The 127,986-nt window shown below is 43.4% G+C and overlaps 8 protein-coding genes and 1 long non-coding RNA gene across 16 annotated transcripts in view; 4 read left to right on the top strand and 5 right to left on the bottom strand.

The window, feature by feature from the left end:
• Window positions 1-18,987, bottom strand: part of LOC108232982 (RNA-binding Raly-like protein) — a 42,105-nt gene extending 23,118 nt beyond the window's left edge. For 2 of the 5 annotated variants that reach the window (XM_017411148.3, XM_037973016.1), the window contains exons 1-2: window positions 18,857-18,985; window positions 2,938-3,217 (exon numbers count right to left, since the gene is read on the bottom strand). In XM_017411148.3, coding sequence (XP_017266637.1) covers window positions 2,938-3,193 — 256 coding nt within the window. In that variant the 5' untranslated portion in view covers window positions 3,194-3,217; window positions 18,857-18,985. Of the gene's footprint in view, window positions 1-2,937; window positions 3,218-18,856 lie in introns of all 5 variants that reach the window. The other 3 variants (XR_005232567.1, XM_025004785.2, XM_037973015.1) reach the window with 3 other exon arrangements.
• LOC112450347 lies at window positions 13,959-14,583 on the top strand. The gene is made up of 2 exons (XR_003038922.2): window positions 13,959-14,069; window positions 14,199-14,583. It is a non-coding gene; the product is annotated as an uncharacterized LOC112450347 (long non-coding RNA).
• A 19,796-nt stretch (window positions 18,988-38,783) lies between the features above and the next one.
• and2 (actinodin2) lies at window positions 38,784-45,258 on the bottom strand. The gene is made up of 7 exons (XM_017410859.3): window positions 45,158-45,258; window positions 44,929-45,036; window positions 44,416-44,509; window positions 42,845-42,889; window positions 42,319-42,482; window positions 41,016-41,906; window positions 38,784-40,832 (listed from the first exon to the last, which is right to left on the bottom strand). The coding sequence occupies exons 3-7, from the start codon at window positions 44,486-44,488 to the stop codon at window positions 40,455-40,457; spliced, it is 1,551 nt and encodes a 516-aa protein (XP_017266348.1). The 5' UTR covers window positions 44,489-44,509; window positions 44,929-45,036; window positions 45,158-45,258; the 3' UTR covers window positions 38,784-40,454.
• An 11,894-nt stretch (window positions 45,259-57,152) lies between these two features.
• Window positions 57,153-59,397, bottom strand: LOC108232846 (apolipoprotein D). The gene is made up of 5 exons (XM_017410893.3): window positions 59,240-59,397; window positions 58,983-59,117; window positions 58,320-58,441; window positions 58,140-58,225; window positions 57,153-58,040 (listed from the first exon to the last, which is right to left on the bottom strand). The coding sequence occupies exons 2-5, from the start codon at window positions 59,097-59,099 to the stop codon at window positions 57,805-57,807; spliced, it is 561 nt and encodes a 186-aa protein (XP_017266382.1). The 5' UTR covers window positions 59,100-59,117; window positions 59,240-59,397; the 3' UTR covers window positions 57,153-57,804.
• A 2,244-nt stretch (window positions 59,398-61,641) lies between these two features.
• On the top strand, window positions 61,642-74,482 carry samd7 (sterile alpha motif domain containing 7). Of its 2 annotated transcripts, XM_017410866.3 has the most exons (11): window positions 61,642-61,764; window positions 62,979-63,090; window positions 65,887-65,934; window positions 69,502-69,641; window positions 70,651-70,774; window positions 71,385-71,509; window positions 71,608-71,689; window positions 72,251-72,921; window positions 73,003-73,118; window positions 73,193-73,303; window positions 73,848-74,482. In XM_017410866.3, the coding sequence occupies exons 4-11, from the start codon at window positions 69,539-69,541 to the stop codon at window positions 74,082-74,084; spliced, it is 1,569 nt and encodes a 522-aa protein (XP_017266355.1). In that variant the 5' UTR covers window positions 61,642-61,764; window positions 62,979-63,090; window positions 65,887-65,934; window positions 69,502-69,538; the 3' UTR covers window positions 74,085-74,482. The 2 variants fall into 2 exon arrangements, with proteins under 2 accessions (XP_017266355.1, XP_024860549.1); XM_025004781.1 differs by lacking the exon at window positions 65,887-65,934 and having other exon boundaries at window positions 73,848-74,084.
• A 680-nt stretch (window positions 74,483-75,162) lies between these two features.
• Window positions 75,163-81,933, top strand: sec62 (SEC62 homolog, preprotein translocation factor). Its single transcript, XM_017411011.3, has 8 exons — window positions 75,163-75,272; window positions 76,719-76,827; window positions 77,839-77,944; window positions 79,624-79,825; window positions 80,226-80,321; window positions 80,415-80,475; window positions 80,555-80,674; window positions 80,783-81,933. Exons 1-8 carry the CDS (start codon window positions 75,237-75,239, stop codon window positions 81,292-81,294), a joined length of 1,242 nt encoding a protein of 413 aa, XP_017266500.1. The 5' UTR covers window positions 75,163-75,236; the 3' UTR covers window positions 81,295-81,933.
• Window positions 81,934-82,650: 717 nt separating this feature from the next.
• On the bottom strand, window positions 82,651-93,532 carry nadkb (NAD kinase b). 3 transcript variants are annotated; one of them, XM_017411008.3, is made up of 12 exons: window positions 93,257-93,526; window positions 92,198-92,491; window positions 92,015-92,098; window positions 91,284-91,413; window positions 90,086-90,194; window positions 87,995-88,080; window positions 87,613-87,715; window positions 87,373-87,542; window positions 84,783-84,882; window positions 84,540-84,697; window positions 84,366-84,448; window positions 82,651-84,265 (listed from the first exon to the last, which is right to left on the bottom strand). In XM_017411008.3, the coding sequence occupies exons 2-12, from the start codon at window positions 92,488-92,490 to the stop codon at window positions 84,106-84,108; spliced, it is 1,476 nt and encodes a 491-aa protein (XP_017266497.1). In that variant the 5' UTR covers window position 92,491; window positions 93,257-93,526; the 3' UTR covers window positions 82,651-84,105. The 3 variants fall into 3 exon arrangements, with proteins under 3 accessions (XP_017266497.1, XP_024860551.1, XP_017266499.1); XM_017411010.3 differs by having other exon boundaries at window positions 84,106-84,265; window positions 93,302-93,532; XM_025004783.2 differs by lacking the exon at window positions 93,257-93,526 and having other exon boundaries at window positions 91,738-92,098; window positions 92,198-92,262.
• Window positions 88,660-99,043, top strand: gpr160 (G protein-coupled receptor 160). Its single transcript, XM_037982058.1, has 5 exons — window positions 88,660-88,707; window positions 91,293-91,380; window positions 94,698-94,774; window positions 95,706-95,771; window positions 96,268-99,043. Exon 5 carries the CDS (start codon window positions 96,298-96,300, stop codon window positions 97,114-97,116), a length of 819 nt encoding a protein of 272 aa, XP_037837986.1. The 5' UTR covers window positions 88,660-88,707; window positions 91,293-91,380; window positions 94,698-94,774; window positions 95,706-95,771; window positions 96,268-96,297; the 3' UTR covers window positions 97,117-99,043.
• Window positions 98,124-125,511, bottom strand: skila (SKI-like proto-oncogene a). Its single transcript, XM_017411082.3, has 7 exons — window positions 124,218-125,511; window positions 108,932-109,027; window positions 108,287-108,375; window positions 106,435-106,577; window positions 103,190-103,554; window positions 102,089-102,319; window positions 98,124-101,528 (listed from the first exon to the last, which is right to left on the bottom strand). The coding sequence occupies exons 1-7, from the start codon at window positions 125,334-125,336 to the stop codon at window positions 101,274-101,276; spliced, it is 2,298 nt and encodes a 765-aa protein (XP_017266571.1). The 5' UTR covers window positions 125,337-125,511; the 3' UTR covers window positions 98,124-101,273.
• Between the last annotated feature and the right edge of the window lie 2,475 nt (window positions 125,512-127,986).

Here is a 127,986-nt window from a genome sequence, read left to right as displayed (position 1 = left end):
CCTTGGGATTCCCCCGGAGGAGCTGGCCCAAGTGGCTGGGGAGAGGGAAGTCTGGGTCTCCCTGCTTAGGCTGCTGCCCCCGCGACCCGACCCCGGATAAGCGGAAGAGAATGGATGGATGGATGGATAAAACTGACTTAAATATGCCACCTGCCCACACTGTTTGATAGTAAAGGCTTTAACAGAATAAAAATGGAGAATTAAACAGTCAGAAACACCAGCTTAGTGTTTGTCATGTTTGAAGCAGAAAGAATCGAAGCCAGACCTGTAAACACCGACTGGTTTTTACATCCGGCGCCCAAAATCTGCCACCAGGATCGCTTTTCTCTACGTTAAAGGGACAGTCCGGTCAGTTTTAAAGTGATGTTCTGTTAAATAATTATTAATAGCGTCCTATCAGCCGTGGCATCTTTCATCCAGGCTAGGCTAACGGCTCGTGCAAGTTTTTTTTTGTCGTTTTTCAGACAGTCAGGAAATGTTCCAGGTGAACGCTCACGCTTCCTAAGGCGCGTAATCATTTATAATCTTGAAACAGAACTACCCTTTGCAGTTCTACCATTAATTTCAGACAAAAAAACAAAAAACAAAAAAGAAATGCATGAAACTGGGCAAATTCAAGGTGGAATCACAGACGTGACCCCGCAGAGCTCTCATTCATATTTAATGATGGAGCCGGGATGGGAGAGGAGTTTTATTTTCCACAGAGAGGCTCTGAACAAATCAATAAGCAATAAGAGAAAGATTTACTGAGATCTATCAAATTTATAACAAACTTCTGAACCCCCGCGTGGCCCGTACACCCTCTGCGTTTTACCGCCATGTTGTTGACCGCCTGTCGCCTCGCCGTCTTTCTCCTCGCCTCCTGAGTTATATGTGGCGCCTTTAATTCTTTCTTCAGTTCCCGGCAAATGAAGCTCGATTGATTAAATCATTCGGCGGTGATTACCGGACCAGGTTTAGGTTGCAGGCAGACATGTGGCAGAATGAAAAGAAGGAGCCAGACGTGCCTCCACGTCTTTGGGAAATATTAAAAAGGGGAAGTTGAGCCTCCGTAAGCCGTTCAGGCTCCAGGAGGATCAAACGTCAAAGTTGAAGGTCTGAATAAAATCCCCCCAATTTTAAAACTTTTTTCCATTCAGATTTATGAAATTATCTTTGTTATCAGAACTGACCTCAGTTTTATAACGCTTCTCTTGTTTTTACTGAATCTTGTGGAATCAGATTCGACTGGCTTTGCTGAACGTTGGGCTTTAATTTTTGTCATGAGGTTTGGTGATTTTTATTTAAGCCCAAATAAGAGATAAATGTTTCTCTGTATTGCAATACCAGCCTGTAAAGCCATTATATCAACCAAACTTAGCTAGATGGAAAAAATGGTTCGTTTACAACAACTGCAAGACAACATAAAAAACAAATCCGATGTGATGTCATTATTTATTGTACCTCTGTGGTGGTTTAAAACTGTTGAACTAATTAGATAATTTTACACTTCCTCCGGGAGGTAAAAGATACAAACTCTTACTGGAAAATTAGTCACCGACAATGGGAAAATAAAAAAACAAAACAAATCCACTCAAAAACATAAAAAGACTTAATGGAGATGGTTAAAACGGTTCACAAAGACTAGAAAAATATGATCACAACAAAACATTTCTAATATATAATACAAAAATATATGTATGTAAAAATAACACAGTTACTCTGGGGAAAAAAACAGACGTAAAATGACTTAAAGAAAAGGTGTAATAACTACAGAGATGTGACAACATGATCAGAAAAGAGAACAAAAGTACCACCAACGGTACAAAAATACACCCGCAAGAAAACTGTCAGAGTAACTCAAATCTGAAGCATGAATTCCCTCACACAACAACCCACAGACAAGGTATTCACAAAGAGTTCACCTATGATCTTGACCTCTGACCCTACAACCTTGAAATCAATAGGTATCATCCCTGACCCATGAGATGTCCAGCTGTGCAGTTTGACATTCATATGTCAAAGGGTTATCAATCAAGAGCTCAGACACGAAATTGTCCACAGACAAACAACCTGGGAATATAAAAACAGACACACAAAGTAGCACACAATGACCGCACAAAAGTATAGAAACATGTATGTAGATGTAGGAGTCACTGAGGGCCTTTAACAGAACTGCATCCAGAGCCCTGCTGCCTAATAATCTAACTACGATGAGTTTGTTTCTGTAGTTTGATTCAGTATAAGATCGGTCTGATAATCAGAACTGATGTTAGACAATAATCTAATTTAATTACAATCCCCTCAGAGCAGGAGCCATGACTGCGTGGGAGTTTCAGCCCACACTGCAGATGGTAGTTTCTTACTGAAATGTAAACTGTCAGCGTTCGCGCTGCAGTCGTCTCGCTCCTCTTTCTTCTTTGGCTTTTCTTTTCTGACATGTAACCACTTCTGAATACTTTGTGTATTTTAACAATTCAAACATCAAGCTCATTCAGGACATTCTGGGTCTGACTTCCTGTTTTTGTAACTTCTATACTTTTCAAAATATTTACCTTTGTTTCCATTAGGATCTCTAATTCCTTCACAGAAGTTTTTCTCTTTGAAATCTGCTTCAGTAATCTCTGTTTCTGTCTCACGTTTTGCCATTTCAAGCTAGTGTTTTGCTAATTTTAGCTGAATGTTTTAGTTGCTTCACTTAGCTTTTAGGTAATGATTTGTTATTTTTAGCTTTTATATATTTGCCAGTTTTTTGCTACTTCTAGCTAGCATTGTGCTACTTTTAGCTTTTTGCTAGGATTCTGCTACGTTAAGCTTTAAACTAGTGTTTTGTTACTTTTAATTGTTGTTCTTTTTAGCCTTTAGGTACCATTTTCCTCCTTTTAGCTAGTGTTCTGCTTCTTTAAGCTTCTTCAGCCGCTCAGCACCCACCCCTCTCCAGCGAGCCCGTTTTCCTACCCAGAGACTGTCCCGCGATGACTCTGGCGTTCTCCCCGGCCACGGCGGCCCGAGCATTCCTCTCGCTGGCGTACTGAACGAAGGCGTAGCCTTTGTGCACGGAGCAGCCCACGATCTTCCCGTACTTGGCAAAGATGGCCTCGATGTCGGCCTTGGTGACCACGGCCGTGTTCAGGTTCCCGATGAAGACTCTGGAGTTGAGGGAGCGCGGGTCATTCTTGTTGGTCACGTTGCTGGTCAGGGTCTTCCCAGTCATCCTACAGTCCTGGAGCTGCGCCTGCTGGGAAATGCAGACCAACACAAAGGTTACCAGTTTATTCATCTGTCTGTTGGTGATTCCAGTGATTAGGTCAGCTCTTTGGGTTTTAAAATAACAGATAAGTAAACGGAACTAAGAGGAACTAAGAACTAAGAACTTAAACCACACCTTTAACTGGGCAGAAAATAAAGACAAAAATATAAAATCCAGTTCTCTCCAAACAAGAAGAAACATTTATGAGTTTCCTCACAAAAATCTAATCTAGCTGTCTTCATTGTAGGCGTATAACCAAAAAATCCTTTTTCTTTTATTGATTAGACTGGGGGGTTCTTTCATAATTAAAATACAGAATACACAAATAAAGCAGAAGAAAAGGGTAAAAATTAAATGCATTTTAAAGGAGGCTGGCTTTGTGCTTTTCCTTGAAAAGTGACTCAAATCACTTAAATAAAAAATAACCCCCAGTTTTGGGTTAATGTGGAACATGCAGAAATGTAATTTATTTACAGAATACTAAAAGCAACTAAGTGCAGGAAAAACACAACACTTATGAGGCTGTAATAAGTGGTCCCTTTAATTTATTCCCAAGCTTTCCTGTTTCCTGACGTAATCAGTCGAGCACCTTTTTTATTCCTCGTGACCCATTACGCTGGCTGTGCGCGTTTTCTGATCTAATTGTTTGTTTGCGCAGAGGCTGAATAGATTGTTGTTGTGGGGGAGATGGAAGGGGGGGTGAGAGACAACCTCTGACTCGAAGACAAACTGAGACTCAGACGTGTGAATCTGAGAAATCTCACAGTGTCGACCAGCTGGAGTCTCACGTCTGGAAATAACCCACCGCACCTACGTCACACTTCTCGCTCGTCATCCAGTTACAGCAAGTTTGTTTTTTTATTTAACCTTCATTTTACCACTAAGAGCAGTTTCTTCTTTCCAGCGCCGGCCGGAACTTTGAACTTTGGGAAGTTTTAACACAACGGTGGATAAATATATAACGTCTGCAGTAAGTTCTGGGTCCACAGGGTCTCCTCTCAGGTCTGGAGGCGTTCGGGGGGTATCCTGACGAGATCTCCGATGTGGGCGGAGGAGTGCTGGCTCTCCTTGTAGCTGCCCCTCAGATGATGAAGCCCCTCACCTCACCTCTGTGGCCGAGCTCAGCCACCCTACAGACGATTCAAAAGAACCGACTGGAACGTAGGCAGACCAGAACACCAGGAGCTCCACCTTTTGGACTCAGCTCCTTCTTCTCTACGACAGACCGGAGCACCGCCCACCATCTCTGGCTCCGACCCACCATCACACGTCAACAGGACTCCCAGATGAACTCCTCCACTTCAGAACCATGGCCTGCCTCGATCTTAGAAGACACGACTCGGCTCGGGAAGAGCCACCTGCGTCGACGCGGTCTTTTTAAGTCCACAGGTTTCTAAGGGTTGTATTTTCTAACAACCTCCAGCTGCTTTTCAGCGGAGCAGCCAAAGCAAAATGGCTCCATTAAAGCTCAACGGCTTCTCCGCATAAACAGCTTCTGACCAATCACACGACACTTGGCGCAAACCCCTGTGAGAAACAGTTCGGCCAGGGTCTTGTGTCCCGAAGCTGCTACGAGAACAAAATGGCCTCTCATGCAGGACGACGACAGCGGTCACGATCTGAAGACTCCAACAGAACCCCATCAGCCCTGAGGTTCCAACCCTCCTCTCCACGAGTCCACCTTAAGGTCCATGAAGGACACAGACATGACGGGAGACGAGGGACGGTCCTGGTTGAGTCCTATCTGGATGCAGCTCCTGCTCTGATTAAACAGAAGTGATGGGGTTTTTTTTTTCCTTTTTTTATGCCAGAAATTTTTTTTTCTGGTTGCTAAACAATGGAGCCTTTCATGGCCTCGTTCGATGCTAACTCGCGTCTGGGGGTGTTTCAGGTGGATTTTGTGTCTTTCAGATAACGTTTTAGACTAAAATAAGCCAACCTACTTCAGGAGGAGCTGCTTATTTCACTCAGAGAGGTGGAACGGTTTAACCTAAAACACAAATAAACCCGTTTCTACAATTATTTCAGAACGTGATTAAAAACAACAAAAAGATCTGCAGAGTTAAATCATATAGCATGGAGGGCGACATCCATTCCTTCATTTATTTCGATTCCTTTTCTTTTCTTTAATTCCACTTTCTCCACAGCTGGTCAGAGAACATTTTAATTGTCGTAATTTTCTAAAACTGCCCCAAATGATCAGCTCAGTGATGCATTTTAATCACTGATTAGGTCCTTTTCTTCTGACGCTCTCTGAACAGGAAGAACATATAGAAAGGAAAAAAAAAAGAGAGGATGGAGGAAATTAGAGCCAAGTATTTTCTAAATATATGCCTCCACGTTTCTGAAGAGGAAGGAGCGAGCATGCAGAATCAGATTTACCTTAAACACCGTCACACACACTCACACACTCTCTGCAGTCGCAGTTTTCCCCCCTTCCTGCCTCTCATCTTTACCTCCATCCTTCGCCTCCACCCACACCTAATCCACTTTAACTCCCCCCCCCCACCCCCCCTCTCTCTTTAAAAAAAAATCTCTCCTTTCAAGACCCAGAAGGGAGGATAATTGAGCCGCTGCTCGTCTCAGAACGCAGTGACGCTGTTATTAAGTTTTGAGGAGTTAACCGCCTTAATGAGCAGCTGAGCAAAGTGAGGAACGGTCGATGGAGTCCGACCCCGCCCCCCGACGGAACCCACGAGGACCTGACGGCGCTCCGGACCTCCTCTGTGAAGGAAAGGGGGAGGCAGCTGACTCAGCAGGCGGGAGAACTTCCGGCGCAGATTTCACTGGAGAAAAAGGTGAGTTTTCTGGTTTCAGAGGTGGAACATGTTGGCCTCTGTTCATTAAGCACCATTTAAACAGTTGATGGGTCAGGTGGAGTGCTGCTGTAGTCAGGAGGAGGACGACTCAGACTCCTGACGTCTCATTAACAGGAAACAGAACCAGAAACAGTCTGATTGTTTGTGTCAGAGTCACAAGTTCAGCCTTCATTACAACACGTTCGCCAACAAATGAGTCTGAATACCAAGAGATAAAACATCTACAACTGATTACCCCAATTCAAGATGGCTGCCACAACCAACCTATCTCAGAAACCATAAAAATGGCTGAAACTGCTAGGGCTTTATTTCAAACTTTTTACATTTTTTAATTTATTTTTTGTAGTATTTTTGAATTGTCCCACAGCTGAGCAGCAGGTTGTGATCACTAACTCCTCTCCTGAGGTCTGCTGGGTTCAAAGGTCACCCTCTCTGCCTCGCAGTCCCACCAAGCAGCCAATCAGAGCTCTCACAGCGCCCGCATTCAGGGCTCCTGATGTTCCCGATGTCCATGATGTTCCTGATACTCCTGATGTTGCATGCTCCTGAATTTTGCTGATTTTTCTGATGTTTACGATGTCCCTGATACTCTCGATGCTCCTGATGTTCCCGATGCTCCTGATGTTCCCGATGCCCCTGATGTTCCCAATGCTCCTGATGCTCCTGATGTTCCTGATGCTCTTCATGTTCCTGATATTCCCGATTCTTCCGATGTTACTGATGCTCCTGATGTTCATGATGTCCCTGATACTCTCGATGCTCCTGATGTTCCTGACGTTCCTGATGCTTTTCATGTTCCTGATGCTCCTGATGTTCCTGATAATCCCATTGCTCCTGATTCTCCTGGTATTCCTGATGCTCCCGATGCTCCTGATGCTCTTCATGTTCCTGATTCTCCTGATGTTCCTGATGCTCCTGATGCTCTTTATGTTCCTGATGCTCCAGATGCTCCTGAATGATCCGTGTCTGTGTTTGTTCTCTCAGCTGATGATGAAGTGATGAAGGTTTGTGCAGACGTCTGAACTCCCTCCGCTCTTCATCATTAGATCTCTTTCTCTCTCTCTCTGTCTTTTCTTTAACAGACTCTGCAGCGTGCGGTCGTTCTTGGAGCGAGAGATGAAGCTGCTTACGTTCCTTTTGTTTCTGTCTTCCTTCTGCCAAGGACAGAGCCGCAGCAGACATGATCTCCACATGTTTGTTTGTACAGAAATCTATAAAAATAAACCAGCTTCAGTAACGTCTCCCAAAGGAGCAGCAAAGAAAAGGCTTTAAAAACACATATATGCTGCACACAGCCTTTAAATCTATTAAATTAGTTGTTTGTGATCTTAGTTTTAGTTTCACCTTCAGCTGATACAAGAACACTTCAGATTAATGAGGTTAAACTGGGAAAGTACTGTAACTCGTACAGATTATTCCAATGATGTGCCTTCAGAAGGAAATGAAAAGGGGGTGAATACATATGCACACACCACTTCACGGTTTATACGTTTATAAATTATTTAAAACATGCTTGTTTGCTCCCATTTACCTTCATTAATCTGGATTATTTTTAGAGATTTATTGCTTTCAATCAGTTCTAAATCCAATTAAAACAACAAAGTAGAAAAGAAAAAAAAAACAAGACGATGAGCATTTCTGCCGCAGAGAGGGTCGAGTTTGAAGAACTTTAAGACCATCAGAAATGGTGTCTAAATAAAAAAAATTAAATCTGAAGACAGATTAAAACTTCTGGTAATCCATGTCTGGGTTCTTTGTGACATCATTCCACAGCCTGCAGAAAAGTCAGAGATCAGAGTTTGTAAATGTTGCTAGAGATCAATAAAATGGATCTTTTAGAAGGAGTGAAAAGAAAACGATATCCTGTTTGACATGGCGGAGGCTGTATCATGATGTGGGCTCCAGTCCATCACTCTATAGCCACTTTTACCGCTGCATGGCTGAACTAACAATGCATTCCTTTTCCCAGCGTTCCAGTTGCGACTCAGAAAACTCGTATTAGCTTACAGTGGTGCTCGGTAACCAGCCTAACCAGCACTAACCAGTAGTTAATCACTTTAAGTGGCTGGAAGGAACTATGCCTGGATTAGAGCTGAACGCTGACAGGAAGGAAAATAAAGAGTTGGTCTCTGCAGCTGAAACATCTTTTCATGCTCGAGTCGGCCATGTTGGGTCTGGACAGGAGTCTCCGACTTTAGGGGGGCGTTCCAGTTGTTTGTTTCCGACCTGAACTCTACTGGTGCTGCAATCGCCAGCTCATTCGTGACTTCTTGAATCGACGAGAACAAGCTGACATTTCCACGCTCTCGGAGTCGGCGTGCAACAAGAAGTGCAGCTTCTGCCAAGCGGGAATGCATCTTCCAGATCTTTTCAGAATCAAATCTGGTTTCAGTCGACGGCGCTTCTGCCTCGAAAACCCTCCAACGTAAATGGGTTTCTGCCTGAAGAAGCCTCGGCCCTTTTCCTTTCTACACGCACCTTCAAACCTGCGACATAATGTAAAGTTTCTATGAGCGGCTGCAGCAACCATTCAATGGTTCGTGACTCCTTTTAGGGAAAAGGCAGAATCCTCATAAAATACGAGAGGCTAACCTGGAGGAAATCTGCCTCACGTGTTGCATTTCGGCTCCTGTTTGGTTATTTTCTTCTAAGATGAAGATTGTGTCTTCTTCATGCTCCTGTCACGCAGCTGTCTTTTATCATTTCCTAACAAAGAGAAACTGTCGCGTGAAGGAGAGCAGCCAGTTAGGCGAGCTTCACTTTAATTAAGCGACACTAAGACGAAGCACACCGAGTCCTGAGTTTAACGTCTGGGAAAAAAAGGGACGAAAACGGAATCAGGAGAGTCAGGCTCACACACAAAAAGATGGCTCCGGACGTCAGCTCCACAGAAACAAGACAGACAGAAACAAGTCTCTCTGCCGGACACTTCGAACCCAGTTCAAGATGGCTGAATAACGTCAGGCAACAGAAAGAAAACAGATCATGTAACGTCTTTGTTTCAAACTTCGACATGCGCCTTTAAAAGGCTGCGTGGGCAGATAGTGTGTGGTCTGTAAACTGGTCAAACGTGGATCCAGTGGCTGGAAATGACGAGTCACGAGTCGTCCGAGGCCTGCTGAGTATGAAGGTATTTACAGCTTCTCCAGCTCCAGGATCACTTCAGGATAATCTGGTCAATTATTGCCCTCAATTACACGTTTGTAATGAGACTGATCAAAGGAGGAGGAAAGCGTGAGTCTTGTAGCTCATTCCACACACACACGCAAATAGTCTTCAAAGATGATTCTGTTACAATATTCATGAGTGTATAAGGAGCTCAAAGCAGCAGCGCTGCCAGCAGAGGCTCGTCCGAAGCCTCAAAACACTCCGAGTTCAGCGCAGGAGGAGGAGAGACGCTGCGGCTGAGGGAATGCTTATCACCCGCCGCCGTTCGCGCCTCGGCTTTAGACTGGACAATGGTGCATAGAGATCTTGAAAGTGACGTTTTGTGTTGTCTCAGGATTCCTCGCCCCCCGAGCGCGGTTTGTAAACTTAGCCGAACCGAAGCCATTTTTGTCGTGTTTGTTGTCGTCGTCTCGCTGCGGCAGCCATCTGTGGTGAAACTTTCACTCGGATCTGGCCTCTGCTTCATGAGATATTCTGCTAACGGTACAAAAACACACACGCCTCGCGGCGGGCGATCATGGATGCTAAATAACGTCTTGGTGCGCCAGCGGAGCAGGGAGCACACGGCTTTCTCTGCTCTTGTTGTTTTAGCTCTAAAAAAACAAAAAAAAAGGCTTTTATTAAAACATGGCAGCGAGCGCCTGACAGTGATGATTCTTTTTTCTCTTTCTCTGACACATCTACGGCTTCCTCCTGCGCGGCAAAGGTTCTGAGTTTAAGTATTTCATGGATCCACTTTGGTTCTTTTCCCGTCGGCTGTCAGAGGCTTCAGAGTCTGAATCCTCGGGAGATGAAGAAGCAAAGAAGCGGTGAGAGGAATCATTTCAGCGCTTCCTGTCTGCCTCGCTCGCTCTCTGATCTCTCCTCCGGCTCTGGCTCGCGCAGGAGGAGAAGAAGAGGAACAGATGAGGGCAGCTCAAACGCGCCGGTGTGTATGCACTGCAGCGTTTCAGCTTCGGCCTGCTGACGGACAGAAACAACAAACTTCAGCTGCCGCCAGCGGAGAAACAACAGATCAGAACGTCTTGGTCCAAAACAGGACCAAGATTCTTATTTTCTTTAAAAGGTGTTAGAGTATGAGGCGTGAATGACTCTCAGCTACTACCACACCAAATCTTAGCTCGATATCTGCAAAACTGACTGAGTTACAGTCAGTTTTGTGTTGGCTTATGCTGATTAGCTGTGGCGGCCATCTTAAATTGGATTAACTCCAAAATTTGATCAGTTGTAGGTCCACAACCGGTGATCACTTTCTGAGAGTTTCCTTAAAATCCATCCACTGGCTCGTGAGATATTTTGCTAACAGACAGAGTTGACGCCAACAGTTACTGCTCAAAAAAAAAAACACGCAGCTGTTTTTTTGGCAATAACGAAATCTTTTCTGGTCTCTGCAAAACGGCCTGTTTCAAAAAAACTCAGGATTGTTGCGTCACAATCCCCGTTACCTAGCAACCCAAGTGGAGCTCCGCCCACTTCATTGCAAGAAGATCATTCTGTTTGTTCTGCTGGTTTTTCCTTTTGAACAATGTCTGCTGGAAAAAGGAACATGTTCTGTTGTCGGCTGCAGTACAGAATGTGTTCATGTTCTCCCAGTCATGGAGAACAGAGCTGCGTGGCGTCGTTTCAGTTTTCATGGCGGCGTCCTCACAATGTCGCCAAAGAAAGTCGTAGTTTGAGCAGCTCAGCTTGTAACAGTCATTATGCTGTTTGGTTCCTAGAGATGAGTAGGTATCACCACAAGGGGGCGCCTACTCCCTTTGTTGTACTATTGTACAGAAGAAGAACTAGTTTTCCGTTTTGTTGTAGAAGAGAAGATAGGTGATGATGAGGTGCAGAGCGGTAAACTAACGTTACTTTTCTCATGTATGGAAATATAATGCTCCGTACCGTGGAGATCTGGCTTTACGTGGACGAAGTTAAATAAATCGAAAGTGTGGAATACTTCAAAAGTGCGTCCTGCTGTTTTGGGTTAGAGTGGCTAACGGCCGCTGCTAACTCCTTCTCCAACCTCTCGCCGCACCGTCACAAGCTGTCCCAGAAACACGTCTCTGTTAAAGTCACGGCAGGATTGTCTAAACTAATGTTAGAACTCTGTTAATAAAGGGGAGAAAAGTTGGAAAAATAAAATAAAATAAAACTGATCTTCACCAGGCGGCTGTCCGGACACTTTTCAGGTTCGGATCTGCTGATCGCCGGTGTCCCGAAGTCTGAATCCTTAGAGTTTGAATTAACAATGATATAAATGTACGTCAGATCCGCAGCGTTTAATCCTTCAGAGAGACGGGACACTGAATTGGGGGGGCGTGGCCAACTGTAACTAATTTGCATAAAAGTGAAGTAGTCCTAAAACTGCTAAAACAGGCAGAACTGATCAGGAGATGATTTTGTGGATTAAATGTAATGAAGATGTTTCGTAGCCCACAGACCTATCCTGACTTGTTGAAGGAAGCATAATAAGTCCCCTTTAAAAAAAAAAACAGATGCATTTCGAGCGTGGAGTGAAAACATTCAAATGAATTGAAACGGTGAAGCTGTTTGGATGTTTAGGAGCGAGCAAAGGAGGCTGTGGGGTTAGAACGCCATCAGTGCCCTTTAAGAAAAGCACTTTCTTACCCTTAGTCATTTTTCTTCCAGCCATAAATTACTCGACTATTACCCCAATAGCCGCAGCTTTTGCTGAGTCATTCAAAGACCCCAATTAGCAGTTACGAGCTTAATGAATAGAGGTCCTCGCCGGGCCGCAGGAATCTCATCGCTCCTGCAGGACGGCTGCAGAAATAACACAGGATTCCAGAGATGACAAGGATAACGAGCTTCCTGCCCCTCAGCTCCAAGGCAGCTGCCGAGGCTGCCCCTCACTTCCCATTCCCTCCTCTGTGATACCTGCCTGAGTGGGAGCTGAGGAGGGAGGCCGGGGGGGGGGAACAAAGGGAGGCGAGAGAGACGATTTCAACGCCAATCATCTTCAAGGAGCTTAAAACCGGGCCTCCGAGCGGAATATCAAAGACTGGAAACCGCAGGCGGACATGATGCAGTACGTATTCCCGCTCCATCATCCCGGAATCGTTCTCATGTTCTTCATACATTTAATGAAGTGACTTTTTCCACGCTGGCTCCAGCTTCCATGGCGTTCCTGGTCTGGGAACGTTTATGGAGGCTCCCTGAAGCACGAAGACAATCGCTCGCCTGAAACCGGCTGCGCCGTAATCGGATTGGAGGAGCTGATAGCCTGGAAGATAAAACCCCCAATGTGACCCACACACACACACACACAGAGAAGGTGAGATGGGATGAAGTCGTATCTCTGGAAGGCGCTTTACCTCGCCTCCAACAATAATCGGAGAGCTGATTATCTGTGAAATGGAAGCGCTCTCGCTGCATCCCTGAGCGCCGCGGCTCGGGGCCCCTTCGGTTCCAGAGGAGTCGGCTCTTCGGAGCGAAGCCTTGTTTTTAACCTCCTGAGCATTCCTAACAACGGCTCTCCTCCACCTGCTGCCCTTCCATAGGTCCGTCGTTGGGAACGCCCGGCGTGCTTTCTCATGTCTCTCGGCACGGACATATTTCTTCATTTTCCCTAACAAAATAGAGCCTTTGCTCCGCCACTCCGGAGGAACTGGGCTGCTGGGAGTTGGGAATAATCAGCCGATAACGAAACAAACGGGCGGCGAGCTGCACCTCTGATCTGAAGCCCGGCAGGTCAAAGGTGAGGCGTGCAGAGAGGAGCAACAGAAGGCCGAGCTGCTCGTGTTTGAAACGCAGCCTCCGTAGGATGATGACTAAGAGCTGATGCTGATTTCATTTGAGGACCAATTTGCAATTTAGATGGGAAAGTGAATATCGCAGCTCCTTGTTCCAGTTTTCTTGGTTGAAAGTATCAAACGGCTCCTGGAGGCGCAGTGACAGCCGTGTCACAAACACTAAATAATACGCATTTTCATGCAAATGTACACCCACTAAGAAGGAGCCAATAAATTTTTTTTTAAAAAAACAAGCAAAAACTCAAAGGCAGGCAGGCGGTTTGGTCCACTGGCTTCCAAGTTTCTATATTTATTTCATAAAATGCTCCCAAAGGAAAACCAAACCCAATAGTCACGGAATGAAGCGTCCGTTAGAAAAGTTCAAGGTGTTTCTTTTCCTTTTTGTTTCAGAGCTTCATGAGCTGAAGGACGGATCAGAGTTATCCTGAAAATGACACGTTAGACTCCCACCGGTTATTGGAAAGTTAAAGGTAATGATTGTTTAAAGTTTTGTCCTCGCCACTCAGTTCACAGACGGATTCTAAAGAGCCGAAGGGTAGCTGAAAGTCGTTAAATCAGGAAACGGCCCGAGGAAAAACTTTATTCAGCTGGAGTCGTTAAACAGCATTTACTGCTTTAATATCTAACATTCCTGCTCCGAAACCACTCAGCATGCTTAGTTTGACTCTTTAAAAGGAGCTAAAACCATTTCAGTCAGTCCTCAGTCCTGGCTGGTGATGTAGAAGGGGGCGGGGCCAGGTTACTGTCAGTGTTTAACAGGGGAAATGGAAGCAGAAGGAGAAGCAAGTTCTGTTAAAAAGAGGACTGCTTTGAAAAAATGTGTCAGGATTTGGGTTTTGTTTGACTTCTTTAATTTTTGTTCTTTGGTTCCTGTGTTTAGTTTTGTTGTTTTGCTTCCTGTCATCGTTCACACGTCCTCAGCCAATCACATGTCCCAGCCACGCCCATCTTCACCTGCCCCAGCTTAGTAATCACTCACCTGTGCCCACTACTCCTAATTACCTTTAAAACCCGGTCACGTTCCACTTACTGACTGGTTCATGTGTCGCTTCCATGTACCGTCTGGTTTCCCTCGTGTTCCAGCAATCCTGGTTTGTAAGTTTTATTATTTAGTTTTGGCTGCTGCCTTGTCAGCCCTTTGTTTTTTGTTTTTTTTAATGAGTCTGCACTCTGGGTACCTGTCCTTCCACCCTGACAACATGAATTTGTTTTTCTTTTCACCAGAGGAGCCCCTGAGCTTTACGATGATGTTGCAGTCTGGATCTCTGGATGGGTCCGGACGCTAACTGCTCAGTCAGTCTCCAGACTTTGGGTCGTAATTTTCACCAGCAGCTGAACTAACCACATCCATCCTCCAGGAAGCTGAAGAACAACTCAGCTGCTGGAAGTTTTGGGTCAGTTTTCACAAATAATTACCACAAACTGACCCATTTCACCCCTCCCACACCATCCGTATTTACTCCTTCCTGCCTTGTTGGTGTTCCTGTGTTCGGCTCTCCATGCATCCCACTTCTGTGATGACGGAAAATCCCAAAGAAACCCAGAGTCTCAATTCTTTTCCTTTCCTGTATTAATAATTTCAAATTAAAGGGGATGTTTTAAAACGCAAGCAGCTTTTATGACTTCGCTTTGATTCATGTTAGCTTCAGGACACTTCTCCATTTCCCCTTTTAAATCCATCCACTGGTTCGTGAGAAGTTCTAAAGCTGACCCAAACGTGGCCCTCCCCACCTCCTACAGTCGTTAGGAGCCAACCTTCCGATCTACAAAGATCCCCGGCTGATGGGTCCTAATAGTAACTGAATCTAAAACATGTTTTAAGCAGGTCTTTGTCAGAAGAACTGTCACTTTTTCTCCTCTTGCTTTGTGAGTTGAAACAAATTGAACTTTTTGTTCAAACTCAGCTGAGAAGGTTTTGTTCTCGTCTGTACAAAGCTACAGTTTCAGCTTTGATTATAAAACTTGTTTTTATTCTCTTCACTGTTTCTGTCCTTTGAAAATCGCTCCGGGATTAATCCTTTAATTCGTGTTTTTACTGTATTTTCTGATTAAAGTCCTCCGCATGAACACAACCGGAACGAAAGACAAAGGCGGGTGATCATGTTTCTGCTTGTGCCTGCATTCATTCTGTCTATAATTTAATAAATTCTGCAAATATTGGCCTAACATCTGGTACGGTAGTAGCTGAGACTGACCCCCAACACGTTTTCTGAGTGCTCACAGATCGCACAAGATCTATGTATCAATTCTGCTATTATTTATTTGGATATAAATGTTTGTCTGTTAGCAAAATATCTCATGAACCACTTGACAGGTTTACATAAAACTATCAGGAAGTAATCGTGGGATGTACATCTACAACTGATTAACTTTAGGAGCCAACCCGATTTAAAATGGCGGCCACAGCCAACTGACCTCAGAAAACTTAGAATCGCTATAAATGAGCCGATTTTACAGCTGTTGAGCTGAAATTCAATGTGGTAGTAGCTGAGAGTCACTTACAACACATGCTGGTTGGGTTGCTCATTTTGGTAGACATTTGCTTCAAACTTGAGCATTAGCTGTCGGTGTCAACCCTGTTTGTCTGTTAGCAAAATATCTCATGAACCGCTGGACGGATTTTAATGAAACCTTCAGGAAATGACCCCTCGATGCACATCTACAAGGCATTAACTTTTGGAGTCGAGCAAATTTAAGACGGCTGCCACAGCTCACTCATATTAGCCAATACAAAAATGGCTGTAGCTCAGTTAGTGTTTCAGATACGGAGCTAACATTTGGCGTGGTAGTAGCTGAGAGTTGGAAGACACAGACTTGGAACAGGACGTCTCACGATGTTGAATTGTTTTTCAAAGTTTGACCAAAACGACTTTGAATTCATTGTTTCCCATAAAGGTGCGAGGACAGGATCTAAAGGCCTAACATTCCTGGAGGGAATGCATACTTTCAGTGATCTGTTAGGTGTATGTTTTGTGAATGACTCACAGCTACTACCACACCTAATGTTAGCTCAATCTCTGTGAAAACTGCTTGAGTTAGAGCCATTGTTGTGTATTTTAAAGTTGTTTGACCCGTGGATCGCTCCCTGAGAGTTGCTTCCCGGCTGGATCTGACGGGAGACGGACTCCAAGCGGGTCGGCGATCATCCCGGCCCCTCCAGGACGGGAGACAACTGGACGGAGACAGCCTGCGAGCTGGACTCCGTCCCCTCCCCCTCGCCCATCGATGAGCTTCCTGGCTGCTTTCCTCCACCTCATCCCCAGAGAGAGATAAGGATTGTTTGCGTAGCAGCATATTTCATGCTCACGTACACACACACACACACCCACACACACCTGCTTCCTGACCTGGAGACGCTGTCACACGTCCCTGGCTCCACATGTCTGTCCCCAGAGCCTGACTGGAACTGAAACAGAACTCCGGGTGGAGGATTTTCCCGAGCGGTCGTTTCGGATGAAGCGTGTGGCTGAATCCGACACATTTCCATGAGGTGCTCCTGCTGTACACACTAAAATCCTCCGGGTTGAGCCTCGTTTGTACCCCAGAGCCGGGTCATATTTGGACCTCATCCATGTCTTTGTGGACCTTGCTTTGTGCTCTGGTGGACAGGAAGGGGCCATCCCTAAACTGTTTCCACAAAGTTGGGAGCATGAGCATGCAGTCAGACAAGAACAGTTCTCCTGGCAGCAGAGAAGCGTGATCCGTCCCTCCAGAGGACACGTCTCCACGTCTCTAGAGTCCAGTGGGGCGGTCTTTACTCCACTGGATCTGACGCTTCGCAGCTGATGATGGAAGGCTGGGATGCAGCTGCTGCCATGGAAACCCATTCCATAAAGCTCTACTACTCGTTGTTCTTCAGCTGATCTGAAGACCACAGGTCTACAGCTGCTGACTCTGCAGAACGTTGGTGAGCTTCAACATCCTCTGAGCCCACTCTGTGGTTTTACATGGCCCACCACTTCATGCTGTCATTCCTAGTCACTTCCACTTTGCTATAATTCCACTAACAGTTATTTGTGGAATATTTAGTAGCGAGGAAATTTCCATACTGCATCTATGGCATCATGGCACCACGCTGGAACTCACTGAGCTCCTGAGAGCGACCCATTCTTTCACTAATGTCTGTAGAAGCAGCCTGCGTGCCGACGTGCTTCATCTTATACACCTGTGGTCATGGACGGGATGAACACCTGAATTCAGTGGTTTGGACGGGTGAATACTTTTGGCAGTACATCAAATGGGGCAATTTGGAAGAGTTTACTCCAGTGGATTTCCAGATACACGGAGTGCAGTTGTGAAATGCGGGTCTGCACTCAATGTAAACAAAGGACTCGGCTGATTGGTCTGCATCAGTCTGGCCTCGGGCTGCGCTGGTTGACAAACACGTGACCCGAGCGGACACGATGAGTCACAGCGAGGAAGGTTAGCGGCCATTTATCACCTGGCAACAAGAAAGCTTTGTTTACGAGGGCGCCGCTTGGAAAACTCCATTTTTATTGGACTGGAATGACGTCATCGGGAATTCCAGCGTTATATTTAAAACAGGGAATCCCCCGAGCTGTTATATGAAGGGATTTCCCAGAGAAAACTGGGACGACTTAGCTCTAGATCGCTGGAGCTAACTGCTATTAGCGTTAGCTAGCTAACATCAGCTCATGTTATTTTAGGTAGTAAAACTCACTGTCGATTGCAAACTAAAGTCATTAACAAAGGTTAAATATCTTCTTAAAAGTTGTTTATTTTACCATTTCACTTGTAACATCTTAAAGAGGAGGTCCTGTTAGGTTCGGGTCGGTGAACTTCTGATTCAAAATGGCGGACTGTGACGACCAGAGAGCACTCAGTGTGATGGATCGAACTTTCTGAGCCAATATTTGGTCAAACTAAGCCAGCTGTTTAAAAAAACAGCAGTTTTTAGAGTGTACTCTTGTTTAATTAAAGTGAAATGTCCCTCCTTTTAAAACTAAATAAATTAAACTCTGACTGTGGGACATTTTTCACCTGCAGGTTCAAGCAAGAAGTCAAGGTCGAACTATTAATTAATCTGCTTAACGAGCGGCTGGAGAATCTGTCCTAAAAAGGTCCAGGTCCTGGTCCTGGCTCACTCAGACACAGAACCTTTGAGCAGCCAGTCTAAATTTGTGTCTTTGTGTCCTGATTTAGACTCCAAACCCCATCAGGTTCATGTGAGCAGAGAGGACATCTGAGGTTAAATTGTGTTTTTTTTTTAAATTTATTCATATTTTCTACCTAAGAAATGACATTTATTGACTTATTGGGAGTATTTCCAGATAATAAAAAAGCCTAAAAACCCAGAGATTTTCTGTCACTTTCTCTTTCATTTCTCCACAGAAACAACGTGGGTTAAAGATGAGGGAGCAGGCTAATTAATGGGAACTTCTGCTGTTTTCTAGGTTAAAAAAATAATAATTAATGGAAAATCCAGCTTTCCCAAAGAACCTCAGACAAGAAGCAAACAGTTCAAAACAGAGAAAATACGAAACAAACTCCGACAAAGTTACATCCCTCAGCGATCAGGAGAGCAAAGCCCTCAAAAGGTGAGAATCTAAAGTGGTCTTTTAGTGGTTTTTATTGGGGAAGCTGCAGCTTCCAGCAGAGATCCAACCAGAGCAGGAGGAGGCATGAGGAGGAGGTGAGGAGCGGGAAAGGGGAGAAGAAGGAGCACAAGCTGCGTCAGAAAACAGAGGAGAAAAGAGAAAGAGGCGCAAAAAAAAAATCCCATCTGCGAGAAGCGTCAGAGAGCAGAAACACTCCGCATCCAAGATGTGAGAGGAGAGGAGAGGAGGAGAGGAGGAGCAGCAGGAGGAGCAGGGAGGTAAAAACCGCAGCTTCACAACATGTCAGAGGAAACATGTACTCACCGGGCGGCGGGAAAACGGTTCGGGTCCAAAAGAAGACGGCGGAGGGTCGGTGCCGAGCAGCCCCGTGCTTCACCCAGACTCTGCGCTCCTGACGGGGCTGCGCGCGCGGCCGGGGGCTCGGTCACGTGACGCGGGGCTGGCCGCGGATCCTGGATCAGAGTCCGGGCTGATGGAGGCTGTTCCACCTCGGTCATGGAGGAGGGGGTGGATGGAGGGATGGATGGATGGATGGAGGGGAGGGATGGATGGTGGGATGGATGGATGGGTGGAGTGATGGATGGATGGAGGGATGGATGGTGGGATGGATGGAGGGATGGATGAATGGATGGGCTTTGAAGCACCTTAATAAATGCTGACTCAGCGTTCACACAATAACTGCTGAGTCAGCATTCAGATCTTTATAAAAACATTCTTCTGTTGAAAAGCTGCTTCAACAAACACGCTGTTTGTCTTCTGACACTACAGTTAGCTTTTAGCTGTTGTTCTGCTACTTTTAACTGTTATTCTGCTGCCTTTAGCTTTTAGCTGCTGCTCTGCTGCTTTTAGCTGCTATTCAGCTGCTTGTAGCTTTTAGCTGCTGTTCTGCTGGCTTTAGCTTTTAGCTACTATTCTGCTACTTTTAGCATTTGGCTATGGCTACTGTTTTGCTGACCTTAGCTTCAGCATATATTTTGCTACATTTAGCTACAATTCTGCTGGGAGTTTGTTTTGCTACTTTTAGCTGAAAGTTTGTTAATAGTACATGAATATTGCAAATTTTAACAACGTTTTTGCTAGTTTTAGGTTTAGTATCTGTTTTGTTACTTTTAGCTACTGTTTAGCTCATTTTAGCTACTGTTGTATAAATTCTGCCATATAAATGTTGTATAAATTATTTGGATATAAGTCCGTTTGTTAGCAAAAAATCTCATGAATCACTTGAGAGATTTTAATAAAACTTTCAAGAAATAATAATTGGATGAGTGCTAACTTGCACGGAGATTGGGCCTAACGTTGTTTTCAAAGTTTAATTAAAAAGGCTCTACCTCCATTATTTCTCAACATTAGTTTAAAACATTGACTTGAAAGGCTGCGGGTGATATGCTTTCCTCCCTTTATTCACTCGTTAATGAAACTCGCCGCACCTACAGGTTTTGCATCACTCTGCCGTCCGTGGCCCAAACCGTCTCCCTTCGTCGTCCCCCCCGGGGCTGTTTTGTTCTCCTGATGAAGAAGTCCAAACATGACCGTCCTCCACCCCGGCCTCCTCTCGGTTTCTCATTAAGAGCTGCTTTAAGGCGCAATCAGCCGAGCTTCTACAGGGCCTTATGAGAATATCGGTGATCAATGAGGAAGTCAGCCCCCGCCGTTCTCTAACGCACTTTAAAGCTCGGTTAATGTCTGCAGCCCTCAGGTGAGAAACAATATTGACTGAATGTTTTCCAGATCATTAAGGTAACTCCAGGACATGAAAAGGTGGAGCTTTTTTTCCTTCCTTTTTTTGTCGCAGAGAACTTGTCCTGGTGGTGGTTCTGTGTGATCCAGCTCTGCGAGGCCGACGGCTCCGGGGTTTGACGGGAACTCCAGTCGGTTGTGCTGTCGGAGCCACAGGAGAAGGCTTTGTTGATGGCCATGAGAGTAAAAGGACCTTTAAGGATCAATGACTTCTCCGGGAAGGGGGGGTTGATGAGCAGAGACGGGGGGAGGCAGGGAGGAGGGGGGGGATGCTGTGTTTTCCTTTAACAAAGACAAACGGCATGATGGCTTATGACAGACATCCTGGGAGCTTCATTTATCAGATGGTTTCATGTTGCAGGGAGTCCTGAGCTGCGTGGTTTTCTGCACTAACTGTACCATCGGGGGAAGACGCATTAAGTGTGCACGAGTCAAACAAGCCACACTGGAATATGTCAGGGTTTGAGTAGCTGAGTTATTTTTTTGAGTTAGGTTTATGATTTCTGTATTTCTGCCTTTGCCTGGTTCTCGTGTGTCTGGTTTTATTTTCTCAAGTGTTTCGATGACTTTATTTTGACTCTTGTGGTTTATGTGCTGTTCTTTCCCTGCTGGGTAATCTGCTCCCCTGCACCCTCTGTTTCCTGTGCCCTCTGCTCCACTGTGCCCTCTGCTCCCCTGTTCCCTCTGCTTCCTGTGTCCTCTGCTCCCCTGTGCCCTCTGCTCCCCTGTGCCCTCTGCCTCTGTGCCCTCTGCTTCTTATGCCCTCTGCTTCCTGTGCCATCACTCTCTCTCAGTAGTTTCCATGTCCAGGCTGCCTCAACCTTCCCACACCTGTTCCTTGTTACTAATCAGTTCACCTGTGTCCACTTAATAATCACCCTCTGCCTTTAAAAGCAAACTGAGTCCGAATGAGGACGGGCTGCAGTGCACAAAACGGGAAAGAATTGATTTTTGTGTAAAAATTAATCCATAAAGACACCACCCAGTGATCCCAGTGACAAAGGCAGCAAATTATCTTCCTAATCTAGATTTTAAGTGAGGTTTTCTGACAGGTATATCTTCAGAGATTATCCGTTTCTCTCTGCTAGCTGCTGTAGCGCCGGGAAATCCCTTCGTATAATACTCAGCCGTCATTGAGAAGCTTTGAAAAACATGGCCGGAATCCCTGAAGGCATCACTCCAGGCCGAGAAAAATGGAGCTTACGAACCAGCGTTATCGTAAACAAAACCAGCCGGCGATGAATCGCCAAATCTCAACAAACTATGGATCGCTTCGAAGGATCTTTAGAGACGGAGAGTTTGAAGATAATAATAAATTCACTCTGTGACTCGATGTGCTCAGAGCGACTCGTGTCACGGGTCCAACTATTCAACTGAACCCCCACCCCCCCACCCCCCGAAAAGCACAGAGGAGTGAATGACACGTTTTAGGGGGAGGTTTTGCCAGAAACCTGGGAGCGAACGCCCCCCGGGTCCGGTCTGAACCAAGGAGCTGCGTCTCCATTCATCTGCCTCCCCTACCCACCCTCCCACCCCCAATTCTGGCGCTCTGTGCTGGACTCTGACAATGTCTGGCACGCCGCTCGCCTTCTGCAGCTGATACTTCGGCTGACACTCTGGCTGCTCGGCAGTGGTGCACGTGGTGGTGGTGGTGGTGGTGGTGAGGGGGTGCTTGTGTGTGGCACCCCCCGAAGCACCTGATAAACTGGATTTGCTCCCAACATCGGGCCGAGACACAAGCTCTGGCAGAGCAGAGCTGTAATTATAATGGAAGGGGGGGGGTTAATGGCAAAGGGACTGATGGTTCGCCCACAATGTCCCCTCGTCAAACACAAACAGTGCATTAGCAGCAGGAATGCTCTCTCTCCGCTCTGATTGGAGGCTATTAAATACAATTTAGGATGTGCAGAAATGGAAGTGGAAGCGGGAGGATGAGTGATGCAGCCGTGTGCTCCACAGAAGCTTTGTTCTGCTGCGGAGCTGCCAGCGTAATTCAGGGAGGGGGGGCACAAAAGCATTTTAATGGAGGTAAAATTACAGCTCTGAGGAAACATCTGAGTGCTTTCCTCTCCCGCTTTTGTTATTTTCTGCTCAAAGCTAATTTTTCCCGCCCTTACTTTGCATTTTCCCGCCGTTTCGAGCAGAACTCACGGTGCAGACGGCCGTGGGATTCACGATGTTTACTCTAAAGCTACGATTAGACAAAAGGTCATTTACCGGTGCGGCCTCTGTGAGTGTGTGTGTGTGTGTGTGTGAGTTCACACACTCGCCCACGTGCCTGATGAAGCGTAACCTTTTAATATGTTTACACAGTGACATTTCCAAAGATGTGTCGTCTCTTTTTTCCGGCTGTGAAACTAAAACCCCTTGATGTTCCTCAAACTCACATCTCTCCCACCGAGCTGACGGCTCTGTCGGCGCTCGCGCCACGCAGCGCCGTAGCCAACGACATAATTCCATCAGTGTCGGCGCCTCGTCTGCCTCTGTCAAACTCACGGGCATATTTGACAAAACAAAACTTCTCCTCTCAGTGTCTCCGAGCTGGAAACCGGATTCTTGACTTGTTTCCCTTTTTTCGCGACTTGGCGAAAAAAAGCGTCTGTTCGAAGATTCGCCATCAGCTTCATGTCTCAGAAGTTATGTGTCTGTTAGCAAAATATCTCATGAACCACAAGGTGGATTTCGATGAAACTTTCAGGAAATAATCACTGGATGCACGTCTATAACTCTTTTACTTTTGGAATCAACCTGATTCAAGATGGCCGCCTAGCCAACTGAACATAGAAATCATAAAAAAGGCTTTAACTCAGTCAGGTTTGTAGATATTGACCTAAATTTTGGTGTGGTAGTAGCTGAGACTGATGCCTAACTCATATTCTGAGCACCAAGGAATCGCACAAGATCTTTGTTTGAAATTATGCTTTTAACTATTTGAATTTAGTCCTACCTGTCTGTTAGCAAAATATGTCATTGACCTCTGGATGGATTTCAAACCAACTTTGAAGGAAACAATCACTGGATGTACGTTTACAACTGAATAACTGTTGAAGCCAATCTAATTAAAAATGGAGTTGACCTGAATCAACCTTAACAGACACAGAAATGGGTAAAACTCTGTCGGTTTGGCAGATTTTTCCAGATCCAAGTTCATTTTTTAAAAATCAGGCTTTGATGCTGACTCCTAAACGAGCTCCCACATCTAAAAGACTGGCTTTTTTTTAATCCATCTGTTGCTTTGGTCCCCCATATGTCGTGGCTCCCCGCGTCACACTGTGAGCTGACCTAACTCCCAGATTCAGTTATTATTAATCTGAGTGAACACACGAGCCAAATCCCCGCTATCCTACAGACCAGCGTGGGGCAGGACACTCATTTCAATATCAGCTCAAAGAATATAGTTCTATAGTTAATTATAGTTCGCTGTTTTTTAATAAATCCCTTTATGTTCGTTGTCGTGAGGAAAGGTTTGCCAGAAAAGGAAAAGAGAAGTTGTTAAATGTTTCAAGTTGGTTTCATGCACCAAGTAGTAGGTTTTTCTACGACCTGATGTTTGCGTTTCCCGTCTGTTTGCTTCGCGCCGACTTTCCGTAAGAGCTGAAAAGCGAAGCTGCTGTCAGTCGCGTGTTTTCTGTTTCTGCTGTCAGACAAAACCGATCTGAAGTTTGGTGATAGGAAAACAAAAAAAGAAGAAGCTGTCAAAATCAAATCTTCAGGCGTCGTGTTTGTGTTGCTTTTGACCTTGCCTGACAAAAGCCTCCGCCGTGTGAGTGGGAAACGCCTGCTCTGTGATTTCTTTATTTCTGTATTTACATGAGCAGGAAGGAAGGTTTGTTCAGGCTTCTGCTCTGTTTCCTTTCTGCTACATCACTTTTGATTGGTAAATTTAAAGCTAAAAGAACCAAACTCTATTTTGTCAACAAAAACAACAGCGAGAAGTGCGCTTTCACATAAAAATGTGTTTCCTTTTAGCATTTTAGCTCCAGCAGTCATAGCCTGTATGAAGGACGCAGACGGGCAGTTTTTACTGTAAAACAACATGAAACCACAAGATTTAAACTTTAATGAAATGTTAACTTGACAAACTTTAAAATTCTGCATTTTCATTTATTAATCGAGGCTCAGATGAGATTTGTGTGAAGTACAAAATGGCAGCTAATAGCTAAGCCTAACTTAGCTTGGTGCTAAGCTAAGCTAGCCTTTTAGCTTTGTGCTAACCTAAATCGTTTACTCAGCTTTGTGTTATGTTGTGTCAAAGCTAAGCTAGCTGCTCAGCTGTGTGTTAAGTTGTCCGTCCTTCACAATAAGAGTCTCAAACACATGTATTTGGCTTCTAGAAATTCCTAGTGGTCTCGGCTGCAGTGTCCATTTTACCGAAGAGCAACAGTGTGAGTTATATTTTATAAACTTCAGATGTTTAGAGATAGTTTTTTTGCAGTTAGCATGTATTTCAGACTCTTAATGTGAAGGACTGAAATAAGTTCTGAGCGTTCGAGTGCAGCAGGGGGTAATTAACCGTACCTCTGACTGCTTTAGCTGAAATATTACAAGTTATTTTGTAGCTAAATTTAGAAAAAGTGCATCAATAATCATCAAATACAGCAATAATAAGTGAGAGATAAGTGTGCAGGTTTATATATCAGATTTACGAAACTTAAATCATCTAACTATTATTTGAATTGAACAAACTTTTTAAGCACGTTTTTATTTTTATTAATATTATTAAATGCTGTGTTTGGACTTGCAGATCCTCTGGTAGCCACCATAGGGTGCTGTAGCACCCTCAGCACACCCACTTCAGTTGATGTTTTTCAACAGTTTTCTGATGTTTTTTGAAAATAATCACGTGTCGCACAACGTTTACGAAAAATATAGCCTCAGTCGGGGAATTTAAAAGGATTCCTAAAACTGAAGCCCATCCACTGAATGCCAAGTTTGAAAAAAGTAAAATCTGAAACCTAGAAAGATCAGAACAGATCTCGCCATCAAACTGCTTTAGTGCGTGTCGTGTCAGCGAGCACAAACAGAAGCAGCCCGGTCAGCTGTTTGGGTTCTGTTCAACCCGTTCGTTTTGCGGCACAACGGCTCCCTTGTGTTTCCCCCGTTTTGAAACATGCTTACTTTCGTTCGGGCCCTGACGCTCTTGTCGATGTAAATCAGGTGGGACTCTTGAGCCGATCGATGCGGATGTGAGAAAGGATTCGCTCTGTGCACCTCGGGGACTCATCAGTGACAGGAGTCTATTACTCCGGAGCCGGCGTTTTGAGGGGAGCTGCTTTGAATTGCAAATGCGGACCTATGGACTTGCCTGCTGTGCAAACTGAGTGATGTTTTAAAGGGCACCTGGGAACACCTGACAGCCGCGCAAAGTGAGGTCTCACTGTGCAGCCCTGAAGTCTGTTTTGTAAAAACGAACTCCAAACGCTGCGTGGGCTCCAAAGACGTAACATGATCTGCAAATGCAGAGGATTTCCACCGGCTCTCGTTCTTATAATTTGCTTTTGCGAATTTAACTCAGCTGGGAACTCATCTCTTATTATTCTTTGTGTGACTTCTGCCTGAACTTCCACCAAAGAGTAATGGGTACAGAGTGTTATTCCCCCCCCTTCTCTCCTTATGTTTCTCAAGTGTTTAAAGTTCAAGCAGGGACACGGTGTGCTCTGACTCGGAGTCATTAGATATGATGCTAGCCTGCACGCTAAAGAGCACTCCGAGGCTCCTGATTAATTCAGCCGCTGCACAAGTTTGATGCTCCCGCTCATTTCCCTCCCGTGTCGGTTTAGGCTCAACGGGTGATTATTGAGCCTCCTGCAAGGTTTCAAAATGTTCACAAGTTGCCAAAAGCTTTGAATGAAGCACTTACAGTAGCTGTTGCTAGGAAAGACTCTGTCTCCGCTGAATTTCCGTCTGCAATGCTAATGTTTCTTTACAGACTTGACATGTCTTTCTGTAACGTGACAACAAAATCATCTATGCCTAAGGAATTAATTGTTAATTTTAAAATTCTGCATCTTCATTTTTATATGGAGGCTTAGATGAGATAATTGTAAAGTATGAAACAACTGCCAGTAGCTTAGCTTAATTTAGCTCTGTGCTAAGCTAAGCTAGCTTTTTTAGTTTCTTGCCAACCTAAACCATTTACTCAGGTCTGTGTTAAGCTGTGCTAAGCTAAATTGTTTAATAAACTAGCAGCTCAGCTTTGTGTTAAGCTAAACAGTTTACCAAAGGCAGATATTTGGCCCAAAGACTGGATGGACTTTCTTTTTTTCTGATTGATTTTTTTAAACAGAAAAATCACATTTCTTTTTCAGTTTTCATTCTTGATTTGCTTTCTTTATTTGTTTCTTGATGTGAGCTTGTTACCACCTGTTTCTCATCGCTCCTTTTCTTTTTTGGACAAAGTGGTGTTTATTTAGAATTTCATATGTTTCGCAGCCATCTTACATGTGTTTATAAGAAAAAAAAGTGAAAAAGAACAAAACTACGAACAAGGATGGGAATGATTATCCCTTATTGTTTGTGCATATGGTGTGCGTCTGCTTCACATCGTCATGATTAATGGGGACCCCATCAGCACTCTGGACCCCATCACAAGCAGTGATCTAACTTATTTACTTCTTGTTAACATCAGTTTTTTCAAAGAGCTGCACAAAGCTCAGATTATAACTGAAACACTGAGCTTTCTCTCCTCAGTTAACCCTTGAACTCCTTCTTTAACTGATGGAGCATTGCTTAAGCGGTGGATAAAAATAAAGCTGCCGTCTTCTCTCGTCTCGACTCATCTCCCCGGCTCATGTCGGGTCGCTGAGGTTCATGACGTGTCAGCGGCTGATGATGATTTGCGATTCGCCTGGCTGGAGCTTAGCGTCGTGTGCTTCCGCATCGTGCGCGACATGTGGGTCCCAGGCCTCCGGTGCAGAGCCTGAATTATTTACCAGGTTCTGTTGGACTGACCTGTCGGCGACCCAGAGCAGAGAGAAGCTGATGCCGTGTGACCGAATCGTTCTGCCTGCAGAGCAGACGAAACAGGACATGACTGGAAGGTATTAGCGTGAACATATTATTAATTAATCATCACTTCTAACCGGCAGCAGGGCGGTGGTGTTCATGGAGGACAAGCACTGGGAGTAAAAGCATATTTGATGCAGTTTTTCACGTAGGAGGGACGTGTTTCTACGGCTTCTTGTTTGTCCACGTCTCACTGTTCCTGCAGCCGATTATCAAATACAGAAAGAGCAGAAAAGAACTAAACCTCGTTCAGCGACAATCAGCCCACTCCAGCCCTTCTTCACAACTAAGACTCAGGCTTGTTAACTTTCAGAGAGCTGCCTCGAGTGGCGAAAACGATCAGAATCAAACACCAACGCAACAGAAGAAGAAGAGAATGAAGTACGACTAGAACCAGAGTAATTCCATTTTCTGTGAAGACGGAGCGTGACTGCTTAGTGCTGAAGGACACGAGGAGTTAAAACATGGAGGACAGAGGCTAAAAGGAGCAGAAAATTAACTAAAAAGAGCAGAAAAGTTACAAAAAAGTAGCTAAAATGAGCAGACAAGAAGCTTAAAGAAGCAGAAAAGTAGCTTGAAAGAGCAGAATGCTAACTAAAAGAAGCAAATGCCAGCTAAAAGCTAAAAAAAGCAAAGCCTTAGCTAAAGTTGCAAAATGCTAGTTAAAAGTGGCAAACCATAAGCTAAAAGTAGCTAAATGCTAACTTGCTAAAAGTAGCTGCTATCTCAAAGCTAAAAATGACAAAACATTAGCTAAAATAGTGAAAACTAGTTAAAACTAGCTACAGAACAGCTAGCTAAAGGTAGAAAAATGCTAGCTTAAATTAAAAGTAGCTGAAGAAAAGAAAGAATGATGAAGCTGATTTCAGAGAGAATGATGAAGAGATCTGTGTTATAAAATGAGTTCGAATGTAAATTTGTAAATAAAGTTAAAGTCTAAAAAAAGTACAAAAACAGCCAAAAAGTCCGCAGCCATCCTCTGAATGAGCCGAACATTTTGATATCCAAACAGCTAAAATAGAACAAAGTGTGCAGAGGTGGTTAGTCTGCAAGAAAAATGAGAACATACAGAGAAAAAGAGGAAAAGGCTGAATCAGCATTCAGACGCACAGAAGCTAGTTTCACACGGAGGTGGAACACCAGGATGTGTGCAGCTGCGAGGAAACGAAGGCCTCACGGCCGAACACATCCAGGGAGGGACGATCAGCCGAGAAAGGGTTTCTGTCTAAAAGTGAAACAGTAGCTGCAGCCTCCTCTAGAAGTCTCAAAGCATCAGTCAGAGTCCTCCCAGGGAGGATTTCCTTCAAACACGTCCCGTCCAACACCGCTCAGGTCTCTTCTAATGAACGTCAGTCCCAAACAACAGGGGAGCGTATGTGGAATTCATCAAAGGGAGGGGTTTTTTTTTAAAAGAAAAAAATGTAAATAATGCTGCTGAGAGAGAAAACCTGTCCAGGAGATGATCCAAGACTTTCAGGCAAGAAATCAATATTTTTATTTTCATCTCTCTTATATAAAATGATGAGAGCCGGGCTTATTCTTGCGCCGAAAAGGCTCCATCTTGAAGTGAATCTTGGGGGGTAAAAATAAAATAAAATAAGTGATCACCTTCATGGCTGGCAGCTGCTTTTTTTAAGCTCAAGAGTGAAGCAGGTGGCAGCTGAGGTGGAGGGCTCTCTGCTCGGCCCAAAGAGCCAAAACCGAGGGAAAGAAAAAAAAAAAAAAATAACGTGGTCAGCCGCGTACGTCAGGGCCTCAATCAGGATCAAGATCAGGATCAGGTGGGAAATATAAACCTGAACACAGAAACAGAAACAGTGAGGGGGGGGGAGCAGATCCGTCAGCAGAGCTGTCACTGGGTTTATCTGCAGGAGAAACTGAAAAGGAGGGAAGGACTCTGGATGTTAAAAGAACGAGAAAATCAAAACCACCATCACGTGTGATGGGCGCTGTCTGTGAGCTCTGAGCACGAACAGCTCTGTGAGGTGGTGGGCGATATGCATTCCTTCAAGAAATGTTAGTTTCATCAGTAAAAATAATATGATGTTAAACTGACAAACTGTCAAACTGAGTTATAATCATGTTGGCGCTCAGCTGGCCATGGCAGTCATTTTGAATCTGGTGGGCTTCATCCGTGGCAGGCATGACTTTCTGCAGGCTTCGTTCAAATCTGCCCAGTGACCTGTGAGATATTTTGCTAACAGCCAGACAGAGACATGATCGCCTACCCTCGCCGTTCGGCAGCGGGCGACAAGCACACCTTCCATCAGCGGAGAGCGAAAAGACAAGATCTGTGGCGTGTAGGTGGCCCTGCGGGTGGGAGCGAATAAAAACACACTTCTGCTCCTCCAAGGTTGCTGAAGGACGACTGAAGACGCAGGGACAGTTCTCCTCGTCTCACAGAGACGTCAGTGTGTTGCGTTCACACACAGAGGATGTGTCGTCTCGCCTCTGCTTTCCTTTCTCCTCCCGTCCGCTGCAGCAAACGGCTGACCTTCGCTGGCAGCAGAAGAAAGGGACGCATGGAAACACGTCTTCCTCTCCTCCTCCAGTTCCTCGCTGTCCTCTCTCCACTCAGAGTCAGTTTCTACTTCAGTCCAGCCCGACGCCTGCAGCTGGGATCAAACAGCACGTAAACAAACCACTTCTTCCTAGAATTCAGTCCAGTGGTTCAGGAGATATTTTGCTAACAGACAAACGATGTTGCTTCCAGCAGTTAATGTCAAAGTTTAAAGCAAAGACGCTGTGCAACGTGTAGCCCTTTGACTACGTGTTGTGAATGATGCTCAGCTACTACCACACCAAATTTTAGCTCAGTATTTGTAATATTGCCTGGCTTAAAGCTGTGATTGTGTTTCCAACGTTCAGTTAGCTGTAGCAGCCATCTTAAATTGGGTTGACTCCACATATTAATCAGTTGTAGACGCACATCTAATGATTACTTCCTAAGAGTTTTATAAAAATCCATCCAGTGGTTCAGGAGATATTTTGCTAACAGACAGACAGAGTTGAGTCTAATAGTTACCAGTCAACGGTTGGAGTATTAATTGGGTATTTTAGCTAACATGGTACATTTCGCTAACGTGTCTGAAACGTTATTCCTACAAAAGTAGGACAAATACCAAACTCCAACCCGTTCTGACTGTCTGCATGTTTCTGGGGCGTAAACGGCAGAACGATCGATAATCTATTGAGAGTGATTCAGAGTTCGACCGGTGGAGTCTGCTTCATCTCATCTCACAAGTTAAAGATGGAGCAGCTGAAAGAAAATCATACTCGGAGGAAAATTCAGGGCAACAAACGCTTCAAAGCAAATTCAAACACTGCGTGTCTGAGTGTGTGTGTGGGTGTGTGTGTGTGTGTGTGTTCCCATCCATAATGTGGTCAATACCATTCAGCTCCACACGGCTCCAAGTCTTCAGGGGTCTCCTCGTGCTTTTAAAATGCTTAAAGCTCAGAAAAGAAAAGACGGGGCAATGGTTCTGAAACAAGCTTTAAGAGGCAGAGAACACACGTATGCACACACACACACACATTCAAAGCGAGGACGGTACCATTTGTTCTCTTGGACCACTTCAGATTTAGGTTTTCATAAGAATCGCTGGCGTCTGTGAGCGTTTTAGGCACTAAAGCAGCTCAAACTCAGAAGGAAATGTCTTGAATTGGAACTAAACAGTGAAGCAGGGGCGCACGCTGACGGAGTGCCTCTGAACATTTGTTTCTGCAGCGTGACGAAAAGAAAGAAAGCATCGAAGAGACTTCCAACGACTGACCCCACATTCTCCTTTAAAGCTCGTTGACTCAAAGCCCCACATGCCTACTGCTCAGACTCTGGTTCCAAAAACACAACATGGCAGCTTCAGCGAGGTGAGAACATACATACAGCCTGCGACTGTAAGGGACTAGTTTGAGACACAAAATTGAGCTAAAATACTTAAATTTCCTCCCTGAAATCACACAGCCCAAATGTTGCCATGAGTTTTGGAAATCTGCAAAGAAAAGAATCCATCTCAAACACTCTGGAGTTACAGAAATAAACTTTAGACGCCTCCGAGTCTCTGTAACTATTTTCAGAGAAAGTCTGTCTTGTGAAGTTTTTCGAACATGTTCAAAACTCAAGCGAGACATTTTAGAAACCCCTCTGTAACTTGTGCTTCAGCCAGCTCTGTAAATATGTTTTATTTTACCCAGGATTCGTCAGTCTTTAGTGCAGAAATCTTTATGAGCTGTAAATGTTACCAAAGTCGAATGTAAACAGTGAAAACTTCCCATTGAAGCAACGATTTGTGCGTAACTGAAAGTGGGTCGGTGATTTTAATGAACTTATTTCTTGCCTTTTGTTTGACCTTTTTTCTCCCCTTCTTATTGCCACTCTACGGCCGCAGGTTGGCCCAAAGGTGATGCTAAGACCTCGCCGAGGCACCGTCAGCACAAACGGCGAGCGTGCTGCCGGCTCTCCCTCACACTCTCCAAGGCCGGGACTTAATATAAAGCTGTTTATGTATCCAGTCAGCTGAAAATCCCTGACTCCAGGTCCCAGTGAGGTGCCAGCTGAATTACAACGATGGCAAAGCATCCTGACTTCTGAACCCCCCCCCCACACACACACACACACACACACACACACACACACACACACCTCCCCCCCTTCTACAGTTTGTTTGTCTGTGGCTCGGCCAGCTTTCATCCATCAGCCTCTTTTAAGTCTCCATCTGTCCACGGCCATTTGTTTGTCTCTGTCTCCAGTGTCCTCTCTCTCTCTCTGCTTTCTGTATCTTTCTGCAAACATCCCTCAGAAACCTCAGCTCCCCCACCACCTCTGTCCTCCGTGCCTCTCTTGGTGCGAGTCAACAGTGACGAACGGCAGGTTTACCCTCAGATTCGATCCCTCCTGGCAGGGCCGGCGCGCTGCGACAGATCGATGACGAAGCCTGTCAGTGCAGCTCACTGTTACCCGGGCCCAGATTGCATCTGAAAGCCTGCGGACCATGTGGCCAATGAATTAAAGAAGCCAGCATTGATCAGAGCAGCTGACAACCATCAATATCTTCCTTTTTTATGGGAGGAAAGAGGGATTGATGAGAGGTTTAACCGCTGCCCGGATGTAATTATGCTGCCCTGCTTGGTCTGATCTCATTTATTTAATTACTGCCACCTCCTCACCTGAGAATCAGAGGAAATGAGGTCAAACTGATGCCATTTCTTTTATAGTTCTTCTCTCGGTGTTATGAAAGCAACTTGAAGACAACTTTTTCATTTCTCTGCGTTTCAACCTCATTCTTAAACAGTCTTTTTTTTGTATTTATTTTTTTGGTCCACATGGAGCCTCTGAGGTTAAAGATGTTTAAATTCTGGCTGCCGAGCAACAAAATGTCTTCACAAAGTTTACTTCTGAGAGGAAGTGTGAGCGGCACAAACAGCACTCTGCTGTCCGCCATTATTACAGTTGTTGGTCTGCCCGTGCAGAACAGCTACTGACTGCCGTCGTCTGTGGTGTGATATCACACGACCGCAGGGTGGGAACATCTCCGCTCTGAGACCTGGGTTCCGAAAGCTTCGGTTTCAGAGGAAACCAGCGTACGAGCGGCTGAGCCGCAGCAGAAAAATCTACCACTTCACTCTAAAACAGCCCCGTTGTCTCCTCCGTTCCCCGTTCTGTCCTTAAAGTCCAGCTTTTGTGTCTCCCGGCTCGTTGTTCAGCATTTGGGTCCATAAATCCTCCGTTACATGACAGGAAAAAAGATTTAATGGAGTTCATTATTTAGTTCATCTGCTGTAAAGCAGTGACCGGTCCGGGGTTTTGTGATGACTAAGATTCAAAGCCACAAAACAAAGGCCGCGACCTTCGAGCCGCCTCCCGATAAATCTCTGCCTCCGTGAGCTCAGCACATCTGAGAGGCCTCGACGGTGAACAAGGTCAAAGAATCTACTGATGAAAAGACTGACGGCAGGAACACCGTCACCTTTAGCTCCAACCTCCACACCGCCTGACGTGAACAGAAACTTGTTCCTGTGGTTCCATAAAAGTTTGAAACAGTTTTTAGTAGTTAAAGACCTGGAGTTCCTTTTAATGTTCTAATTGTCGCCCACCAAAATCTGTAAAAATTGTTTTTGTGTTTTTAGGGTCCAGTGGCAGCCATCTTGAACTGCGTCGACTCTGAAAGATGATCAGCCGTAGACGAACATCAGCTGATTATTTTCTGCAAGTTTCAGTAAAATTCATCCAAAGTTTCAGGAGATATTTGGAGAACACCTTGGAGGCAGGTGATCTTTAATGATGGAGGCAGAGATCAACCATTTTGTACAAATTTGAACCATAAATGACAACGATGAGCAGTAAGGGTACAAAAAAAAGATCAACTTTCTGATCTGTCACCAGCTAAAAACATATAAGTTATTAAAAGAAACAAAAACAGTCAGCTAAAACCTTATATTTGGATATAACTGGAAGGAATTTAACTGTTCAGATTAAACTATACCTTTCTGCTCTGAGCTTTTATTAGAAATACAAAAAAATACATTTTTATTCTTTTAAAACAAACCGACTCGAGCAACCTTGGCCGAGGATAGAGCTCTGTAGCTTTAGCTCCTTCCTCGTTAAATCAGTCCTCTAAATTTTCATTGCTCTGAATAAATCTTGCTATTAATATAATGATTTTCTTTTTTATGTAGGAAATTAAATTTTAAGCGCAGAAGCAGCTCTGTTCCACTCCAGAAAACCTCTGTGGGGTTCCTTCTCCCCGTCTGTGGTCCGTCTTGGACCTACCGCCGACTTAAACTCCCATAAATGTTGATGTGTTTATTAGCACAGCTGCAAAAATCTCAATTACGGCAAGATAAAATGAAAACTTAAACCCTCGCCCCCCTCGGTCGAGCTCGTTTTCTCTCAGAAAGAGACTGAAAATCACATAAAGTTTTCGGTTTAAATGAAGCTGCTGCTGGTTTAAATCGGCGGCAGCAGTAAAGGAGCCGACATGAGCTGGAGCAGCGCTGACCCCTCCCGCCTGTCGCCGCTAATTGTTTACATTTTGGCCCGCCCCCTTTGGAGCAGCATCACAACGCAGAGAGCAGACAGATCCACAAACATCATCACGGACTGCTGAACACTCCACACTCTCCCTTTTACCGCCTTGCTCGCTCAAACAGCAGCAAAGAAAAGAGAATTAAAAGTCTGTTTTGGACTTCATCAGTTTGTTGGTGCAGGAAGAAGAGTGCTCCGTTTTTTTTGTTGTTTTGTTTTTTCAACCTCAGCCTCACAGCAAGCCGTGCTCCACTTAGATTCCTGCTTCAGATCAGGTCAGCTGATGCCTGAGAGTTATTAATGAATGTTTCCATCATGCAGTGGAACCCCATGAAGCCAGAGTTACTTTTAGGAATGCCTATCGCCCGCTGCCCTGCATGTCAATGCTTGGATCAGAGACCTCAGAGCGTGTGACTCTCAGCTACTACTGCGCCGAATTTTAGCCCAATATCTGTAAACGGAACTGAGTTAGAGCCATTTTTATGTTTCGTTATGAGTGACTAAGAGTAGACTGCTGTAACTACCAAAATCTGTCCAGTGATTCAAGATATATTTTGCTAACAGACACCAATAAGAACAGCAAAGTTTGAGTCAGTTAGCATTCACAGCTTTAGCTTCAGATGACCTTTAGCTACTACCGCGCCAAATTTTAGATCAATATCTGCAAAATATACTGATCTGTAGGCGTTTCTGTATTGGCTACAACTGCTTTGCTGTGGTGGCCATCTTTAATCGGGTCTCAGGATTGGCTTGGAAAAACAGGGGAGCATCAAAAAAAGCTTGAAGCTTCTCGTGCAGGGAGCACCAAACCCAGAGGCTCCACTTAGAGACCCGAACCATCAGGAGTTTGTTTTTTTACTGCTAAAACTCAGAAGACACTTTCAGAGGGTCTGTGTTATTTTAATTAGGATGTTTTAGCTGCAGCTGATGTCTGGTAGGTGCTTTTATTGTTTTAATCCATAACTCTTATGTTTACAGATATATAATAACCATAAATACCATTTTAAATTTAATCCTCTCGTCGCCTCTTAGCTTCACCTAATCAGAAACTTAGCTTGATCAGCCGAATCCTGATAATTATATTAAAAGCCGACTACTTTTTTAATAATCTACTTAAGTTTAAGTACTCCTGTTTTACACATTTTAAGTCTCATGTGAGCCCATCGTTCTGTTCACTTATTTTTGTCTTGGAGACCAGAGTTGGAGTTTTTGTTTTTCTGTTGGTTTTTCTTTTTTTTTTTTTTTTTTTGAAAACCTCTCTGCAGGTATCACTTTGTTGCCTGGCAACCAAATTTCTGACTCTTGTGATGCCAGCTGTTTCTGGAAGAAACGCAGGGGCGTGCAAAAGTTTTAAACCACCTTGAGTTCCTTCAGATTTTGCTTCCGAGGAGACAAACGGCTTTTCATTTCTCTGCTTCCTCCGCCAAGGAGGTCGTGTTTTCAGTCGTGTTTGTTTGTTTGTTTGTCAAGTCACATGAAAAATGGCAGAAGCAACAAGTGATTAAATGATTAAATTTTGGTGGTGATCCGGTCAAAGGTCAAGGTCACAGATGAGTCTGTGCCCTAACTCTGCAGCTGTATGACAGGAATGTTAAACTCCACAGCTGGACACCTCTTAGGTCAAGACTGTTGATTTCAAGGCCCAGAGGTCAAAGGTCAACATCACATTTGACCCTAGTGCTCTAACTATGCAACAGTGTAATGCAGGAATGTCAAACTGCACAGCTGGACACCTCATGGGTCAAACATGATGCCTGTTGATGTCAAGGCTCATGGGGTCAAAGGTCAAGGTCTCAGGTAACCCCTCTGTTATAAACATGTCTCTGCTCCTACATGTGACTCTTTTGTTTCCTCCACCAAGAAGGTTCTGTTTTCGGTTGTGTCCGTTGGTTTGTTTGTTTGTCTGTTAGCAAAGATCAGGTAAAAACTAACGAACAGATTTGGATGAAATGTTCAGGAAATGTTGGGGTTGAAACAGAAAACAATGGATTAAATGTTGGTGCTGATTCAGGATATAATCCGGATCGCAGTATTTGTTATCCACGCTGTCGCCGTGGTGGAGGATTGCGCTCTCTGAGTGCTTCTAGTTGTAGCTGGTTTTTTTCTCCTGTACAAAATGTTTGTATCGTGTATTGCTACCGTCAGGTTTATTGTTTATTGTTTTCCCCGCATTTCTCAAGCTAATCCAAACACCTGCTGGATAATGTTTTTAATCGCTCACATATCATTTGTCATTCACCTCATTTTAGGCCTCACAGAGAATATCAGTACATACGTTTCCACAAATGTCAAACTGTTCCTTCTTCTCCTGTTATAGATGGCTCTCACTGACAGGCTTTACAGCAGAAGGATGCGATTAAACTCAATTTAGAAATCCAGCAGAGAGAGGACTCTAAATCTTCTGAGACTTCAGTCAGCAGTTATGCACCAAAAACTATGAACGCAAGCAACCTGGAGACATTTTCATTCAGTTAAAAATAGTTTTGTGGCGTTTTCTCCTGCTTTAATGAACACAAATCTGTATTGATTTTTTTCCCCCTGCTGAGTCTGTCTGTCTGTCTATCTATCTATCTATCTATCTATCTGTCTATCTATCTATCTATCTATCTATCTATCTATCTATCTATCTATCTATCTATCTATCTATCTATCTATCTATCTATCTATCTATCTATCTATCTGAGGCTTCAAACACTGAATCAATTTTCTCTCCTTTATTTGACTCAGATGCTGAATAAAAATCACTTTGGGGGAAAACTGTGGGACAGGGAAGTTTGGACAGTGCTGTTATTGACTTAATAAGGCAAACTTTCTGATTCATATGATCAGAAGCCAAATGAACAAATCGCTGCTGTGTTTCTGTTCATTTATGGGACAGCAGCAGATCAGAGAGTCGGGAACCATTTGTCTTACAGCAACGAGCAAAGAAGCTGAACTGAAGCTGGCTGTTTTCACACCTCTCTCTCTCTCTGTGAAAACAGCCAAACCGTGTATAACGTGTTAATTAGTCAGCTTCAGAAGACTATCAAATTAATAGTTTATCAAATAAACAAGAGCCTGACTAACTGTTTCCAGATCCTGGCTAACTAGAACCTGACTAATTGTTTTCAGATTCTGGTTAACTAGAACATGACTAACTGTAGTTAGCAGGATCTGGAAACTGTCAATCAGGTTCTAGATAACCAGGCTTTAAAAAGCAGTTATCCAGGCTCTAGAAACAGTTCGTCGGGTTCTAGTTAGCCAGGTTCTTTGAATGGTTAGCCAGGTTTTAGTTAGCAAGGTCTAGAACCAGTTAGTCATGTTCTAGTTAACCAGGTTCTTGAAATGGTTAGTCAGGTTCTGGAAACAGTTAGTCATGCTTTAGTTACCTAGGCCTTAGAAAAAGTTAGAACCTGTTTAGCTGCTTTTATCTCAGTCTTTAAGCTGAGCTGAGCTAATTGTTTTTAGCTGTGTTTAAATGTAAAGAAGAGGCTGTCGGCTCATTTCGCTCTCTTTAAATATGCATTTGAGGTTTTTGCGCCAGCGAACAGAAAAGTTTCAGCTACCAGTAAAACAGCTAAAGGGTGGAGCTGCAGCAGGTCCACGCTGTGTTTTCAATGACATCATCGAAAAGCCAAAATTCACTTGATGCGCTGCCATTTCAGAGTTACTCCCGTCGATAAGGAAAGCAGTGTTCAAAGTTACGCTTATCTTAATATTGTAACGTTTAAAATCCACAGCAATTATTCTTTACGGAGGCGTGAAATTGATTCCAAAATGTACCAACGCATCTTGGAAGAGAGAGAGAGAGAGAGAGAGAGAGAGAGAGAGAGGGAGCAACATCACAAAGAAAAACTGCACTGAATCAGAAATAGAAATCACATAAATGGGTTTGAAAGCTCTGCACCCATCATATCAGCAGCAACTGTGGAGCAACATAATGGAAATGTGGTTCTCAACAACTGAAGATTATCTATCTATCTATCTATCTATCTATCTATCTATCTATCTATCTATCTATCTATCTATCTATCTATCTATCTGTCTGTCATCACAATGACAGACAGGAGCAACAAGGAAAAGCTTTTTTTACGGCAGATAAGTTCATCGTTTATTCAGTAATTAACAGAAAGCAGACAGCCGTGATAAACCAGTACACTGAATGTGTTCCACTGTGACGGGCTGAAAGGCGCTTATCTTAATATCATAACGTTTAAAAATCCACAGCAATTATTCTTCACAGAGGCGTGAAATTGATCCCAAACATTTTCTTCTTCTGCTCTTCACACGGTTTGATCTCTGCTCCCCGAGACGACCTTTAATAAAAATTCAGCCCTCACCCTCTTCACCTAAAGAGATCACAAGTTTCATCTTTTTTTTTTTTCTAATAAATTGTTGTGCACAGCTGGGATTATAAAATGTTTTTCGCTTGTTCTAACAAGACGACAAACACTGGGTAAATTGCTCAATTAAGGAGAGAGGCATTCATCGAATGAAAAGGTTTTATTACAACAGGCGAGACAATTAGACTGTGATGGAGACAGATTTATGTAAAGCAGTGAGCTCTGAGAGCACCACCTGCTGGAAGCTGCATCCCAATCTGAAATAAACAGCCCTGAATTTATAATTTCATTCTTTTCCATGGAAATGTTTTTGGGTTGAGCTACAGACAAAATAAAACGAAGCCAAGCGGCAGAGTTGTCTTCAATCTCAACAGATCATCAGCCTTAAAATAAAATGGCTCTACCTCCCCAACACTTACTCTTGAGTGCCTGTTTGTTTATCTTTTTGTATTAAAGCGTCGGCGAAGTGACAACATGTAAACGTACGTGTGGCGATACATTTCTGAGGAAGTCGTTGAGCCTGTCGAGACCCGAGGCAGCCACTAAACATGCATCATTTTTACGTTTATTAAATTATTCAAAAAGCATTTTTTATTTTGCCTCTTGGTTAAAACTAAAGCATATGAAATGACTTCATGAGAGCCAAAGATAAAGTTAAAGATTCAGCAGCCAAACAAATATGATTTACAGTGAATTTGAACAACATCGCTGCACTGAAAAACAACCATGCAGACTGTTTTTCACCTGTTTTAATGAGTTTTTTGACCACATATTTGGCATTTTATTGACGAAAGTGCAGCTTTCACACTTGTTTAACAGAAATCAGTTCAAATCATAAGTCAGATACAAGGTACTTATCCAGTACCTACCATGAAAGTACTAGGCTGTATTGTGTATTACTACCCAAAACATGTTTTTCATAATAACAAATCTGGGGCCGACAGGCAACTGAATGGCTAAGAAATTAAACTTATTTATTTTAGTTTCTAACCCTGTTGCATGTCATTTGACTATCTTTTTTTTAATTTTATGTTCTGCTCTTTTGTCATAGAACGCACACAAAACTTGAAAGCCTCAAAACCCGTCAGCGTTTACCTCTGACTTATCGGGAGGCTGGCAATAACACGGGGGCGTTGTATGAATGGTGCGGCAATAAGCTGCTTGAATTCTGCTGAAGTACAAAGTGGTGAAAGCCCGACACTGCACGCCAGCTGGCACAAGAACGAGCTGTTTGTTAGTTACAACAGCTGGAGACTGATGCTCTGAAATTACAGCCACAGAACAAATTCAGTTTGAAAGATCCAGAATATTTAGCCTATGCTGTGACACTCTGGTTTTTTATCATTTTATCTCTTCACCTGCTGAACAGATGCTTCTGTCGTGTGATGGTTTGGCTTCTGGAAATAAAGTCCGATTGGTCTTTGTTTTTATTTCAGAACGTTTATCAAATCCAAACAGATGAAGCCGTTAAAGGTGTAAACAAAAAGGAAAGGAGCAGAAAACATTAAATATATTTAAGACAATGTACAACAGAAAGAAGAACATCCTGTTAAACTAACCCTACTCTATTAAGCATCTACACACAAGAGTCTTTTCTACAAACATGAAATTCTTGAAGCACAAGTTTCTCATAATGTGTTGCTTATTTGATTCAGACCACAAAAGAGGGAAACTCTTGGATTTTCTAATCTGTGTTGCTGATTTGAAATTGAATTTTTTGGTGACTTTATTTTTAAAGCGTGTTGTGATGACGTTGGGAATGGTTCACGAAGCCAATAAGAATTACACCAAGACTTTTGATGAAAGGCGTCGAAGTTTATTTGTGCTGGCTCATGACGCCTCGGAGGAAATCTTCGAAGCGTGGGACGGCAGCTACCTTCGCTGGCTTTTCTTCTGTGTTGGCGGCGGGCTCGTCGGCAGAGGCGGAGGGCTCAGCGCGACGCAAACGGCAGTTGTAGTCGTACTCGGGGTCGCAGTCAGGATCGGGAAGGATCACGCCGCCGTCCTTACTGGACTTTAGGGCCTCAGTGTTGGAGGGTGAGGTAAACTTGGAACATTTGGGGTCATATGGATGGCAGAAGGGTGTAGATGGAGCCTCGGAGCCGGACTTGACTGGGATGCAGTCTTTGTCATAGTGCACGAAGCAGTCGTAGCCCTCCCTGGTCTTGCCACGGACACCAAGCTGGTACCGGACCTGGTTGATTGATTCATTTGTGGGTTTTGGTCAAGTAAAGGCATCATTAAAGACCAATCTTATTATGCTACATTATTTAATAAACCAAATGCTAGGAACGATGAAACCATTCAACAAGACTACACAGGACTATTTAAAAAAACGAAACCATTCAAACCTACAAACAAGACTTCAGATTCAGACCTGGTGCTCGGGGAGCTGTGGAGGAGGCCTGCGCAGGGCGGCGGCGGCTGCCAGAACGCAGTACGGGTTGGTGCGAGGGTCGCAGGTCAGAGGAGCAGCAGGGGGAGCTGGCTCACCTTTGGGGGCGTACTCCACAATGGGTTTGGTGACGCTGGAGAGCCTGGTGGCAGTCAGCGGGTTGCAGCCCCCATCAAAGAGCGGGTTGCAGCGCTGCTCTGTAGGAGCCTCCCCAGCAGCCTGCAGACCGGGAGCTCTGGGTCCACACAGAGGATCCACCGCTGGGTCACAGCTGGGGTACAACAGGTGATAGAAGCCTGACGGGGCCTTCTGGACCAGAGGGGGCATGCAGTAGGGGTCCTTGGGATCACATTTGAGAGCGGCATAAGATGGAGCCGGACCGACAACCGGGCGGTACCCATATGCTGATCTCAGGTGATACTGCAGGCATTCCACATCGTCAGGGTGGCAGATCCTGAGCAGCTCAGATCTCTGCTCAGCGTTCAGGAAAGGCTCCAGGATGGGGGCGTAGGAGTAGGACCCAGCGGGGCCCTTCATGGGCATGGGTTGGATGTGGCTAAAGATGGGAGCTGGCGCCTTGGCCGGAGCTAGCTCCAGCTCCGGGGCAGCAGCCTTGGAACCGAGGGGGTAGGTGCAGTAGGGGTCAATGTAGGGGTTGCACATCCTGATAGCACCAGACCTAATGGCGGCAGGCATGACCGCAGCAGCTTTTGGCTTGCTGGTAGACTCAGCTATGCATTCTGGATCATCAGAATCAGCGCAGGCTTGGTAGATTTCACTAAGATGTCTGAGGTAATGATTGAAGGTGGGCCCCTCCTCGGACCTGTGCTTGTTTTGCAGGTAGGCCAGGTAGAGACGATCGAGGTCCTTCACCTGAAATGTAAATTAGAGAGGCGGTTAAAATAAAGACATCTAGTTCTGTTCCAAACAAATCTACAGGCCACAACAAACTATTAAGATGGAGCTTTTGATGATTAAATTGCAAATCTTCTGTTTAAAAGCTAAAAGAGAGCTCATATTTGCACAAAGTTTTCACAATAAAACAACAGAGAAGCAATATATACTGAGTACAACAACATTTAAATATTTCAAGAAGGTAAAGTCTTTCATGTTTGCAAAATTTAAGAAATAAATGACAGATAAACCTGTAAAATCAAAAAAGAAGAGTCTTTTTTTCTGTCTACAGAGTAAGATGTTCGATTAAAATCTTATAAAACTGCGTTCAGTGCTTCATTATTGTGACAGAGAGAAAATGAATAATTAATGTGAAACGAGCTCCACTCACTCCCTCCTGGTTCTGTGTGTCCATAAAGTACTTGTACCATCCCCAGAAGTCAGGCACACGTTGGAACTGGGGCACAGCCAAGACGGGGACGTTCCTTCTGCTGCGAACCAGCTTTTTCAAGTTGGCCATAGCCTCGGCTTTTATATCATCAGACACTGCAGCCCCTGTGGGGAGTTGGGGAAAGGGAAGAGAAAGTGATCTGAAGTTTGTGTGCACGGTGCCAGAATTCATACTGAACAGATTTCATTTTTCGAAAAAGTACACTCAGACTTCAGACAGTTTTATTTACAGGGAAAGAGACAAGCTATAGCTTTTAACTTTTCTATGTGAACAACAATGGTTTTTATTTAATCATGTAATATTTTACAATTACTCTCACCTCCTTTAGACTGTAAGAGTAATTATAATGAGAAACAGCAGAAAACTGCATGTACTTTTAGCTCACAGAATACAGAAAGATAACTTATCTCCCTTATAGACACTTTTAAGCCTCTGAGTTTCCCATGGCGGGCAGACGTGTTCTCACCTTCCTCCTGCTTGTCCTGCTCCACCGGGACGGCCCCCAGAAAGTCTGTGGAAACACAAGCGGCAGTCGCATTCGCAGCAACATTTACTAACATGAACCAGATGCGGAGCTTTCGCTCGTCGTCGGGGTGAAAACTGCTGAGCAACTAATAAGGCTCCGGGTGGAGGGAACGGCAGGTGCCGGGGCTCTGGCGCCCCGAAACAGGCAGCATCCTGCAGATTAAACACCTCCCCCCTCCTCCATCCCCCCATGCCTCCACCCAGCCCCAAGCATATTACATCTTTTACTGTAGCTTTGAACTATGGGCTGCTGGAGTTTACGCCACTTCTGGGGCTTAACCTGTAAAACTACAAAGAAGAGGGCCCTCACACACACCAATTACCAATACACTGTAAAGGATCCAGGTGGGGGGGTGGAGGGGGAGGCCTTCAGGTTTATGACTACAAGAAAACAGCCAAGTCAGCAGATTGTCGTGGAAACTTCCGGTTATTCAAATTTATTAACGTGGAGAACTTCCAAGAGCAAAGATTGATGCGTCTTTATATCAAGTAGGATTTCTGCAGCACCAAGGAGCCCCGTCCAGACGTGCTGTTTTACTGCCGCGGGAGACAAAGGCTAACGGTGATTTTTACAACGCTGGCAAAGAAGAATGCACCTCTGCCAGGTCCGGGTTCCTCATCGTTTGCTTCAGGACAAAAGGAAGCAGCAAAACATTTCCCAAAAACTACAAGGAGTTATCAAAAAACATCATGAATCTTTTAAAGTTTTCAATTATTCAAAGATCTGTCTGAAGCTGTTAGGTGTTGTGGATTCTTAGTTCTTGGTGTAAAAATCTTAAATTTCAGGTTCAAGCAACAAAAGGTCGTCTCCTGCTGACTGTGGGTTTTCTTTGTTGGACTAATGTCAAGTAACAATTCTTCTGCGTGACTTATATGATAATTAGTGTTAAAACGGCTTTATTAATGGTTTCTTTTTGAAGGAATGTGTTTTAGTTCTGCACCGAGTGTCATTGGAATTTATTCACACAAAAAGTCTAATTTCCCTGTAAATTAATCAGTCTCGCCAACTTGCAGGTTGGTGTAATGTTTGGAATAATGCAGAGAATAAAGTCAAAATGCATTAATGAGTGGATTTTAGTGACAACCAATAAAATGATTTGTTTGTTTGTAATTTTAAATCAATAAACAAATACAAAGAACTAAAAATACACTGCTACAAATGTGCAAAACCGTTGTAAAAATAAAATTACAAAAGATTATAACTTTTTGGATTTAAGGTTGACACATTTTACAGAAGCAAATAAAATCTGTTTTCACAGTAAATCAACAAAGAAATATTTTTTTTTAGACTTTCTGTTTTAATTAGACACTAACTAGTTTAAAGTGTTGAGAGATTCAGTGACAATAGTTGGAAGTCAAATTATTTTTAATGTTTAGTTATATAATGAGCTCTTCCTCAGCTTTCCTGTCCTCAAAATAAATAAAATCTGTTGCTGAAATATATTTCCAGTTAAAAAGAGCTTTTAAAACTCTTTGAAATCAAAGATAAGATAAATCCTGTTATCGTCTCACCTGGTAATAGAAGAACCACCAGCAGGAAACCTGTGTGGGCCAGGGAAAGAGATGGTCGTCCAGAACGTCCCATTTTCTGTCTTTTTGGTTCTTCCTGGGTGAACAGAAAGTAAAACAATATTCAGAGTAGCTGCAGGACGAACATCTGGCAGCAGAAGGTAACGTTACCACTCCGTCTTTGGAGAGTTTCAGCTGATTGGTAGATATGGAAATCTTTAATTAGACAATACATCCAGAAGAAAAGGAGCAGCTGATACCGAGACAACGGAAAGGACTGAGGACATGCTGTAATAGAGCTTCTGATGCAAAGAAAGAAGGCTTTGATCATGAATAAAAAAGCTCCAAAAGCTTTATTTTCCCCCTAAAGTTGCAGCACAGATGGCTGCTGAATTACAGCCACTGTTTTCGAAAAGACAAAGTCTTTCTGGAGTTTTAATCTGAGTTGCAGCCTCATTTTTATGTCAATTTAAAGCAGTTCAAATGGAGAAAATGAACAATACAAACAGTTCTTACCTGCAAAGAGGCTGTGGCCTCCTGCGATCAGCAGCAGCTCAGTTGGGAGGGAGGGGAGGTTTGTCAGACCGACAGTAAGTCGTCGAAACGCTTCTGTGCTCCGCTCACCTAGGTGTGACAGAAACACAGGGTTAACATTTTTAAGGAGCCCCCCCCCCCCCCCCACACACACACACACACACACACACCACCCCTTGATCATTAAAAAACAAAAAGGCATGTTATGCACCTCTGCGCTCCAGGATTGGCTCCAAACACCCAGCCGGTGGCGAGGCTTCGACAAGCTGCTGCACTGAGGTTCTTTACTCAAGGAGTCTGGAACTGGTGATGGTTTGCAGCTTAACATGAGCTGATGCTTTGAGATTTAAAATCAACTTGAATAGCTCAAAGTGGCTCAAGTGATACAGCTCAAAGGGCTGCGTGGCAAACTCTGAAGTGATGCTGATTAAAATTTCAAACCTAAAAGACGTAGAGTTGTTTCAGGGACTCTTGGCACGTTCCTACAGAAACAGCAGCAGAAAACAGGAGTCACATCCTGCACTGTGTTTAGAGTTCAACTCCCTCAGAGGTTGTGTTTCAGTCCTTCAGTTACGCCTAACCTGCAGCAGACCACAGTCAGAATGATCTCAGTTTGAGCAAAGAGCACATTTCCAACATCTGAAACAACTGAAAGCTTAAAAACTTCAGTTTAGGTTTATGCTAATATGGACTGTTAGCTCCACATTACAGTCAAAACCCTAATAATGTCTTATGTTTGCTTAAAGGGGCAACTTGTATCCTGAAAATATATATGTTGGCTGATTTTTTCCCATTAAAAGTAAAGTAAATTAAAATAGTTTCAACAACCTCAAAATTAAATTGAAAAATGCAACATTATTGTCATTTTCAGAGTATAAGAGGAGTTATTCCTATTTAGTAGCAGTGCTAGAAGTAAAGCATGATGAAATAATAGAGAAACAAAATAAAAATCAGGAGAAAACAAGGCTATAAACGGCTGTTTCTGTCAGACACACGTCTCTTTGAGGCGTTGTGGCTAACATGGGAAAATGCTGCATGTTTGGAAGGAAAATCCCCTTCAGTTCAGATTTCTGGGAAGTTTTCAGGTGGTTCGGTCTGCTTGACACGACCGCACACACCAGAACCAGAACCAGCACCATTCACGTCACCGTTCATGTCACTGACTCCACAAACAGCTGCTCCTACCCGCATTTCAAAATGTGTCGAAAGGTTGTCACTGTGCTGATTTATGCCATGTGAGGCAACAGCTGCATTTGGGTGATGTTGCACACAGAAGTTTGCCCCCTCCCCCACGTAACGCACGCCTCTTTATGTGGCGCGGGACGTGAGCACCTTCACGTACGCCATGGGAATCCCACCTTTCAGTGCTGAGCAGGCGAATCCATGTGGTGATTTTTTTTACTCAGAACAAAAACAGCTTTTAGTGTTACTAACCATCTGATGTGAAAGTGGAGCTGTGTAAAAACTTCAAATAAAACCCTCATTTAGACCGCTATTAAATTTTGAGTTTTTTTAAGATCATTTAAATTCCTTCTTAGGTATCGCTCTTTGATTTCCCAAACTGAGGTTGTTCTGTCTGCTGCGGGTAAGACACTGACCACTCAAAAGATCACTTAAAAGCAAATTTAAACACATTGGTCCTGCAGAAATTTACTGCAAAGAATAAAGACGATTTCTAACATAACCTCAGTGTTGCATCAGATTATCATCTGAAGAACATGACTTCATCTCACCTCAGTGATTACATTCAAGCTGTTTCACCAGAAAACTTTAGAATGGTTTCAAACTTTGGGCCATAAGTCTGCAGCTTTTTACTAAGTTTATGTCTCAGCTAGAGAAAAAAAAAACAAATCTATGCCAGACATGTTTAGCCAACACAGACCGAAGAGTTTTAAGCTTTAATAAAAAGAAGTCCTTTCACTAAAATAGCTCTCTCTTTCTCACATACATCTTTTATGAGGAGCAACATAAAGGAGGGTTGAGTCATCAGGAGAGGTATGTCTCGTACGGAGAGCTTCTAATGAAGCTGCTGCTGCAGAAGGCATCAGGAGCAGTGAGCCAGCAGCTCGGTTTGTTCGCTACACGATGCCACGTAGTCGGCACAGCCTGCAGTCTGTGTGAGACGGGCAAACAGAGAGCTGGGAAGCTATGGAAACAAAAACAACAAAATAAAATAAAAAAATAAGACGAAGAAGATCAAACAATGCAGGCAGCCTCTGAAGGAGCAGGAGCTTTGGATGGTCCCAACAATTTTCACCCATTCTTGATCATTTTCTGTCACCCAGTCCTCCATCCGGACTCACCTGTTTGTGTAACTTTTGTTATTTTCAGCTAAAAACGTGAACAAACTGCCCATTTTCTAAATATGACCACAGCTTTAACTTCTCTTTGAACACTTTTCTGTACATTTTGACCTTTGACCTTCTATGTATCAGATACGTACCCTGTAAGTAACAAGTAAGTACCAGGTATGTAACCTGTAAGTACTAAGTAAGTATCTGGTACATACTGTGTAAGTAACAAGTAAGTACTGGGTATGTACCCTTTAAGTACCAGCCACATATCAGGTATGTCGCCTGTAAGTAACAAGTATGTACCGGGTATATACACAGTAAGTAGTAGGTATGTACCATTTTGTACCCGGTAGCTATCAAGTATGTACCCTGTTATCATCAGGTATGTACCAATACAGATTCAGCACGTACCAAGTACGTATCAGGTTTGTTCTTAGTGTATATCAGATAAATACTATACCACTTTTTCTTGTACTTTTTTCACCACTGTCAGTTCTGCATGTCACTGTTTTTCTACCAGAGATGATATTCCTGCAGGAAGTGCTCCAGCTAGCTGCTGCTGCCGTTGGCTCATTGAAACATCCACAGAAATCGATGTAAATAACTGCCTCATGTATATATAAATAACCTCATTTATGGGTAAATAGAAAAAATCTGGTCTTTTTAACGAAGCGTCACAAAAAGAACTGCAAATGCTCGTTCATTTCTCTGAAGACTCACTTCTCTCACTGCCCTGTCCAGTAATTCCTCTTTACTGGTGGTTTTGTTTGTATTTCACCTGTATTTCGAACACATTTCTCTTGATAACTGCAGAGAAAAACAGAAAGAAACCAAATGTGGTTACTGAGCATCGTTTGCAGCAGCAGTTTCCTGGGTGCTGATTTTCTGCTGGCAGCTTGTTTCCGAGGACACGTGTCCTTCAGAGACCGTATGACTAATGATGACTCAGCCTTGGCAATTTACACATTTCTGAATTAACGAGGCAGAAAAGAAACCTGTTGTCTTCAGCTGTGAGCGCAAAGAGATCAGGAGATATCGGCTCTTTTCTGTGCAAGAAAATCATTAAATTTCAGCGAGGATCATCTATAATCCACATTACCTTTATTTTGTTTAACATGATTTTTATTAAATCTAAATGGTTTGTTTTGGTTGGAGCTGCTCACCACAACAGATGTCCCTTCTCTCGACGCAGCTCTTATTCTGGAGGAAAATACAAGTTTTTGTGACAGCCAAAAGCGGGGGAATTTCTTCAAGACAATCTGCTAAATAAACTTGAAGGAATGCATGTCACCCGCCACCTTTCATGCCAGAGCTTTAAACCTGCAGCCGTTTTGGTCAAACTTTATAAATGACATTACACTCCATCTCATGCTTTGTGTTGACAATGACTCTCAGCTACTTCCACAGCAAATTTAGCTGAATATCTGTAACAAAGTGTACTTAGCTGTGGCGGTCATCTTGAATGGGATTAAAAAGGTCATCGGTTGTAGATGTACATCCAGAGATTACTTTCTCAGTTTCATTAAAATGTACCTACCGGCACACTGACACCAGTAAGTCTGGTAATGCTCAGATATCCCAGCTTTTCTCCAGCCTTGAACGCATCGTCTCATTTGTGAATCCTGGTTTCGTAAGGAAGCCTCAAAAGTCGTAAGCACAGGCGAGCTGATCTGTCTGGTAGAGTATTCCTACTTGTGCAGTTTGAATACCATAAATCTGGGAAATTGTTCACACATTTGTGAATTATGTTGTACGCGTACAAATCTTGTTGTGCGCGTTTGGGACGATTTTTGAGACTAATTTATCTCCATATAGCACTGTCAAGGACCCAAGATGCCGACTGAGTCGAGGATTCAAAGAGCAAAATGATTTTAATCATAAAAAAGAAACAAAAAACTTGACGTGGCAGCACAACATAAGAAAAGGCACGAGGAGCATGAGGGATCAGACTGAAATCCAAGCAACTGGGAGTGGTGAGACAGGTGGAGACAGGTGAAGACAGCAGAGGTTAACAGAGGAGCAGGACTGAGGTAATGAAATGATAACTGAAGGACACAAGGAAACAAACCGAACACCAGGAATCTGTAAGGATCTGTGTTTTTGTGTTCTTTTACCACAGAATTAATTATTTTTGTTAAACCTTTTTTAGTCCCAGTGTTAACAGGTTCCCCAGGTGTGGTTTCTGCTCATGCTCCGCCCACTCTCACCTGCTTCCAGGTGTCTCATCACCAGGTGTTCTCCTGTCATTCGGTTCGTCAGTGTTGTCCTTATTTTCTGACTTCCTCTGTGGTGTTTTCTTCAGCCGGTGGTGATTTGTCCCTCGTGTGCCTGCCTGTGTTTCTAGTGAATGTGTGCAAGTAGTTTCTGCAGCACCGACAGCGTGTTATTCTGTTAAATAAATCCGTGTTTCTTTATTTTCAGGACGCTCGAGCTCTGTCTGCGCTCCTGGGTTCCAACTTCCCCTGAAGTCATGACAGAACCACGGAACAGACAAGGAAGTCTCAAAGAAAAACACAAGGAACAAACCAAAACAAAAACAACAACTTCAGGATCATGACGAGCTCACATGTTCTCCCCACACACCCATGGGTTTCCTCTGGGTGCTCCATGTTGGGGGAATTGGTGAGTCTAATGTGACTAAGAGTGTCTCGTTTGGTCTACATGAGACGGACCGACTGTCCACGGCGTAGCCTGTCCTTCACACAATGTCTGCTGGAGACGGACGCCCGCTCAGCTCCCGGAGAGCCTGAACAGGAAGTAACAGGTGAGAGGATGAATGTGATGCCTCAGCAGGATAATCACAGCATTATTTTATCTTACTGTGAGAGATCTTTGCTGAATTGTTTTATTACCTGTGTGTAGCTCTGGTTACGGTGCAGCGGGGAAGGACAGTAATTAATAATATTGTCTTTTATAAAACTGTTGGACATTTCTGTGCTGACAGCTCAGGGTTTGTTTTCTTTTTAAGTTTTGCTGAATCCGTACGGCCAGGTTTTAAAAAGCCTGCAGTTTGCATTTTTTGTGTCTGTGTGTGTGTGTGTGTGTGTTCTTCATAAGCCTCTCATCACTTTCTGAATTTTGCTGAACTGTAAATAGAACTTCATACAGAAAAAAAAACTGTAAACCCGATCTTTAAATGCAGGTATCTGCCTGAAGACGTTTGCTCACTTTCTGGAAGTCATAAAAATTCAAATGACATCTTCAGGAGAAAAAAATAAATAAATCTGATCGGATAATAAAAATATTCATATGTGTTGGAATGCAGTAGCTGTTCTGGTTGTTCTGTATGCAACATTTTTCTTTTTACCGTGCTGGCTTTGGCTTGAAGTTCATGTTTCTTTTAATTTTATTGTGTTTCGGGACAGCAGTATTGCTGTTTATCCTCCTCACGGTCACCCTGAAGCTTCAGTCTCTTCAGATCAGATTATTAGATTATTATCACAATAAAACCCTCTAAAAATCTGCATTTGACCCATTTGTAAATAACTTCATGACGACAAATAACAAAGGCCCTCTGGGACCGAAAGGGTCGACAGCAAAATGATCAAACTCTGCTTTTATTTTGCGACACAAAGCAGCTGGATAATGTGCTGTAAAAATGTGAGGTTAAAGTTCATGAAGTTACAAAGAGGCACAGATTTCAAAGAGCTGGATACAGAAAAATAGACCTGATGAATCGTCCGCTGCAGAAAGCTGGAGGGTGGCAGGACACATACAGTTTAATTAAACTCCTAACAGGTGTTCTCCGGCAAACTAAAACCTGCTGTCCGGACTGAAGACACAAGCTGGTGACTCCGACACGCCGTGTCTCCAGGGCTGTAAAAATTCCACAACATCTGGAGAGGATAAGGATGAATTTAAACAGAAAATCTAAAACTTGCGCTGCTACGAAAGAAAATGATATGTCATCAGGTGGTAAATGGTCGGTTTGCTGCCCGTAAAGTATGAAAGAAGTGCAAACATCCTCCGTCCTGTTTTGTATTTGTGTTGGATAATGTAGTTTAGCTGTGGCAGCCATCTTGAATTTAATTTACTCCAAAGGTGGATCAGTTGCAGATGTACATCCAACGATTATTACCTGAAAATTTCATTAAAATCTGTCTAGTGGTTCATGAGATATTTTACTAACAGACAGACAGACTCTGTGGCTTTCCATAATCTGTTAGAGCTCATTTTATGCGTTGGGGATGAGTCTCAGCGACCACCACATCAAATTTTAGGTCAGTATCTGTGAGTTTTGCCTGTTTCTGATAACAAACCTGATTAGGTAGAACAAAACAACGGGTCTAAATTTATTCTGAAACAGAAGTTCTCCTCAGAGTGGACCTGAAGGTCTGTGGGTCAAAGGTGGGGAAAGTAAAAGGATGTGGACATGCGTCTGCTGAGGAGGCTGCCCTCCCGGTAAGGTCAAAGGTCAGCAGAAAGCCTGCATGAACATGAATAAGAATAAGAGCAACATGCTCTGTTTCTGGAAGAGGTCGACCTTTGACCCTCAGCTCCAGGGAGGATTAGCTGTCATTCTATTTTTGTGAATTCTTTCAGCTCAGAGGGCTGATGTGAAAAGTGAAAGGATGAAGGTGAGCCTGTTAGAGACTTCCTGTGTTGTGATTTTAAACATGAAGCATCTCGGCTGCTGTCAGCTTCAGAAATGAAAGACTTTCCTCCTTTTTGTAAACGAACGTCTGGGCAAAAAGGTCCTAAAGTTTTAATCACAGCAAACATTCATCATGGATTCATCCGACCGCGTGACCTTTTTTCTCTTCTGTAGAGTCACGGTTTCCAGGAAAGCTTGTTCATCTTTCTCCTCCCACGTTTTCTGCTCCTCAGAAGAAGGAAGTGTAAACTTTCTGCTGCTGTTTTACTGCATTTAACCACAGATTCAGATTAAGAGGCGTATATTCCACTCAGCTTGTGAAGGAATTAAGCTAATAATGGTCTCTGTGTAATTTTATACTAGATAAATTGATAAAGGTAAATTTAGTATGTTTTCACGTGTCATTAAAGTGTGATTTAGGCCTGATAAACAAAGGATAAAACGCACAACAAACATAAAATCTTCTCTGTTGTTATACAGAAAACATTGTTGAAGCACTTTCGTTTGAGTTTTACTTGAAATAGATAGTTTAGAAAAGTACCTCAGAGATGGATTTGTGTAAATGTTTATGGAATGTTTTTGTTGTTATCAAAGAAAAATTCTAAAAATATTTAAATCTGCTTTCAATATTGTTCTTTGATAATAAAAGACAGAGAGTTGCTCGTGTCTTTTTAAGTGCTGGTGTATTTTTATAATAAATTACCCCTAAAGGTAAAAAACCTTTTGAACTAAAATCATCTTTTGATGAGAAATGATAAAGTTAGAGAAAATAAGATTATGTTAGTGCTTGGAGAACGTGTTGGGAATGACTCTCAGCTACTACCACACTGACCTTTAGCTCAATATCTGAGTTTGATTAGCCGCCACACGGCCATTTTGAGTCAGGTTGACTCTAAAAAGTAATTAGTTATATTTTCTGAGGGTTTTGCTAAACAAACATTCTCATAATAAACAGTCTGTAAATCCTCAAGCTGATCAAAATCTGCATTTTGTGTTTTTTTTAACGTCTGACTCGATTTCCTTCTGCAGGAGGAAGTAAACGAACGGATCGTGCGGTCAGACTGGATAAAAACCTTCTTACATCTGGGAGTACAAACGCATTTCCAAGCAAAGGCTCATCGATGCTGCAGTTTTATATTTAATAAGCTCGTAAAGCAAAACGGGCCCTGAAGCCTCAGAGAGACGCCGAATTCAATAAAGTTATTTGTGCGCAGAACTACTGTCGCCTGGATTTGTAACACAAATGAGGACGAGCTGCCGACGCCGTTTAGATCTGTGTCTGTGGAAGAACTGAGCCTTTATGCCTCTCATCGTTCCAATTAACGAACATTTAACAATCTCCCGGTGGATTGGCGGTTCAAACAGCATAAAGCCCGTCCACATAGCTCCTGCTGGGCGGGCGGTGTGGAATCTGTGTCACACGTGGCTGTTTCTGAAGCACGGCCTCGGGACAGAGATCACACTCCGGCGTGGAGCACGGTTTCTAAAAGGAGTGGGGCGGGCAGCTCTTGAGTGTTTCGGGGGCCAGTAAAGAGACGCCCTGCTGAGGAACCAGCAGAGCTCTGACGCCCAGGAGCTAATCATCATCTGCTAATGGATTCAATCTGACAATTCTGTCTGAAGAATCCTCTTCATTTCTCTTCAGCTAGAAGAGATATCCAACATTTATTTTTTTGAAAAATTAGAACATAGGTCCCGTTGCAGGGTGTGGAGATAATTCAAGCCCTTCCAGACACACAGATGTGCTCCAGTTGCCTCAGAAGTTGGATCTGGGAATGACATCAAGCCAAACATTGCTGTCAGGAAGTCAGGAAACCAGTGGGACTGGATCGTTGTTGAAATCAACTATTTTTAGAGGCTGATAACTTGTTCTCTAACAGAGGCCGTATCTGTGCAGTGTTCTCCGTGGAGTCTCCAAAAAGTCTCAAAACGTTTGCGGAGGTTCGCAGTTTCCTGTCGTGAGTCACAAAGACACAATTTGTTCGCATCTCTTCATCTGAACCTACAGAAAAGAGCAAAGTAGATTTTAGCACCAACAAGGTGAAGAGATAGGGTTTATTTTAGGCCTGACATGTCTTCTTTTGTCCTCCGTTTGTCCACTTTTCTCAGCGTTTTTAAAGCACAAGCTGCACAAATGTTGTCATGGTCAGGTCCTAGCGGCTTAAAAACAAATTGACTGGAGGTTTATCCTCCAGCTGAAGACATTTAACTTCCCATCAAGGGAGCTTTCTCAGCTCACAAATGAAATGGTGTGGAGCTTCGAACCTGCATGAGGGCTTGCAGCTGAGCGCGCTCAGGATCTGTCGTGTCCTGGATGACAGAGAATCCACACAAACGTATGTCGTGGACATAAAACGAGTAAAAAAAAAACAGCCAAAGTCCTAAAGAAGAACTTTGAAAGATCTTCAGAAAGCTGGAAGCTAAATAAAGAACCGTGAGGAGGTCTGTGGTTGTCGTATGTGTGGAGGTTTGTGTGTTTGTTCCTCCAACCGGACAAAAAGTGTCAGCTTCTCTGTGTAGAATCTGCCAAGCAGGTCCAAAGTCCAGAGGAGCTGACCTCATGGAGAAGCTGACAGATGTGTCCAGAATACAAAGCGACCGGCAGCGTCTGACTCCAGGTGACAGCAGTGGGTGGAGGGAAGCTGCTTCCTGTGCCTGAAACACGCAGCGAGGGTTTCCCACAGAACAAACAGGTTCTGAAGAATCTGTGCTGGGTCCGGACGCTGGACTCCGGAGGAAACTTTTCTGTTTGACTTTCATGAAGTCACAACAGCTGCTTCTGCTCATCAGACTTTTTTAGGTTGAGAGCTCTACCTGAGGTTTGCTCATCAGGAGGCAAAATGCTTTTATATTTTAGATTTTTCTTTATCTGCCCTTCGTTTAACTCTTACAGGCAGGTTTCTGAAAACTAGGACATGTTTACGATGTCTGCCTGATGAGGAAAGAACATCTTTTATTCTTTTCATTGTTAAACTGGGAACCGAGGAACAGAAAGCAGAACTTTTTAGTAAACTAATGTACATAAATAACTGTAAGGAGAGGTTCCTGAAGATTTCAAAAAGACAAAATAAAAAAATAGATAAAGTATTTATATGAGTAACAAAAGGCTTATTGTATATTTTGTCTCAGTGCAGGAATTTCTTAATAAATAGTTAATGTACACAGAAAGATGTACTTGAAATATTGATAAATGTGTCTTATTTAGGACTGAAAGTTGCCTGTTTTAATCAGAAAGATGCCTGACGTGAAACAGACGTAAGGAGGAAAAAGCTGTTGCAGGGTTTTCAGTTCATAGCCAGCACAGTGATACAAACACAGACGGCTTCCGTGGCGTTTTCTGTCAGAACTGAGGGGTGAACGTGAAGCGCTGCTTCCCCCAACCTGCAGGGCAGCAAACATGCAGCCGAAAACCACAAAATCCCATCGGACAAAAACAGGCAGAACAAACAAATAAAGCTAAAAAAATCAATTTAAACACAGCTTTTTTTACTCCCAAGATGAAAAACAGACAAGAAAATGCTGATCTCTACTCTCCTAATACCATCATTTACATAATGCTAAAGCAGTTACTTATTTTCACTTGAATCAGGAGCTCCTTAATTAATTTTACTACATTTAGCTGCTCGTTAACACAAAATAACTCGTGAGCTGCTGGGTTGAAAGGGATAAAACACCTACATATATATATATATATCCTATGAGATCTCAAATGTTTCAGCAGCTGTTTTCGCTTTAGTTGCCTCAGTCAACACAAACACATATTTGTAATATATAATAATTTATAATATTTATCACCTGCTGCTGAAGGCAAAAGGGTGATAGTGTTTCTTGTTTGTCTGCACTGTTAGAAAAATATTTCATGAACTGCAGGATGGATTTTAAAGAAACTCTCAGGAAGGGATCAGTTCTATCAGGTTGAGGTCAGGACTCGGTGCAGGTCGGTCGAGTTCTTCCTCATCCATGTCTTTGTGGACCTTGCTTTGTGCTCTGGTGGACCGGAATGGGCCGTCCCCAAACTGTTCCCACAAAGCTGGGAGCATAAAAATGTCTCGGTATGCTGAAGCTTTAAGAGTTCCCTTCACTGGAGCCCAGCTCCTGAAAAACAAGCCCACACCATGATCCTCCCTCCACCAATCTCTACACTTGACTCAGTGCGGTCAGACAAGAACCGTTCTCCTGGCAGCAGCCAAACGCAGACTCATCCATCGGATTATCGGTCAGAGAAGCATGATCCGTCCCTCCAGAGGACACGTCTCCACGTCTCTAGAGTCCAGTGGGGCGGTCTTTACTCCACTGCATCTGACTCTTCGCACCTGGTGATGGAAGGCTTGGATGCAGCTGCTGCCATGGAAACCCATTCTATGAAGCTTTGCGTATTTAAGCTTGATTTTATTCACCTGTGGTCCTGGAAGTGATTGGAACACCTGAAGTCGGTCATTTGGATGGATGAGTGAATACTTTTGGCAATACAGTGTATTTCTCTGTGAGGTCTCCGTGGTTTTGAGTTATTTTGTGTACAAGGAAGATAAATAAATGGGTTTGTTGCTGCACAGCAGTAGTGAAAAACACCATGAAGCAGCCTGCAGCTCATCCTTCATCCCAGCTCCGCAGCACCTGCAGGACCTCTGACGGTTCATCCTCGTTATTATGCTGAACGGTGAAAACAGACACCACAATGTGGAGCACATTTGTGCTGACATGCAGGGAAAACAGTGCCCTTTGTTTCTGAAGATTTAATCATCAGGGCTCAGCCATTAATAATCAAAAAAGGTGAGAAATGAGGGAGTTGCACTTAGAGTATGTGTCGTGAATGACTCTCAGCTACTACCACACCAAATGTCTGCTCAGTGTCTGTAAAACTGACTGAGTCACAGCCGTTTCTGTGTTTGCTAAGGTTGATTAACTGTGGCGGCCATCTTGAATTAGTTTTTCATTTGTAGAGGTACGCTCAGTGATTATTTCCTGAGAGTTTCATTAAAGTCTGTTCAGTGGTTCATGGGATATTTTGCTAACAGAGAGTCAGTTTTTATTTTTACTTACAGATTCAGGTTTAAATCAGGAACACGACAAAAAGGAGAAATTCCCCAAACATGTCCTCAAATCCATCCTTATTTTAATCTAATACATGTTTGTATATTTAGTTGCTTGTTTTTTGTTGATTTTTAAATATGACATGTACACCGATGCTGAACTGTTCGGTGTCAGATTCAGAGAAAAGACTCCATTTATTTATTTTTTTCCCAAACCTGAAAAAACAAAAGCCTGATTTTATCTGTGAAACATTTCACAGAAAAACCCAAGGATAAAACGCACGAGAGTGTATTTCTTCTGTTTTTTTATTTGATTGAAAGGAAAAATCAATAACAATTTAACAATATTCAAAAAATCCCATCAGAAAGAAACTAATCAAATGTTTATTTCCAGTCGTTCCAACATCTAGAATAAAATGTTTTGAGAAATATAGTTAAGTTTTCATGAAAGGAAAATGAACATTGATACTTTTTTAAAACCCTAAACAGAAGTGAATAGTTTTAAATGTTTTACAGTTTTATTTTCATTTGAAAGACGCCTGTCGATGAGAATGGGTTGTGGGGGTAACTCTCAGCTACTACCACACTAAATTTCAGCTCGATATCTGTAAAACTGACTGAGCTGCAGCCATTTTTGTATTTGCTAAGGTTGGTCAGCTGTGGCGGCCATCTTGAATCAAAAGTTAATCGTATGTAGATGTACGACCAGTTCATTCACGCTCAGGATATTACATGATTCCCCGCATTTCATGGCTGCAAACAATAATTAGAGCAAAACTAGTTGTTATAGGAACATTTTCTTAATTATTCAGAGTTGTGTTACATCAACAAACCGACTGTGGAGGCAAAGAACGCAGCTGCAAACGTTACTGAGTTAGTTTCACACAAAAAGCCAGCAAAGCTAAGCTCCACGGTCACGATCAAACACGTCCACGGCTGCTCAGAGGGTTTTATCACAGTCCTGCTGCCCGCTGGGGGTCATTCTGGTCACGTCGATGTTGTTGTAGGCGAAGACGTTCAGGGCCCTCTGCATGGTGGAGTCCGGCAGGCTCCGGGTCCGGCCCAGGATCCAGGCGAAGTCCACGTGGAAGAGTCTGAGGACGTCCGTGCAGGAGTACACCAGGGCAAAGGTCGAGTAGTCGGTGGACAGGATCCAGTAAGGGGAGTACGGAAGGACTGGGTGGAAATCAGATCTCTGATTAGGGTTTTATCGTACCACACACACACACACACACACACATTAAGAATAGCTGTTTTAAATGTGTTCCCACTCACCGTAGGAATAACTGATTCCCAGTTTGGCTGGATTCTTTGGATCCACTAGGATTCCAGTCCCTTCGATTTTCCTCACTTCTCCTTTTCTGTTTTGGCCCACACACACACACTTTTCACGTTACATCCCAGTAGTTAATCCCCTTCAGCATTCGCACACATGAATCCCAGACGAGGACTCACAGTATTTCGGAGCTGACCACTCGGATGGACTTGTCCGTCCTGTAGGTGAAGTTGGTCTCGATGCAGCGGCCCTTCTCAAACTGCGTCGGCAGTTTGGCGATTTCAAACCACCTCCCCATGAACTGTGAGGGCGGGGGGTCTCAGGGTCAGAGGCAGATCAGAGCAAAGAGGGACAGGACTACAAATGGATCTACATGCTGTAAAACGTTCCCTTTGAGCCGTTTTCACCCGAGGACAATACGCATCTCTAACCAAACTGCATTTCATCTGTACTTCTTAACTTTATGACACTTATTTACAACTAGAAGGTCCATATAGTTGTTAGCCTAGCAGCTAGTAGCCAAAAATCCCATTCTGATAACCATACAGCAGCGATGAGCAGTGTCAGAGCTGTCTGCGAATTGTGTGGTGAATGCACACAAGAGTCTTTAAATCATTGATCACATGCATAAATATTTCATTTTCATGTCTTAAGCTGCCTAAAGATTGATTTCAGAGAAGCATCTGAACTCTTTCTCCACACCTCAACCTTCTGTCCTGACAGGAGATAAAAACTACACCAACCATGGTTTGTGTTTTACGTTTTTTAAATCAGTGAAAACAAACACAATGACATCATTTGCAGGGATTTTCTTTAAGATTTTGAGACTGCCTCATCATTACCTGTTGAAGGCTGAAAGCAGGTTGAACTTCTGGTTCTGAACAGGGGCCCCAGTGAGGAACCTGAGCCCGGATGACCGGGAGGAAGAGCACAGAAACCAGACCCAAGAACCCCTTCATGGCGCCAACAGGTCGTATCTGCAGAAACATGTTACAGCAGAAAGGGTTTGCATCCATCTTTCCCTTAACTCCACAAGGACGAGTTCCTGAACAAAAAATGTCTTCAAGGTAATCTTTATTTCTATATTTGTCCATCTTACCCTTGTCTCCTGCTGGTTCTCTCTCTCCAGATGCTGCAGTCTGACTCAGATGTAGTCGTCCACAAGGTTTTTGCAGCTCAGAGTCAATGAGCGTCTTTGTCTGGAGCCAGCTTTTATTTCTGACGCAAAGTTTGCTATTTAGAAAATTGGAGTCATGGGTGACATACCAGCAGAAACGTTATAAAACAAACCGGGTGGGTGGGGACGGGGTCACACAGATTTAGGCGTTAACGGCACAACGTTCTGCTGTAAACAAGGCTCCATTTGAAAGAGCAGGAATGTTTGAGAAGGCTGAAAACTCGTCCCAGTGCGTAGGAACGCGGCCTGTAAGAGGGTCTTGAGTTTTCAGCTTTCCTCACCTCCTCTTCTCTGGTTTTCAGGGTCAAACCTAAAGTTTTAAGCTCCTCTGTAGAGCCGTTCTGGGGAAGTAAACGTTACACGTCGTGCTGTTGATGGCCAACATTTTATCATGATGGTCGTCTTTTTTGTTTTTTGTTTTTTAAACAAAGGTTTGAGGAAACGTTTGTCAGCTGATATCCTCTGACTGTGGAAATGGAGCCAATCTTTTCTGCACAATATCATTTAGTGACAGAACTGCATTAAGGCAGTTTTGATCTGATCTTACATGCATATATAAATGAACACATTTATTCATTTTTCCAACAGGTTTAGAGACAAATGAGTTTATTAAGGCGATCTGAGTCCCTCTTATTACTGAAATCCACAACCTCACACCTTCCATCCTAGTAAGCTGGAACAAAAACTCTTTGACTTTGATTTTCTAAACATGCTTCACACCTTAGGAGCTGCCAAACACCTTCAGAAACATCAAAGTCCAGTTACCTTTGGGTTTACTCAGGTTACCATGTCCTGGATGACAGTGATGGGTCCTTTAAAGTCCACCATGACGTTCGCACAAAGAGCCAAAGAGCGAGAAAAGTCTTTCAGAATTGTTTGTTCCAGAAAGGAGGCTCATCAAACTCTGAATTTATCCATGAACTGGCTGATTTATTTCACAGAGTTGGCTCAGAGTAATTATCAAGAGTCTTTTTGGAGTTTAACGTGGAGAATATTTTAATCCAAACAACCTAAACGACGTGCAAAACGCTGCCTGCTTCCAGACCGAACTCCCTCGGCTGCAAACAAGCTCATCTTAAAGACAAAAAAAAGATCAAAAGCTTCAATTTCCAGCGCCGACACTTGAAGGAGGAACGACTTGTTATCTGCAGCCAAATGGATGAAAGTCTGCCTAAAGCCAGGGTGGTTTCTGAGTGGATGGAGGCCAAGAGCTCATCTGGTCAGAAGATCAAGGAGAGAATCAAACCGAGCTGAACGGACCCCAGAATAAAGAGAGCAAATCAAAAGAGAGGCTTATTAAAGATGCACAATGTCACGCTCTGAGTCTTCAAGGGCACCTTGGCTTCAGAAGATTAGATTTTTTTATTTTTTATCCCAGCGTTTTGTTCTGAAACAGCTCGTCTGTTTCACTTTTCTTCCACTGTTTGGATGTGATGAGCAAACGACCCGTCTTCACTCCTGCATGTTTGTGCTGCAGGCTTGGTGAGGGGTGTAATGAAGACCAAGGAACTCTTTAAACTGGGGGAGTGACAGAGATCCGGAGAAGCTGATGGCGCCTTTTTCCAGCTCAGAGCTCCAGTCGTACTTCGTATTGACGCTTAAAACAGGCAGGAATTAAAACAAAATGTCTCCAACCAGGTTTGAAATGATTTTCTGACCTTGTGTTGAGTTTCATGAGGGACGGAAACAAGAAATGCGCGTCTCTCTAAAAGAAATACATAAAAACAAATCATATTTACTCTCTATTTGTTATTGTAAACTGATTGACAGTAGAGATCATTCATTTTCCCACAATCCACTGCAGGTTATAGTAATGTCCTGTATACATAATTTACATCTTCTTCTGTCCAAAATACTACCAAAAACGCCTGAGCACCATTAGATTCAATAAGAAGCTTAAAGCCAAAGTTCCCAAACTTTTTATCTTCTAATTCACAAAACAACAACATTAAAGACGCTGGTTTTGATAATAAAGCACTTAAAATAGGCGATAATGACAACAAATGCAGCTTCAACAACAAATATACTATTTATATTTAATTTTAATCTCCATTCATGACCACTGGCTTCATGTGATGTAAGGATTACGGCACAAATCTGCTGCCGACCGCCTTTTTTTTTTTACATTTTATTTGATTTCTGAGAATCATCCTGAAGATTTAACCCAGCGGTCTCCAATCCTGGTCTTGGGGGGCCACAATCCTGCAGGTTTTACTTGTTTCTCTGCTCCAACACACCTGATTTGAATCAATGGGTGATTAACAGGCTTCTGCAGAACAAAAAGAGGTCATTTAACCACTGAATCAGGTGTGTTGGAGCAGGAACACAAGTAACACATGCAAGATAGTGGCCCTCGAGGACCAGGATTGGAGACCCCTGATTTAACCCAACAGACTTCAGCTGCAAATGTTGCTGAAAAGATGTGTCGTGCAGCTGAGCACAGTCAAGTTAGTTCCGTTTATTCGTTTATTTTAGCTTCATTTGACTGTTTTAGTTTCAAAGTTTCACACTTTTAAGCTGCTGTTTTAAATGAAGTGAAGTAAAATTTATTTATATAGCACTTTTCAGCAGCAAGGCAATCCAAAGTGCTTAAATGTTTTAATCATTCTGTTTGATTTCTTTTGACTCAAGTGTCGATCTTTAAGTCGCTGCTGCCTTTCGTTTGGTTTCTAGATGAACTTCTTGATTTTTTTAACAGCTTGTGTTGTATCTGTTCAGAGAACGAGACAGATGTTTTCATCCATTTTTCAGTTTGGTACAGATGGAAAACTGATCAAATAAATAGATTTTATTTTGTCCACTTGGGGGCAGCAGAGAGGTTGTTTCCAACACTGTCAGACTGCAGAGGTCACAAAACAATCAGTGAAATAAACAACAAAAAGCTCTTTTTTTAGCTTTTCTGGTCGTGAACGTGACATGTTTTCTGTTTGAAGAGGAAACTAAGACAGATGCATCTAACAATCTGACATAAGAAGCCCCTGAAGTGCAGCTGAAGGACTGATAATGATGGATCAGTCGAGCCGCTCTTCCTGTTCAACATGTTTGTTTAAGAGCTGATCTGAAAATGAAGGTTTGTTTGTCGTTAAAACCTCACCAATCCTGCAGCTGTGCTCACACACGAGTTATTTACTGAAAGGGAAATAATTACAGGCTTATTTGGATTATTATGTTTTTATTTTATCAAAATAAATCTGCACCATAATATGTAGAGTTATCCAAATAAATGTACAAGGATGTAAATTACATTCTCGTCCCCAATATATATATATATATATATATATATATATATATATATATATATATATATATAAACGGCATATACAGTAAACAAATATCTGTGTCTTTATATCCATATATGATTAGAGTTAAATAAATTTAATGTATAGGGTAGATCAATGATTCCAAAAGTTGGGGTCGGGACCCCAATGTGGGTCACCCAACACCAAGTAGTGTCTCCAGACATCAAGTTACAATTAAAAACCCAGTTTTTATGATATATTTACGCCATAATTGTTACAGAGAATTGAAATAAAAGTCATTTAAAGATTTTAAAAATAGCAAAATGGATGCTAAGACTGGACCAAGTTACTGGAGCTAACTTGGTCTGTCTGTTAGCAAAATATCTCATGAACTAATGGATGGATTCTGATGAAACTTTCAGGAAGTGATCTCTGGACAAACATCTACAAGCTCATCAAGATTTGGAGCCATCCCATTCAAGATGGCCGCCACAGCTGATCATACGTAGCCAACCCAGAAGGGGCTGCAGCGCAGTGAGTTTTACTGAGCTGAAGTTGATTCAGCTTTATTCTGAAACTCTGCCATGAAAAGGACGAGAAGCTTTTCATCAAAGAACGTTTAATTCAATATAAAGTGTTCCAGTCATGATGAATAATAATTCATTTACCCTGACTTCCACCGTGCGTGTTATAACAGTGAGTCTTTTAGGCGTGAGGGACGTAATGATTCCAGCTTTGGGGGATTAAAGCCGAGGGACAGTCGTCATGCAGGCGATCCGGACCACAGACACTCACCCAGTGAATTTATAGCCTCACCTGTTTGCAGAGGTTAAACCTGCTCTGATCCCTTCGCCTCACCGTGACTCTATAATGCTGGGTGCAAACAACACGGACAGAAATCCCTCATAAAAAGCTTACACCCAGGAGATTCTTAAATTAGAGGTTTACATGTCCCAAAGCCCCGTTCTCCTAATTCTTAAGTCCTTTCTTAGTTTTTCTTCTTCTCTTCTTGTTACAATAAAAAAAAAAGATAAAGTCCTGGTGGTCCACACCCAGGTCCAAAACTGATATAAAATACAGCTTTTTAACGAGTTAATATGATGTGTTTTTCCTGTTTTAGACACGTCTGTTCCTCTGCTATCAGTGTAGCCACAGAACAGAAGCAGAAATGCATCAGAATTGTGAATTATTGTAAAACTTTATTTAAAAAATACACTAGAATGAGCTGCTTTTATCACAACTGGGCTCATTTGTCAAGTTTTACCACCATGAAATTTGAAATCACCTAATTTTCTCCAAAGAATGGGACATTTTCTTAGTTTAAACGTTGAGATTTGCAAATCATTGCGTTCTGTTTTTATTTATATTTTACTGAATCTGAGTCGCAATTAGCAAGCTAATGCCGTCACTTTCCATCTGAATTTAACATTTAGCAACAAAAAGGATCTGCTTGTTTTAATTTTTCAGTTTTAGTTTCAGATTGGCAGGAAAGATAATGACACAGGACAGGCAGAAGCAGAAAGAGGCAACTTACCGCGATAAAAAAAACAAAACTTTTTATTTTATAGACGAGGCGATGAAGTGACCGAAGCACAAAGAACAACTGGGACAAAATGTTTGATTCACAGAAAAAAAAAAAAACGATGAGGAACAGGTGTGATGATTACAAACTGCAGCAGGAGGAACAGAAACAAGAGACTGGGTCTACAAAATAAAACAGGAAGTGAAAATAAGAATCCAAAATAAAACTGAACAACAATCGTCAACATTATTTCGCCTCAGCTGGACTTTTTGAAGTTTTCCACCCAGTTTCAGTCCAGAACCTGAACATTTTCAGAGGAACGAGTTTAATTCTCAGCTGTGAAACATCCGGACGTAAAACGGTTCCTAAACTGAACCAGAGTCGACACCGAAGGAAATTTAAACTGGATCCAGGGACACTCAGTCACTCCGCAGCTTGTCACAAAGACACAATTTAGTCTGAGTTGAATCCATGAAAGATTCCCGACACGCCTTTTTTCATCCTGCATGTTTCAAATACTGTCATGATACGAGAACTGGTCGAGGAATGAGCGAAAAAAGCCAAAGAAAGACGCTCAAACGAGGTTACAAGAAGTTCTGTTCATTTTCAGAGAATTTGGGTCCGTTTAAATACAATATTCCAAAACTAAAACTATCTGAATACATCAAACCTTCTGTACTTTTTGGATCTTTTTGTATTTTGCACAGGCCAGTGGACCCACACCTCCTCCCACCTCCTTTCTAAGCATTTTTGAACATTAGTAACTTTTGTGACAATTTCATATGTAAGCATGTAACCTTATGAAAGCTTGAAAAATGTAATTTTCTTTAAAATATGACAATTTATCACAAAACTAAAAGTCTTCCTTTGGTTGTTTTAAAAGCACATGTAGAGGATGCAACAGTTTTAGAGCAGAAAATACCTAAAAAAGTGTGTTATTTTGACATTTTGGGCTTTTCATTGCACAGGTTTTGCACTGTGAACAAGTTGACCCCTCCCCTCCTCCTCCATCCTCATCGTGTCTGTTTGGCTAATTTTCTTACCAGCCCACCAACTGGGAACACCTAGCTGCTCACCGGGCATTAAAAGAAAAAAAAAAAACATCATTCACAGAAGTGCAGGCCCACGCTTTAAGCTTGGCGAGCACAAACTGTCAGATTAAGCGGTCTGAGAGGATGATCCAGCCAACATTCAGTCGGATTTCTGGCAAATTACCACCGAGCACGTTTGGGTCAGCCCTTCAGCACCCTGGGGGAGTGCAACACTTTTGACAACCAGAAACCAGACACGTGGAAAACAAAACAAAAACCCCAGACCGGTCTGTGGAGCTGCTGGGGCTCCACAAACCTCAGCGTTCAGCTCCTCCACCAAGCAGCAGAGGATGAGGGGGAGGTGGGTGACCATTTTGCCAGTGGAAAAGGAAGCTGAGCATTTAGGTGTCTTAACTGTGGCCTTAAGTGCTAACACAGGATTAGTGAGGTAAACGTTGAAAGAGGTTTAGCGCTCCCTGCTTAGGAGCAGTGCTGCTTCAGTAATTACACATCAGTTGCAAGGTGCAGCGGGCGGTTGGATGGGAGATCATAGTGATGTCAGGACAGGGAGGGCTTACTGCAGGAGATAAGGCCAGCTAATGGAGATGAAATGAATCGGTATTTAAAAGGTCTGGTTTAGTTAAGACACTTTACTGGCAGCAGGTCGGGCTCAAACAGGCTGGTCAGCTGGAAGTGAAGGAAGAGAGAAACAGGTTCTGTTAGACGTAAAACACAACAAAAAAAAAAGACACCTGTTTTTATTTGTTTTTACTTCAGCTGGGGCAGAAACAGGTCCGAGCTCAACTTGCCGGTGGGAGCTTGAAGGTAAGTCGATTAAAAAACAAATTCTTCTAACTTCACTTTCAGTTTTGTGATGTAACATTTTATAAGCAGCTCTGACTCTTTAGATTTGGAAAACGGAAAGTGTGGCAACTTCACTTTTCTTCCAGAACAAAAAGAAAATTACAGTAACATCTAATTAAACTATGTCGTTCTGTAATGTTATATAATAATACAGGGATTGACAAAGTATTAGTACATATTTACTAAAGCCTGTTTGATAATCTGTCTGAAAGTAAACTATCTAAAATGGTAATAATGTAAAATAAAATGTAATCTAATTGAGGTTTATAACAGCATAGTACCTCAAAATTCACAGAAATGCATCAAATTAATGATACAGTACTATTACTGTAATTAAAAACACTGTACTGATACTGTAGCTTACAACACAGTATTATCATATTTATTTACAGTACTATTATTGTAAATATAAATACAGTTCTTAAGGTTGTAAATGTTTTTCCATTAACTTACTCGCATACAGCTGTTGACAGTGTCCTCACACTTCTTTTGTTTTCTCCACGCTTCTCATTCTGCCTGATTTATTTGGCTTTTTATTTCTAAAAAAAAGGGCAGTCTTTAGCAGTGTACGTTCACGGTACTGATGTTTTTCATTTCAGGTTTTAATGCAACTCACAAAAAAAGTGCACTCTGGTTTTAGTTATGTTTTTTACTTTTTTTTTTTTTTAAAAAAAAGGGTATTATCAGCAGTAAACTTCATTAAAGCTACTAATGCCTTATTAAGTAATTATTCTAAAGGCCAATCTGATTAGACTAAAGCTTGAAATCCTCATTGTTCACCAAATAATTAGCCCAAAATTCCTAAAAGTCACCTGTGAAAAGATTTTTAAAAGACACATTTTGAACTCGTTGCGTGAGCTTGGCTCTATATTCAATTAATTTTACCTTGAGGTAATCCAATCTGCTTCATGCAACTGACAGAATTTGCATGTGTGTGTGTGTGTTATGTTGTGTTGGGGGATTAGGAAGGGGCTAGACACTGCTTCTGTCTTGTCTGATATGACCTCCTCAGGGCTCCATCTAAGTTGTCAGCAGTTTTTCCCTTTAATTCATTCTTGTAATGAGATTAACCAGGCAACAGCAAATCCGAGGAGTCCAATCCCCGGATTTGGCAGCTGCGGTGTGGCCTCTGCTCACCGAGGTGATGTGGCGAAGGGTTTTTTTTTCTTCCTCCTCGCCTTTCGTGACGGTTTCACTCACGAGACGCCGGAGCCACTTAAACAGGCACACAAGATTCACTTGGAGGTTAAAAACAAACTAATAAAAGTTGCAGCTTCGCTTCAGAGACTTGGGTCAGACGGGCCTTCGGACGGTGCAGCGTCTGAATTTATGGGAAATAAATGAAGACGGAATGAGAGTCTCAACAACAATAATTTATTTTAAAACAATTATCAAGAAATATGCTGTTACCAACAAGTGCTAAATTTTATTTGATTTCTGAAAATTATCTCACTGTGGCGCTTTGGAAATCACTTCATTAAAAAACCTTTAGTCCGGCTTCTCTTGTACTGCCTGCGCTCCGTTAGTAATCAGCACACCTGTTATCACTGAGTAAACACCTTTCCAGGTGCACACAGCCCCAGGTTGTCCTCAGTTCTGCGTCAGATTGTTTGTTAGCCTCAGTGAATCTCGCTGTTTGCCAGTTTTTGTTATTAAAAGTAGAGCAGAGCTCCTGAAAACTGCCTCCTTTTTTCCTGCATCTTGGTCCAACTCAACATCCACCAAATGTGACAAATATTTAAGCAAATGTCACAGGTTTTGGTTTTTTTTTGGTTTGTTTTATTATTAATGGGGTTTTTTTTAAATAAAATGTAATGCCTAAAGCTCTACAGATTCAGTACTTTTGTCCAAACACATCCCGACCGCTTGTTGAGTCCATTTAGATCAAAATTCTGTCATTCGGTTGTTGGCTAATTCTCTTTACAAACACCAAACTTGTTATCTGTGTGAGCTGCTCATCCACTTAAATTACAAGCACAAATCTCCTAATTATCCCGTAATTCGTCCTGTTTAAACTCACAGTTTGAAGTTGCATGAAGGTCTGAGGCGTGGCGTTCAGAGCCAACCTGGGCGTTACGGGGGACAGAAACGTTGAGAAGCCCTTCCCCGCTCATTTACTGATGTCGGTGGTTGTAACGTCGACGCAGAAGGTGCTGTGTGTTTGCGCCACATAGCTCCACATAAACCGATTGCATCCCCAGATTTATCCCCAAGGTGTTTTTAGGACATCCTGGATGCTAATGGAGACTAATAGGCTTAGCACTTAGAGGTGTATTGTCCGGGATGCTTACTGGCAAGGTTTGCTGAGGGTAAAACGCTAAACGTGCGGATTACCTCCAACACATCCCTTTAAAGTGCTGTATAGCCAGGACTTAGCTAATAGGATCCTGGGGGTAGCAGGGGCCTGGGAAGGTGGGGATGGGGGTTGGAAGGTCAGCAGATGTAGGCAGCAGACTGTTGCAGGAATAACAGGAGGATTACAGCCCTCAGATTACACGGGTTTCAGGAGGAACTTGAGGGACTGTGGATAATGCTCAGGGCCTCGGGGCATTTCTTATAGCAGCATTTGTCTGGGGCGGGGGGGGAAGGAGCAGCAGAAATAATAAATATGAGTGTGGTTTACAGTTTTAATCAGCTGGAGGTCAATAATATGAAGAGGCAGCGGCTGAAGCTCACTGTGCTCCATATTCATGTACCCCGATGCGGATCACAGGGCTGGCCTTGGATTAGCAGAGCTGGATTATTGAGCCGCTTGCAGTATCATATTTTATAATGGGATTTGGGCAACGCAGAGGGCTAATAAGAGGTGCAGAGGTTGAGTGCACAAGCTGCTGATTGAGCCAAAACAATGAGGCCATTTGAAGCTAGCTGTTTGTTTTTACTCTCAGGGGCGAATTTACTTCAAAAAGGGACGAAAAGATAAATTTAAAAAAATCAACAACAAGGGAGCATTTTTGCTGGTCTTCAGATGGGTTAGGATTTAAACTTATGGGTTCAAGCTGGTTAGGTTTACAGTTAAAGTGGCTTTAAGATGATCAATTATTATTATTAATTGGAAACAGGTGGCAAAGGTAGCAGGTTTTCTTTAGTTTCAAAAGGTTTCTCAAGCTAAATTAATACAATTAAAAGTTCTGTGCTATCTGCAACTTTCCAATTGAAATAATACTGTGTTTTGTTTGAATTTATCCCTTTAATAGAGGCTTGTAAAGACAATTGTCTCATATCTCCAATAATCTGCAGGTATGACCAGCAGATAACTGCTGCCCTCTAGTGGTGATATAAAGAAACTACAAAAACATATTGCCTTCTATTTTATGTTGATTTTCTAATATAAGAGCTGGTTGTAATCAATGTAATGTAATCAATAAACTCACACAATATAGAATCTGTCAGTTTATGTGTTATAATTAAATTTTTAGGTACATCTGACAGTCATGTAAGAATCTACAAAAAATGGAGGGAATAAATACTGTTGTGTGTATCAGATGGGAGAAAATTGTGTTACTGATTTGTTTCTTCTTTTGGCAGCCTTTCACGTGGAGGTCAAAGGTCGTGTGTGTGTGTCATGACCCCACGGGAGCAGCTGAGGAAGATGACGGCACTGGGAGAGCAGGGGGCCCTGGATGAGAAGCACTGGTATCGGCTGGTTAACGGGATGTCAGCCGGAGGTGAAAATCACAGAAATATCAGCTAAATTCGTGTTGGAACACCATTTTCTGACTTTGAAGACATTTGCTGCAAATGATGAAACTGAGCTGTTCAGACTAAAAGAAGGTGAAGGTGTGCTCGAGTTGCTGCTGTTACGTCGAGCCCCGTTCACCCATCAGATAAGGTTCCCCCTGCGTCTCCGTAAATAATGACTTATCTATTAACAGAATTGTTTAGAGGGGCAAATATTTCTCATTTAAAAAACAAAAAAACATCATTCTTTTAAAAATAAAATATGCTAATAATATCATAATACAGAGGAATAAACACAGGTAAGGAGTTGTTGGTAAATTATTTTTGTCCTGTGTTTTAGAGGGGGAACCGATTATTTCAGACGGCTGAAATATTTGGTTCCCCCCTGGTAACTTTTGCAAAAAAAAGAACAAATGTCCCCAAATTCACAGGACTTGTTGTCCATGATGAGAGGAATAAACACAGTTAAGGACTTTTTGGTAAATTATTTTTGTCCCATGTTTTAGAGGGGGAACTGATTATTTCAGACGGCTGAAATATTTGGTTCCCCCCTGGTAACTTTTGCAAAAAAAGAACAAATGTCCCCACAACTGCTTCCACCCACCTCCATCATCATATGAAATTACTTTTTGTCACAACAAAAAATAGTGGCTGGTAAAATATTTGAGTGGCTGGTTAAAAAAAAATTTTACCAAAATTTTTAATTTCCACCCCTGTAGGGAACATTTTTTTAATTTAAGTATTCTGAAAAGTATAAAAGCTACAAAACCCAAAAGTTATAGCCAGAAAATCCTGAATGTCATTTCTGAAGCTGCCAACACTTTAAACCAACATCGATGAAGCAACAATCATTATTTGTGGATTTTAAATGGATTATGGTTTCACCCACAGACGGGGCTTTTACAGTCCGTACATGTTTCTGTTTTGGCTCATTTGGCTCATTTCCCCGTCTCTCTGGCCTCGCAGTAATTTGTGGCGCTTCTTGTTCTCTTGCAGAGCTGAGGCAGAGGCAGGAGCTCATGATGAGGAACCAGATGGCCATGGCGCCGCAGATCCTCGCCCAGGGGCAGCAGAGGTTACAGGGGGTCCCGGCACAGTTTGAACCCCGTTTCATGGAAAGGTCTGACTCTGATCCCGCGAGTTACGGTTCCTAAACCCTCCCCCAAGTTGAAATGGGCTTTTCTACCATCTAAAACCTCAGTCAGGATGATTTTACTTCATCAACACTTTAAACCAGATTTTCTGAACGTATAGGGCTCGATACCCTAATATGAAACCATATTATGGTTTAATTATTTTAGAGATTTAAGTGCATTAGTCCTAGATTGGTTTTTCGAGCCTTTTATGAAAAAAGGTGCTAATCTAATAGAGCCACATGCAGATTTGTTGCATGCTGGTTGTCTTGACAAAAAGCAAAACTGTCACAAAAAACAAACTATTAAACCAGAAAGCAATTTATTGTCAGCAATGCAATTACAGTTACTTTACTTGAAATTCAAGCCCTTTTTGAACCTTTAAAGCACGATATTAAAGCATTTCCAAGTACTTCCAGCAAAGTGTGAAAGCAGAAAGTGCAATAGATAAAAAAGGAGGTGTGAAAGATCCCTTCGTAGAAAACCAAGGTCAGACTCAGCCCCACAGCTCGTAACGAGGACACCAGCCTCAGCTCAGCTGGATCTAAATGCTCCGCTGGTTGATCTTTGATTGTTTGCTCTTTTTTTTCTCAACAGGGAGCTGGTTCCTCCCACTGAGATGGTACCGCCCGAGGCCCGGCAGATGCACATGGGGCCTCACCTCGGCCCACCTTTGCCCCCCCACGCCAACATCCTGCCTGGGAGGGCGTTTCCTGGACCAGGTGAGCGGTCGCAGGTAGATTTTCTCACGCAGGCCGTGGAGTTTTTGAGGATTTGCGTTAACGGCCCGTCTCTCAATCCGATTGCTCCTCTTTCTCAGCTGGCTATGGCTTCTTGCCTTCGGAACCCATGGAAACAGTTGCCCGGCGACAGGAGCTCATACACAAGCAAAACATAGCGAGGTGCGTGCAAGAACTTCATCAGCATCTGACAGTAATATCCCACGCACACAGGGGTTTGCATCTTTTCTGCCTAAACCTCAGTTTGGCAAAAAGGTTGAGACTAAAATGTAAATAAAAACAGACTACAGATAAACCCATCTTTTATTCACAATGGAACATTTTAAAGAAAAATACGGTAATTTGAAACACATCTCAGAACAATTAGAAGGGGGCAAAAAAAAATAAGCTGGAAAAGTAAGTAAATATGAATAAGAGATAGCTGGAGGAGCATTTGGCAACTAATTAGTTTAATTATCAACAACTAAGTACGAAGAAAAAAGCATTTCAGAGAGGCTGAATCTCTCAGAAAGTAAAGATGGGAAGAGGTTCACCAGTCTGGGTTTATGAGATTTGAAAACCATTGTGTTCTGTTTCTATTTACCTTTTCCTGAAAGTCCCACCTTTTTCAGAACTGATGTTGAAAACATGGATATATTTCTCTCCTCTCTGCTGCATCAAAAGCCTTGTTTCGTCATTATTGTTGCACAGTTGTGACAAATGTTGGTGTGTACGCTTTAACAGGATGGAGATGAACGCCATCCTGCACCAGAAAGAGCTGGAGAACGCTCACCAGAAAGGGCTGATGGGAATCGAAAACCCCGTGTCGTACCCTTCCAACGCCATGCTGTTCAGAGGTCGGCAGCGCATGCCCGACGGCCACGACGTCTTCGTCCACCGCCCCTCGCTGGACGAGCTGCACTCCAACAGCATCCTCATGTCAGCCGGCCCCTACCCACCGATCGGCACGCTGCACAGAGAGAGGGGCCGGCGGGCCGGGCGGAGGCCGGCTGTTCACAAGAGCACAGAGAACCACACGCCCAACCCGAAGGGTCCAACTGAAGACAAGAGTGTGGAGCAGAGTCCAGAGGCCACGTCCGGAGAGGAGAAAGAGATGGAAGCAAAGGGCGACATGGGAGAGGAGTGCGCCGCCAGCAAGACGCACCATCAGGCCAAAATAGACTCTGAACTGGCTGCAGGAAGCAGGAAGAACTACAAAGAAGGGGAGGTGGGCCTGCGTAAGGCCTGCGCGACCACTCAGGACGGGTGTTCGGATGTGGCCAACGGGGGGACAAATGACAAAGACATCTCTGGTTCTGCTTTCCAGGAGAAGTTCATGTATCCGTCCACTGGTGGGGCTCTCACAGGGATGCCTTACATGTTCCCCGTCCCTGGAAATGGCTTCCTTCCAGCTGGTGAGTTGAGGAAATAAACAAAAGAACAACAACGCAGTGTTAAAATCCATTTCACTTAGATTCAGCTTCTTGTTTTTTCAGGCCCACCAAACCTGTTTCTCAACGGCAACGAAATACCCGAAGACATACGGAAGTGGACGGTGAATGATGTGTACAACTTTATCAACAGTATTCCCACGTGTTCGGAATACGCTCAGGTTGGTAATAACATCCTTTCTTTGTTTCTGTGTTGGTGCCTTCATTGGTCTAATTTGAGATTATTTTTTACCAGACGTTCAAGGACCACATGATTGACGGGGAGACGCTGCCCCTTCTTTCAGAGGAGCACCTTCTGGACACACTGGGGCTCAAACTGGGGCCGGCTCTGAAGATACGCTCACAGGTACACACACAAAAGGATCTTCTCATCAAAAATTAAAGGCTTATTATTCCTGCTGCCTTTCATGCCAGAGATTTAGACAAAGATCATCTTGTGTTGAGAAATGAGAGATGTAACCATTTTGATCAAACTTTTAAAATCTTGTGCAATATCGCAAAACATTTTGCTCAGAGTGAGTGTTTCAAGTGACTTTAAGCAACTACAAAACCAAATTTAAGCTCAATGTCTGTAAAATTGACTAAATTATAGCCATATTTGCGTTTTCTAAGTTTAATTAATTGTGTCAGCCATTTTGAATGGGGTTGGCTCCAAAAGATAACCCGTCTTAGTTATACATCCAGTGATTACTTTCTGCAAGTTTGATTAAAATTCATCCACTTCTTCGTGAGGTATTTTGGTAGCACAGAAACAGGTTTTCAGAATAAATGTTGGTTTTGTAAAGAGAAGCTCAAGGTTAAACTCATGAGTGGAAGAAAACAACAGTGACTGTGTTCCACCGCAGCAATAAGCACCTCTAATATTACCTCTCCCCCTCCGTCCCCCTCAGGTGTCCAGGCGGATGGGCAGCATGTTATACATGCTGAACCTGCCGCTGACCGGCACCACCCTGCAGGCCACCCCCGAGAAGCCCGGGGACCGCTCCCCGGAGATCGGCTCCCCTGGGAACTGCAACAGCGAGGACATGATGGCGAGTCCCAGAGACCCCGAGGCCATGAAATCCTCAGAACACCTTCATGAGGCAGAAAACAATTCGCCTCCTTCAGCCAGCAGTGAGACCGCCTGATCATCGCTGATCAAACACAAACTGAGCCAGGATCAGCCTGCACCCTCAGGCCTGATGAAGCCTTTCTGCCATGGTGGTAGATTTGTTTACACAGCGATTCGCTGGGATGAAGATGCTGTTTTTGTCTACTGTGACCAAATGTCTCTTACATATCTGTATTTTTCACATGTATGTACATATTTTTTAACAGCTGTGAAGCAAAACTGGTACTTTGAGGTTTCACATCAGTTTTCTTTTTCTCTTCGTCGTTGCACAAAGTTAGTCTTTGTTTGGATGTAGGTTCCTATTATCCCTAAGTCACAAATGGTATTTTTATTTTAATTCAGCTGAGAAGACAATAGACATATTGATTAAAAACACATCTGAAAACCAAAAAGCTGTTCATTTTGGATTTCATGTTTGTTTGTTTGTTTTCTGCATTTATTTAGTATTAATTAAAAAGCTTTTTTACAAAGGAAACTGTAGTAAAGTTCTCTTTTTTAGGATAAAAAACAAATGCTTAAGAAAAGACAAAGATCTTCTTTTGCAAGCTGAAGTTATATCTTTAAAAGGAATTGTAAAATCCTGAAAGTAGAGATTTTGAAGAGAAAATAGTCAACTAATCTTTTGTTCATAAAGGAAGCAGCTAAATTACTTTACTTTTCCTTAACTGATTAACTCAAAAATCTTTAATACATAGAATATTGAATAATTTTCAATCAAAAACTCAATGAATTTCTGAAATGATCGACTATCTTTCTCTTCTTGAAAAGTAAGACTCATGGTATTTTTCTACTTGTTCATAAAGGGCTCACCTTACTAAGAATTAAACTATTGTTATTACATGGACAAACAATATGTTATCCATCAATAAATATTATAATAATAATGTGAAAAGTTGAAATATTCATGATTACAGTGGATACACAAACGATTAATATAAAATCAAAAGAGCATTATTGAAAAAGCTATTTTAAGGAGTGTAATATTAATAGAAAATATTAAACAATATGTTTTAAATGCGTGTAAAAAGCAAAGTTTTTACTTTTTGCTGCTTTTTTTTACCCCAATTTGGCACTTCCGGGTAATCTGACAAAGTCTCGCTTAGTCTCGCGAGACTTGGTGCGCGTGCGCGACGCTACGCTCACGAGAAGCTGAGTTGGAGGGGGAATCATGGCGGAGCGCAGGAGGCACAAGAAGCGGATCCAGGTAACATCACCTCCTTCGGATTGAAAACGCGGCTCCTGCTTTGCCGACGAATCGCGGGCAGAGAGCGGAAAGCGCGCGCGGGTTCTCCTCTTCACTCCGGAATTCTTCGGAACATTTCGGCGGCGGCGTTCCGCACGAGGAGGAGCCGTTAACGGGCGACACATGAAAACAGATGGAGGCTAACAGCAGCTAGCATTAGCTTGGCACCGAAAACAAACATCAGTTTTAGTCAGACGTTTAGGAGTTTTTTTTTTTTGGGGGGGGGGGGTTCTCCCCATATACGTGTCGGTTCGGATATTTTAATGGCGTCGCCGCACTTCGTACTGGTTTTTCTCTACGGTATATTATTTTAATTTTTTTCCACGTTCATCGAAATCGAACTGGTTTTATTTAGGTTTGTTGGCTAAGCTGCGTCAGCTTCAACCTAGCGTGTTTGCATAACTTGTAGCAATCTGTGGAAATGTAACCACGACACATATGTGTTCAACTCACTGCGCAGTTAGAAGAAGTGCACCACGTCTCTAAACGCAGGTTTTAGTCAATGCAACAGTTTACAAACTGGTTACAGGTCATTTTAAGTCTTCCAACATCGCAGTATGCTCAAAGCAAATCTTACTCAGGGCCACAGTGCTTGGCTGTAAATATATAAGCTTATGGTTCGTGTTGTGTCACTTGTATTTGTCAATGCTATAATTAAAAACAAACCTGAATTCATATCTGTGTGCAACATTGACTCTTATAGACACCTTTCGCCTGAATGTTGACAAATTTAGCTCGTCCATTGTGTAACATTAACCCCACTCCTCCTCTCTTTCCTTGTTACAGATGTTTTGTTGGCATATTATAGTCGCAGCCATGAGGTAAAACCTGAAAAAGAAAAGCCGGAGAGCTGAAACAAAGCAATAATTACAACATTGTGACTCATTAGTGTCTGTGGATCAGAAAAGGTGTGACCCATCATCAGAGAAAAAAGCAGCATTGATTGATTGATTGATTAAAATCCTGTGATCAGAACCCCTTTTTTCAAAATGCAACAATTAGTGTTTTCAGTCCTCAAGTAATTAAAAAGGTGTCATTTAATGAATGGGTAATATAACAGCTTGGCAGAACAAGCCTTTCTCACCAATTTTTTTTTTCTTTATGTGTGATGATGAAATTTTTTTTTTACCTATTTCAATAAAACAGGCTTTTTAATTATAAAACATGAGCTGAGTGCAGTTAAAGGAGGCTTGTCTCTTACCAACATATCTCTCTACAAAGAAAACAGGTGACACAAATAGGTTTATTTTAATTTTTGCCACCTGTTGGATTAATTACCAGATGTGAGGGATGATCTTGTCATCCATCACTAGATGTAGCCGAAGGTTTAGCTCTTTTTTTCTGCAGGAGATTGTCGTTTCTGCCAGATCAGAGAACTGACTTTTGTTGGCGTGTTTGCTCCTGCAGGAGGTGAGCGAGCCCACCAAGGAGGAGAAGGCGGTGGCCAAGTACCTCCGGTTTAACTGCCCCACCAAGTCTACGAACATGATGGGCCACCGAGTCGACTACTTCATCGGTCAGTGCTCACCTGAGGGTGGAGGGCGGCTGATGGGGTGCAGCTCGTTACTGAGCGGTTTATTCTGTCTGCGCCGTTTCAGCGGCTGTGTCACTTTGTTTTTCCCCTCCCAGTCACTGTGTTTATTTTCGTCCAGCTCCGTGACATTTGTCAGTTTTAGGAAACTCTGCGTACTCTGGAGGTACAGCTGCTGCGGCACAATCACAAGACCGTAGATATGAGCTAGATTATTTCCAGTTCTCCACGGGTCCAGATCTGCACAAAAAAGTTCATTTCTTTAATACGCTTTGACTTCTATTTGAATCAGCTTCGTAGGTTTGGCGTAGTAGTCCCAAAAACAAGCAGTTAGCTATGATTACAGTCTATTTAGGCTGTAAAAATGTAATTATCTTTCAATAAATGCAATGTATTCTGAAGGCAGCAACAAAACCATGTCAAATAAAAGGTTATTTGTGCTGCTGATGAACATATTTGTATATATCACCTTAATCTGTATCTCCACTATGAACAAAAACATCAAAATGTTATGATTTTCTACATTTTTCTAGACACCAAATTGCCCAGGAACAGGAAGGAGAAATTAGGTTTATATTTGTTTCTCCACCCTCTAAAGTTTTCACCCCATACTGTATTTTGTAGCACAGGTCTGGGTATCTGCAGATGCAAGCGTCATCTTGACTGATTGGCGGAAGCGTAAAAAGCGCCAGGTGGTAATTGCAGCCGTTTCTTTTCGGCTCGTCGTTCAGCCGCCAGGCTCAGTTATTGTTCGTGGGGTGATTGTCGGTGGTGTCGTGGAGAAGGCTCACAGAAGCCCGAGCTGAGTCGAGCTGTTAAAAGAAAACCAAGAAAGGATCAGAACAGGTCCTGGACTCGTGTGGGTTATGAAGTTTTTTGTTTTGTTTTTTTTAATAACTGCTGGGTTTGGGCAGGATGTGGACAGGTGTGAGGAGTCTGCACTAATCGTATTTATTGATATAAATTTGAATTGTCTTCTTGTGTTTCTATATTCAGCCTCCAAGGCGGTGGACTGTCTGCTGGACTCCAAGTGGGCCAAAGCTAAGAAGGGAGAGGAGGCTCTGTTCACCTTCAGGGAGTCGGTGGTGGATTACTGCAACAGGTCGGTTGGGACATGCTCTCGCCTCCTTGTTTTGTTTCTGGGCAGTTTTACGTCTGGTTACTGGTTTTAATTTCCTGTGACTTTGGTTTTACTGCAACGTTGCAGAAAAAACAACTGGAATGCGTCACCAGCGACACAAAGAATTCACTTTTTGTTTGTCGAGTATAATAATATATCATAAAATCTTTGTCAGGACCAGTTAAATTGAAGCTTCGCTGCGGCGCAGAGTTGGTCCTGATGGGCAGGTAATTATTACCGTGACACATCATGGTGGCTGTCAGCTGTGACGAATTAAACAAATATATTACCAGCGTCCTTGATTTCTGGTTGTGCGTCACGACGCGCTGCAGATGGAGACGCTTTATGGGTTTAAACCGCCATTTTCTAGATCTGCGCTGAGTCACTTCTCACATTAAGGTTCTGTCTGAAACAGTGAGGCCACGGCCGGTCAGGGTTTCTGACTGAACTAACAGTAACTGCAGTGACACTTCCTCTCCTCTTCCGTGCGCTCTCACTTCCTGCAGTTTGTCGGGAAAATAAGTTGTTTAAAGACATTTTTTCTCTGCAGGTTCCAGCTTTTTTAAAAATACCACGTGTTACAAGTTGACCACGTGTCCGTTCTCAGCGGGATAAATTTGTCCGTAGCTTTTAATTTCAGCTCAGATCGGGTTTATTTCTTGTCAGACGTTTGGAGTAGCTTCTTGTTTTAAAACTGAAGTAATTAGTGACTTTGTTTTTCTTTGTTTGGGCACAGACAGCTGGCTGTCACAGTTGTACGAATAAGATGGCCCAAACATGTTAAAAAATATTTCTTCAAATCACATGGGCAAATATATGAATCCCCATTAGTTGGACTGATGACGGCTGACCCAACCCTATTGTCCAAACTCCAAAAGTCCCGGGGAGGTCAGGGTTTTGGCGTCTCCCCTGGTTACATGCGAACACAAACAGATAATTCTTAATTTATGACATGTTGTGACATTCATAAATTCATATGGATGATTCTGGGGGAGACACTGATCCCTGTAAAATCTGCTTTTTGACTCTAAAAAGCTCCTAACCACCCTCACTTGCTCTGCTCTAGCGCAGCATGGGTCAGTTTGCGTCAGTGGTTGTTTAAGAATGTTTTGAGACATCTAGCAGCCCAGCTCGTCAGGAGCTCCGCTGCTTTTAGGAACACAGATGAGAAGAGAGGAGCTGTGCATGCAGTTTTTTTTGGAAGGTGTTTAGTTTGAAAGAAAGGCTGGTGTACGCTAGAAACTAAAGAATGTTAAGCCGAAGTTGGTTCAGCCACTGGTTGAGCTTCCTGCGTCTCAACAGAAGGACAGGAAGTGACTGTAGTTGTTGAAAATGAGGCAATTTTACACGTCGGCGCAGAAATCTGCTGCAGGGAGGAGTAGCTGTGTTTATAGGGACGGACATTTCATCCAGATATACCACCAAAAAATTCTAAAAATGTCTCAAATGGTAGTCAAGTGAAGTCTGCAGCTTGGCATGTACCTCTTGTTTTAGTGGCACTAAATCATCAAATATCAATCAAATGTGCAGATCCATCAGATTTTGCAAACACGTAAATGCAAAGCATATATTTTTACATTTGCAAATAAAAATCAAGCCAGACTTTTTGCCCGTAATGATTCAGACACGATCAAACACCACCTTCTGTTTTTGTTTTACAGACTTCTTAAGAAGCAGTTCTTCCACCGAGCTCTCAAGGTGATGAAGAAGAAGCCAGAGAAGGACCCCAAGAAAGAGAAAGAGAAGGAAAAGCTCAAGACCGACAGCAGCAAAGAGGAGGAGAAAAAAGGGAAGAAGGACAAAGAGAAGGAGAAAGAGAAGAAGAAAGAGCCTGAGGTTGTGGAAACCAAGAAAGAGAAAAGCGTGAGTCGAGACTCTGATGAAAACACTTCTAGACGTTATAAAGTCAAAAGTCGGGGTGTTTGGGAATCAGAGACGCCCCCAAACTGACTGAATGTTTGCTTTGAGCTGATCGACGTCCAAACCGGACCTTCGGTGGGCAAATATTGACCCTGGTGGACAAGTTTAAAGTGCAGATCTGAGGAAACATTTAAGCTTATTTGGACAGGTTTTACATTAAAGACAGGAAGAAGCACAACTGTGTGAAAAAGAGATTAGACTTTGCTCCGGCTGTCCAAGGCTGTTTTATACTGACCTGATGAAACTCAACAAGCAGGAAACATTTCATGCATGGTCTTTCTCTCTGATCACATTCTAAATATATATGGTTTAAAAAGACGTAATTTATTTTTTTCATGAACAGGATGACAGTCCAGGATCCCTGAAGAAGAAGAAAGAGGTGAAGAAGAAGTTTAAGTTAGAGCCTCATGAGGATCAGCTGTTTCTGGACGGGAATGAGGTGAGAATCCAAACAGAATCATCAAAAAAAAAACAAAGTGTTTATGAACATTTATTGCACGAGAAACCAAAAACCCGGCCTCTTCTCCTGCAGGTGTATGTGTGGATTTACGATCCAGTCCATTTTAAGACGTTTGCTATGGGCCTAATCCTCGGTAAGATGTGACAAAAAAAAAAGTTGAACAGAAAGGGAACGAGGGATAATCTGACACTGATCTTAATATTCCTCGTCAGTTATTGCAGTGATTGCAGCCACGCTGTTCCCGCTGTGGCCGGCTGAAATGCGTGTTGGAGTGTACTATCTGAGTGTTGCAGCCGGCTGCTTTGTGGCCAGCATCCTGCTTCTGGCTGTCGGTAAGTTTTTATAGCAAGAGACGACACAGACGCAGCTTTTTAGACAGTATGAGCTGAACCACGTTTATTTTTATATTCATATGTACAATAATTGATCTGTCTCCTCAGCCCGCTGCATCCTCTTCCTCATCATCTGGCTGGTGACCGGCGGACGACATCACTTCTGGTTCCTCCCCAACCTGACGGCAGACGTCGGGTTCATCGACTCCTTCCGGCCGCTCTACACCCACGAGTACAAAGGACCAAAAGACGGCGACAAGAAGGGCTCGGACAAGACCGAGAAGGACGGCGGCACCCAGAAGGCTCAGAAGTCCGACAGCGACGAGAAGTCCGACAGTGAAAAGAAGGACGCTGACGACGATGAGGAGGACGAAGAGAGCAAAGAGGCGGACGGGGAGGGAATGGAGGACCGCCACTCGGACACGGACAGCGACCGCCGGGAGGACGAAGGCTCGCAGCACAGCAACGGAAACGACTTTGAAATGATCACCAGGGAGGAGCTCGAGCAGCACACCGAAGAGGAGGAGGAGGAGGATGAAGATGAAGAGGGGGAGGAGGAGGAAGACGAGGAGACAGAAGGGGGCAGGAGTGAGACTAAACCCCAGACTGCTGAAACATAAACTTCTTCCAGTCCCATCACCCTCGTTTCTCTGTCCCTGCCCCCCTCCCTGAAGCCGTGGAGAGGCTCCATCTCTTCTTCTTGTTGAGATCTTCCACCAAACAGAACCTAGACGCAACACTCAGAGGCTTACGGCCACCATGACGGAGAAAGAAGCCTTATGGCGGCTGTGATTCCTCCTTCCTAAATGTTATTTATCCTCAAATGAAACTGCAGCTGAACGCGTTTGCCTGAGGAACCCGTCAGACCAAAACAAACACCCCCGATGTCTTTTTGGTTTCGGCCCCTCGGACCACGAGGGTTGCTCTTGGTGTCACTTTAGCTCCGTCTGGTTTTTGTGTCCCCTGTCAAAACATTTCATTTGAGGTCAAATGAAGATGAAGCCATGTCGAACTGATCAGCTGTAGATGTACTTCTCTCCTCGCTTCTCGTTTCGGTGTCGTCGTTGAGGTTATCGGTCGTCCTGACGCACGCTTTCTCATCCCGCTGAACGAGTCTGGTAGCTTTTTCGGCTCGGAAACACCGAACTAATCCAGATGGACCAAATCCTGTAGTTTACTCAAAGAAAACTTAAAAAAAAAAAGGAATCGACCATATTGCAGATCAGGTGTTTGGACGGCAGAGTAGTACAGGTCTTTCAGGTACTGGCCATTTTCAACGTTTTATTTTTATTTAAAAGGCTCACGATCATAGTGCAATTCTCCTCTGTGGGAAATACTTCTTTAGGAGGAAATGTAAGCAACTGGACACCACTGGCATTCTTTGTTTTATTTTTTAAGATTGCTGAATTTGTTAAACAACTAATTAACTGGGTCATTTGTAAATTGTACCAGATAATAAAACTCTAGTGCCAAACACACCAGATTAACATTACGTTTAATGTCAAAGCGAGGGGCTATGTTTTGTTCATTTCTTTGCAGCCGCGGTGTCAAACTTTTCACAAAGCACAGTAAAAAAGGCTGTTCATGTGCAGCTCAACACGCATGTTTGGTCTCAGTGAAACCATTAAAATATATTCGCACTAGACTCTCATCCCAACGACCTCCGTCATCTTGCGCAAGTCGTCGCGTGGAAATGGTGGGCATACTTTTTTTACTTTTAATTTGAATTCAGCTCCACTCACTCATCAGCTGAAGCCGTAGTCCAGTTATCGAGGTCCAAGCTTGTTCCTTCACCTTATCTCTGAAGTAGACGCGTTTTAGATGCTCCTTTTTAATCATAGCAAGGATTATATTTAAATATAAAGCAGAAAGATGTATCATTTATATATGAGTTCTATTGATGTATCAGATATATGCAGAAAATAGTCGAAGCTTAAGAAAACTCTGAAGAAAACCCGTTCCTTCTTGTGTCCAGAGGAGTTATTTTTTTCCCCAGATTGTCTGTTTTTGTAACTGTAATCAATTAAAGGTAACATCTGCATTTTTTTTTTATTTACATTTGCCGCCGCGTTGTTAACCATTGTGGTTGTTGGTGCAACACCACATCTGCGTTTCTCACACCGACCGCTGTCGGCCATGAACCGGAAGTTCTAAAAGCGGTGTAAGACTGACGCAAAGCTTTCTGTTTGCTCTTTGTCGCCCTCAGACTTCTTCTGCTGTAATTTAACTTGCGTGTCACCCTGTCGTCTCTTCTGTTTTTCTTTTTTGTTTTGTTTTGTCTCCGGAACGGGCAAAAGAAAAGTGTGTCTCTGTCTGCAGAGTTGCTTTACTCCAGAAAAACCACGTTTGAAGACACGTCTCCCAGTTGTTCCTGACTGTTGCACAGTATCGGTCTGTCGTGTATTGTAGTATTATTACTCCTCGCTGCTGCTTTTTCTTCTTCTCACCGCACATTTCTGGGGAAAGGTGAAAAAATTAAAAAATAGAAAACTTCCATGTTTTATCTCCGGTGGGGAACCGTGTCCTCTTTGATCACCAAGTCGATATTCTTAAGACTGTCTCCTGCGTTACTGGAGTGTAATTTACTGAAATTGGATGTCTGGAATATATCTATGTTATCATTGCAATAAAAACCTAGAAAGCACCTATTTGTTAGGATTTATTGTCCTTTTTAAACAAACTACTACTGTACTAAAACAAGTTTTGATGAAGTTCAGTGGCATAATTTAAAAAAAATCTTTTCTTAGTTTGTTTCCGTCTATTTGTGCAAAAGAAGTCATTTTTAGTTCGATCACACCCTGGTGACAAAAACCAGCTGAATGGAGATGAAGAGTTGAGCTTTATTTATCAGTCTTTGAGTTTCTCAGTCATGAAAGCTAATTTCTGCTACATGCGATCTGACGTCAACTTAGATTTTTTTTAGCGAACCAACAGAACAGAAGCTCTGAAAACATTTACAGCCGTCTTTTGGATTATTAGAAATATTTCCAACTTTTTTCTGAACATGTACACACACATCACATAAATATAAGGTTAAATAAATTTATACTAGAATCCTTTATGTACAAATTTACATTTGAGGACTGAGAAGGAAAACTGCTTGATTTCAGATTGATCAGAATTATTCTTTTTTTCCTATAATTCAAGCTCGTACCATTTTTCCTACTTGAATGCACTGATGTGGTTAAAGTAATGCAGTCTACAGATTATTCATGAGAAGCTTCTGCATTATTAGTATTTTCTGCATGAGAGACGTGCTTTTCCTCGAGGCTACAGATAAACCTGCAGTTTTGACACCCTGGAACGTAATGAGGGCGTGAAAGTGGCGCTTTTATAGGGCCGATGTAACACTTTTCTACAGTCCGGTCTTTTTTCGTTTAACTCCTGAACAAACCTGATCTCCTGAATGTCCCTAACTGGGGGAAAACCCTTCAGTTTTCTGTGTCTGACGAGTCGGAGACGTCTGTGAGTCGAGCCTGCCTCTTGCGAACGTTCCAGTGCAAACACTGAGCCAGACTTTCAAACCAGTCGTACACCAGGTCATGGCAGCAGATGGACGGAACGGGGTAACAAGATGTGGTTATCTTAATACTGTTGAGAGAAAAAAAACAAAAACAGGAAACGGATAAGAAAAACAAAAATCAAGCTAGGGAAGAAACTAAATCAGATAAGGAGGGTTGATGAAATTCACCAGTCTCCGTGCTGGATCTCTTGTCGTCTCCTGCCATCAAACGACACCCAGACGTTGTTTCTTGCGTCAGGAGACAAGGTGATCTGTTCGAGAAAACGTTAACACAGCGTCGCTTTAATCAGAGGCGGCTGAGCTCTTCCGCTGAATTCTGAGCACGTTTCCGATCATGTCTACCATGAGCTCCACTCCAGCAGGGACCACGATGGGCCTGAAGGAGAGCGAGTGTGGACAGATGGGCGTGACCATGATGGCGGGGACGTTCGGATGGATCATCGAGGCTCCGGCTGCAGCCGCGTACGCCGTGCTCCCTGTCGGCGTGGACACGATCACACCTGGAGGACAGAAAGACGTCAGTATTCCAGGCAGGGAAAGGCGCTGGACGGCAGAAACGGCACTCCGGGGGGCACGCCTGCTCACCGTCTCCCTGCACTGAGGTGATGAGTCGTCCATCGAGGTACAGGTCCACGTTGGACAGGTAGGAGGACGGGCCTCGATCCACCACCACTTCATTCAGCACCTGCACACCAAGGGATACAGCTGTGATCGGAACAGGAAACCTTTTCAGACAGAATGTTGAGTCACGATACGTGATCAGGCTGAGTTTTTAGGAAAACCTAAATCACACACGGCCATTTTACGACCCATGAGCCATCGTTCTGCACACAAAGGAACTCTGGTTTTATTTTGAAGCCAGCTTTTGCGGTGCTTTTATTTTGAATGGTGGTGAGGGTTTACCAGCGGCTCCAAGAGTCTCTCCACCGCTGAGATGTTAAAGTTATCGACATGTCAGCCTGATACAAAATGTTGTGATTTTAACAAGATATGAACGTCCAAGTGCTCTTCTAAGGAGTCAGTTGCAAAACGGTGAGCTCAGTTCGTGTTTTTTAAGGGTTGTAAATTAAATCGGCACCATCAAACTAAACATGCAGAGAAACAGAGAGAAACTGTAAGAAACACTGAGGCCTTTTCAACAAATGTACCCTGAGGAAGAAAGAAAGATAAAAAACTAGGAGAACTTCTGTCACAAATCCTCTGTTGCTGACAGTCACCTTCATCTGTCCTTCATCTACCTCAGGGATGAAACGTGACTTTAAACCCAACAAAAATTGGATTTATTTCACCTTAGGAAACAAAAAAGACAAAAAAAAGCTAATTTATGTTATTAACTTGATGCTGGTGGTTCAAAAACATGCAGATTTTTCCCCACACACGTTTATATGAATGTTATTATGTACATTAAATAGGTAACTTTTAAAATCTCACTTTGACTGGTTCAGTGTCTACTTTTAGGAGAATAAAAATCATATTCTATAGTAGAATTTAGTTTAGTCAGTTTGGAAAATAAAAAAACCATAACAAAAACTGCAGCTGCAAATACAACTGGCTTACAGCGCCATCTACAGGCCAAAGCCCGGAATGTCCTCATGTCACCATGCAGATATGTTTAGTTTAGTATCTTTAATTTAGAAGAATTTTAATCAGATGAAACAAAACTCCCTTGTTGGAGGATTTAGATGCTTTTGATTTGGAACTTCTCTGAACATGAAAAAACAATTAGATTGGGATATTTAATCTGGTTCTCTGGAATCTGCAGGACGTTGCGGACATTAAATTTAATCGTATAAAAACAATAAAACCTCTAGCAGCTGACGGAGTTACATTCTGACACAAACGAGGGGAGCTTAGAAGCCGGCCGTCGGCTCGCACGCCCCGTCCCACACACCGCGTCTCACACGCCGTGTCCCGCACTCCGAGCTGCGATGTCTGGCAGGTGGACTGACGTCAGCTGAGCACACGGCAGACATGACGTAAGGCGAGCTTTAACTTGAGGTCAAGACACCAGAAAAATCCATTGCTTCTTTTATTGATGGGACAGGAGGAGGAGGAGGAGGAGAGCTGCGATGAAGATGACAAAACGCAGCCAGGCATGTGTGTGTGTGTGTGTGTGTGTGTGATTCCAGCCACGAGGCATGTTGTTTAGTTACACGCTGTGCCAGACTCTGAGCATCAGGAATCATTAAATATCCATTTGACGATGACTATGCCGTTGACGCCACTATCTCCATGGCAACTGGCTCAACAGAACTTCACAACAGTCCACATTCTCTCCCATATCTGCGCCTTTGTTATGTCTGTCGCCATGGAGACCTGACAGACCTGTACATATGTACGGTATGCGCACATCTGGGGGAGAAATAAATAAATCCTAACGGCTTACAGCCTCGCTCCGGAGTCACATCAGCCCTTCGGCATGAAAGAAAAAAAAAAAAACATCTACAGAATCTGAGGAACTAAGTCTGGAGGTAAAAGTTTCAGGTCATGAATTTAAATCGTGACTGAAAACAACAGAGACAAGAAACAAAACAGAGACAGGGTTCTTCCAACTCTGACGTTTGCAGGAATGGAAAAAATGCAAAGGAGACGTTCAGAGGCCAAACCTAAAAACATATAGAACTTTAAAGTCCACACCCTTCTGAGTGTAGACTTGAAAGTTGTTTTTTCACACAATAAAGAAACAGAGTGCGCTGGAACGAGGCTAAACTGTAGATTTTCAATAGATAAATTATTATTATTTATAACAAAATATAAACATATACGTTGTGTGCCCTTTCAACATGATTCTTGTCTTTGAATTGTGATATTATTGCCATTTAAAAAAAAACAAACCGTATCATGTCCATAATTCAAACTTTGATATCTCCAGTATTTTACACAATGACACGGTCACATCCAGAAACTAAAACATTTTGTGGCCGTAAAAGGTAAAAACAGAAATCAAAATGTTCAGAAATTAATTTTAAAGTGAATGATGTCACTGGAAAGTAAATTATAAAATAACAAAAGGAGGAAAAGTTTTAATGGTTACTTGGCAACAGCAACAACGCAGAAACACCCAACAAAAATGTGGGTTCACCACCTTTAGAGGACGGACGTTTATTCTTTTTTTAAATTTGGACAAACACCATGCGTTCACAAACCTCCTCCGCCTCGACGCCGGCAGCCTTACCTGCAACTGCAGGGTGACCTTCCCGGCTTCACTGTTGGTGTGTCCGTGAGGAAGGAGTCCGTTGGGCTCCAGCTGGGGTTCTCTGCTGGTCAGCTGCTGTCCGGTTCTCTGAAGCATGTCCTTCACCACCTTCACCTTCAGGCGGCTGCGCAGGGTGATGGCCGCGTTGCCTGAGAGGACGGACAACACGTCAACGCAAAGATGCTGCTGAGCTGCTGCTGAAAGTTAGTGCTTGTATACCTTCTAACACTTTGGCCACTTCGGTCTTGTAGGACTCAAACTTGAAGGGCGTCAGAAATCCTAAAGAGCCGAGGTGGAAGGCCATAACGGGCGGGACGCTGCCCTGCGAAGAAGAGATGCTGCGTCAATAATCTGCTCATTTCAGGCCTCGCAGGACACAAGAAGACCGTCTGCTCTGTTTCCATTGAGTTGGTGTGAAAATATTTTGTGTTATTTTACGAACATAAACCACAGTATGTGTATATTTTTAATTAACTGACTTCTAGAACGTGTACAAGGGCTCTTAAAATCCAGTATAAAGCTCTAAAAAATAAAAACACGAAGAGTTTTGTTTACAACTCGGAGTTTAAACTGTATTATTTCAAGCGTTAAACCAGAATACCTGGAAAAGAGAGGAGGCATAGAGCAAAGTCCCATCGCCACCCAGGCAGATGATGAGGTCGATGCAGTCAGAGATATCATCGTACCCTGAAATCACACACACACAAAAAAAAATCACTTTATTCTAACATATTGCTTTCAAACTAATATATAATGTGTTACAGAAACTAAAATAACAAAAATAAACTTCCTAAAATCCGGTCAGAGGATGACTTTTAAGACTTGTGAGGAAACAGTCAGCGTTTCATCCGACCTAAAAATAACAGACAAACGACAACAGGAACCATACTCAAACAGTTCTTTGGAAATGACTACAGACGGCACACATACACTCATCTAACAGGCCAATAACACGAGCACAGGAAACAGAATAACTCAGTGTAAGTATGTCAGCTGTATGTAAACTGCACCGGTCCTTTTATTTCTCTTCTGCATCTCAGACGAAACTGTGAACATTTAGTCTTATTTTAGAGACACCGTGACAAAACTCTTACAACTAATGTCCTGACGCAGCTTTCCGTTTTAGTGAATTCAGCTCCAAATTACAACAAATTATTCTGCCATTCAGCCAGCATTCATTACTGGTTCATTTACTCCGGTTACTAGTTTAAAAGTTGACTGTGAATCGATTTTTAATCGATTTTAAGAGAGTCGGCAGGACAGATGCGGCGCGATGCTTTTTGTCCTTTCAGAGTTGCCGTCGCCGCTGTAATTGTAAGTTTCAGTTTCTTTTTAATTCGCCGAATCCCGATTAAGATGTGCCTGTAAGTAATAGCTGAGGTTATCTCAACACGACTGGCTTTGCAACACTTGATTTGTGCGCAAATCTTATGCGATAAACACGATGCTAATCGCGTTAGCTTTTCTACGGTGTTTTCAATGTTAAGTTAGCATCCATGCTAATTGTGTGTCAGCAGCCTGTTTCAGGGTTTCTTTGTTAGACATGCAAATATATAAACCAGCGTTTATTTTTGTAAATAAAGCCACGGTCGTTTAGGTTTGTAAAAACTTTCTGGTGTTCATAAACCTGATAATCATAGGAAATAGTTTTAAAAACATATCTAAGCCCTCTGAATATTCTAATTGAGAAATGCCCCGAACTTACACAGTAAAAACACCTGTAATGCTTTAAAAATAACCAATATGTTTATAAGAATGATACTTTTAACATACAGTAGGTACCTTAGTGTTATAACTACCTGGAAAAAAAATCCTGAATGATAATGATCGGCGATCACTTAAACGTTTGGTGAAATCAAATCAAAGAAAAACAACTGTAGAACTCCGGGCTACGTTTAACAGTGAAAGTAAGAGCATTTCCACATGCACAATGCAAAGGGAACTTGAGAGATTGGGACTGAACAGTTGTGTAGCCTTAAGAAAACCACCAATCAGTGAGGCTTACCAGGAACAAAAAAGGCTTCAATTTGCAAGGGAGCATAAAGATTGGACACAGAAGCAATGGAAGCAGGTCATGTGGTCTGATGAGTCCAGATTTACCCTGTTCCAGAGTGATGGGAGCATCAGGGTAAGAAGAGAGGCAGGTGAAGTGCTGCACCCATCATGCCTGGTGCCTACTGTACAAGCCTGCAGGGGCAGTGCTATGATCTGGGGTTGCTGCAGTTGATCAGGTCTAGGTTCAGCAACAGTATGTGCTCAAAGAATGAGGTCAGCTGACTACCTGAATATACTGAATGACCAGGTTATTCCATCAATGGATTGTTTCTTCCCTGATGGCATATTCCAAGATAACAATGCCAGGATTCATCGGGCTTCAATTGTGAAAGAGTGGTTCAGGTAGCATGAGACATTATTTTCACACATGAATTGGCCAGACCTGAACCACCTCTACCACCATCAATGCAAGATCTTGGTGAAAAATGAATGCAACGTTGGATGAAAATAAATCTTGTGACATTGCAGAAGCTTATCGAAACAATGCCGCAGCAAATGCGTGCCATAATCAAAGCTAAGGGTGATCCAACGAAATATTAGAGTATGTAACCTTTTTTTTTGGCCAGGCAGTGTATTAAGACTGGGTGGTTAAATGCTGGCCTCAGGTTTAGCATTCATGTCTTCACTGCAGCCTCACCCTCTCTGAAGGTGCAGAGCTGATTGCGGATGGAGCCGAAGGCCTCGTCCTTCGACAGCGTGGCGTCGTCAGCCACTCTGCGCTCCACATACACCATCATCTGCTTCTCCTGTGGCACAAAAAAAAAGACATGCTTTAGCGGCACACACGTGCGCTCCTTAAAGCAAAAAAAAAAAAAAAAACCTGAACACGTGCGGCTCACCATTACAGAGTGTGTCTGGAATGCAGACGCATGGCTTTGCTGACCAGCGTTCAGTCTGGTTTCAGAGTCCAGCCTGATTCCTAAACATGTGGCTGAAAGGTGTCCGAGCTGCTCCAGCATTCCTCTACACCTGTCTGAAACATTTCCTGGGTTTGTTTTGTTCCTCAGCAGGACAAGTGTTTTATTTACTACCTGCTGAAGGGGGTAATAAAATGGCTCATGCCGTTTCTAAACTGTTCTCCAATACAAAGACCGGGTCTTGTACGTCGTGGGCTGTTTTGCTACAGGATAGCTGAGGATAAAAATAAATAAATTTAGGAACTTCACGCAACTTCCATCTCCACCTAGTTCTGCAAATATCTAACTTAAAAAGCCTTGTAGATTTGCAGAACACCGCTGTGTCACAAGATGAGCTCAGAGCAGAATTATTCAGCTTCTTTGTCTTTTGTCTCCACCTACAAGTTCAGATCAGAATTTCGGAAGAGACGTTTAGGTGGAAATATAAGAGTGAGTCTGCTGCTAAACATGAGAGACAAGAGAAAGGCCGAGCACGGCAGCTGTCAAAAATAAATACCAGGGACCGAGGAGGGCGGAGGAGCGCTATGAAGACTGAGCTTGGCACTCAGACACATTCGGCTTTCGCAAAATGTTTAGCCCGTTAAGTTTACCCAAATGGCTCCTCCATGGATGTCGTCACTGTCAACCTTCAGTCACATCAGCTGTTTCCATTGATTAGCATACATTTGTGGTATTTGGCTAACATATTTTTAATTCAAGGACAAGTTAACCATCAATATGAGAAACAAATTGTGCTGTCTGACTGGTCTTTGCAATAAGTACCTTAACCTTTAACCATACGGAAGAGCACAACTAGAAAGTTAGACTCCCGTTGGTCTTTGTCCCCCCCCCAAATTAATAATTTTCCTAACATGCAAGATAACTTACAACAAAACATTTGGGTTTGTTGTTAAAATAATTTTTTTGTTTTTTCTGTACCTCCACTAGAAACCTGCAGAGCTCTTTGAAAGGCTCGACCAGGCTGTCGTCTCTGATCTTTCTGATGACAAGAACGTTGACGGGAGGTTTATTCCAGGTGAGCCTCTGGCTGGCAGGGTCTTGGATGTGCCTGGGAGACGAAATTAAAAATACAAACACACAGACATAGGCACACAAACACCTAAATGTCAGGTACAAACACACCTAATGCTAGTTTACAGCAAGTACAAAAAGTAACAGAAGAGTGCAAGTGACTTTTTCTATGAATGCATGTCTTAAGGGAGCTAGTTGTTACAAACATACATTATACAATAATCTTAGCATGCAAAGATAAATCAACAGTTTTCAAACAGTCGAATCATTCATTAACCGTTACTAAATTTAGCTATCAGAGTATGAAGATCAAAAATCAAAGATGTGATATAAAAACGTCCTTTCTTTCTCTTCCTTTTACCGTTTGTCTGTCTTCTTCTTCGTGTGGCAGATGGTAGGCATTTTTGCAGATAATTTCATCTGTGTGCGTTTTCATTCACGCCCCGGAAAACTCTTTCTGATCGGACGACGGTGAGGATAAACAGCCTGTATTGTGAGCCTTCCTATCTCATGGAAAGAGCCAATCACATTCTCATTTTACCTTATCTCACACGGTTACGTAAACCCTTCTGTGGTCACAGTTCAAACGAGCCGTTTGCAAACGCAAAGTTCAACCTATTCAGGAGCGTCGAGCTTACATCACAGAAGTTGGGTTGGGAAGAATGCAGGCTTTGGGTCCAAAGTGCGTGGCTGGATATGGCCCATGTAGGAAGTGGGCTCTTCTGTGAGGAGGAAAATGGGAAAAAATAAAGAGGAATCAAGGCAATAATCATCTCACGCCAAGTGGCATGGCAGACCAGCTGGCAACCTGCAGCGCAAACCTCTTAGGAGAGCTTTCTGCTGTGTCGCACGACGAACCAGAGGGCTCCAAGTGCTCGTGTTGGCCTGGCAACCTCCGGCGCTCCATCTCCCACAGCAGCTGTTCCCGATCATCCCCCCGCCGCTGAGACCTCTTCCCCTCCCGCCGTCTCCTTGGTGACTTAGATGGGCGCTCCTTGTTTTTGGAAGACCTTGCCGGTTCCGGCGGCTGGTCGGAAGAGCCCGAGGGTCTCGACGTGCCCCTGTCCGGAAGTGAAAGGGGCCTCGATGGAAAACCCGTCTCTGAATTCTCCATTCTGCATGAAATCAAACAAAAATAAATACATCAAAAGTGATCAATCATTTAACCTAACGAGCATAAATATGAAAACCAAACAAATCCAAATGAACACGAAATAATCAAAATGAGAGTTTCAGCAATGAAATGAAAAGTTACAGATGATCATAAGAGTGAATCTGTTCAGACATTTAATTTTTTTTTTTTACTTTTTCCTTGTCATCAGTATATACAAGTGTAGCTGTAACCTCCAACTATTTTCAGCAAGGGTTAACCTTTGGTTATTATTTAAACATTTGATGAAGGGCTTCTCCAAATGACAAAGGAAGGTTAAACTTTATTTTAAGGCAGAAGAGGCCGATACCCCGGGATATAAAAGTAGCAAAAATAAATAAGTTTCCAGGGTTGGGAAAATGTCCAAAACATTATGATCATTAATGAGCCTGATTTAAAAGTAGAACTAAAAGCTAAACCTGGAAAAAATATAGTTTATGCTTCCAATTTGCTTTCGGATTCACCAAATATAAGAGTTAGTTTTTGCATATTTTATAACACGGTGAAATGCACATTAAGCTACGGTTTGTTACGATGTACAACACTGGTTTTAGTTTGAGTGAGATTAATGTTTCTGTGAGAGGGAAAAAAAATAGTTAAGATAAACAAACCGAAACCATTAAGTATCTGTCCGCTGTCAATCACACGAACCTTGAGCGTTACCTAGCAATAGCTAAACTATCTAACCGCTATGAAACACCGTGAAAACGGAACCAAAATGGCGTCTTACGTTTTTTTCACAAACAAGCGAACAAGCTCATATCAGTCACCGCACCTGAAGGACCGGTTCTAGCGAGATGTTACTCGAAGACAAGCGTTTCATTCAAAAAAAAGAACGAAAATGAAATAAAACGGATCACAGAACGGTGAATAAACGGAGGGGAAGTGACGTCACGGCGCTCCGAGCCTGACCGGTGCACGTTGACACTACAGCGCCACGTTCGCCCCTGCCGGTCAGGTCTGGAACTACATCCACAAAGGCGCATTAAGCCCTCAGTGCTCTTAAAGTTATATTTTTACAAGATTTCTTTTTGTTTACAAAATATATATTAGGACACACTGCTTTCCACTTGTAACTTTACAGTATAAAATATATTTTTTATTCAGTCTGTTATGTTATTAGTCAGTTTTGGAAGACCATGTGACTGATTTAAATGTTTTTGTTAATCAAAACCATTTTGGGTGAACTTGTCTTGCTAAATTGTACCTATCACCCGCCGCTTTTCATGCCAGACTTTTAGACTGGGATTATCTTATAATGAGAAATGACAGCGTTGCAGCTGTTTTCATTGCTGTAGCCAGGATTTTGAGGGGGTGGGTTTTTGTTTTTTTTTGGTAAAATGGACCTTTTTAGGGGTATGGTTGTGCTTGAAGCCCCCCTGAAGCTCCTGCATCTTAAGGGTTTTAGAAGGTTAAAAACTAATTCTGATGTACATGGTCTGCTGAACAGTTTTCAACAGACTCTTTCAAGTTCTGTCTAGTTTAGTATCAAAATGTTACTATTTAAAACACATCACAGAAAGTAATCTGACTGCCTTGAATATTTATTCATTAATACAGCACAATCCTACAGCTACACAGTTTTTTGACACAGCATTCTTTTTTTTCTGTCCAAACAACTGCAATTTGGAGCACTTCAATACACAAGTTTTTCAAACAGATCTAGTTTTGCAAAACTTGTATTTACAGCACAAAGGCAGCGTACATAGTTATACATCATAACAATTGTAGTCTTATATAACATGTCATGTCTCAGTCTGGAGAAAGAAGAGAGCCCAGCTCCATCCATCAACCAGCTGTAGTTCCCAGGCCTTACAGCTGGATGACTCTCAGCTACTACCATGTCAAATTTTAGTTCAACGTCTGTAAAATTACCTCAGTTAAAGCCATTTTTATGTAACCATGTTTCCAAAGATCACTTTCTGCATGTTTCATTAAAGATTAACCAATGGTTCAAGAGATATTTTGCTTACAGACACTCTCACACATAGAGATGGGGGCAAAAACATCAACTACCTTCGCCTATCGACAGCAGGGGATAAAATAAAACCTCAGCGAATAATTTTGTGTTGTTCACCCGTGTCTGATTGGTGCAAAGGTTTGCCTCCATCCTGGTTCACATGTGACACACAATGTTGCCTTTGTTTTTTTCCGTTTTTTTTTCCAAGCAGCACCTCCTGAAGCTGAAGTACCTGACGGACTGATCGGCTGCTGCTTCCAGAAGTCCATCAGGACGTCAAACTTCAAGGTAAATCCGTCTTTTGGCTCTTGTGGTTTCTTTGAGTTTAAAAGTCTTGAGGCAAAGGCAAAAGAGGGTGTGGAGAATGCATGCACAGGGGTTAGACAATGAAACTGAAGCACCTGGAACATCCCTTTCAGACAGCTTCGTCTTGCGTCCACAGTTAATCCTGTTGGATGTGGTTCGTCCATCATGGTGGTATGCTGACATTACCCTGAATACTGTCGCTCTTGACACATCACAAAGACTTGCTGTCTTGGTCACAGATGCGCCAGCAAGACGTGCACCAACAATTTGTCCTCTTTTGAACTCTGGTATGTCACCCATAATGTTGTGTGCATTGCAATATTTTGAGCCAAACTGTGCTCTTACCCTGCTAACCTTCACACTCTGCTCTTACTGGTGCAATGTGCAATTAATGAAGATTGGCCACCAGGCTGGTCCAGTTTAGCCATGAAACCTCCCACACTAAAATGACAGGTGTTTCATTGTCTGACCCCTGTAGGTGGATAAAACAGACTCTGATAGCAGGTGCTAAATATTTGCATTGCTAATAATAATTTTTGCAGAAGGAGGAGCATAAATGGCAGATAAATCCCACATACCGGAGCAGGAATTATTTATAAATCAAGTTACAGCTTTAATTTTATATATTTTTTATAATTTTAATACAGTTTTAATTACTAACAGAACTAGTATATACATTTTTGGAATTTCTAGTAGTTTTTATGAGTTGTTTTTTTTTTTGACACAGGAGAATAAAAACCAGTTGTTTTGTTTGTTAATTTAGTTTTCCTCTGTGATTATAATTGAGTTGACTTGTGGGGAGGAGGAAGGGTTTGTAGAGTTCTGCAACATTTAAACTCAAACCAGACCTCAGTTGAGGACGTGTTTCCTGAACCTGACAGTGAGTTCTCCTTTTTATTTTACGATCATTTAGATTAAATATGATGCTGCTGTAGTGGAGATTGGCACCAGCTCCCCACGGCCCAGAAAGGAGAAGCGGGTAAAGAACATGGATGGATGGATGGATGGATGGATGGATGATGCCATAGTAAAATGCTGCTGTTAAAGCGCGTTATCGGTTTGGTTTTATTTGACTTTCGTTAAAAGAAACCAGGTTACCGACACACATGGCGAACGAGCTGTGAGGGAAGAATAACCACAGACGCAGATGATGTGTCGTGCTTTTTCTTTTTTTCTCTTTAAATGCATATTTGTACATATATTTTTACAAGCTAACTCGTGCAATGTATAAACTCTGTGGATCAGTGTGAGAAAGTTTGCTTTTATAGTCTGTTATTTGCAGATCTTTTGTGACCTCCTCGCTTCTCTAACCTCTGTGCCGCCATATAAAGACAACGTGTTTATTGTATCTTGTATTGTATCTTGTTGTGTTGTGTCATATGTTATCATGTTTTGTCGAGTCATACTGTATCATGTCGTATTGTTTTAGCTGTGTAGCTTCAGCTGATTTTTGATTTCATGTATGTATCTTTCAGCTCCTGGTGAGCTGCTCCAGACCACACATCATGTATGTCTCCGGCCTCCCCATCCTGCTCACTCTGGGAGGGAAATGTCTGCTGAACTGGGTCGCGGTGTTCCTCCAGAAGAGGCAGATCTGCAGAAGCTTCCTGGGAGTTTTCAGTGTTTCTCTTGCCGTCGTCGACATGGCGCTGACCTTCTCCTTCACCAAAGTCTACTTTCACGGCGATGAATTAGTCATCGTCTTTGGCCACCTGATGACCAAATACGACGTGTGTTTGCTGGTTCAGCTCGCCGGGCACATCAGCCGGGTGCTGCAGTGGCCTGTCGTCCTCATGGCTTCCGTGGATCATCTCTGCTCCGGGACCCGGAGGTTAGAAGCCATCTCTTCTAGGCCAGCGTGGGTCATCCACTCGTCTGCGACTGTCCTCCTGTGGCTCCTCACCGCCCTCTACCTCCTCCTGCAGTACGACTTCGTCCCTGATATTTCCAAACGCGACGTGCTCAGGTGCAGGGTCTTCCACTCCTTACAGGTCCTGCACATCACCCTGCTGCTGCTCCTCGTCCTGGCGTGCACTGCGCTGTTTTCTCTCATCAGACCTTTCCCAAAAAGCCAAATCACAAACCAGAGGCAAACGCCCTGCAGGAGAAGTTTTGTTCAGCAGACGCTGCAGGACTTCCATCACACTTGGACTCCTTTCCTGGTTTTCCTGGCCGGGCTCCCCTTTCTGCCGGTGGGAATACCCTCGTACCTGGATCTGAACGTTGTCTGGCTGCATTTTCTTAACAGCCTTCTGGTGGCCATTGTTTTATGTGCAGTCTGTCCGTTCTCGCAGGTCCTACAGGACCTGCCAGAACTTTCTTAAAGAGTTTCTGTGACTGGAGCTTTTAGTTAATTTTAGCCTGGCTGCAGGGGACAAAACCTCGCGTTATCAGAAGAAACTACAAGGACGAAAATAAAAACATTTTAGATCTTCAGTATTCATTAGAATTTACTGACAGTGCCTTTTATGTTTGTTTTTCAAACTGAGTATTTTAAATGTGCTGACCCTTTAAAGTAAACACTTATTAGTTGTACTAGATAAATAATCAGTTTTAATATTTTGCACATGCATGTACGGTACTTTTAATCCATATGTTACATATTATGGGACTGGTGTTGTATTATAAGGAGGAATGTTTCTCTGAAGGAGCATTAAGTTTACATTAACATAAAAATGTGTGTGTTGAAAACAAATGCATGCAGTCTGACTTGTGATTTAGGATACATGTCTTTTGGTATCCTGAATAAAAAAAAACCCTTGTCAGATAATAAAAGAAGGAGAATATAATAATAAAAAGACACCACATAGTTTTGACACTACAGAACTTTACTTGAATTTAATCCAAGTTCATTGTCTATACAGGGTTTATATTTACAAGATCTGAAATCGGGGGGGGGGGAGAAAAAAAACAAATAAACAAACACTAGATACAACTGAGGTATCGGCTAAAGCATTTACAGGTATGTAATTTACTCTGATGATCAACAGTTAGAGATGCAGCGTCCTCTGCTTTAAAAAACATCTTATATCACAACATGAGGTAGGAGAACAGTGTCTCTATTCATGCAAGAACAAAAGTCTCATCACACTGTAGTATTGGCAACGTAGTATGCAACGCTCAGACAGACGTTTCAGGTTTCCAAACAGCGTCGAGGGGGGAAAAGCTTCATTTTTTTCATTTTTTTTTTTTTTTTTTTAGCAAACACGTTGTGTTATTTTACATTTTAACGTGATGTGTAAAAGTTAAAACATTTTTTTGTTGTTGCGATCAGTCACCACAGCGGCTCTGTTTCAGGCTGAAAATGACAAACGTTTAGTCAAAATGTTTGTTTTTTTTTGTCAGTTTGGCAACATCCACGCCTGCAAATCTTATGTACAAACTGGACCTAAATTGTCAAAACGCTGCGAAAAGCAGAAAAGGCTCAACATGCCGTGTTTTAAAGGATTATTCCGTCCTATTAGTCCTTGTCGCGTCATAAACATACACCTAAAAAAGGCTCAAGAGCGCCTCCCTGTGTATGAAATGCAAACTACTTAATCTTCTGTTGAATTTAAAGAATATTTGACGCTTTCGTTCAGCTTTAGAGGCAAATAAGTGACTAAAAAGTAATACTGATTATGATCCATCAACAAGGATAATACATGATTTAAATGTGAGAACATAAACACACATCCAGAGCTACATGAGCAAGTTTTTTTTTTGTTTTCTGTATCAGAGCAGCAGCTTCGAATGACTCACAGTTTCCAATCAAATCAGGCTACAATTTACAACCTTTACCATCTTACTTTGACTCTATAATTAGCCAGCATCCTAACCCCTAATAATAATATAAAACTGTTCAAGATTCATGCATATGAACGTCCTCGACAGTATGTGGTGTTTTTTTTTTCCTTTTTTAAACAATAAACAAATCAACAGTAACCTGGTGACATAAAATGTAAGGGCAGCAAATCATGCAGAAAATACTTTTTTTTCCTCCATTTTTTTTTGTTTTTTTTTCTAAATTCTTTTTCTTTTTCTAAACAAATTTTCAATTTAGCTCAACAGAGTTTGCTAAGGGAGTTTAAATAAGAGCAAAATAAAAAAAGGAGAAAAATATAAAGCTTACATTACACATTACACAGTCCGCTAAGGTAAAATCCATAAAAACAGACGCGTCGCTTCTAAAAGTGGGGAAGAAGTGTGTAACAAAGATTGTTTTTTTTCTTGTTTCGTTGTTGTCTGAGTAAACAATGCACTTCATTCCCCCCAACATCCACTCAAAAAGTCTGCAAATATTATTTATGTATATATATATATATAAAAAAAAACAACAAAAAAAACAAACGCAAAAACATTTCGGCCGACTGAAAGTCTTAGTTCTGGTCCAAATGATATACCTTTCTGAATATTATTTATATAAGAACAGTTAATATATTAATGACTACTTTATTTACAAAGTGAATATAAATCTTTAGTTAATATGTTAAATATTTTCTCTCGTTGTTTCAGTAAATGTTTTAATGGAACAAACGTTTATGGCATTAATAGATTCGCTTTCATGATCATCAACAGACCACCTCCGTCCGCCGCCCGACCTTTAAAGGTACTCACTGCGAAGCCGTGAAGAACACGCTGATGGCTCTAAAATCTGCAAACAGCAGCCAACGACAAGCGTTAGTTTACCCTAAAACAGCCGAAGTGACAGGAAACAGGTCCGCCGTGTTCATGGAAGAGCCGTTCGGGATGAGAAGTCGGATGTTTTGGTACGTGTTTACGCTCGGATTTCGGTAAAGTACGCAGATAAAAAGGTTAGGTTGACGTTTGACTCCACGCTTGTCTGATTCCACCCAGACTACGACCAGCCTAAAGCCATCACGTGGCTTTCAGCAGAGTTGCTTTGTGTACATTGAGTGCGGACCCACATTTCAGAATTGCATAACAAAGTGTGAGCTCTTTCGCCGTCTGATTCAGCTCAGGGTGATGTTCTGTCCGTTTGCAGTGAGTACCTTTAAGCTCTGCTATCGTAAAGGGAAGCTGTATACAAAAATCTGCATCGAACAGGATGGAGCACAGTGGAATGTCTTCTCAATTTGCATTAATAGCAGATGCATAAAAAAAAAAAGCTGAGAGTTTAGCCGAAGCCGATCCCATTACACAGTTATTACACACTCACACACACTCGCTCACAGGGATCTTTGTAGTGGCGATAAAAAGCGCTTTCTGCCTGGCAACTGACACAATGAAGTTCCTCTCTTCCTCTGACTGGACTTCTGCTGATGTGGAGCTGGAGCTGGGTGTCCCCCCCCCTCAGTACCCCCGGCGTCCAGGCCACCCAGCCTGCAGCGAGAGAGGAGGGAGAGCACCAGACCTCCTCCTCGCTCACCTTCCCTGCCTGGACAAACCGCTGTCACCCTCGTTTCCGGAGACGGGAGGGAGCAGGGAGCGGCGAACAGACTGCGGCTTTGATCACCCACTGGAAACTCTGAGGCTGTTGTTCTGCATCGGCGCTCCGACACGCTCAAATGTGTCCAGCATATTGTCACAGCACGGCTACCGCACATGTGAGGCGCTTTCGTTTTGTTTTTTTTCCCCAGGAAAAAGCTCCATGTTTGTCCCACGTGATCCTCAAAGAAGAGGGCGTGTTAAGTGCTGCTTGCTTCGTGTTTGATGGAAGATGTGCGTTGACGGTTCGGAGAGGGAGGAGGAAACCAATCTTTAGTCCAGGCCAAAAATATTTCATAGCTAGCTGTATTTAAAAGGTGATTAAGGGGGGGGGGTTACACTCAAAACAGTCACTTCAACTTCGGCATCACTATTGGCATATTTTCATAAGGTTTTACAACATCTGCAAAGGATTTCTTCTGTACAGTAAAGGTCTTTTTTTCTCTCCATAAAGACTTGATATTTTAGCATCTTATAGTATATTTGTGCCTACAGGGAGTCCAAAACAAAAAGAAAAAAACAAATATTGAAATGTTTTTTCAGTCTCTTGCACTCGCTTGTTTTTTTTTTTTTTTTGAGTGTTTGGGGTTTAACTGTTATAAAGAACGACGGGGCACATGCCCGGGCAGCGGTAAGTGTCTGTGAGCGCCGGGCCGGCTGCGGGGCCCGGTAAGTGTCGTCAGTGAGGGTCCACAAAGTGTTTGGCCCCCCCAGGAACAAGTGGGAACATAGTGGGTCGAGCTGGTCTCTTCTGGACCGACCTCATGTCTTAAGAGCAGCTGTTTGTTCAGTAAAAACTATAAATTAAATCAAACATACATGCCCAAAAATCTTTAAATACTGTTCAAAGAGAGGGGAGGGGAGCCAAACTAAAAGGATAAAATGTTAAATTAGAAACAGGGGGGGGACAGATGCACAACTCCAAACCAGCCTGAGGAGTTGTGAAGCTCCGTGCTGCTTCCAGCTGAACTGTTTGTGTCTGTAGAGTTGGCGGGTGATATGGGGCGGGGGGAGGAATGACAGAGGGAGGAGGCGCCTGGGGGAGGGGTGGCTGTTACTTCTGGCGAGCCGCGGGGGCCTCAGACATGGATGAAGAGCAAGGTGGAGAGTGGGCGTTCAGGGGTCCGGTGGAGGGGGTGAGAGGGGGAGACGGGCTGCCTCCCATCATGCCAGACTGGGCCATCTGCTGCTTGAGCTGAGCGATGGTGTGCTCCAGCTTCTCCCGCGCCTCCCGCTCCCTGTGCAGCTCCTCCTGCAGCTCCTGCCGGTCGGCCTCCGCCTGCTCCAGCCTCTGACGCAGCTCCGACAACTTGGAGGAGACACACAAAAAAAATGCGTGAGGTTAAGGTGTGACTACAACACGTTGAAAGAAGAAACATTTAACTGCAGCGTGTGGAAAGCTGTGGTCTGATTCTAAATGTGTACGTTTATACGCTCAGTGGAATTATGTTCCAGCTTTGGTTCTGGGAACGTGAAGTTATGAAATTCAGGTCTTCCATTGCTCCAAGAAATACACACACACAAATAACAAACAGAAAGTGGGAGCAGACAGGAGGTGATCCTGCAGCTCTGAGCTCCAGCCAGCAGAACGTCGTCTCTGTCAAGGTGGAAACCAAAACAACGGCTCTGAATGGCTGTTTTTACATTCTTCCACTGACTCAGACAGGACAGAATTAATCATATGTGGCATACCCAAAGGACAGAGAGTGAAATATATATTTAAATCACACTATATACCAAAATATACATACAGAAAAATAAAAAATGACTAAATTATAAGATACTGAGAGCTGTTATCATACACTGTTTACTTCTGTCTCTGTGATTCGTTTATCTTACAGCGGTGGAAGCATGTGTTTCAGCTCATACCTGCGCCGTGTAGTGGGCCTCTTGCTGGCGTTGGGCCCCCGGCTCGCAGGCGCAGGCCTGCTGTCGGAGCTGCTCCAGACGGCTCTCCAGCTCCAGCTGCTCCTGGCGGGCCTGGCTGAGCTGCCGAGCCTGCTCGCTGTGCACCGCCTCCAGCTCGCTGCGCAGCTCCCGCTGCTCGGCGCTCAGCTCCCGGAGCCTCGCCGCTTCTCCCCCTCGCAACGCCTCCAGCTCCTGAAGACACAGAGTCAGAGAAAACAGTGGTAGTAATGTGACACTGCACTGACCCCTGTAGGAAAAACACTTGAAATCGCAGCCCCCTCCTCAGGGAGATGCCACAGGAGGGTCAACACTGCCCAAAAATCTGACAGGATTCAGAGCTGTGTTTGTAACCTCTGACACATATTAACACTTATTCAGTGGGAGTACAGAGTGGTAAAGGGCAAAAAGACAAAAAACGGAAAGAAACTTTGTGCAAATGCATTCAAATGAGCACAAATGCAGCAGCTGATGGACAATTTGTGACTAATATTTTCCTGATGAAGGATATCTCATCTTAGATCACAAACTCTCTCCAAACAAAGACATAAATCAGCAGAAGAAGAGATCATCACAGTGATATAGATCAACTCTATTTCCATAAGTGCAAAGTGAAATTCAATATGTGGTTTTAATAATGTCTTACACAACCCCGGTTCCAAAAAGGCTGAGAGGTTGTGTAAAAAGTAAAAAGAAAGTAATGATTTGCAAATCTCATAAATACAATTTATTTATATAAAAAAACATTTGTTTATTAATTTATTAAAATGGACTGCGGCCAAGTGGAAAACTGTTTTGTGATCAGAAAATTTCAAATTTGAAAATCTTTTTTGGAAACTCCTTACTCCTTACTTTTTTTAAAATTAAAACACTAATTTAGAAGATATTTTCTGCTAACTTGTAATAAAACTGGCAGGCCCATCTGACACCCGGAGGACGAGCAGGAGGGGGTCAGTGGAAGGCGAGCATCACCTCCACGTGCACATCAAGGACACTTGTAATGGCTGGAACAGTTCTGGTCTGGTTAATCTCGGAATCATTTATCTTTTCCGCCCACCGACTCACCATTTCCAGCTGCAGCTGCTTGTGCAGGGTGGAGTTGAGCTTCTCCTGCTGCCTGCTGTACATCTGCATGATCTCCACCACAATCCTGTCCTTGTCGTCCTCCAGCCCCCCCGCCGTTGCTGCGGCGCCGCTCGTGTCCTTAGCTGCTGCTTCCGTTTCCGATGACAGCGACAACGCAGACGGAGGAGAAGGAGGAGGAGGAGTGTGGGAGATGATGTGGGTGGCTTTCCTGCAGCCCGGGCTGCTCGTCTCCATGGAAACTGCCTGGGTTTGGCATTCCCGCTCGGTGGCCATCAAGGCAGCGGCGGCACTTTGGGATTTGGCCTCCTCGGCGCCAGCAGTGATGGGAGGTGACGCGTGGAGATCTGAGGAGGGATGAGAGGGGGGGACGAAAATTAGAGGAAGTGGTTGAAAAACAAAAAAAGTGTGAGCCGTGCTGGTGTGCAATCCTGCACACACACTAACACCCTCTCACACAACCTCATGAAAGCTAAAACTTCTTCCTAAACGAAACTGCGCACACACACACACACACGTCCACACAGCATGGCAACAGCAACACACTCGCCCACAAAGTCTCTGTGTTTTTGCCCTCAGACACACAGAAAGGAATAAAGGGCTCGTGTAGGAGCGCTGCGCTGCACTGCACCGACTCCCTGGTTCTTTTAACTCTGGTTTGTTCCCTCGGTGTGGTCTATAAGCTGTGCATCATGGGAAACAATGAGTAGGTTGGTAATCTGTGGCAAAAAGCACGATTTGAACCGATTCAAAGCTTTGAAGATTAGATGCTCCTCTCAAACTAGTGGGAAATCAGTAATTAGAACTAGTCCTGAACAACTAACTTGCAAACAAACAGTATGATGATTTTACACACGCATGTGTGTGTGTGTGTGTGTGTGTTTGTCTGTTACCAAAATATGTCATCACTGGATGAATTTTAATGAAACTTGCAGAAAGTAAATCACTGAATTTATGTCTACAATGGATTAACGTTTAGAGTCAACCCTATTAAAGATGGCTGAGCCTGGTCCCCAACACATATTCTGAGCAGTAACAGACTGCTCAAGATCTTTATTTTAGTAACTATTGGAGTCAACTCTGTCGGCACGTTCGCAAACTAACTCATGAACTCATAGCTAAATGACCCTGCAAAACACAAGAATGGCTATAATTGACTGAATTTTAGAGATATTGTGCTACAATTTGTCTTAGTCTCTTACGTCTAATTTTTACATAATATTATTGCATTTGAATTGTTGCCTTTCTGCTTTTTTTTTGTTATGATTGTTCTTTTCTATCTGGTTTTAAAAGATGCTTATAAATAAAAATCTACTTACTAAAACTCAGGCACGAAAGCCGGCGGGCGATGTGCATTCGTTTAAGGAATGCCAGGCCTTTAATTTTTTAACAGGCTGGCTTCGTGACGGCTTTCAGGCTAACTGTTATAACTTCTGAGTGATTTACAACCTACTTTCTGTGGCGAGTCGGTGCGTTTTTACAGGAAAAATGAGGAGAGAGAAGTAAAGTGCTCTGAAAGAGGCGGGGAAGTGGAAGACAGAACAACAAGAAAGAAAGAAAAAAGGAGAGCTCGCAGCAGGAGGAGAGGAGTGGGTGGAGGAGCTGACAGCAGACTGAGAGGGAGGAAGAAAGAGGGAAAGAGACAAAGATGGATGGAGGGATGGAAGGAAGAGAGGTACGAGAACAGACGGCGAGCCGACTCAGAGAGGATGTAGACGTGGCTGCCAGGAAAACCAAGAGATGGAGGGAACGCAGACAGATTGGTTGGAGAGGAGAAAGAGGAGAGAGAGAAGGGCAGCCTGGCAGTCAGACGTTGCGTTAATAATGACAGACGGAAACGGTTGCTGTGATTCATCCTCTCTGTCTCGATGTAAACGCACAGCAACAGCACAGAGAGGAGGTCACTGCTGCTTGTTCATCAATAGTCAGGAGCCCGCAGAGCTGGAATCTAAAGGTCAACGAACGATTCTGTTCATCATTGCAGGCTGTAGAGCCAAGTGTGTGTGTGTGTGTGTGTGTGTGTGTTTGTAGTAAGCATGTGTCGGCTCGGAGTGAGTTGTGTGAACTTGATCTGCCAGTCATTTCTGCTTATGCTGCATGAGCACAGCTGCTGCAAGTATTTATAGTGGATGTGCATGAGACTGGGTCTAACACACAAAAGTACTAATTAAATATTAAATATTTAATGGGAAAAGTTCACTGTTTGGCCACTCTTTGTGTGCTGAAATCATTTTCAATAAAATTGGTTGGAACATCAAATGATTAATTCATGCGTCCTAATGTTTATTTTATTTCAGACATCATTAAGAAATTCTTCTTTCAGGTTAACAGGAGTTCATTATAAGGCGAGTGATCATGTAATTACCTCGGTTTGTGTGTTTTTGTCTGTTAGCAAAATATCTCATGAACCACCGGACGGATTTTGATGCAACTCTCAGAGTAATCACTGGATGAACATCTACAAGTCGAGCGACCTCAGCCAACACTAAAGTCGCTCTAACTCCGTCAGTTTGACGGATATTGAGCTAAAGTCTGGTGTGGTAGTAGCTGAGAGTCATTCATAACACACAATCTGAGCTCCAACAAGATTTCTGTTCAAAACCTCTGACTGGACGTTGGTGGGTGACAAACTAGCTTCCTTCAAAGAACGCTAGTTTCATTTTATTTAATATTTATATTTGTGTCACTCAGACAACATTTAACTTTTACCCATCTTCATTTAGTGTCTCTTCATTCTATAAAACATTTATTAAATAATTTATAACACTGTAAAACATAGCTGCACACAGATGTTAATGTACTGTAAAGTATGTTATAACACTTTTTTTAAATCTGCGTTTTATGATTTTGTGTTTCTTTCTGCTACAATCATATTGTGAAGCATTTTAAAACATTCATTATTTACAAATTTTATTTACATTTTAAGTGACATTAGAAGACATTTAAAGACATTAATAGTAATTTCAGTTCTGACTCATTCCGTTTTTGTGCGGGGCCTGATTTTTACCCTAAATGTTGTGACGATTTCAGTTCATCCAAACAAGTTTGATATTATAGTGACATTAAATCTTATATTTCACTTCTTGTCCAAACGGACCCGTTTTAGTACGACACTATTACCTGAGTTGTTGATCAACAATCGGAGTCTGACACAGTTAAAGTGTGTTTTAAGGATTCAAATTATAACCCATATAATTATTGTTTGTTATGCGTGCATCGTTACTGACCCATGGGCGGCTCATCGTGGCCCATCGCTCTGCGGCCGTAGTGATGTTTGAGCAGCGCGCCAAGCATGTCGGGGCTCATCTCCACCTCCCTCCTCAGCGACACATTGGGAGCCACCATCTTATCGTACGTGTACAGGTAGTAACTGGCAAACAGAAGAACAGAAAGAAAGAGACATTTAAACGCTGTGTGAGTTTCTTTCAGTCAGATGAAAGTGGGGTAATGCTAAATGACGTTAATAGCGAATCTTTTCTTTTTGCTCTAGGTGTATTAATTACACGATTGTCAGTGTTTTATGTCGTCACTCGTGATTTGGCATCTCTTCTATCTCAAAGTAACGGGACCATCTGATGGCAGGAAACAAAGTGTGGAATGTGGATATTTCTTATCACACGTTTACAGGATCTCAGCCCAAACAGACCCTCAGCTTATCACGAATGTCCAGGTAGTCGGTGCGACTGGGAGAGAGATGCTGCCTGGAGATGCTCTGAAGCCAACATGTTCTGTTTATTCCCGGCCTCACGGCGGGAAAGGGAGGAGAGGAGTGCTTTGAGCCCCTCCCCCCACCAGCAGGCCCCTCCAGACAGCGCTGAGGCTGAAGCAGTGAACTAGGTTAAGCCTGACAGCTCAGTGGGACTCTGCGTGAAAAGCTCCAGCCCTACCAACCGAGTCTTCTTCTGCCGCGGATGGAAATGAAGCTCTGCCGGTTTGGCTGAGTGAGAATCTACGATTCCTTAACACGAATCAAGTCAGAAGGGACTGAATAATGTAAGGCCAGCCTGTATTAGACATGCGTGCAACTAATGGAGGTTTTGCAGCAACTAAAAGAAAACTAAGTGCTGAGGATGCCTGACAGCAGCATTCAGTGACGACCGGTCTGCGCAGGCTTGTCTGGTTTAAATGTGTCGCAGTCGTCTGATGCTGCCAGGTGAGTGGGGCGTTAATCCCCCCAATTTGTCTGGCCTGCATGTCAACGGGCAGTCACATGTAGCAACGGCTCCATAAACCGTTTAATTCCAGGCTTTAATCTGGGCCAGATTACTGTGTTTGCTAAAAGAGAGCCGTGTCCAAACAACTGCTGTGCAACCTGAGGAGGGAAACGGAGAGCCAGAAGTAAAAACAAGAGAAGAAGACGAAGGAGGGGATGGAGAAGATGAGGGAGGGCATTATCATGAAATAAGGAAAGAAAATGAAACTCAAGTCAAATGGAAACTTATTTTTTTATACTATTTCACTAAAACAGAAGGACAGAAAAAACCACGGTATAAATATTCAGCAGCAAGCCAACTAATAAAAGTTTCAGGTATTGATAGAAAGTTTACGGCAGCAGCTTTTAAAGTTCTCTCGGGCAACCACATTAAAGTCGAGCACCTTTAAACACACATCTTAAATGCCAATAGTGTTCTGTCAAAGCAACTTCAATATAAAACACCTACTAAAGCAGGAAAGCGCACAACAAAGTGGTCAATTTATCAATTATTGGGCTTTAAATTAAAAGAATCTAGAGAGACGATAATCCTTTCAGTGATACCAAATATTGCCTGATTTAATATTTTCAAATGAGAACTTCTTGAAAAAGATGTGACTCAAAAAAGAAATCTAACAACACTCTTGTGGGCTTTAAGATTGGAGACGCCCTGCTAGCAAACACGCTCTTTTGTTCCGTCTTAATCTTCTACCATTTTTAAAAATCATCAAATCTTTTTAAAATGCAGCGCTTGTGTTGTGTGTGGGCTGATTGTTTGGACAAAATGAGACAAGTTAAACTCGCTATCCAAGTCCTAAAAACGGGAACTGTGAGCTGCTCTGATTGGGCCTCGGAGGAGGTGAACCGACACAGGTAAAGTGTAGTACCTGGGATGGACCATGGTGGGGTGTCCTGGCTCCTCCTTGATGTCTGTAAAAAGACGGTTGAACACCAGAGCGGGTGGAGATGGTTTCCCCTGTGAAAAAACAACAATCACGAGCATGAATACGACAACGCCGACGCAACGAGAAGAAAAATCTGAGACCTTCTGTGCTCGTTTATCGATCTATGAAGAAACTGTGCAGCTCAGATGAACTGCACGCTCAAATATGAAAGGAGACAACAAGAGATGGGAAGATGTGTGGTTGGCTCTTGGAGCCATAATCTAATAAAGCTAATATATGCACGCATAGATGAGAGATGTGAGTGAGGGATTACCCATCAGGCATCAGCTGAGGCTCTGAGCACAAGTCAGAAGAGAGGATAATCGTGATAAAGAGCTTCTTCCCTGCATGTTAAATTGGTGTGTGTGTGTGTGTGTGTGTGTGCTGCAGTGAGGGGTGGGGGTGAAGAGCAGAGCCGCTCAGCAGCTGCATAAATTTCTCCCCTGACAGGGCCGAGGGGTGAAGCGTGCCGTTATGAATGGGTGAACAGCGAGGGTGAGGGCGGTGACCCTGAGAGCTGACCTGTGTGTAGAGGAGGCTGATGAAGAGGCGAACGGTTGCTTACAGAGAAGGGAAACAACAACTGACCTTTCTCACAGGTCCGGCATCAGCTAACTTGTCACTAGCGGAGCAGAGATCTACTGAAGGCTTCCTCAGCTGGCTCTCATCTTCCTCCGCTGACTTCTGAAACACATGAGGAAAAAAGGCCGGGGTTGAATTAGCACTCAAACACACTTAGACTACAGACAGACACAGCTTTATAGATAATACAGCAAATATTAGATTCATGATGATGCTTTTGAACATGTATAAATGACAGAGTTTGTCGGAGAGCGTGGGAGCAAGAGGAAGAGAAAGGAGAGGAGAAGAATTAGAAGTGGCACCCAGGCTCAGAGGGAAATGAAAAGGACTAATGGCATTTAAAAGATGTAGACAAATGACAACCAAGCACAAAAAATGGTAACAAATGGCATTAAAAGCGAGCATTAGATAGTGAAGAAGGGTGACATTAGGGGGGCATTAAAAAATGAAATGAATAAACTGAGGGTAGCAACAGAACGAGTCTGCAGAAGGTTTATGAATAAAACAAAAGAAGAGCTTGATTCACTGACATTCATACAACGCAGGCAGACTCAAACTCCCACAAAACAAAAAGAACATAAGAGTCTGAAAGTTTTTGGAGTCGTTATGTCAGCTTCGAACCCTCTCGGGCTGTCTGTTTTGGCGCCTGCATGTTTCTGACTCTTCGTGTGTTTTTGAGCGATTTCGGGGCGCGCTCGGTGAGAGGCCGCGAACTGACGCGGATCTGCGGGCAGACGGGGCTCTCAATACACTCGCTTTGAAACGAGCTGACAGGTAACACAGAATACCAGAGGAACGAGAATTTCCAGCATCGCAACAAGGAGCTGCTCGGTAGCCCTCAGCCACAGATGCAGAGCAGGAGGAGGAGGTGGAGGAGGATGAAAGGAGGAGCCGCGGAGGAAGAGGAGACAGAATCCGATGAAAGTGCAACAGCAACTAGCAGAAAGGCTCGAGTCAGAGGAGGCAAATTGTAGAAGGCATCAATAATTGACTGACTAGCGTCTTAAAGGCATCTATAAACATTTATCCACAAACACACAGCAGACAGCAGCAAATGGTAAAAAGGCAGCTTTTCATCACTGAGCTCTGTACGGGCTCAAGGATGCTGTCATTACTGCCTAAGAACAATACACACAATCAGAGTCACAACCAAGGATATTAGCCACATCTAAAACTACATTTATTCACCTTTTTATCATCCAGAAATATATTTATTCAGTAATCTTACATAAAAAAAACCCTCTGTCTTTTACTGTCCTCTATGCATCCCGTGCCTCAAAGTCATCCATCAAATAGAAAATGTCCTCCAGTGCCAGCCTCTTCTACATGAAGCTGCTCGTTACGGTTTTATATTATTTTGAATTTATTCTTCACGTTTCATTCCTGATCGTGAACATTATTTCAAAAAGCAACAACTGGACTACAACTACGTTGCAGTGCTGATTTGTGTGCGAGCTCTTGTGTGAAGCGTGTAGGGGGATCGTCCCTGATTTACAAAAGGCACGGGTGAATGAGCATGCAAATGTAGGATGGGGCTAGATGTGTAGCCAGGTGCGTCGTCTGCGTGTGCATAAAAAAAAGAAGGGGGGCTCGTCCATTTACAAGTGTTTGTGGTTGGTGGTTTTTCCTTTTTTTCCCCTCCTCAGGCAGCACTGCAGCACTGAGAGGAGGGAGGGAGGGAGGGAGGGATGATGGGATGGGGGTAGGAGAAGGAAGGAAGGAGAGTTTACAGAAATAAAAACACAAGAGGTTCCTCAACAGCTTCCTCTAGTATAAAGGCTGTGTGTTCAAGATCCCCCTCGTCTATGAGTGTGTGTGTGTGTGTGTGTGTGTGTGTGTGTTCGTCTCCCTTTCACACACACATACAGAGACAAACAGGTCACCCAAAGGTCTTTCGTCTGCTTGACCTCCCCATGACGGCAAATGCTCTGTTGCTGAGACAACAACCGCTCATTAAACGGTGTCTTGATGTGTGTGGGTGTGTGTGTGTGTGAGGACGTTTTGTCTCATTCTCAGTTTTGAGTCTTGGTTTTATGGTTCAGACAGAAGTGTAAACATGTGAGAAAGAACTGAAAACACAGCCAGCACAGAGGTGTGTGTGTGTGTGTGTCCATGTATATGAGCTCGTCTCGTGCAGTAATTCCTGCTCACCTGACAGTTTTACGCCCACACACACACACACACATACTCATTATCACTACTGCTCTCTGCTCCTTAATGAATGTGTGCAAACGTTTGCACATTTCAACACAACTGTTTTCTTCTCCTATCTTTCTTCTTCCACCCCCACTTTGCTTTATTAACACACACACACACACACAAACCAGGCTGCTATTCGGCCTTAATCTGCACTAATGAAGCACCTCTCTTATCTGGGTTGCGTCTGTGACACACATGCACACGTGTAGCGCACACAAACAGCCCTTAACCCCAGCATGTCTGCGGCCCTTTGTCGGGCCGAGGCTCGCCTTATGACAATGTGGATTAGCATTCCACGCAGTCGCTCATCTGAACTCTGCCCCGTCGTTCCTAATCACCAGCAGTCTGCCCGCTGCTGCAGCTACGCTCGTCCAGCGCCGCTCCAGACACACGCAGCCATGTGAACTCCCACAATGACCCACTTCCAGAGCCTCCTCCGTTTAGTCCCCCCTGACCGTTAGTGTGCATGACATTTCTGCAGCAGATGCACTAATGTAGCAAAAAGTGCTTTTTGAGTGCTGTTAAAACCAACAATAACAAGTGCCGGTGTACCACACGCATCCATAGCTCTGCATTACCATAAACACCCTGACAAAACAGACGGAGTAAAAGCATTTCAGCTTTGCATGTCTGCTGTGGGTGACATCTGTGCTTCCTACAGCAAGAAACATTTAACCTGCACCAGAAACACTCCAGCACCTGCAGCTGTCTTCTTTCATTTTAAATAGAAATTTACAGCATATTGGGTGTTTTAAATAGAAGCTCACATAGACGTGTATGCTAAAATCTGTAAAAAAAAAGCCATTTAAGCCATTATACGTTGAATTTTTTTACGTTTTAGTCAATTTAAGGGTAGAAATTAAATTCTGCTGAGAGCCCTGAATTCAATAATTAGTTTTTCTGCTTGTGTACCGGCTTATCGTTCACATTCAGCCGATTTTCGCTCGAGGTGGGAGCTGTAGGCTTCACAAAAAGTGTCCACCCGATGCATTTTGTTGCAAAACGCTGCAGAGGACTTCAGTGTTAGCGACAGATAACGAGGAAAAGACAGTTTCTGCCCTATCGTTAAGTCTATTCTCGGGGCGAACCAAAGGCAAAGGTGCCATCGACAGGCTGACACGCAGAGAGCGAGCAAGTCCGAGGTCAAGCTCTCCTCCTCCCGGTCACGTGGAGCCTCCAGATGAGCAGAACAACACACACACACACAGTTACTCTTGGCTATAAATACACACGCAGTCTCCTTACATGCATAATAAAACATATAAAGCTTGCAGTGCACACACACACACACACAATTCAAGTGAAGTAAATCATTTAAAATAAAATTGACAAAGGATTAAAATTTAATTTGATGATATTTGTATCTAATTAGGACATGGTTAAAAATGACTAGTTAGCAAAACTTTATTTTACTGTTGCGTGGTACTACCATTACTGTTTACCATTACCGCTGACATCAGAGTGAAACTGTAAAAAACCCTGATATGAACAGACACGCTCACACACACATATATTTTAAATCAAATGGCACAAGAAAGAGTGCACGAGCTTTGATTTGACCTTTTATCCCAAACCAGCGAGCCTGTTTGTTTGTGTGCGATGTTAAAACCCCTTCTGGACTCTAAAACACAAACAATTACCTCTACATCTGTTCAAACCCTGACATCAGCGGCTGGGTATGAAAACTGAAACAAACCCCTGGAAGGAACCGCAACCACAAAGCGTAACTCTGACCTTTTTGACCCTCCTTCACTTCCCTCCGTCTGGGCCATTTAAGCACCTGATATTCAGGCCTGTCAGGCAGAGAGGAGTCAAAGTGGTCAGAGCAACGCAGCTCCTCTTTACTCTCCCAGGAGGAAGTAAACAGCTTTTATTTAGGTGCAATCTGCCTCAGACAGTTGGAGGGAAATAGAGGAAGACACGTACTGAGACGTTCACTGAGACAGCCGGTCCCACCCTGTCTGTCTGTTTCTAAACCACATCCTGTTCTGCTGCAGTCATCGACTGTGTCAAAGATCAAACTGGAGATACGCGCATACTTGCAGTCTGATTCAGGCGTAAATAAAAATACTGGAGATGCCAGAGTGTGTGATGCAAAGCCTTTTTGTTTTTACCCTTAAAACGACCCACAAAATCCAACTGACTCTTTAATTGTAGCCTTTTGGGTGTGGTTTTACTGGGACTCTGTGGTCTGAAGGTCCCACCTGGCACACCACTATCGAGACACTGGAGGCCTTTATATGAAGGTCTTAATCCAATAAGCCATTTATCCATGAACTGGGAGCCACACTTTGTTTCAACAGCCAAATCGATAAAAAGCCACAAGGGAGGCAGGCAGCAAAGTGGGGCAATTAAAGGAATATACTTTCTTTTTTTTTTGTTTCTGTACAAACTCTGATTAACACTGTGTAATAAGAAAAGCGGACTTTGTTTCTTTAGTGTTCAGTTCTTGACTAATTCTTGAAAAAAATAAATTATGGTCTTGCCCAACGTACGGCCTGAGAACAAGATGACTTATTTTTCCCTTTCGGTTCAGCTTTGGAAGGAAGAGATAAGAGAAAACAACACGGAAACCTCAGGATTAAGACAAGTCTGACAGGTGGACGGTTAGACAAAACAGGTGACAGACGGAAACTGGAAATTTTTTTTTTTTTTTTAAAGTGTAGACAGAGAGCCAAGACAAATGAGACAACGAGTGCCCGTCTGCGTCTGTTTGTCTCTTTCCTCACACACACACACACACACAGAGTTGTTCCACCTTTTTTTCCACACACAAAGTGAAAGATAAGAGCCAGACAAACACACTGATAACCATCAGCTGGCTTACTCATGGCCCAGTCATGCACACACACTCACACAGAGGCAGATGAGGACAGGTAACGCTCCCAGCTCGCTTTGGCTTCAGGCACTGAGTACACTTTTTGCAACACCCAGTCCCAGAGTCTAGACGGTCAAACATCAGCACCCGGCTTCCCCTCCTCTCTGCCAAACTGTTTGTCTCCCTCCTGCACGGCTAGAGTTCTCAGTCAGCCATTTTACAATCAACACAACATGGACCTGAAAGCTAAAACCAATGAAACACAGTTCGATGGGAGTCAATGGCAGTAAATGAAGCCGGTTATAAAAGCAGCAGTGAGAAATCTACCCATAACAGAGGCTCGATCTCTCTGCAGCTTCATGGCAGACAGGGGATTTCATTTAGAAACCAACCAATGGTATTTCTGGAGGATCCTTCAAATAAAAAGACATCTTTTTAATAATCTCTCGATCAATTTTTTTCCTGTTCATCTTCCACTTTCGTTTCTCATGTTTCACAGCTGAATCCCAGGCGGCGGCGGCGGCAGGCAGTCTATGTCTGCAGCGGTACATGGGAAGGCTTGTAATGATGTTACCTCATGAATGGACAAATTGTCTCACTGGAATTAGGTTGGCCATTCAGGCTAAAGTAACCGCCGCCACCCCCCCCCAAAATCAAAATACAAAGCCGATGACACAGAAAATATTAAGAATATGCCAAAAACATCCTGAATAACTGCCCAAATATCAATATAAAACAATGAAAAAGCAAATACGAGCAGGGAAAAGAAACAAACAAAACTAATTATTATTTAGTTGTACATCTAAAATAAGAAAGTTCAACAGATCACTTCAAAAAGTGGCAAACTCTTGCATAAATGAGACATTTCCTTTATGACAAATTGACCACAGCAACAGATTTAGGTGTTGCTGTCCCCACTGTAATGATGCAACATTGCTTGGTGCATGTACATCCCCTAAAGACACTGCATCATAAACAAGAAGTACAAATGAATTAAGTCACACTTCAAATCATCAGTCTGAAGCACTATGAGTAATAGTTATAAACAGACAGTGAATATTGCTAAAGAACAGAGAGGAAACATGACTGAACCTTGTGGAAATCAAACAAATTATGCAAAGCAACCAAATATCTGTGATATTGAAATGTACTTTAGTTGCTCTTTTTGCTGTGGCACCTCGTAAATAAACTCTTCCCAGAATCATATCTTGTGCGCTTCGAAGTGTGAGAGCCGCCTTCCTTTCCTCTACGTGCCCCAAGATAATTAATTACCGACTCTGTTAGGGATCACCTGTGTAAGAGAACTGGGCCAGGAGACCAAGTCAGACACATGCACACACAGATCCGTGCATACGGGTAAACAGACATCCCATCAAGTAATGGTTCCATCAAACAGCAACGTGGGAGGATGACGCAGTTTACTGCAAGCAAACAAATGCAGACACGAGTAGACACACTTCATGCTCCCATGAGGACACATTGACTGAAAAGGAGGCCAGTGGGCCCTTGTCTTGTCTGCGGATGACTGTACTCATCATGTGAGCTCTATCTGGGCCAGAGTACGCACGCTTGTGCGTGTGAGAGATGTACAAGCTTTAAAAAAAAAGCAAAAAAAGAGAAATTCTGCACAAATGCTCGCCACCATGGGATGCTCTTTGGAGTTTAGGTTCAAATTCACTGCGAGGGAGAGACTCAAATCAGCTGCCTGGTTTTCATCATGCTGGAAACTTGGCTTACGCTTCGGATGGATGAAACAACACGGAGTGCTTGGAGACAAGAAGCGAGTGAGAGAGCTGCGGAGAGGACGAGCGTTGCTAAGCAGACTGAAAGCTGAGAGAGGCTGTCAGCAAGCCAGCAACGCACTGCTATCACTACACAGAGAAAAAACACAAAATGGAGACAGCCGCTTTATTTGCAAAAAGAATTTACACAGCATGCACTAAAATACATCAAAATGTTCTTGATGGCTACACTTTAAAAAGCTACTCAGATGCTAAGTGTGCTTTAAAATACCCAGCAACAATGAATCAAATCACCATAAAAATCTTAATTTATGAAATGGTTTAAATAGGGCAAGAGACGGGCATTTACTATGGGTTAGTAGTTTGTTCGCTTCTTTCTCAGCACTGGTTGATGTTCTGCTGTAAAGTGAAATACTGCATTAATGTCAGGTCTTGGTTGGCTGTCACTGTGTTGAGGACAGAGGGGAGCAGAGGAGTGGGGGGGGGAGATTGGAGGGGTGGGGAAAAAAAATTTTAGAGGGTAAGAAGATTGACCCAGGATGGAGTCACGGTGCTACAAAGAGAAAGATCCACCTGGCCAAAAAACACCCCGCGGGGTAAAATCTATTACAGGCACGAGGAAGGAGAGGCTGTTAAATCCAAACAGGTCCTGGGTACTCTGAGTGTTCTGCAGGGAGTTCAGCTCTCATTCATATTGCATGCAGAAGCTTGTTTGAAGTCTTCACTGCTCCTCTCTGCATGGGCAGCTTGGCTTTGGCGTCTGGGCCTCTTGGGCTCAACTGTCTCTCCCGCAAAAATACACACACACTGCTCCAGTAGTGTAAATCCATCAGTTACCATGTCACCACCATTGTTTTCCAAGAAAGTTTAGGATAAACACTCCTCCTACTTTTGCTACATACGTTCTTCGTGTTTCTGAGTGTGAATTATTAAAACTAACCACAAGGACACCCACAATCTCCCTCCAGATTCACAGGCGCATGTCAACAGCCTGACACCAGACCAAGAGAAGCAGGTTTGGGTTTGGAAAATCTCATTATGGGTTGAGTCAGAGCTCTAAGTGAACACACCTGGGTGAAGATCAAATGGACTGAGCGAGAGACCGGCACAGTAATAAATCTTTGTCCCGGCTCCACGGTGACGCTGATGAGCGGAGAGCAGACCGCAGCACGGATGGAGCACCGTGACTCATGCTGCAGGACAGGACTGGGGTGGCGAGGGGAGGATGTAGCCGCTGCTGGTTGTATTTTATGTTCTTTTGTGTCTGACTGCATGACCCTTTGATTACCTTTAAGAACAGTCTGCAGTGTCCTGTGTGACTGTGATATCTTTTTTTAATAAGACGTGTCGTCCTATGCTCACATTCAAAGCCACATCTGAGGACAACAAATCTCAACAGTGGGTTTCCTTTCTGAATACAGGTGTAAAGCTTTACTGAGGCAGACAAAAAAAATGTTATACCGAAAGCTACATTTCTTTCTTCAACATGACTCACTCTTATAAAGAACTGCTACGCATATGGCCTCATGTGGAATGAGGATGTGTCTCAGCCAGTTCATTTTGATAGTGATGACAAATTGGGTGTCTGGCGTTACAAAGTGCACATGTCATAGGAATTGGTTAAACTGTAGCCAGACTGTAAAACCACAAGGCAGTGCTGCACTCTCTGAAGGATACAGTCAAGGGTAATAAGACTTTGTGAGGGCCAAGTCTCCCCAGCAGCAAGGCTGTTTTTAAATACGATCTGCAGCGAAGCCTAGAAACAGAGCTGCAAATGCAAAAGATCAAGTGCTGCATGTTGGATAAGAGACACTTCGCTGCTTGGTGACACTTATGAAGACATCTATTAACTTAAACGTATCGATGCTAAAGTGCACTCACCAGTTTTAAACACATGCACCCATTAATCAGGCTTTCATAGCTGAAGCGTACTCATCTAATTGCAACTGGAGGTCAATAGCTTTGAAGATTGTCTTGCTTTTTTAGTTTGTACTGTGAGAACCTGGAGGGGCTGTTGAAGATCCAGAGGGAAATCCAGATCTACAGCAGAAGTCCTTTATTTACAGGGTCTAGATGAGCTGGTATGAATGCCCAAGAGACGAGAGGCAAAGAAAACTACGTTCGCATGTGTGTGTCTGCCTTAAGAAATTTCAGTGAGGCGGATGATTCCCCTGAGCGACGTTACTGCAGGAGGGAATAACGGGGGAGATAAACACATCAGCATTTAGCAACGCAGAGACGAGAAGTAACACAAGGCGAGGCGAACAGCAAAATGCCACTTGTTTCAGCCTCATTTCTGCAGCCTGCTTCCAAGTTGCTAACTTTACAGTCTTGCCTTGAGCAACATCACTCAGACCCCTTTTGAGATTTACGAGATATAGAGGCTGTCAGCAGTGGAAGGTGGAAGAAACAGTCGGAGGGGGTTTGAAGTTAGTGGAGCAAAGGTGAGCCTGGGAAAGAAAAGACTTAAAGGGGCAAGTAATCCAAGCTTAGCAGGTCTGCATCTTGGGGAGTTTTGCTGTGCTTTCTGTTTTCTTTTGGTGTCTAGACTCGAGGTCAAAACTAGCAAAAGGACAGGGTAGCACCTAACTTGGTGGGCTTTTAGGCATGCGTGGCCAGCTTGACAGGATAATGCAGACAACTAATCTCAGACAACTCAAAGAGAATTACTTCCACATGGAAATCACAAGGCGTTACCACGCAAGCAAATAAATTACCAGCAAAGTGGAGAGGTGGGGATTCATTTAATAGTGGAGACCTCTGTTTCCCCCTGATTCCTTCGTGTTTGGAACATGCATAATTTATCAATGTAGTGGCTGGACTTAATGTGTTGTGGATGTGCCGTGTGGCGGCCCAGCAGGACTTATGACACACTTTTGATATCCTGTTTATCTCCTCGTCTGGGAGACGGGGGGATGTGGGAGAAACGGATGAGTGAGGGAGTTTAAGTGCCTCTACGGTGTGCGCGGCTCTCTTATGGACAGCACTGTCTCTGGGTTTCTCCATTTATATCTTCATTAATCACAGTTCCCAGAGGGAAGGCGGCACACAGAGCCTTTCAAATGCAAACACGCTCGTTCTGCTTGCACACAACAGTACATGCTGGCAGTCTCCCACAGGTCCTTTACAGTACACCTCCCTACTCGCCCTGGCCCAACACACAAACACACAGGCAGCTCTTCCGACTGTCGCTCATGGAGACGAGACAGCGGCGGCTAATCTTCTCATCAACACATCGATTAATTACTACCAAGATTATTCCGGTTTTATGGATGTGTAACAACTCAAGCCGCTCTTCCTTTGTGAAAAAAATCTTGTTTGGACTCGTTTCTCATTACAAACTCCACTCTTTTCACTTGTTATCACCCTCGTTTTCCTCAGAAGCAACAAACTGGTCTGATGTCCCGGGGGGAAGGAGACAGAGCAAAGCGAACATGCAAACAAGCTGTCAGTTTGTAGAGCCCTTTTAGAGCCTGCAGGACAGCTGGGAGGGGCTTAGCTGGTTTGTTTAGTCTATGTGACTGTTGGCAGACATGGCAGAGGCTCGTCTGCACAGACAGGCCCATCTCTGCTGCCTGTCGATGTGAGAAGCTCATTCATAGCAGCACACAATCCTCATCTTCAGGTGCTGAAGGGGGAGAGTTCAACCAGGGAAACAGTCAAAGATAACGAGCTGGAGCAGAGGTGTGAAATGATCACCAGCCAACCAATGGTGCAATTTTATGTGTGTAGATGTAAAACCAAGGATAGGCTGTGAGCTGGTGCACATCCATCCATGTAATGAAATGAACTGTGACTGTATGAAACCCAAAACCTGAGAAGATTCTTATCCATTTAAGACAAAGACTGAGAATAATTATTTTGGTGTTCCTCCAGTGAGCTGGGATGTTGTTTCAGCTCTGTAATACTGACACTGACCTGATGGTGACATACCAGAGGCCCCACGGCTCAGCCCCTCCTACTTCGAGGGGCCCTGTTCAGTGCTTTACAACAGGCAGCAAACACTGGTTGAGCACAGCGAACATGAACACTCTCCCACACCGAACTACATGCAGCCATGACAGACTGGGTTTGTCTGGGCCAGCATTCAAAGGCGCAGCTCTTTATTTAGAACGAGTGGATGACTGCTCTTTGGAAAGTACATGGACATAGAAATATGAATATGGGAGACATGGGCTGGGGTGAGTGTTAGCTGTGGAAATGTAAGCTGGAATAAATGTGATTGGCTGGCCAAGAGGGCTGTTACAGGATAGATTTGTGGTTCAGCTGAGGTCCCGTAGAGGTTAATTTTCAACTCGGGGAGAGGAGAGCTGGGCCCCAAGCCCACAGTAACAACCGCATCAATGTGGACAAGGGCTGTCTCATAAAAGACCACCAAAGTGCAGGGTTGTTTGTGACTAAACAATGTACACAATGACCTGTACTGACATAAGCCACAGCTTTTTTTTATTCTTTCTTTTTATACTATTTAAGACTCATCTTAACCTTTGTCTCATTTACATTCAATGGGAATGGTACAATTTCTCACCATATATTTTCATAACAGCGCCACACTCAGTTTGTACAAGGTTCAAAACTAAAGCGAGTAAAAGCAGAAGCAGAGGTAAGGAACAGAACGCAGATGAAAACATTTATATCTAGCAATGGCTACAACTACTGTAACTAAATCTTCCCATTTCACTTCTCTTGTCCTTCCTCCCCCACCCCCTCTCTTGGTATGTGTCCTCCACTATTCTGCGTCACCCGCATCTTCACCACATCCATCAAGGTTGCAGACCTGATCAATAACCACTGGCCTTTCTTCCCATCTGCCTCACAGATGCACACAAGCGGTCTTATTGCTTATGTAACGATCGACTTATCGGGTCATTTTGCCGCTTACTTTGTTACTGTTCGCGTATTGGGGCCTGGGGGGCATTGACAGATGCAATGTGGGCAAGAGAACGGTCAGATTTTGAAGTAGGGCATGAAGGACTGCATCGTCAAGAGCTATGGAGGTAAGATAAAATGTGTGAGGAGAAGGAGCCTGATCAAAGATGGATGTGAAGATAGAGGTAGATGAAGGGGGGAAGGGGGGAAACAGCAACAGCAGCATGGTGAATGATTAGCATGCCTGCCAAAATCCAATTAGATACAACCCAGAAGAATAACTGACAAGCAGACAGACAGACAGAGCAGACAGGAGCCAGCCAGAGAGTACAGCTGCACCGCTCTGTGGTAATGAAGTCACTGGTTTCCAAATAGCAAATAGAGGAAGCCAGAGAGCTGCAGCTGTCTGCTGTCTGTGCCGCAGCCACTGTGTCAGCCCAGCCAGCGAGACAGACAGAGGAGGGCTGTTCTCGCCGTCTGACTCTTCTGACTCTGAGCCAGCACATCGTTACAAACAAGGCCGAGGCAAATAAGCAACACATGTTATGGGTCGTGTCTGATATGATTCAAATACACACCAAAAGCATCAGCCCCTAACTCTTCATACTTAAAACTAAATTATGGAGGCAAACAGTAACCAATATAAACAGATAAAACCAATCATAACACAAAAAAACCTGACTTTTTTAAAGCTAGTTCATATTTGGAATCCACAAATTATTTTAAAAAGAAGTAAATCACTCAATCACAAGTCCTTTTTTCCCCCATTTAGATGTTTTGTAATCTATTGCTTTGCTGAAACTAACATGCAAGAAGAAGTTTCACAATAAACGCAGATTTAACCATCAAATCTGTTTTTTGGGTTACTTCCTGCCTTCTTCAGAAAGACAAAAAAAAATAAAAATCACCCACTAAAATGTGACGCCACTTGATGTCTCAGTCTGAAGTACAAGCGACTGTCACAACCCGGAGAGGCACAATGAACTCATTGTTTGGAGGGAACTAAAATAATTTAGGTAATAAGGCTTCGTCTTGTTGCTGCTGTCTGTTAGTGGCGTCCGTCTAGAAAACTCTATTTACACAGCAGGGATCTGTAGACAGGGCAGCAGTGCCTCCAGGCACAAGGCGCCATTTATAGAGCACAAGTCCAGGAGTTTTTAAATGCACCTACTCAAGCCAAACACTCCTAACAGGATATGGGAGTGCGAGGCCATTGGAGAAAGTCAGAGGGGGGAAAAAAAAAAAAACTTCCAGAAGGCTGCCCTTGTTTGTGTCTCGTCTCCTCTTGGAGGTCCCAGAGCCCTCTGGTAAAACTGAACTGCTTGTGAATGCGCACATTGACACTGTGTGTAAATGAGGGCTCATGGGAAAAGCGGTCTACGTTTGACCAACACAGAGAGGCGAGCCATCTTTCTTAAAAGCATGCGCGTGACTGTACGAGCTGCCCGGCTGGCCTTCTGCTGACATCCACTGGGATGTGGAAAGTGTGAGTCACACAGCCGGTGCAGTGGAGGCGGTCGGACACCGAGAGTCTGGAGGATGTTCAGGGTGAGAGACATGTCCTCCTCACATCCTGTTCAGTCAAACACATTTTCATTCCGCCAATACACAAACACAGAGTGGTTTTACTTGGAGGGGAACCACTGTGTTGTGACTGAGTGAAGTGGTACACTGTGGGTTCAGCGTGTTCTTTAGTTACTGACCTTTGATACACTCATATTATCTGCTCAGGGAGGGGGCTGGGGGGTGGGGGATGAAGTGTTATGCTCCTTAAACACACAAAATCACCTGCTTCCTGGAGACTTTCGTGCCCTCTCCAGGAATGTGTCCGTTTGTGACTTTATATGTCTCTGTCTAAACAAACTTCATAGAAACTCGATTTCTAATGAAGTGGAATCCTCACAAATGGCAGAAAAGATAAGAAGAAAGAAAAAAAAAAAACACAACGGTGTGAAAATCACCTCAGAGAGAAGACAGCACCTCAAACTGTGGTGAGACACAGGCTCCAGAGAGCCTGGCGAAGTGTGAGACAGAAAGACAAAGATGTGTCATACTAACCTCCAATTATCTGCTCTTTTACACACACACACAGACAGAGCTACAATGTCTGACACATAAAAACACACAGAGACGTTAGGACTCATAATTCACCATGACATTACATATGTTTTGTTCCTTGTGTTGCCTGCATCTGTGTCCGTTGCTGTTTATTCTGCCTGCGTTGTGGTATTATAGTGTCTGCGCCTATGAGAAAGAATGTCTGCGTCTTCCAAGATGAATACCTTAAACCGAGACAGAGGAAGAGGAGAGGGACGTTTGGGAGGAGGCGGGACAGGAATGCGGTTTTGGACACCAGACGAGACAGTATTTCTTCCACATTCGCACACCGAGTTAACCAGAAACGGAAGAGGCGAATTATTTGTCTATTCCGCGTACATAAACATTTGTATTTTTGTGTGTTCTGGACACCTGCAGTTGCTTTAAATACATGCTGTACCCCACAGTCTTACACGTAAACAGCTAGTTTGCTGGAAATAGGGACACATAAACCATGTTTGCAAGGGTTGTGGAGAAATCTATCTGCACCAGTCCGACAAAAACATAACCCTACATTCACCCCAAAAGCAACACAAGTAAGGAGGTCGGAAAACATCATTTAATGTTAGTAAAAACAAAAACTGAATGATGACTCTTGTATGCTCTTTGGCCTTGAGGTTTTGATCATATATTGACATATTTTTGTCCCCTGAATGCAAAAGAAAAAGAAGAAGCAAAAGCATCCTTTTCTGAGGACCGCAGCCTTTCAGGTTTCAGTTGTATTGCAATGAAGCGATTTCAATTTCAGGTTTGCCTGCAGGTGAAGGGAACCTAGAAAATGGCTTGTGCAGCATCTAGACATTTTCCCTTTTCCAATAAACACTTTTCTCCCAGGTTGCTAAGCAACTCTTCACAGAACTCATAAATCAGAGACCAAACAGTCAGAAATGTCTTGTTTCGATGTCACCAAGTTGCAGTTTTCTAAAACTGCAAGGACATATGTGAGATGGCAAATTCCACTTACCAAAGACAAATAAAATGTGATTTTAATTTGTTAGATAAAAGGATTTGGACATAACTGCTGACATGTATGAAGCTCCAATCCTGGAGTTTCAGTCTCTTCCTGAGCCTCCTGCATTGACCTTTTGTTGAGCGCCTTCCCCACTGACCTCCGGGTGACCCGAGAGGACAAATGATGCACTTCCTCTTCAGCTGCGGCCAACTGGCCTAAGTTTGTCTGATCAGACCTGGCGAGTCAGATGTCACCACCTGTCCCAAGGCCTCAGACACCCTCTAGGTCATTGCCAGTTTACATAAACAGCAGATATAAGGTAGCCTGTCTAAAACCTATCAAATACCCAAAACATGAGACTGCACCATTACAGAAAGGTTAAATGTGATTTTTATCTGGTTTGAACTGAATTTTTGATTTGGTTGTTTTTCTTTGGTTTAGGGCCCTGAGATGACTTTTGTTGTGAATTAGTGTTAAATAAATAAAGTGAATTGAAACCATTGGAAATAACAAATGTTTTCACAAGCTTCATAGCACAGGGATGGAGATTTTAGTGCACAAAACGTAACACAAACACAACCCTTTGGCACCAAAAGTTACTCAAAGTGCACTTACTTTGTCTAGCGACGTCTTGAGTTGATAGTGGAACTTCTCTTTGACCTCCTCCAGCAGCTGCTTAAGTCGGGGCTCTTCGGGGGTCCCCTGGTACTTCCTGGCAAGCTGCAGGTAGCACGGCCACTTGGCTGAGTCAAAACCCCAGTGGCAGGTCCTCTTATCAGGTGACTTGTGTGAATGCATGACAAACTTCTGTGGGGAGAAGAGCAACTGGCACTCAACACACTGGATGCAGTGTGCCTCGGGCTGGGTGTAGAACTGGGGCACAAACAGACCCTGGCACTTCCCCAGACACTGGTGCTCCACCTGGAAGCTGGCTTCGCTCTCCTTCAGCAGGCCCTGGACTGACAGCTTTCCGCTGGGATCAGCAGGCAGGGCGGCCCCGGGACGCAGGAGAGCGTTGCACAGCCGCTGTGCGTCTGTCAGCGTAATGAGGCCACAGGAAGGAGCATTGAACGGCAGGATGCCCAGCACCTTGAGGATGTGCAGCTGCTCGGCGTCGCAGCGAGAGCAGTAGACGTAGAGCTCGTCGCACACCGTGTTGATCTGCTGAAGCGAGAAGTCTCGGAGCACAGAGTTGAGCACCTGAGGCAGGCAGAGCCGCTTCTCCCCCCCGACGACGAAGCAGGAGATGGACTCTCCTTCCAGCAGCGAGTGGGTGAGTTCAGTAGAGCTGTCACAGGGAACCAGCAGAGGGCCGCCTCCCAAAACAGGAGGGGAGGGCAGGGGGGGCAGACCAGCAGCATGCTCGTGGCCTGTACGGGCTGAGAAAGCAGCTGGGCCCCCAAGGGAGCTCTGGCTGCTGAGGGTAAACTGGGCCAGTGTGTGTTTGAGGCCAGGACTCAGGTCCAGGGCTTTACCTGAGCCCACGACGTGCAGCTCGGTTCGGCCCTCCATGTCCATCTCGGCGTCGTGGTGCAGATCTTCCGCCTGCTCCCGCTTCACTTTGGGAGTTTTGGGAAGGGAATCCAAGCCGCGCCGCTTCAGGTTGATCTCCGCCATAACTCGTTTCTTAATGGGGGCGTCTTCCATTCGCTCTCTGTAGAGCCGCTTCATGTTGCCCTTGAATGAGGTCAAGTCTTTGAAGGGGGTTTTCAAACTGGTCTGGGTGCTGGCCATGCCGAAGAACGGGGTTACAGTCACTTGTCTGCACTTCTTCTTCTTCTTCTTTTTATCCTGTTTCTGTTTTACTTTGTCTTTTCAACCCCTAAAGTCTTTCTTAAATGACACAAATCTTCTGGTAGTTAGACACACGCATGATGGTTACTGATGTTTTTATCTTCTGATCCACTGCCTGTAAGTGAAAAACGAGACAGAATGATAAATATTCACTCAGTTTTTTAACTGAGTGGAAAAAAAAGAGCATAAAATATCCACAAGGAGTGTAATGCTTATCACCCACTGCCAAAAGGTGAAGGCAGGCAATAATTTTTTGCCCATATCCTAATATCTGTGTCCATGTGCATCTGTTACCAAAATAAAACGACTATAGCTTGGTTAGTTCACAGATACTGAACTAACATTTCATGTGGTAGTAGCTGAGAGTCATTCACAACACATGTAATGCTTCCAAAACAGCTAACATAAGACGAACTTAGTCTAAACTCTTGGCGGGCGACACACATTCCTTTAAGAAATGCTAATCTGCTTGAGGTTTAAGAGGTCACAGGCTCCTGTGGTCCAGACAAACAAATGGCAATTTCCATATTTCACACAAACATAAGGTTTTCTCTAAAACAAGGTTTCCACCAAACCAACGTCTTTGCAAAGCGGGAATTTTAACAAACCAGTTGGCCGAGAGGTTGATGGGTGTAATTCTCCATTACGCTGCCCTTTTTGATCCCTTATATTTCTACAAATATATATCTTACTTGTTCTTTTGTGTTTAGCAGCAAATTCACTTTCACATTTCCACATAAACGTCTTCCCTGAGGTTCTACGCTTGCCCGATTCGGCCATATTTGTTTCCCCACGCAGACCACAGCAGCCATCATGTGACTCGGTTCGTTTTTTGCGCTCTGTTTACATTGAGCGCATGCCCGCATTTCAGAACTGCACATCGATACATCTGGAAAAAAAAACCTGACGTTTTTCAAATTGCGCCACCTGACACAGTTCAGGACAACCTTTCTTTATATGTTCGAGCTCATAGTTTGCAACGAGTACCTTTGAAAACGCAGTGTCTGTGCTGCAGTACCACACCAGACAAGGCAGCTTTAATCCACTTCAACTTGATGTTTTAAATTTTTTTTATTACATGTAAAAGACAACCCCGGCTTGAGGGAGAATGATGCGGATATTTCAGCAGGGCTTTTAAAAAATAAGGTCAGAGTATCCCCCTGCTCTGCCTTTCTTCCTGTGGGTACAACTACAGCAGCTCTGAGTTGGTGTGTGTGGGTGTTCAAATGGCAAAATCCCACCGTGGGTCGACTTAATACGAATAAAACACCAATAAGTGGTCTGTTTTATTAGACATAAACACATGCACTGCTTTACTATTAAACCCAAGCATTCCTCTGAAGAGAACCCCCCCACAACAACTAGTAAACTCGTTTTTGTCACCCCCCACTTCTTCGTCTTCTGGGATCATTTTGCTGCAAGGACACCGCGTATTCCCCTGCTCTCTCCCCCCTCCTCTTCCTCCGGTCTGTAGCTCGCCTCTCCTCTGCTGGCTCGGCTCTGGTATGCAGACAGTGCTGATAATGACATTCACTGTCTACACCAACAGTCTGGGTCTGCCTGCCGTGGTGTGTGTGTGTGTGTGTAGGGTGGGGAGGACGCACCGACCGCGGCCGGTGGGCGTCACGCACACGCCGATCCGTCGAGCGGCACAGCGGGGTTTCCGACCGCGGCGTTGTCCGATGAAACCGTCGCGGTCGGAAACGACAACGTGAATTATTACCCCCTTAAAAAAAAAAAAAAAATCAAACGCACACAACGGGGACGCGTGAGCTGACTTATCTTTGACCCAGAAAGGAAAGTGAACGCAAAAAAATTAATTAAAAATAAAACCCAGTAAAAGGGCTCTCCTTTGAGCTCCCATCACCCGAACGACACCCCCGGTTTAAACGGCTGTGAAGCGGCGTTCACGGACTAAATTCACCCCGGTCCTCCTCCACACTAGAAAAAACTCTTGACTCGGTTCAGTCAGCGGTGTCCTCTGCGACGGACCGAGGGATAAACACCCCCCCCCCCCAAAAAACCCTACTCTTCGGTCCAGGCTAGCCCGGCATAGTGACCGACAGACAGCGCTAATTTTACAGCAGGCTAACCCGTGATAGAGAGCGATACAGCAGGCTAAAGCAGATTAGCTTCGCCCCCCCACCTCCTCCGTCTGAGCAGCGACTGAACGCACAAATTCAGCCGTTAGTCAAAAACTGACAGCCTCTACAGCAAGAACCCCTGACTTAAAAGCTGAATTTAGCAAATAAATAATGATAATACTAATTTATTTTCAAGCAGCGGGTACTTGCCTGGACGACGTGCGGGTCCGTCCTGACTCGCTCGGGGTCTTCTCTGCACTGGAAAAGCCTGGCGGAGCGTCAGTAAGATGCAGCCAGAGGCTCCACTACAGCCCCGTAACGTCACGCTGCACACGGGCTGAGAGGCGGAGACGTCACCCGGCTGACGGAAACTATGCGGGGGTGTCTCTCGTCTGTCGGTCCGCCTCTGTGGGTCCGTCTCGCACAGTCTGGGACATGTTTTTTTTTCTTTTTTTTTTTAAACCCCCGCCAGCTGCAGGTATAAAGCTGGGAGACCAAAACAACAG

This window comes from Kryptolebias marmoratus, linkage group LG20 (genome assembly GCF_001649575.2).
Source record: "Kryptolebias marmoratus isolate JLee-2015 linkage group LG20, ASM164957v2, whole genome shotgun sequence".
Lineage (NCBI taxonomy): Eukaryota > Metazoa > Chordata > Actinopteri > Cyprinodontiformes > Rivulidae > Kryptolebias > Kryptolebias marmoratus.
This window is presented reverse-complemented; position numbering and strand designations above follow the sequence as displayed.

Bases quoted from the DNA above. Each gene is read 5' to 3' on its own strand.
- and2 (XM_017410859.3), bottom strand. From the start codon at position 44,488: ATGGGACGTTCTGGACGACCATCTCTTTCCCTGGCCCACACAGGTTTC. The intron at 42,890-44,415 runs GTGAGACGATAA...GTGTTTCCACAG, and splicing joins GGTGGTTCTTCTATTACCAG to ACTTTCTGGGGGCCGTCCCG. The intron at 40,833-41,015 runs GTCTGAATCTGA...TCAATCAACCAG, and splicing joins CACAGCTCCCCGAGCACCAG to GTCCGGTACCAGCTTGGTGT.
- LOC108232846 (XM_017410893.3), bottom strand. From the start codon at position 59,099: ATGAAGGGGTTCTTGGGTCTGGTTTCTGTGCTCTTCCTCCCGGTCATC. The intron at 58,226-58,319 runs GTGAGTCCTCGT...GGGCCAAAACAG, and splicing joins GTGGTCAGCTCCGAAATACT to AAAAGGAGAAGTGAGGAAAA. The intron at 58,041-58,139 runs GTGAGTGGGAAC...ATTTCCACCCAG, and splicing joins GGGAATCAGTTATTCCTACG to TCCTTCCGTACTCCCCTTAC.
- samd7 (XM_017410866.3), top strand. From the start codon at position 69,539: ATGACCCCACGGGAGCAGCTGAGGAAGATGACGGCACTGGGAGAGCAG. The intron at 69,642-70,650 runs GTGAAAATCACA...GTTCTCTTGCAG, and splicing joins TAACGGGATGTCAGCCGGAG to AGCTGAGGCAGAGGCAGGAG. The intron at 71,690-72,250 runs GTGCGTGCAAGA...ACGCTTTAACAG, and splicing joins CACAAGCAAAACATAGCGAG to GATGGAGATGAACGCCATCC.
- sec62 (XM_017411011.3), top strand. From the start codon at position 75,237: ATGGCGGAGCGCAGGAGGCACAAGAAGCGGATCCAG. The intron at 80,322-80,414 runs GTGAGAATCCAA...CTTCTCCTGCAG, and splicing joins TGTTTCTGGACGGGAATGAG to GTGTATGTGTGGATTTACGA. The intron at 80,675-80,782 runs GTAAGTTTTTAT...CTGTCTCCTCAG, and splicing joins CATCCTGCTTCTGGCTGTCG to CCCGCTGCATCCTCTTCCTC.
- nadkb (XM_017411010.3), bottom strand. From the start codon at position 92,490: ATGGAGAATTCAGAGACGGGTTTTCCATCGAGGCCCCTTTCACTTCCG. The intron at 91,414-92,014 runs GTAAGCTCGACG...TTCGTCTCCCAG, and splicing joins CCCAACCCAACTTCTGTGAT to GCACATCCAAGACCCTGCCA. The intron at 87,543-87,612 runs GTATACAAGCAC...CCGTCCTCTCAG, and splicing joins AGTGGCCAAAGTGTTAGAAG to GCAACGCGGCCATCACCCTG.
- gpr160 (XM_037982058.1), top strand. From the start codon at position 96,298: ATGTATGTCTCCGGCCTCCCCATCCTGCTCACTCTGGGAGGGAAATGT.
- skila (XM_017411082.3), bottom strand. From the start codon at position 125,336: ATGGCCAGCACCCAGACCAGTTTGAAAACCCCCTTCAAAGACTTGACC. The intron at 108,376-108,931 runs GTCAGTTGTTGT...GTTTTTTCACAG, and splicing joins ATGCCGGACCTGTGAGAAAG to GGGAAACCATCTCCACCCGC. The intron at 103,555-106,434 runs GTCAGTAACGAT...ATCCCTCCTCAG, and splicing joins CCACGATGAGCCGCCCATGG to ATCTCCACGCGTCACCTCCC.